The sequence below is a fragment of the Cetorhinus maximus genome, chromosome 19 (assembly GCF_964194155.1).
Source record: "Cetorhinus maximus chromosome 19, sCetMax3.hap1.1, whole genome shotgun sequence".
In the NCBI taxonomy this organism is placed as follows: domain Eukaryota; kingdom Metazoa; phylum Chordata; class Chondrichthyes; order Lamniformes; family Cetorhinidae; genus Cetorhinus; species Cetorhinus maximus.
Window position 1 is genome coordinate 95,861,204 of NC_135897.1, and position 144,179 is coordinate 96,005,382.

Genomic DNA, 144,179 nt, shown 5'->3' on the forward strand with positions numbered 1-144,179 from the left:
CCATTTGGGAGCTGCATCTTCCTGCTCTGTGGCACAGTAGGGGAGACTTTAACCTGCGTAACAAGCTTACAGGCCTAAATTTCAATTGGTTTCCCTTCATGTCTGTCATCTACTTTTGGCTGCACAATAACAGCATAAGAAATTGCTGGGACAACAGGGATGTCATTTGGCCAACACAACAATCCCTTCAACAGCAAAATACATACCTAGGTGCTTCACAATAACCAGAAAAAATGGGTGTTGAGCCAAAGAAAGAGATATTAGAAGGGGGTGATGCAAAGCAGACAAAATCTCCACGATGGGGTTTAAACACCAGGATCAGAATTTTAAATTTCAGGCACTGGAGAACTAAAGATGATCAGCAAGACCAGGGGTGATGGATAAATGGGGCCTGCTTGGGACAGGATACAGGAGCAGAGTTTCGGGTGAGCCGAGGCCAATCAAAAGAGCAAAAATTCAGTAGCAGCTAAACTAAAACAGGGGCTCAGGTGAGCCATGTTATGGAGGTGGAAGTAGGTGGTTTTTGTGGCAGAGAGGAAGTGGAATCAGAAGCATAGCTTAGGGTTAAATAAGAGAACGCAAACATTCTGGGTTAGCCTGAGATAAACACCAAGGAAGGAGGTTAATTGATGGCAAGGATTCCTTTTTACATCTGACCACTGATACGCAATGCCTAAAGCAATGATCCAGTAATGTTTCAAAGTGTCAGCGTTAGAAACAATATATAACTAAGTTTAATTTACATTTGTATTTGTGTTAAGAAAGGTGAAACACGGTTCTAGTTTCATTTAGAGACTTTTTGTGAACTTGTTGCCGGGAAGTCTGGAGGCCCTGTTTGTATACACGCATTTTTATTGAGGTTCTACAACCCTTGTAGTGAAGAGATGGGTTACAAAGGGTTTAGCAGTTTAGTGAAGTTAAAAAAAAACGAAGTAGAAAAAACTGTGCTGTTGCCTAGCGACAGGGGTCCGGGGACACACAGGGAAAGACGGAAGGGCAGTTCAGTCAGTGTGCATATGACACAGAGTGAAGCTCTCCAGTAAGAGATCCTGCAAGACTGCTGGGAAATTGAGTTTCGGGAACTCATGTGTTTGACCTGAATTTGAAGTTTAGATTGTGGTTTTTTGGGTGTCTCAGGCAGAGATACCAGCTGGAGGAAAGTATTTAGTGAACGCTCAGAAATCTGCTGGAAGAAAACCATTTGCAATTGGGTCAGCCCAAGCAAGAAAGCCTTGGAGTTGAGATAGTGGTAAATCTTCACTGGGGTTTTGTGTCTGTAAGGGTATTGCTTGGATAAAGGAACAGTTTGAGTTTGAATTTTTTTTGGTGTTTGTATTTAAATCTTTCCAACCCTTTTGCCTAGTGTAAAATCGTTCATTTTTCTTGTTTAATAAACATTTTATTCTTTGAGTTAAAAATACACTGGCAGACTCTCATGAATGTGTTCAGTAACTGACCTCCACAGTTTCTAAACAAAAACAAAGTTAGGGCCTATCAAGCCAGGTTTCACTCTGGGGTCTGACTTGTCCAGTATTAACAGCAGCTGGGATTGTAACATCAGTATAGTGCAGTAACGTAATTCCACGCTCACTTTCACTGTGATATGGTGAAGGCCTATCAATTGGTCTCGTATGTAATTGCAACAATCCGATTCTGTCAAATCCTGCCAGAGAATAGAAGTGGAACCCATTCAGCAATGGATGAAAGGGCAGAGCAACAGATAAGGATGCGCTGGAAATATTCACATGCCCTGACTTGACAGGACAAAAACCTGCTTCTGTTGCAAAGAAAAGGGATTTTGAAATGGGGTAACGACAGTCACACTTAGCCCTACATGCACAGAACAGCTGAAAGTCCAGAGATTGCATGAATTCTGGATAAACAGCCAATTTACTTGGTGGTTATGACCACAGGTCTCTGCTATGAGGCAGGCTCCTTGCCATGGCATTCCTAATTAATGTCAATCTGCCATAGATGCAACTGGTAAATTCCATCTCGGATCTCAAATCCATCAGACTGGTAGCAGATCAGTAAAGCCCAAACAAAGTAGCTTGAGGAGCATCAAATTCTGAGAGAAACACTAATGCTACATTATTCAAACTGTTCTACAGCTGGGAACAACAGTGACACAAAAACACATCTACCTCCTCCCCCAAACGATTGAACATATATCAAACCTGAGGGTGGAGGGTATGAAACAATAGAGAACAAATATAAAAATAAAGTTACAACTTTAATCAAAGGAATACTCCAAAGTAAGACTGTAACATGTTTTTATTCCAGAACTTTGAAGTAAGATGAAATTTTATTAATTATTACATATTTTTCACAGAATTTCTTTTAAACATGATGTCCTGATGATAACTATGAGGTTGTTAGACTCTAACTCAGACACAAACTGGAAGCTGAACATGACCCATCTCTGCTATTTATTATACTCTATCCAGCTTGCACAGCTATAGAAAGCTTTGATGTTTCTGTTCTGACCAACATTGCTCACTGCTTCAGTTTCACATACTGTAAATGTTACTCTCGGTCTCAGCCTGGATGGCCGCTACTGTGAATGTTGCTCACCATCTCAGTCTGATGACCGTTACTGTAAATGTTACTCACCATCTCAGTCTGATGACCATTACTGTAAATGTTACTCACTGTTTCAGTCTGGATGACTGTTACTGCAAATGTTACTCACTGTCTCAGTTTGGCTCGCTGTTAATATAAATATTACTCGCTGTCTCGGTCTGGCTGGCCATTACTGTAAATGTTACTCACTGTCTCAGTCTGGCTGGCCATTACTGTAAATGTTACTCACTGTCTCAGCTTAGCTTGCTGTTACTATAAATGTTACTCTTTGTCTCAGTCTGGATGGCTGGTACTGTAAATGTTACTCTCAGTCTGGATGGCTGTTACTGTAAATGTTACTCACTGTCTCAGTTTGGCTGGCCATTACTGTAAATGTTACTCACTGTCTCAGCTTAGCTGGCCATTACTGTAAATGTTACTCACTGTCTCAGCTTAGCTTGCTGTTACTATAAATGTTACTCTCTGTCTCAGTCTGGATGGCTGGTACTGTAAATGTTACTCACTGTCTCAGTTTGGCTCACTGTTACTATAAATGTTACTCTTTCAGTCTGGATGGCTGTTACTGCAAATGTTACTCACCATCTCAGTCTGGATTGTCTTCATTGCAAATGCTCTGCCCACAATACAACCTGCATTGATTAACAGGTTAATATTGAGCAAGATCTCATTGAAAAATAACAGCATGTTAATGTAGTAAATTGTCTTTACTGTATAAATCACCCAGCAAATTCAGGGATTAGATGAGGCTTGAGTTTCCCTGAACTTGGGCGGTTTTTACAGCTCTGTAGTTTGCTGAAATGATATCTCTCCGCTAGCTGCACCATTTTTGAAAAATTAAATTTGCATATCCATCGAATGCTTAATTGTCCATTAAGTTTTCAGAATGGTATGCTTGATAATTAAAATCTCAAGTACCTTTTTAACAATGTGGTAATTGTTAATATGATGCCAAACAACCTCTTCAGGCCAGGACAGGAACAATTTGAAGTGTTCAATATCCTGCACGCAGACAATTGTTACTTGAGATTTTTTTAAAATCCAATTTTAATTTGTTTCTTACTTTTTCTGTCTCTTAATCCAATCTTCATTCCGTTCTCCCTATCTTTTTGTACCTTATTTGACTCTTTCATTCCATTCCGTCTTTCCTGCTTCCTTCTCAATCCTTAAATCTCAGTGATTAAGGAGATACAGCGTTTATCCTATCCACTGCTGTCCGAGATGCCCTGCTACTCTTGATATGTCGTGATTAGCTCACACTATCAACGTAAAAAATATTGAAAGCCAAAGAGTGCAGAATAAAATCGAACTAGTGGCATGTGTCAAGAAAGGCACATTTGAGCAAGATTGGCCCAATACATTTGACATAAGCACACAACATCATTCCCTTCTCAAAGCCATCTGTGTGCTTATAATCATTAATCACTCACTGTGCTAATTCAAAGAGCTGGTTGAACCAATCCCGGTTAAGCAGGTCACTGGACTGAGTGTTCTGGGACATGGTGGAATGGCAACAGCTCTCTACCCACGAGAAATGAGCTGCTGGATCTACCAATCTGCAAGGGGAAGAAAAAACAGAGAAAGAAAAGCAAATACATTAGGATTTACATTCATAATTAATGTTTGCAGAATTTAACGCTTGATCAGCTTTTATAGGGGCTGGATTGTATTCAGGCCAGCCATAGAATCCTGTTGTTCTAGGGAGAGAAAATCATCAACATTTCTAAAAGGCAGAAGAGCCCAAAGTTATTTTCATCATTACTTTTGCAGATATGCGACCCTCACCCTTTTCAGGGGGAGTCGCTGCCGACTAACTGAGGACCTTATTAATAACATATCTATTAACATGCAGCAGAACCAGAAGGGCCTGATGCATCTCCTCTCCCCGCCACTGAAGTCTTATAGCAATCTGGCATAGACTGGGAACATCCCATACTGACTGACATTGATATAAATCTATCCCATATCCAAGAATCTAACCGATAGGTCTAACAAACTTGTTGCAGATTTTTCAAAATTTACAATCAGAAGGTGTTCTAGCACAGGAACAGACTATTCAGCTTAATAAATCTACAATGTTGCTTTTCTCCACGAGTCACCTCATGGAATCCCACTCTCCAGCTTCAAAGAATCATAGAATAGTTACAGCACAGACACAGGCCACTTCATCTATCCAGTCTGTACCAATCGTCCGCATGAGCAACTCAGCTAGTCCCACATCCCAGCCTTTCCCCTTTATCCCTGCAAATTTTCTCTTCAGGTGCTTATTCAATTCCCTTTTGAAGGCCATGATTCAATCTTCCTCCTTCACACTTTCAGGCATTGCATTCCAGATCCTAACTACTCGCTGCATACAATTTTTTTTCCCCCATGTCGCCTCTGGTTCTTCCGCCAATCACTTTAAATTGTGCCCTCTAGTTCTTGACCCTTCTGCCAACGTGGACATTTCTCTCTATCTACTGTCTCTAAGCCCTTCATGATTCTGAGCACCTCTATCAAATCTCCTTTTAATCTTCTCCTCTCTAAGGAAAACAACTCCAGCTTGTCCGATCTATCCTCCTAGCTGATATTCCTCATCCAGGAACCATTCTCATCAACCTTTGTTGCACCCTTTCTGAAGTCTTCACGCCCTTGCGAAGTGCAGTGCCTAGAAATGAACACAATACTCCAGTTAAGGCCAAACCAGCGTTTTATAAATGTCCATCATAACTTCTTTGCTTCTGTTAAATTTCTTAGTCAGTTGGTGAAAACGGAGACCAAAAGTCACTCTTCACTCAGTTTAGATTTCTTCACTAAGTGAAACATTACAAGTGTATAGCTCCTAACGCTGCTCACCACCCCAGTGCAAGTAAGTGTCGATTTACTCATGTTTGTCAAATGAATGCCCTCCACCTACCCTTAATTTACACAATTAACAATTTTTGTACTCAATGCCTCTATTTATAAAGCCCAGGATCTCATTTATACCCTTTTAGCCATTTTCTGAACCTGCCCTGCCACCAATGATTTGTGCACAAATATCTCCAGGTGTTTCTCTTCCTAAGCCCTCTGAAGAATTGTACCCTTTATTTTATATCACCTCTCTTCGTTCTTCCTACCAAAATGAATCACTTCCTACTTCAATTTATACTTTATATTTAAACTGCCAATTGACTACACATCCTCGCAGCCTGGCTGGTGTCTATGTCCTCTTGAAGTTTATCACCATCTTCCTCACAGTTCACAATATTTCCAAGTTTTGTATCATGGGCAAATTTTGAAATTGTGCCATGTACACCCGGGCCTCATCATTAACATATAATCAAGAAAAACAGTGATCCTACTAGCTCCTGGGAAAAAACTACTACATACCTTCCTTCAGTCCAAAAAATAACCGTTCACCATTACTCTATCACTCAGCCAACTTCATAGTCATGTTGCCCCTTTTATTTCATGGGCTTCAACTTTGCTGGCAAGTTGATTATGTGGTACTTTATCAAAGCTCATATACAACACATCAACCTCATTACTCTCATCAACCATCTCTGTTACCTCAAAAAAACTCAAATCAATTAAGTTAAACTCAATTGGTGCTTAATAAATCCTTGCTGGCTTTCCTTAATTAATCCACACTCGTCCAAGTGATTGTTAATTTTTTTCTGGATGATTGTTTCTAAAGGTTTCCCCACTGCCAAGTTTGAACTGACTGGTCTGTAGTTTCTGGGTTTATCCTCGAATTTTTTTTTTGAACAAGAATATAACATTTTCAATTCTCCAGTCTTCTGTCACCACCCCTGTAGCTAAGGAGGATAGAAAGATTATGGCCGGTCCCTCTGCAATTTCCTCCCCTACTTCCCTCAATATCCTGGGACGCATCTCATCGGATCCTGGTGGCTTATCAACTTTAAGTACGGTCAGCCTTTCTAATAGAAATATAGGAGATAGAAGGAGTAGGGCATTTAGCCCCTTGAGCCCGCTCCGCCATTCAACTAGGTCATGGCTGATATTCTACCCAATGCCATTTTTCCACACTATCCCCCTACCCCTTGATGCCTTTAACATCTAAAAATTTGTCAATCTCTGTCTTGCACATATTCAATGACTTAGCCTCCACAGTCTCTAGGGTAAAGAATTCCATAGATTCACCACCCTCAGTGAAGAAATTTCTCATCTCAGTCCTAAATAGCCTACCTCTTATTCTGAGACTCTGTCCCCTGGCTCTGGACTCACCAGGCAGGAGGAAACATCCTTCCTGCATCTACCCTGTTGAACCCTCTGAGAACTTTGTATGTCTGAATGGGATCATCTCTCATTCTTGTAAACTCCAGAGAACACAGGCCCAGTCTCCTCAATCTCTCCTCATAGGGCAATCCTGCCAGCCTAGGAATCAGTCTGGTGAATAGGAGGCGGCCATTCGGCCCTCAAACCTACTCCACCATTCAAACGCATCATGGCCGATCATCTATCTCTTATACCATTTTTCTCCTCTATCCCCATATCCCTTGCTGTTATTATTACCTAGAAAACTATCGATTTCTGTCTTGAACATGCTCAATGATTGAGCTTCCACAGCCCTCTGAGTGAAAAATTCTTCATCTCAGTCTTAAATGGCCTGCCACTTATTCTGAGACTGTCCCTTGGTTCGAGACTCACCAGTTAGGGGAAACATCCTATCTACATCTACCTTGTCATGTCCTGTAAGAATTTTATAAGTTTCAATGAGATCACCTCTCATTCTTCAAAGCTCTAGAGAAAACAGACCCAGTCTCCAGAATCTCTCCTAAAAAGACGATCCCATTTCAGGAGTTAGTCTGGTGAGCCTCCATTGCACTCCCTCTACAGCAATCCTTCCTTAAGTAAGGAGACCCACAATGCTCCAGGTGCAGTCTCACCAAGGCTCCCTACAGCTGCAGCAAGACATCTTTACTCCTGTACTCAATTCCCCTTGTGATGAAGGCCAACATACCATTTGCCTTCCTATTTGCTTGCTGCACCTGCATGCTAGCTTTTAGTAACTCATGAGCAAGGACACCCAAGTCCCTTTGGACATCAACACTTCCCAACTTCTCACCATTTAAGAAATACTCTGGCTTTCTGTTTTTCTGCCAAAATGGAAAACTCCACACTTATTCACGTTCTATTCCATCTGCCATGTTCTTGCCCACTCATTTAGCCTGTTCAAATCTCCTTGAAGCCTCCTTGCATCCTCCTCACAACTCACATTCCCACCTAGTTTTGTCTCATCAGAAAATTTGGAAATATTACATTTGGTCCCCACATCCAAATCATTGATATAGATTGTGAACGGCTGTGGCCAAAGCACTGATCCTTGCAGTAACTCACTAGTGCTAGACTGCCAACCTGAAAATTGCCCATTTATTCATACTCTGTTTTCTGTCCGTTAACCAATTCTCAATCCATACCAGTATATCAACTCCAAATCCATGTGCTCTCATTGTGTTTTCTAATCTCCTGTGTGAGACCTTATCAAAAGCGTTCTGAAAATCCAAATACAGCACATCCACTGGTTCTCCATAAGGCATAGAAGAAATAGGCCATTCAGCCCATTGATTCTGCTACATTATTCAATGAGATCATGGCTGATCTGATAATCCTCAACTCCACTTTCCTGCCTTTTCTCCATAACCCTAGATTCCCTTACTGATTAAAAATCTTTATCTCAGCCTTGAATGTACTTAACAACCCAGCCTCTACAGCCCTCTCTGGTAAAGTTTTCCACAGATTGACTACCCTCTGAGAGAAGAAATTCCTCCTCATCTCTGTCTTAAATGGGCGACCCCTTACTCTGAGATTATGCACTCTCCCACAAGAGGAACAACCTCTCAGCATCTACCCTGTCAAGCCTCCTAAGAAGCTTACATGTTTCAATAAGGTCGCCTTTCATTCTTCTAAACTCCAATGAGTACAGGCCCAACCTACTCAACCTCTCCTCATAAGAAAATCCCTCCATACCCGGGATTAACCTCGTGAACCTTCTCTGGACTGCCTCCAATGCCAGTATATCTTTCCTTAGATAAGGGGACCAACACTGTTCACAGTATTCTAGGTGTGGTCTAACTCGTGCCTTGTATAGTTTTAGCAAGACTTCCCTATTTTTATACTCCATTCCCTTTGAAATAAAGGCCAACATTCCATTTGCCTTCCTTATTACCTGCTGAACTTGCATATTAGCTTTTTGGGATTCATGCACGAGGACCCCCAAATCCCTCTGTGCTGTAGTTTTCTGCAATCTTTCTACATTTAAATAATATTCAACTCCTCTATTTTTCATGTCAAAATGCATAACCTCACATTTTCCCACATTATATTACATCTTCCAAGTTTTTGCCCACTCACTTAACCTGTCTATATCCCCTCTGTAGACCCTCCTTTATCTCTGCTACAAGTAACATCCTTAAAATACTCCAATAGGTTTGTTAAACATGATTGCCCTTTCATAAATTCATGTTGACTCTGCTCAATCATATAATTATTTTCCAAGTGTCCAGTTACCACATCCTTTATAATAGATTCGAACATCTTCCCAACTACTGACGTCAAACTACCAGGTTTGTCATTCTCCATTTCCTCTCTCCCTCCTTTCCCAAATAGTGGGGTTACATTTGCTACTTTCCAATCTGCAGGAACCTTTCCAGAATGTGTAAAATTTTGAAAGTTAACCACCAATGCAGCCACTACCTATATAGCTACCTCTTTCAGCACTCTGGGATGTAGCTCATCTGGTCCAGGGGGTTTTCAACTTTAATCCAACTGATTTTTTGAGTACTACCTCTTTATTAATGCTAATTTCTTTCAGTTCCACTACAGTTTTGCCTGCCAATCCATCATTCCAATTTACCTGGGGTGATCGGGGGGTGGGGGGGGTGGGGGCGCGGATGGGTCAGAGGGTTGGGAGGGTAGTCAGCAGATCCCACGGGGAGTCGGGGAACATGGGGGTGTAGTAATGGGTTGGTGAGTGGTAGTGGAGAGGGTAGTCGAAGGGGGATGGAGAGGGGTAGCTGAGGTAGTCTTGCACAACTGAAATTCATCCTCCTCCAATCTAGTACTTTTACATTAGATTGCTCCTTGCCCTCTTTGGTTAATCCATACCTTAAGATGCTATGATCACTGTTCTCCAGAAGTTCCCTTACTGACAACTGATCCAACTGACTTAACTCATTCCCCAGAACCAGTCCCAGCATAATTCCTTCCTCATTGAGCTGCAAACATAGTGATCCAGAAAATTCTCCTGAATGCACTTCAAAAACTCACTTTTCTTTACACTATTACTATCCAACTCTACGTTACGATAATTAAAGCCCCTAGATCAGATTCAATAACACACCACTAGAAGCAGTCAATAAATTTTGTTACACTGACAACCTGTCTTTCAAGAGCTCAGTGCACACATTGGAAACAGTCACCAACATTGGTCAACAAATAAAATGGCCTGGAAAAAACAAACTGACCTGCAGGACCATATGCACATCTACAGGAGCTGCATCTTCAGCATATTGCTGATGGCAGCAAAACCCAGTCAACTTACACCTACTAAGAATAAAAAGCTCAATAACTTCAAATTCCAGTGCCCACAATGCCTCCTCAGCATTACACAGAAAGACAAAGTCACAAATGAAGCAGTCCCTTATAGGGCAAACATGCAAGCACTAATCAAGCAAAGAAAATATTGCTGGCTTTGGGCACGTGCACAGGATGGAAGATGGCCACATCCTCAAGGGTATGTTATAAGGCGAGGTAGCCCATGCTAAGAGGCCAGCAGTGTTCCCAAAGTTCCGATTCAAGAATGCTGTCAAAAGAAAAACGAAAGCCCTAAACATCAACCATAGCAAGTGGGAAACTCCAGCTCTCAATTGATGCAAACGGTGATCATTCCTGCAAGTGGGCAGGAATTCACCACTACAACGTGTGGTTTTGGAAGCACCAAAGCAGACACCAGCCCTGTAAAGAAGGTGTCAGCAAAGATAATTCCACACCAGCGTCAATGGACAGCTTCATGTGTGGCATTTTGTCTTTCCAGAATCAGTATGTTCTGCCATCAAAAGAAATGCAGATGATTTTATCCGACCTTACCAAAGGGTGTGGAACTGCACCCCGGCTGGGAGACGCTCCCTGTGGAACTGCACCCTAGGAGTTAGCACCCCAGCCTGCATAAGAGGAAGGGGGTCAAGCTTTCTCACAGAAATTGTGGCTCTGTCATAGTCCAGTATGAATCAGAGAACTCTGTTTTTAGAATTTCACCCACCCCCCATCCCCCATAGTTCTGTAACAACCCACGGTTCATTGTGTTGTGCCAGGGCCATGCCAGAGCATTCACTACATTCGTCAAGCGAAGAGTTGGGCAGTGTTCTGGAAGGAATGTGCCCCTCCACTGTCCTCTGGAATTTCCCTTACTCTCCACAGTCCTACCCTCATCTTCCCTTTCATGTAACCTAACCCTCTGATGCATACCAATGTATGCACAAAATGTTCACATAGTTGTTTTTTTCTGGCCCTTGAACCTACCAAGGAATGCATAAGTACATCAGACCCATTACATTACATACATTATTTATTTCAATTTTTCTAAATGATTTCTTTAAACCAGAACTACAAAAGAGGTCATTGATCAATTTCAAATTTATGGATTCAGATTATCAAATTAATCACAATGTTCATTAGCACTTCTCCCCCATCTAATTGACAGCTGAGTCCTACATTTTAAGACTTCTGTCAGGTTAGAAAGGACAAAGTCCCACTCAAAATATTCCTAACACTTCAAAGTGTTACACCCCCTTGAGGTCAATATTTACATGCTATATTTAATTACACTAAAGGAAGGAGAAAAAGTGGAAAAGCTTTAAACATTTTTGAATGTTTTAAAGAAACCGGTTGTTTCTCTTTCTAGGAAATAGGACATGCTTTCTGTGACAGGCAGACTTAGCACCTCCTGTAACGGTGAGAAATTACACTTCCTCTGCATGAAGTATACATATTGTCCAATTCACACAAGTCAAAAGGGCAAATAAATATATATTCAGGATAAAGAGTGCAATGCAATAAAAATCCCATCTCACTGAGAACTCAAGGGACCTCTTCCACTCAAAATGCCTCAGCTAATCTTTGAGTATAAGCTCAGTATATTTATACACAACCAGCATCTTCACTGAACTCTTTTCACAGTATCTATTTATACTTAAAATTCTATATTTACATTGGATTGCTTTCAGGACATTAAAACTGAGGAATTCTGTGATATTAAATCTGAAATTACTTCATACTCCATTTGTTTAACACAGTCACACAATGTTACACCAGGCTATTGTGTGCCATTTCCCCCACCCCGTTACAACAGGCCACACGCCTCCCCCCAATCCAACACCACCCCCACTCCACCCACCAACTGGCCCCACACCACACCCTTTCCTGTCACACCCATGCTCTCCCACTTCCCCCTGTTGCTGGTCACATTAACCCCGCAAACCCTGTCCCCATCACACCAGCCCACACCAACTCCAGCCGTCATACTGGCCCATGAGCACCTCTTCGTCACAACAGCCCCACAAAGCCCCCTTTCCTCCCCAGTCACACAAGCCCCATGCCCATCCTCTTTGTCATGCCAGCCCCATGCCTATCACCACCACCCCCACCCTTAATCACGTCAGCTCCATGTTTCACACTGGCGCCAAGCCCACATCCAACCCCCTCCCCACCACTAGTCACATTGGTCCCGCAAACAACCACACCACATCATGCGGCCCCATGTGCTGCCACCCACTCCAGCGCTCCCGCTCACTCCCCTCTCCAACCCCGATCCATGTCACCACTCCTCACATCCAACCCATGCCACCACCCTGACCTCATGCGCCCATTAGACCCACCCATGCCCATCACACTAGTCGCACACTGCCATTTCACTAGCTTTGTACTTATGCCACGCTATTAAAAAATCCACACTCACCCAAATTGGCATATTCAAATTAAACCCTTGGGTTATTCTATTGAGCTCTGAGCAGAACAGTAAATCCCAAATTCCAGTTAACTACATTACTGCAACCTCACTTATGCTACTTGCAATTTATTCAGGGAGTTTTACATAATAGTTTGTAAACATAGTTCTATTTTACACTAGTATTTTCAACGCAGTGATTTTTTTTATTAATTCCCGTTTATAAAATTTCCTGAAAGTATCAAGTATTATCAATTATTTTTCACTGTACACTTTTACTGCATCCATGTATGCAAAATATTACCTAATGGTTCTAAACTAACTGTTAGAATACAAGACAATTCAACTTTTTTCTCCCTCACATCTTCCTTTGCACATTCCCTTTTCTGGATCGCTGTCATCATACCGTACCTTCTGATAGTGTTTGAAGATGTGGTGCCTAGCTGGTCCATCTTGTATGAGTAGTCTCGGACACTGTCAGCTGCAGCCTCTGAAAGTTCGGTCAGCAGCTGTGCAAGTTGTATGCTGCTTTATTTTTTGCTGCTGCCACTGATTGGAGCTTGCTGCAGATGCCACCAACTCTGAACCTACCCACAGACAATGCAGACCCGGCTAGTCTGAGATTGCACACTAAACAGCAGTTAATAGTGACAACAGGCACATTAACAAAGGAAATAATAGATCAAAAGAAAGTGAATTTTTTTTTATATTACCAGTCAAGTGATATCTTTCTTATTGTAATTTCACACATTCCACCAACACATCCAGAGAATTGTTTTGGATATTTCCTTCTCATTTATCTATCCAACCCACACGTCTCAAGGGGTGAAGAAAATGTGCAGATCCCTCCAGAGATCCGCTTACACAAGCAGTAAGCTCATATTAGAAAGGTACAAACTTAATTATATGGAACCTTTCATGCCCTCAGACCCAAAGCACTTCATAGCCATGAAATTACTTTTGAAACCATTTTGTAAGGAAGCAATAGCATCCAACATGTACACAGCAAGGTCCAGTTAGTACTGTTTGGTGATGTTGGTTGAAGTGCGAACTGGGAGTTTCTTCAATTAGTGCCATAAATCTTTAACACCCACCTGAGCAGGCATATGAGGCCTTGGCTTAAGAAGATAGTATCTTCAACAGTGAAGTGCGCACTCAGCACAGCACTGAGTAGGGTTAAGGGCATCTTGTTCATCCTTAAGATGTTCGTCATTTAGGGTGTTTGGTAGGTGTAGTGATTGTAAGTTAAACCTTTCATACTGTCATGTAACTGTACAGACGAATCAGCCCTAAGCACAGGTAATCTTAGGGCCGGAGCTTTCTAGCCTTGGTCTTGTAGCTTCATCAGGAGCTCTGTAAATAAAATTTACTGTTTCTAACAAGAAACCTGCCAGGTACACCAAGTTTATTACAATTGGCGACGAGTATAAATAGTTTTGACACTACACCTCGCCTCATGAGTGTGAGTATTTCAATTTTAAGGGAAGGAAGAAAAGTATACTCGGCAGTCATGCCACTCTTCAGCAGAATTGACCCGTATGACTCGTCCATCGAAGACTGGTTTCAGTACATAGAGCACCTAGGTTTCTATTTTGTGGCGAACAAAATAATGGCGGAGGAGAAACAGAAGGCAATTCTCCTAAGTGTCTGTGGGTGCAAGACGTATAACCTAATCCGTAGCCTGAATGTGCCAATTTCCAGATCCTTTAACAAGCTAGTAGACCTCATGAAGGCACATCTTCAACCTAAGCCATTGTACAAAGATTCAAGTTCAACTCCAGAATAAGGGTTCCGGGAGAGTCAAATGCAACGTACATCGTGAAGTTAAGAGAGTTAACGGAGCACTGTGACTCGGGAGATATTCTAAACAGCACGTTGCGGGATCGATTGATTTGCGACGTACACGACAACGCCATTCAGTGCCACTTACTTGCAGAAGTTAATATAGACCTGAAGCACACCATGGAGATAGCGCCAGCAACAGAGAGTGCTAAGAGGGATGCACAGGCTTTGCAGAGTGTGCAACATGGCGCCGTTCTTGAGCTAGGGCGGGAGCCTACCGCCAGTCATGGTACAAAATCCAGGGAGACAACCACGAAGCAGGACATGGTCCCTACCACTCGAAAAACAAAAATAAATACTGGAAGTAGCTCACCAGTGATTCGGAAATTAGAGTGTTACCAATGTGGGGGTAATCATGTACTGGAAACTTGCAGATTTAGAGAGGCACAATGTCACTACTGTCACAAAAAAGGGCATGTTATTAAGCAATGCAGGGCGCAATCAAGACAGCCATTCAGACAGCAGGCCAAGTTAAATGAAGTGCACAATATAAATGAACCAGAAGCTGCTGATACTGATATCTATTCCCCATACAATCTCAAGGCCAGGAAAACCGAATCAATCGCTGTTACTCTTCAAGTAAATGTGAAGTCTCTACTCACGGAGACTGACACTCAGCATCGACCACAGTGGTGGGTGAACACATCTTTAGCGAAGATACCCAGCCACTGAATTTGGAGCAAACTGAGCTCAGCTGAAGACGTCTACTGGAGAGACAATACAGGTAAAAGGCATCACCTCTGTACCTGTATCCTACAGGCAACAGACAGCCCAGCTACCCGTAATTGTTGTAACAGGCGAAGGACCTAGCCTTCTGAGCCATGATTGGTTGAAAGAAATTAAGCTCAACTGGTCAGAAATATTTCAAGTCGGAACAGGAAGAAATCCTGAGTTGATAAGAGAGCATGATGGTGTCTTTTGGAATGAGATAGAAGAATCAAAGGACCTCCACAGGATGCGAGGATCCCTCAGGTCAGAGTTGGCTCCACGGGAAAATAAAGAAAAGCTAAATGAATGCAGTGTCTCCTGAACCAACTGAAGAAACAGTTGGCAGAAAAAGCTCAACAGTGTTCAATGTTCCAAGAGGAAGCCAGAAAATACAAAAAAGAGACAGAAGAACTGAAGAATCAGTTGATTGAGGCAAAAAAAGGCATTAGAGTGAAAAGTCATGGAACTTTCCAAGACGCAAAAGGGTAGCCAACTGTTCCCAAACTGAAACAAGTTAAGATTTCACCGGAGAGAAATCTGGCCGCCTGCAAAATAAAAATGAAGGATGAGCCAAAACCCTGAGGCAAACACAAAAAAAAACAGAAATCAAGTCTGAAAGACCATTAAGATACATGTCCAGAAGCCTCGCTGCAGCTGAGAAGGGTTACTCACAGCTTTAAAAAGGCTTATCCATCATACTTGGAATAAAATTCCAACAATATTTGCATGGTCGACACTTCACCATAGTGTCAAGATCACAAACTACTGTTGGGTTTGTTTGGTGAAGATAAAGCAATCCCACTGATAGCCTCTGCTAGAATTCAAAGATGGGCTTTGGTTTTGTCGGCATACGAGTACACCTTTATGCACTGTCTGGGTGTGCATGTAGCAAAGCAGATGCCCTCAGTCGTCTTCCTTTGCCAGATAGCATTACACATGCTCCAGTAACTCAAGAAGTTGTACTTGTGTTGAATTTCCTGGACTCCTCTCCGGTCTGTGCAAAGCAGGTAAAGAACTGGGCAAACCGCGATCCAATTTTATAAAGAGTCCAAGAACAGGCATTGCAAGGATGGTCAAATGCACAAGTCTCTGAAGAATTAAAACCATTCTATGCTCGTAAATCTGAATCAAGTTGTCAAGATAGTATCTTGTTGTGGGGCGCAAGAGTTGTCATCCCTTTGTAAGGAAGAGAGTCACTATTGACAGAGCTTCATAGTGCGCATCCAGGCATTTTGAAATGATGATGCCTAGAAATATAGACAGTGAGATAGAAAAAAATGGTTAATCACTGTCTTCAGCGTCAGCAACAGAAGTTGCCCGTTTCAGCTCCATTGCATCCGTGGGAGTGGCCTGGCTGAACATGTTTTTAGTGATTATCAAAAGGCATTCTAAGTGGATGGATGTGCATAAAGTGAGATCACTGTAAAGAACCTTTTTTTTTTAATTTTTCTTGGATTGTGGCTTTAAAAAACCACCATGGCTGCAGCTGAACGATATGTTCATTGGAGCAGGATGAGGAATATCTACAATGTTGCTATCCTGGAACAGAGGGTGCCGAAAGGAGTTCTGGACTAAGGGAAACTGCCTGACGACAGCATTCTAATTGTCTCCTGACCAGGTGACAGGGTTTTGTGTGTGGTAACAGTGCGGGCAGTACAGCTCCTAGCCTGCAAAGAGGGAAGACCTAAAACACCTCTTTCCTGTGTTTGTAAGATTTCAGTAATTCAGCCATAGTAGCTAGTTAGCTGGCTATTCCTCACATCTCTGTAACCTGCTTTCTCTGAAAATCTTTGTCAAGAGGAAATGGGGAAAAATCATCAGTAGAGACATTAAAAAGCAAGTCTTTTCAACCAGTGAACCGCAGACCGAAAGTGCTAGGAGACTACCTTGTGTCATCAACAACAAACTGAAAGGGATTTGGAAGACATCAATCAAAATCAATCCACCTAATCCTATACTTTGGATTGGTGCTATTGAACTGTTTTATCTCACCCTTAAAATCCATGTTTTGTGTGTGTGTGTATGTATGTATAGGGGTTTAAGGAGGGGTAGAGTTTAAATTATAGAGTTAGATATTAGCAGTTCATATTTCTTTCTTTTCCACCAGTTAAAGACAATTTGTTCAATAAACAGTTATTTACTTATTAAGTTTACAAACCTGTTGCTTGTATTCTGTTAACATAAATTAAACGTTAGGTAGAATTGGGACAATCTGGTGGTTTGATCAAACTTTTCACATTTTTTGCGGCTCAGGGAATAGTGGGGCTGGATATTAGAGCGCACTATCCCCAGTGAGTCGTGACATCACCTGCATTGTATGCAACTATTGAAAAGCTGTGCCAATGTTTTAGTGTACATGGCCTACCAGAAGTCAGTGTTTTGGATAATGGTACTGCTTTCACTAGTATGGAATTCCAGAGGTTCATGAACCTAAATGGGATTAAACATGTCAAAACAGCACCATATCATCCCTCATCCCATGGGTTAGCAGAATGAGCAGTACAAACCTCTAAAACAGGCATGAAGAAATTATCCGAGGGAACATTAGAAACACAAATTTCAAGATTAACTTTCAACTATCACATGACTCCTCATAGAACTACGGGTTCAAACCGTCTGAATTGCTAATGAAACACCACCTTCATACAAGATTGAGTCTAGTATTCTCTAACCTAGAGGGGAAGGTGGAGAAGAGCCAGAGTAGTCAGAAAGTGAATCATGATGTTCACAGTAAAGATTGAGAATTGACTGTGGGAGAGAGAGTTTTCGTGCAAAATTTTGGAACTGGACTGAGATCAGTTCCTGTGATAATCATCGCTGAAACAGGACCTTTGTCATATCAAGTGGAAGTGGAAAACAGGATTGTTAGAAAACATGCATATTATCTAAGTAGAAGAGACACACTCATCAACCAGTTACTCCGTCTGAAATTGAACCTTTGATCCCCGAGGTGACAGGTCGACAAAGAATAGACATACCTGATGTCTCCATTGAAGCAAATAATTTTGAACTGTCATTGTCAAAGGATGTCCCTGATGCTGCAGTTCCTGATCAAGTGGTTCCAATGTGAGAATCTCAAGTCGTGGAGTTGCTTCATCCTACCCGAATCAGAAAACCACCTCAAAGACTAAATCTAGAATTGCATGAACTGTATATAATTGTATATGTTGTGGGTTAAGATATTTTTGTAAATAAGAGGGGTAAAATTAAATTAAAGGGGGAGGAATGCAGTGACTGTAAGTTAAACTTTTCATACGGTTATGGGGATCATGTGACTGTCCAGGTGAATCAGCCCTAAGCGTGGGTAATCTTAGGGGCAGAGCTTTCTAACATTGGTCTTGGTACAAACATGTAGCTTCATCAGGAGCTCTGTAAATAAAGTTTACTGTTTCTAACAAGAAACCTGTCTAGTACATCAAGTTTATTACAGTCTGGTGGGCACCCAGTGTGGAAGCAGCATGCGATAGACAGAGCTCAGCGATTCCATAATCACAGATCAGATCAAAGCTCTGCAGTCCTACCAGATACAGTTGTTAATGGTGGTGGACAATTAAACTAACCAGAGGAGGAGGCTCCTCAAATATTCCCATCATCAATGATAGGGGAACCCAGCACATCAGTGCAAAAGATAAGGCTGAAGCATTTGCGACGATCTACAGCCAGAGGTGTCTAGGGGATGATCCATCACGGCCTACTCCAGAAGTCCCCAGCATCACAGGTGCCAGGCTTCAGTCAATTCAATTCATTCGATGTGAAATCAAGAAACGGCTGAGGACACTGATTACAGCAAACGCAATGGGCCCTGACAACATTCCGGGGACATATGCTCCTGAACGAGCCAGGATGTTCAGTACAGCTACAACACTACCACTGACTTGGCAATATGGAAAATTGTCCACGTATGTCCTGGCCAGAAAAAGCAGGGCAAATCCAATTAAGGCCCCATCAGCCTATTCTTGACCTTCAGGAAAGTGACAGAAGGTGTCATCAACTGCCACTAATAAGTGGCACTTACTCAGCAATAACCTGCTCACTGACGCTCAGTTTGAGTTCTGGCAGGGCCACTCAGCTCCTGTCCTCATTACAACCTTGGTCCAAATATGAAGAAGAGTTAACAGATGAGGCAGAAGTGACTGCCCAATGCTCAGCATTTGACTGAGTGTGGCATCAAGGATCCCAAGCAAAATTGAAGGCAACAGAAATCAGAGGGAAAACTCTCCACTGGTTGAAGTCATAACTAGCACAAAAGGAAGTTGGTTGTAAGTGTTGGAGGTCAATCATCTCAGTTCCAGCATATTGTTCCAAGAATTCCTTAGGGTAGTGTCCGAGGTCCAACCACTTCCAGCTGCTTCATCAATGGCCTACCCAGCATAAGTCTGAAATGGGGAAGTTCGCTGATCAGTATCATTTCAGAATCCTCAGATACTGAAACAGTCTGTGTCCATATAAAGGAAGACCTGAACAACATTCAGGCTTGAGGGATAATGGCAATTAATTATTTCACTACAGAAGTGTCAGGTAATGGCCATCTCCAACAAGACAGAATCTTACCATCTACCGTTGACATCAACGACATTACCATCGCTGAATGCCCGACTATAAACAAGATGGGAGTTACCATTGATCAAAATATTAACTGGACCAGCCATGTGAATACTGAGGCTACAAGTGCAGGTCAGAGATGGGGAATTCTGTGGAGAGTAACTCACCTCCTGATTTCCCAAAGCGTGTCCGCCATCTACAAGGCACAAGTCAGGTATGTGATAGAATACTCTCCACTAGCCTGGATGAGTGCGGCTCCAACAATACTCAAGAAGCTCAACATCAGCCAGGGCAAAGCAGTCCTGATTAGATCAGCCATGGTCTTGTTGAAGGGCAGAGTAAGCTCGAGGGATCAAATGGCTTACTCATGCTCCTAATTCATATGTTCGTATAAATATTCATATCAGCCCAAATGATTGACACCCTGTTCTCAACCTTAAACATTCACTCTACCCACCACCGACGCACAGTGGCAGCAGTGTGTACCATCTGCAAGATGCACTGCAACAACTCACCAAGGCTCCTTCCAAAGCAATGATCTCTACCACCTAGAAGGACAAGGGAAACAGGCACATGGGAACACCACCACCTGCAAGTTTCCCTCTAAGTCACACACCATCCTGACTTGGAACTATATCGCTGCTCTTCACTGTTGCTGGTTAAAATCTTGGAACTCCCTTCCTTACAGCACTGTGGGTGTACCCACACCAGATGGACTGCAGCGGTTCAAGAAATAGCTTGACACCACCTTCTGAAGGGATTTGGAATGGGCAACAAAATGCTGGACTTGCCAGCAATGTTCACATCCCATGAAAGAATAAAAGGCTCCATGAACTGTAAACAGGATATTCTGAATGTTCCTTAGGCAGGAGGGTGTTGACATTTAGACACTGTACCCGCTTTCCCCTGTATAATTAAACTGAGTTAATGTGAACTTAACTCATATTGGACTGTAGCAGTTCAAGAAGGCAGCTCACCACCACCTTCTCAAGAGCAATTAGGGATGGGCAATAAATGCTGGCAAAGCTCACATCCAAGGAATGAATAAAGAAAAACTTCAGTCACAACTCAATCAACTTGCACAGTGCAATTTGCAGTTTAACATTATTAACCAAAGGTTCCCAAAATAAGATGGGTAGATCATCAACAGATGTCACTTAGGCCCTTACTATGTGCATTCATAATGCTCATGCAATGATGTCCCAGCAAGAAGTGTCTCTCATTCCAACTCCCAAGGCCTAAGCTCAAAATGTACTTTATTCATTGTGTTCACTTTACCTTCCCCAACATTGTAGTGCAACAAAGTCTGATACTTACCTTGAGTTTAGATTGGGAATTCAGAGTTCTCGCCAGGCCGAACATGCAGAGTTTGTTCATTTTCATGTTTTCAGGCTAGGAACCAGACCTGCGTACATGCACAGAAGATAAAGAAGAAAAGAAAAACTGTGTGAAACAGGTCAGGTGACCTGAAGAGGAGCTGACAAGTGGCAGGTAACATTCGCGCCACACAAATGCCAGGCTATGACCATCTCCAACAAGAGAGAATCTAACCATTGCCCCTTGACATTCAATGGCAATTCAATCACTGAATCTCCCACTAACAACATCCTGAGGGTTACCATTGACCTGAAAAAGAACAGGACTAGCCATATAAATACTGTGGCTACAAGAGCAGGCCAGAGGCTAGGAATCCTGCGGCAAGTAACTCACCTCCTGACTCTCCAAAGCCTGTCCACCATCTACATGGCACAAGTCAGGAGTGTGATGGAATACTCCCCACTTGCCTGGGCTTGGCACCATCCAGGACAAAGCAGTCCGCTTGATTGGCATCCCTTCCACAAACATTTACTCCCTCCACCACAGGTGCATACTGGCAATAGTGTGTACCATCTACAAGATGCACAGGAACTCACCAAGACTCCTTAGGCAGCAGCTTCTAAATCCACAACCTCTACCATCTAGAAGGACAAGGGCAGCAGATATATGGGGACACCACCACCTGGAATTTCCCCTCCAAGCCATTCATCATCCTGAATTGGAAACATATCACCGTTCCTTCACTGTCACTGGGTCAAAATCCTGGAACTCCCTCCCTAACAGCACTGTGGATGTACCTACATCACAGGAACTGCAGCAGTTCAAGAAGGCAGCTCATCACTACCTTCTCAAGGGCAATTAGGAATGGGCATTAAATGCTGCTCTAGCCAGCGACGCCCACATCTCAAATTAATTTTAAAAATTGCAGAGGTGGTGTCCCAGGGGGCAGTACATGGGGAGGGCAACAGGGGGAAGGTCCAAATCAAAGAAGATGATCCTAAAGCAGGGAGTGGGGCAGAGAAAGGTCCCAGAAGGTGGTCCCAGGTAAGTCACAAGGACAAAGATCAGAAACAGATCCTGGTAGGTTGAGAAAAAGGAGCAGAGCAATAGGCTCTGAATTAAAGAGAGAGAGCTGCAGGAGCAGACTTAAAGCAAAGTGGGTCTGAGAGAAACCTGAAGATCCAAGAGGGCAGCTGAAAGTTGGTGACTCCATACTGTGGGCTGTAAGGGCAAATGTACCCTTTTGGAGCAGTGGGGTTCTGCTTTGCACAGCCGAAGATCTGAAAGTGTGCTTGGAAGGTGAAGCTTGAGTGTATTCAGAGGTCAAGAGGAAATAAATCTCAGAAGGCAAGATTGAAACCCTGGAGGTGGATCCTGGTTGAAGCTGTCCGAGTGGGAGCGACTTTTGAAGAGAATTCTTAGGAAAGTTCTTTAAATGTGGTGATTGGAAACCCTCATGAGAAAGACAGAGTTTCAGTGAGACTGATTGACTCACAGTGTAACAATCATCTGGGTGGGTTGTTGAGAAATCCAAAGACTCTGCTTTGGTCACATTTGTCATTTACTTTGGAGTGTGTCTAACCACAGTTCGCCAGTTGGTTCACATGTACCACATACTTACCTTGAATATTAAAGTATAAAATAGACATGGTAAATTGTTTTATTTTTCCAAATTTGGACGTGTCTGTAAAGATATAGCTGGGGTGAAAATCATGAATATCTGAATCATTTTCTCGTGTTTGTATTGAGATCTTTCCAACCTTTTTTTCAGGTGTAATATGGTTCATTTTTCTTGTTTAATAAATGTTTTACTATTTTTGTTACAAATTCATCAGCAGATTCCAGTGAATTTATTCAGTAACTTACCTCCACGGTTTCTGAAAGAAAATCAAAATTAGGATCTATCAAGCCAGGTTTCATTCTGGGTTCTAATTTGTCCAGTAGTAACGTTAGCTGGGATTGCAACAGTAGTACAAGATTGAAATAGTTTTTCACTAATTTACTGATGTTTCATAAATCCTAAAAAGAAATCGTACACTTTACAGGGGTCCTTAGCAGAAAGAAGAAATAGAGGGATAGATGGGATAAGATCTGTCAAAAAAAGAGAAAGGCTAGACAGACCAAATGATCTTTCTACATTCCAAAATCTCCTATATCCTGATATCTCTGTAGCTGTAGAACACATGTGATAGGAAACTAAGAGAACGAATGGGGAAAATGCAATGTAGAAAATTATAATACACATTTCAGTGCTGCCCACAACACCGAGCAGTCAATCTCAGTCACGTTGCCATAGAAGCTACAACAGTGGATAAAAGATTTGTGGGATAGTAATTCGTAAGCCATTTATTCTCAGGGCTGCAATGGCAGTGGCTCAGGATCAGGTCACTCAGCAGCTTTCAGGACCATGAGTTTCACAGCGGTTTGACTCAGGAAAAGCAGAATGACTAACTAAATCAACAGAGGGAAAGCTTTACCTTTCATAGACTATTTGACACCGTTGATTCAGTTCATCTGTGAGCTTAACTCTGTAGCTATCATGTATCTTAAAGCAGCTCTCAAATCATTTAGCCCACTGATGTAAAGGCACTGAATGAATTGATCTTTGCATGACCAATCAAGTTTTATTAACTATGACTAATTTTCTAAGACTACTCGGTCCCATTTATAATAATGGTACTTTATCCACGAACACATTCACAGGAGAGTGCGAGAGGATCACCCTGGGCCAAACAGTCAGCAGCACCCAGAGAAGAGTGCAAGAGGAGGACCCTGGGGCAGCCAGTCAGCAGCACCTAGAGGAGTGTGTGAAAAGAACACCCTGGGGCAGGCAGTCAACAGCACCTAGAGGATCTAATCTATCTAGATGATCTATCCATGAGTCTATACTCAAGTAGGAGTAAGGGTAAAATAAAAGCATGGGCCCATATTCTATTTAGTTAAGAGATGTATGGGGAGCTCAGTCCCATGATTTGCACATCCTGCACTATTTGGGAAATCCTAGTCACTCCCGGCAGTCTGGATGACCATCTGTGCGGGAGATGCCTCTGATTGGAGCAACTTGAGCTCTGGGTTTTGGACCTTGAGCTGGGAGCACTACGGTGCATTCACGAGATTGAGAGGTTCGTGGATACCACATTTCAGGACGTGGACATTCACAGCTTAAGGTAGTGCAAGCAGAGAGGGAATGGGTGAAAGTCAGACAGAAGAAGGGGACCAGGCAGGTAGTGAGGGAATCCCCCGAGTGCATCTTGCTTGCAAACCATTTCTCAGCCTTGGAAAACTGAGAGAGTGACGGCTCCTCTGTGGAGGCCAACCAGAGCAAAGGCCATGGCACTGTGGGTGGTCCAGCTCAGGGGTGAGGGGGGAGGAGGAAGTGTGGAAGGGGATTCATTGGTGAGGGGAGTAGGCAAGCACTTCTGAAGCCATAGGCGTGACTCCAAGATGGTGTGTTCCCTCCCGGGTGCCAGGGTAAAGGATGTCAGGGAACGGCTGCAGAGCATTCTGAAGGGGGAGGGTGAACAGCCAGAGGTTGTGGTCCATGTTGGGACCAATGACATAGGGAGAGAGAAATGAGGTCCTGCAAGCAGACTTTAGGGAGTTAGGTAGGAAAATAAAAAGCAGGACTTCAAAGGTAGTAATCTCCCGCTTACTCCTGGTGCCACACAGTAATAAATGCAGGAAGAGAAGGATAGAGCAGATAAATGTGTGGCTGGATAGATGGTGTGGGGCGGGGGGGAAGCCTTTAAATTCCTGGGGCATTGGGATAGTATCTGGGGAGGTGGGACCTGTGCAAGTTGGGCGGGTTACATCTGAACAGGAACGGGACCAACATCCTCACGCAGAGGTTTGCTAATGCTGTTGGAGCTTATTTATACTAAATTTTTTTAAAATTCATTCACGGGGTGTGGGCTTTGCTGGCTGGTCAAGCATTTATTGCCCATCCCGAGTTGCTCGAGAAGTTGGTGGTGAGCTGCCTTCTTGAACTACTGCAGCCCATGTGGTGTAGGTACACCCATGGTGCTGTTAGGAAGGGAGTTCCAGGATTTTGACCTAGCGACAGTGAAGGAACGACGATATATTTCCGAGTCAGGATGATGAGTGACTTGGAGGGGAACTTCCAGGCAGTGGTGTTTCCATCTATCTGCTGCCCTTGTCCTTCTAGATGGCAGTGGTCGTGGGTTTGGAAGGTGTTGTCTAAGGAGCCTTGGTGAATTTCTGCAGTGCATCTTGTAGATGGTACACACTGCTGCTAGTGTGTGTCGGTGGTGGAGGGAGTGAATGTTTGTGGATGCGGTGCCAATCAAGTGGACTGCTTTGTCCAGGACATTGTCCAGCTTCTTGAGTGTTGTGGGAGCTGCACTCATCCAGGCAACTGGGAGTATTCCATCATACTCCTGACTCGTGCCTTGTAGACGGTGGACAGGCTTTGGGGAGTCAGGTGGTGAGTTACTCACCGCACGATTCCTAGACTCTGACCTGCCCTTGTGGCCACAGTATTTATATGGCTAGTCCAGTTCTGGCAGGGGGATGGGATCCTGAAAAGTAGTTCACAGGAGAGAGGAGCTAAGATGGAATTAGAAGTTAAAACACTAGTGAGTGAGTCTGGAAGGCAGAGGAAACAAAGGCTAGATAAGAAAAGTGAGTTTAGCAAGGCTAAATGGAACATATTTTAATGCAAGGAGCCTGAGGAATAAGATAGACGAGCTGAAGTTACAGGTAGGCATGTGGGAGTATGATATCATAGCTATGATCGAGACTTGGCTAAAAGGTCAGGATTGGCAGCTCAACATTCCTGGTTATAGGGTATTCAGACGAGATAGAGAGGGGGATGGAAGAGAAGGCGGGAATCGCAATATTGATCAAGGAATCAATTATAGGAGTGAGGACGGATATCTTGGAAGGATCATCAAATGAGGCCATATGGGTAGAAGTAAAAAACACAAAAGGGGCAAACACACTGTTGGGTGTGTACTATAGGCCCCCAAACAGTCAGGGAGAGATAGAGGATCAAATATGCAATCAGATTTCAGGGAAGTGTAAGAATAATAAGGCAGTAATAGTAAGAGATTTTAACTACCCAAATATTAACTGTGATGGTTTTAGTGTGCAAGGTAGGGAGGGAGCAAAATTCTTAAGTTGCATCCATTTTTAGCCAGTAGGTAGAAAGCCCAAAAAGGGAGGGAGTAGTTCTGGACCTAATATTCAGAAATGAGCCCAGGCAGGTGGAAGATGTATCAGTAGAGGAGCATTTTGTAGACAGTGGCCATACCTCAGTTAGATTTAGGATAGTTATAGAAAAGGAAAAGGTTGGGCAGGGAATAAAAGTTCTAAACTGAGGAAAGGCTAATATTACCAAGATGAGATGCAGTTTGGCCCAAGTGGACTGGGAGCAGCTACTTACTGATAAAACTGTGTCTGAGCAGTGGGAGGCATTCAAGGAGGAAACAGTGAGAGTACAGGGTAAATATGTTCCCGTAAAGACAAAGGCAGGGACCAAGTCCAGAAACCCTGGATGTTAAGGGACATAAAGGTTAGGATTAAGAAAAAAAGAAAAGCTTATGGCAGATACCGAGGGCTCAATATGACAGAGTCCCTAAAGGAGTATAAAAAGTGCAGGGGAGAAACTTAAAAAGGAAATTAGTAAAGCTAAGAAAGGGCATGAGAAAGCATTAGCAGACAGAATAAAGGAAAACCCAAAGGGTTTTTAAAAATATATATTAAGAGCAAGCGAATAACTAAGGAAAGAGTAGGGCCAATTAGCAACCATAGGAGGTAATGTGTGTGTAGACGCAAAGACGTGGGTGCAGTCCTCAATGAATACTTTGAGTAGGTCTTCATAATGGAAAAGGGCAACGCAGGTACAACACAGTGGAGGACTGTGAAATATTAGAGGAACTTAACATTTAGAGAGAGGAGGTACTAGCAGATTTAGTGGCCTTAAAAGTGTATAAATCCACAGGCCCAGATAAGATGTACCCCAAGCTGTTGAGAGAGCCAAGGGAGGAGATATCAGGGGCCCTGGCAGTAATTTTCAAATCCTCTCTGGCCACAGGTGCAGTGCCAGAGGACTGCTAATGTTGTCCCATTATTAAAAAAAGGGAGGAAGGGATAGACCAGGAAATTACATGCCAGTCTAACCTCAGTAGCGGGGAAGTTACTAGAAAGAATTCTGAGGGCTGTATATATCTATACTTGGAGAGACACAGATTAATCAGGGATGGTCAGCATGGATTTGTTAAGGGAAGATTGTGTTTGACAAATTTGATCAAATTTTTTGAGGAGGTAACCAGGAGTGTTGATGAGGGTAATGCATTTGATGTGGTCTACATGGACTTTAGCAAGGCTTTTGATAAGGTCCCTCATGGCAGACTGGTCAAGAAAGTATGAGCCCATGGGATCCAAGGCAAAGTGCCACGTTGGATCCAAAATTGTCTGAGAGATAGGAAGCAGGGGGTGATGGTAGAGGGATATTTCTGTGACTGGAAGTCTATTTCCAGTGAGATTCCACAGGGCTCAGTGCTGGGGCCCTTGCTGCTTGTGGTGTACATAAATGACTTGGGCTTAATCATAGAGGATATGCTCAAGGAGTTTGTGGATGACACGAAAATTGGTAGGGTGATAAATAGTGAGGAGGATAGCCGTGAACTGTAGGAGGATATCAATGGGCTGGTCAGGTGGGCAGAGGAGTGGCAAATGGAATTCAACCCAAGGAGGGATAACAAGGCTAGGGAATTACACTATGAATGGTAGAACCCTGGAAAGAACTGAAGATCAGAGGGACCTTGGTGTGCATATCCACAGATCCCTGAAGGTAGCAAGGCAGGTAGATAAGGTGGTTAAGAAGGCATATGGGCTACTTGCCTTTATTAGCCGAGGCACAGAATACAAGAGCAGGGAGGTTATGCTGGAACTGTATAGAATGCTGGTTAGGCCATAACTGGGGTACAGTATGCAGTTCTGGTCACCACATTATAGGAAGGCTGTGATTGCACTGAAGAGGGTGCAGAGGAGATTTACCAGGATGCTGCCTGGGCTGGAGGTTCTGAGCTATGAGGAAAGATTTGATAGGTTGGGCTATCTGTACTTTGCTCGTCCTTCTTTCTACCCTTAATGTCACCTATCAGCACATTTCTTAGCTAATATCACCACTGTCAACACCTCTTTGTCCTTATGTCTGTGACATCTTTTTGCAATCTCCACCTATCGCTGGCCCTCTATCCAGCTCTACCTGTCCCCCGCCACCCCCCCCCCCCCACTAAACCAGCTTATATTTCACCTCTCTTCGATTTTTCCTTAGTTCTGTTGAAGAGTCATACGGACTCGAAACGTTGACTGTGTTCCTCTCCGCAGATGCTGTCAGACCTGCTGAGTTTTTCCAGGTATTTTTATTTTTGTTTTAGTGTAGTTAGATCTTTGTTGACCAGCACAGACACAAGGGGCCAAATGGCCTTCTTCTGTGCAGTAAACGTCTATGAGTCCATGAGTCCAAAGGCTGACTTGCAGTGTGACTATCAAAAGAAACATATATTATATAGACTAATCGGGTTAAAATATGAAAACATGTAATGATCATGCAGTAACAAAATTAGACAAGCAAATTCAGCAGCTAACAGAGAACTAAGTGGTGGACAGGATAGGGTAATGTTGAATTAAATTTATATGAAAACTCCAAACCAATACACCATTCCTACATTACAGACACTTAAGTACATGTACATTTCATCATTTAAGTGCTTTGTTGATGACCCAAACCATTCCTTGATTAATGCTCTAAACTGCATAACTTTTAGCAATTGTCAGAGTCTTCACCTCTTCTTTTGACCTCGGTGATTCAAGGGCACTATATTGGACCTCTGCCAGCTCAAAGAAGAACCGAAACAGGAAATGCCTCTTTCCAGTAAATAGAGGTAAGGTTCTCTACTGGTAATAATTAAAACAGTTTATATTCTTGGAAGGATGTGTGTACAAATCAGTCAGAAACAAGAAACATAAAGCTGCTTCATGATTAGTACTTGCTGAATGTTCATATTTTAAATTCCACAAGCAAATTGTTCAAAATGCAAACCAAATCTTTGATGGGGGAGGAGGAAGGCTGCTTCACAGAATCTTGGTTTTAGTCATAGTCATAGAGGTCTACAGCACAGAAAAAGGCCCATCGAGTCTACGCCAGTCAAACAAGTGCCTAATTATTCTAATGCCATTTTCCAGCACTAGGTCCATATCCTTGTATGCCATGGCATCGCAAGTGTACATCCAAATACTTATTACAATGCTCTCCACAATTACAACTGACAAACAACCGATTGAGGCAACATCTTCTGTATTTTATACCTGTATTACAAACTACACTTGGCACAATTGTATGCAAGACCAGTGCAACTTGCCCACCCTTGCAAGACAAGTTTGTTGTTGACATGTTGTTGGTGCAGTGGATTTCAAACCGAACCACTGGCTGGCAAATGTCAAACATGGGCTGTGTATTCTTCAAGCTGTTCATAGAATGTTTAGTCTTGACACCATTCTGAAAGGGCTTGACAGGGTAGACACTGAGAGGCGGTTTCCCCCTGGCTGGAAAACCAAAAACACTGGATCATAGTCTCAGGGTAAGGAGCCAATCATTTAGGACTGGGATGAGGAGAACTTTCTTCAATCAAAGGGTTCTGAATTTTTAGAATTCTCTTCTTCAGAAGGTTATGAATGTTCCTTTGTTAAATATATTGAAGGCTGAAATGAAGAGGTTTTGGATCTCTCTGGGGATCAAAGGATATGGGGAGAAGGCAAGAAAATGGAGTTGAGGCAGAAAATCAACCATGATCGTATTGAATGGTGGAGCAGGCTCAGCCACTGGGCTATTCCTGTTCTGATTTCTTAAACGTTCCCAAGCCCTAAAGGGGAAAAGTGACCCTGGGAGCATCAGGCCCCATTGCCTGAATATATCCAAACATGCACTAAATATCTCCCTCTCAATGCGATGATGCATTGAGTCAACTACAGCTCTTCATTTTTTTTTAAAAATTGAGAACAAGACACAATGATAAATAATGCTGACACACTGGTGATTCCTCTTGCCCTGCAAATCTCCAACAAAGATGAAAAATATAAATTAAACAGGTATGTAGGAAAAATAGTCTCTGGCTATCTGATTGAACAGTCAGGTAAGCAGAGAAGCTCGCTCGCCCCTTCCCATAATGAGGAATAAGTTAACTAGCTGAAGCTCTGCCCTTAAACAGGCCATTTTTTGCAGCCTAAGAGTGAAGCCGCAAACCTTTCACTAGAGCAAATACCATAACTGTATGGATTCTAACAAAGACATGCCAGTGCATTCATAAACTTACTGTACAGACTCCTCAGCTTCTAATTAGTACTTAGTCCAAAAGCCCAAGCACAACCTACAATTCATGAGCACAGCTTTTGTCCCCTCACATGGTAGGAGATACACAGGACCTGGAGAAGGGCAAAAGCAAAAAACTGCGGATCCTGGAGAAGGGCAACTAGTTTAAAAATCTTTAGTTACCAGGATTGGCTTAGACAGCTAGGGATTTTTGCGGTAGAACAACTCTCGCACAATGAGTGGTTCGGGTCTGGAATGCACTGCCTGGAAGTGTGGGGGAGGCAGGTTCAATCGAGGCATTCAAGAGGGCATTAGATGATTATTAGAATGGAAACAATGTGCAGGGGTATGGGGTAAAGGCAGGGCAATGGCATTAGGTCATAATGATCATTTGGAGAGCCGGTGCAGACACGATGGCCCGGATGGCCTCCTTCTGTGCTGTTAAAACTCTGTGATTCTGTGAAAAGCGTAGACTAACTTGACTGACATCTTGTTATATAAATATAAATCTTCTATGTCTTGAAAATAATGAAATTAAGTAGGATGGACCCATACATTGTAGAGTTCAGAGAATGAGAGGGGATCTCATTGAAACGGTATAAAACTCTTAGAGGGCTAACAGGGTAGATACTGAGAGGCTGTTTCTCTTGGCCAGAGAGTATAAAGCTAGGGATCACAGCCTCAGGATAAGGGGTTGGTTCCTTGGGATTGAAACAAGAAGAAATCTCTTCACTCAGAGGATTGTGAATTTTTGGCTGTAAATGCTCAGTCAATGAATATATTCAAGACTGAAAATGATGGATTTTTGGACACTAAGGAAATCAAGGGATATGGGGATGGGGCAGTAAAGTAGAGGTGAGGAAGAAGTTCAACCATGACCTTAATGAATGGTGAAGTAGGCATAAAGGCCAGAATGCCCTACTCTGGCTCCTACTCTTAAGTTTTATAAAAAATTTGATATGATTTTTGAATTGAAAAAGTTAGGGACAAACAGGAGGCAAGAGTATAAATTACATAAACATAGAACTAGGTTAGATATCAGGTGACTGTCACAGGAGCTGTTGACCTATGAAATGTTGCAATTGCATGTGGGATTGCTGCAAACATTCAAAAATGGAGTTGGACAACCTCCCAAGTGACCAATATAACAACATGCAGAAGGCAGGTGAGTACAATGAGGAGATGCATCTCCCATCATAGTAGCCTTTTGGAATTTATTTGATCACCTTTCCATTAACCACTATAATTCCTATGCTGATGATACTGGGTAGGAAACTATAGGATATTCCCCCAATATGGAAGTAGAAGCTTTGGGGAGAAAGGTGCTGTCAGAGTAAACTTTGTGAGCTGCTGTAATGCATGCTGAAGATTATTGTGAAAGAGAGGCATGTTGCCAAAGGTTTCCGACTTGCACTAATCAGGACACAAGAATACCAAATTTCAAACAATCACAACAATTCTATGACAGCAGAAAAGGAGCTGATTGGTTGGCAAGTTGAATAAATGGCCAGCAGGTCAACTTTGACTGGCTAAGGCATTGCCATGAAGAAAACAATGACTCCCCAGGCTCTCTGTAATTCAAAATAGCAGCAAGGCTTGATCCTATTCCTAGAAATTTGACATGCTTGCCTTTGTCCTGATGAGTGCACAACAAAGCTTCAGCAACATGTCTCTCTTTTCCTTGTGCTGTTTTCTTTTGAGGTGAAGAGAAATTTTTTCTCTCAGAGGGCCATTAGTCTGTGGAATTCTCTTCCCCAGAAAGCAGTGGAGGCTGGGTCATTGAATTTATTCAAGGCTGAGTTAGATAAAATTTTGATAGACAAGGGAGTCAATGGTTATGGAGGAGAAATCGTGGTGAGACCACAACCAGATCGGCCATGATCTTATCAAATGGAGGAGCAGGTTGGAAAGACTGAATGGCCAACTCCTGCTCCTTTGTTGCTCTTCAGTAATATTCAAATCCTGAAGATTGTACATACTGCAGTCATGGTGTGGTGGTAGTGGTGGATATTGAGTTCAGTGATAAGAGGCAACAATCATTCAAACTGCTGTGTTTTGAACGATGCCGGCCTTCTGGAGCATTGTTGCAGCTGCAGCCATTGAGGTAATTGATGAGTGTTCCATCACTCCTGACTAGCCTTATAGATGGCAGATTACAATTTCCACAAACAAAGGTGAGCTACTCATCACTGAGTACCCAGCCTCTAATCTGCTCTTGTCGTCATGGCGTTGATGCTAGTTGGCCAAGTTAACTTTCTGGTGTCGTACGACTTTGGTTAATTCACAGTACATCTGTTTTACATACTGTAGCCTAAAATAGAGATTCTGGTTTTGGGTATGGGTGATCGAATCTGGGGACTGGACTCCAAACTGTTGATGTTTATGAAGAGTAAGGGGATCATTGTTGAGAGACAGGGTACACCAAACACCTGTGCAACCCTTAACTTTCTAACGAGTGAGAAAAGGTGCACAGCAGCTGCATTGATCCCACCTCACTACCTCCCCAGAGCTGGAGTAACTTGCAGTAGTGTTTGAGGAACCTTTCTCCAATTGTACAGAGTAATTAAACTGCGTTTGTGTCAAGAAAAGAATATAGACAAAAGGGTGCAAGGTTACTGTACATTAGTCTCTGCTGTGTTGTGATAAGAGTCATCACAATCTCCTACTCCAAATCACCACAAAACTGTAGAACACTTTCCCCTTCATTATTTGCTTCTTCCCAAAATCTTCAGATTTCTAAACTCTAAGATGACCATCTTGGAGCTTAGAAATCTGAAGATTATGGAAGAAGAAACGGGATGTCAGTGGCATAGTGATATTGTCACTGGACTCACAATCCAGAGTCCCAGCGTAATGCTCTGGGACACAGGTTCAAATCCCACCATGTCAGATGGTGGAATTTGAATTCAATCAATATAAAAGTCTGGAATTAAAAGTCTAACGAAGACCACTGTTGATTGTCATAAAAATGCATCTAGTTTATTAATGCCCTTTAGGGAAGGGAATCTGCTTTCCTTACCTGGTCTGGCATATGTGATTCCAGACCCACAGCAAAGTGGTTGATTTGTAAATGCTCTCTGAAATGGCTGAGCAAAGCATTCAGTTGTATCACAATCACTAGAAAGTTGATAACGAATGAGACCGGACGGACCACCTGGAATTCACCTACACACTGGAAATGACCACCATCACCATCCTTTGGAATTACCTCTCCCACCGGCAGGCCAGAGGTGTAGGCAGTGGACAGTGATGGACAACATATGCTGGCCGAACCAGTGACGCCCACATCCCATGAATGAATATATGAAAGAAAACAGAAAATAACGAACAGGATGGAACCCTTTGGGACAAATAAACTAAATGGTACAATTTTAAAAAGGGAGTGAACATAAAAACATAAGAAATGGAAGGAGTAGGCCATACAGCCCCTCAAACTTAAGATCATGGCTGATCCTGAAGCACAATTCCACTTTCCTGTCTGAGGTGGCTGCACAGTGGTATAAAGTCCCAAGGGATTCACCCTAGGAATCCTCAACATCAACTCTAGGCCCCATGATGTCTCATGGCATTATGTCAAACATAGGCAAGGAAGCCTCCTGCTGATGACCACGTACCAGCACCTTTCACTGATACAAAAATGTGAACATACCAATTAAGAGCAGGAGTGGCCCACTCAGCCTCTTGAGCCTGCTATGCCATTCAGTAAGGTCATGTCTGATCTGGTTGTAGCCTCAGCTCCACATTTCCACCTACACCTGATAATCTTTCATCCCCTTGCTCATCAAGAATCAATCTAGCTCTGCCTTAAAAATATTCAAAGACTCTCCTTCCACCGCCTTTTGAGACAGGGTGTTCCAAAGGCTCACAACCCTCAGAAAAAATTTCTCCTCATCTGACTTAAATGAGCGATCCCCTGTTTTTAGGTCATGTCCCCTAGTTCTAGATTCTCTCACATGAGGAAACATCCTCTCCACATCCGCCCTGTCAAGAGCCCTCAGGATCTTAAATGATTCAATCAAGTCACTTCTTACTCTTCTAAACTCCAGTGAATACAAACCTAGCCTGTGTAACCTTTCCTCATAAGACAACATGCCCATTCTTGGTTTTAGTCCAGTAAAGCTTCTCTGAACTGCATCTATTGCATTTACGTCCTTCCTTAAGTAAGGAAGGAGACCAATACTGTACAGAGTACTCCAAATGTGGTCTCACCAATGCCCTGTACAACTGAAGCATAACCTCCCTACTTTTGTATTCAAATCCCCTCACAATAAACAATAGCATTCTATTAGCTTTTCCAATTACTTGCTGGACCTGCATACTAGCCTTTTCTGATTCATACACTAGGACACCCAGATCCCTCTGCATCGCAGAGCTCTGCAATCTCTCACCATTTAGATAATGAGATTCTTTTTTATTTTTCCTGCCAAAAAGGACAATTTCACATTTGCCCACATTATACTCCATTTGCCAGTTCTTTGCCCACTCATTTAACTTATGTCCCTTTGTATCCTCCTTACGTGCTCTTTCCTACCTATCTTTGTGTCACAAACCAGTGCTCCTCCACGTTGAACACCACTTGGAGGAGGCAATGAGGGTAGTAAGGATGCAGAATGTACTCTGGGTGGGGCACTTCAATATCCATTACCAAGAGTGGCTCGGTAGCACCATCACTGACCAAGCTGGCCGAGTCCTAAAGGACATAGCTGCTAGCCTGGGTCTGCAGCAGGTGGTGAGGGAACCAACAAGAGGGAAAAACATACTCGACCTCATCCTCACCAACCTGCCTGCCACAGATGCATCTGTCCATGACAGTATCGGTAGGAGTGACCACCGCACTGTCCTCGTGGAGACAAAGTCACATCTTCACAGTGAGGATACCCTCCATCGTGTTGTGTGGCACTACCACCATGCTAAATGGGATAGATTTCAAACAGATCTAGCAACTCAAGACACTGGGCATTCACATGAGGTGCTGTGGGTCATCAGCAGAAGCAGAATTGTATACGACGACAATCTGTAACCTCATGGCCCAGCATATCCTCCACTCTACCATTACCATCAAGCCAGAGGATCAACCCTGGTTCAATGAAGAGTGGAGGAGGACATGTCAGGAGCAGCACCAGGTATACGTAAAAATAAGGTGCCAGCCTGGTGAAGCTACAATACAGGACTACTTGCATGGCAAATAGCATTAACAGCATGCAAAAGACACAGCTAAGTGATCCCACAATCAACGGATCAGCTCTAAGCTCTGCAGTCCTGCCACATCCAGTCGTGAATGGTGATGGACAAGTAAACAACTCACTGGAGAAGGAGGCTCCACAAATATCCCCATCCTCAATGACAGGGGAGCCCAGCACATCAGTGCAAAAGATAAGGCTGAAGCATTTGCAACAATCTTTAGCCAGAAGTGCCAAGTGGATGATCCATCTCAGCCTCCTCCAGAGGTCCCCAGCATCACAGGTGCCAGTCTTCAGCCAATTCGATTCACTTCAAGTGATAGCAAGAAATGGCTGAAGGCACTTGATACTGCAAAGGCTATGGGCCCTGAAAATATTCTAGCAATAGTACTGAAGGCTTGTGTTCCAGAGCTTGTCACACCCCTAGCCAAGCTATACCAGTGCAGTTACAACACTGCCTTCTACCAGGCAATGTGGAACATTGCCCAGGTATGTCCTGTACACAAAAAACAGAACAAATCCAACCAGACCAATTACCGCCCTAACAGTCGACGCTCGATCATCAGTAAAGTAATGGAAGGGGTCATCAAGAGTGCTTTCAAGCGTTACTTGCTTAGCAATAACCTGCTCTTTGACACTCAGTTTGCGTTCTGCCAGGGCCACTCAGCTCTTGACCTCATTACAGTCTTGGTTCAAACATCGACAAAAGAGCTGAACTCCCGAGGTGAGGTGAGAGTGACTGCCCTTGACATCAAGGCAGCATTTGACGGAGTGTGGCATCAAGGAGCCCTAGCAACACTGTAGTCAACAGGAATTGGGGGAAAGCTTTCCGCTGGTTGGAGTCATACCTTGCTCAACGGAAGATGGTTGTGGTTGTTGGAGATCAATCATCTCAGTTCCAGGACATCATTGCAGGAGTTCCTCAGGGTAGTGTCCTCAGCCCAACCATCTTCAGCTGCTTCGTCAATGACCTTCCTTCAATCATAAGGTCAGAAATGGGGATGTTCGCTGGTGATTGCACGATGTTTAGCATCATTCAAGACTCCTCAGTTACTGAAGTAGTCCATGTCCAAATGAAGCAAGACCTGGACATTGCCCAGGCTTGGGCTGATATGTGGCAAGTAACATTCATGCCACGACAAGTGCCAGGCAATGACCATCTCCAACAAGAGAGAATCTAACCATCACCCCTTGATGTTCAATGGCATTACCATCGCTGAATCCCCCATCAACATCCTGGGGGTTACCACTGACCAGAAACTGAACTAGGCTGGCAATTTAAATACTGTGGCTACAAGAACAGGTCAGTTGCTGGGAATCCTGAAGCGAGTAACTCACCTCCTGACTCCCCAGAGCCTGTCCACCACCTACAAGGAACAAGTCAGGAGTGTGATGGAACACTCCCCACTTGTCTGGATGAGTGCAACTCCAACAACACTCAAGAAGCTTGACACCATCCAGGACAAAGCAGCCCACTTGATTGGCACCCCATCCATAAACATTCACTCCTTTCACCACCAACACACAGTGACAGCAGAGTGTACCATCTACAAAATACACTGCAGAACCTCACCAAGGATCCTTCGGCAGCACCTTCTAAACCCACAACCTCTACCATCCAGAAGGACAAAGGCAGCAGATGAATGGGAACACTACCACCTGGAAGTTCCCCTCCAAGCTACACACCATTCTGACTTAGAAATATATCCTCCTAGACTCCCCAGCTTCCGCCCTATCAAGCACTATCAGAATTTTTATGTCTTCGAAGAAAGAGATGTGATCTCAATAAACTCAAAAGATGTATAGGCCCATTCTACTCAATCTCTCCTCATAGGACAGCCCTGTAATCCCAGGACTCAATCTATTGAACATTTGCTATGCCACCTCTAAGCAAAGTATACCCATCCTTAGGTACAGAGACCAAATTGCATAAAGTACTCCAGATGTGGTATCACTAAAACCCTGCACAATTGCAGCAACACCACCTTACCCTTGTTCTCCAACCTCTTTGCAATAACACTAACTTCAGATGCTGAGTGGCTCGATGGCAGTTACAGTTACACATGCATAGCTTCTCCCATCAAGATGGTGGATGTGGATCGTTTTAGTCTCAGGCCAGTTTAACAGTGCTACTTAATCATGTAAATGGAATATCAACTGTCAGGTTTTCAACAATTTCTTTCTTCTTATTTATAGGGTATTCTGATTGAAAATCAACTTGCCCCACCATAACAGCATAACTACATGACCATGTTATCTCTGAAATTTATTCAGCTCTTAAAAGCTTGCCATTTTGGTCCCAAGTTCCAGATTTGATAATGAGAATGAAGGAATACAAATTGTTTTAACGACTTTCTGAGCACTGAACTGGTACATAAAGATATCTAAATAACAAATAGCTAATTTGTCTAACAGTGGAGTGTGCAAGGTTTTATGAAGTTGGCGAACAAGTAGAAAAGATGGTGAACAAATTGTAATGGTGGTGTACGGGGAGTTCCTACACATCTGCTAGCTCAGTTGGTAGATAATGAGACTCTCAATCCCAGAGTTGTAGTTTCGAGATAGATCTTTTCTTCAAAAATAACTAATTCAAAAATGTTTAAAATTGATTTTTACCAACTTATTAAAATATTATAACTTGAAGATCTGAGGCAGAGTTGAGATCCCTCTTTGCCAGTACCAACTCCAAGATCAATCTGGGTTGGTTCCAAGATTCTTCTGTTATTGCTTTTTAAAGTGGTGTAGTAGTATTGTCACTGGACTAGTATTTCAGAGACCCAAGGTAAATTTCAGAGGACCAGGGTTCGAATCCCATTACAGATGGTGGAATTTGAATCAACAAAAATCTGGAATTAAAAGTCTAATGATGACCATGAAACCATTGCCGATGGTCACAAAAACCCGTCTGGTTCACTAATGTCCTTTAGGGAAGGAAATCTGCCATCCTTACCTGGTCTGGGCTACATGCGACTCCAGACCCACAGCAATGTGGTTGACTCTTAAATACCCTCTGAACAAGGGCAATTTGGGATGGGCAATAAATGCTGGCCCAGCCAGCGACGCCCACATCCCATGAACGAATTTTTAAAAAGCGTATTTCATTCTTTACTTTTATTTGTAATTTCACTGCACTCTTACATCATCCAATTGTGCCACATTCACTTTTTATTTTGTCTTTAAAGAATTGGGGAACCAATTGCCTAATCCAGATTGGGAGAATTTCACTATGAGTCACTGCGTGCATCTGCACGTGTGCAAAAAGTGCTCCCCCTTGTGTTGTGGCATCCATAGATGCAGCCTTCCCTGCATTAACTCTGTCTGCCACCTTGCCCACTCACTTAGTCTATTTATATTCCTTTTCAGACTCTTTGGTACAAAGACACCTGGAGGTGCATGTACAAACGTCTTTGAAGGTAGCAGGACAAGTTGAGAAAGCTGTTAAAAAGGCAAGTGTAATCCTTGACTTTATAAATAGAGACAGAATACCAAAACAAGGAAGTAATGCTGAACTTTTATATTACCCTGACTAGGCCCCAGCTGGAGTACTTTGGGCAATTCTGGGCACTACACTTTAGAAAGTATGTTAAGACCTTAGAGACGGTGCAGAGGAGATTTACTAGAATAGTACCAGTGATGGAGGATTTCAGCTATGTGGAGAGAGTAGAGAAGTTGGGACTGCTCTTAGAGCAGAAAAAGTTGAGGAGATTTTATAGAGATGTTGAAAATCATGAGGGGTTCTTATAGAGTTAATAAGGAAAAAAATAGTGTCCAGTGGCAGAAAGGTCAGTAACCAGTGGACACAGATTTGAGGTGATTGGCAAAAGAATCAGAAGTAATTTGCAGACACTTTTTTAAACGCTGCAAGCTGTCATGATCAGGAATGCACCACCTGGAAGAAGGTTTAGTAAGGATTTTTAAATAGGGAATTGGAAAAATTGGCAGGGGGAAAAACAATGGGGCTAATTGGATAAAACTTTCAAAGAGCCAGCACAGGCATGATAGGCTGAACGGCATTCCCCTGAACTGGGAGACTATATGATTCTATGGTATTCTTTACAAAGCTGCATGCAACACAATCAGAACAAACTGAACCTAACCACCTGGACTGGTTAGATGAAAAGTGTACCATGACAACACTTCAAGAAACACACCCAGCTCTTCCTCACTAATGGAGGAGACCTCTAAGGTTAAAAACAAATTGCTACAGAGAACGTTGCAATAAACTGTAACAATAGTTCATGCAAAGTAGTGGTAGAACACCAAAGCTGGCAATCTTCAAGCATTTGGTTAGAAGGAATCAGGAAGACATTATTGAGATGGCCGTTGATCCAAATGATCATGGCTCTACTCTATTGGAAAATACCGCAAAGCTGGATTACCAACAAGGCATGAAAAAAATTCTTTCGAGTTATCAACAGTCACAAATTGCAACTCTTTCGAGTACAATCACAGTTCTTGGTTTCCGGGAGTGGGACACGAACCCACAACCCTCTGATTCAAAGTCGAGGGTGCTATGAACTGAGCCACAGCTGACACCTCCAACAAGGCATGAAGCTCTTTCGAGTTATTAACAGTCACAGATTGCAACTCTTTCGAGTACAATCACAGTTCTTGGTTTCCGGGAGTGGGACATGAACCCACAACCCTCTGATTCAAAGGCGAGGGTGCTATGAACTGAGCCACAGCTGACACCTCCAACAAGGCATGAAACTCTTTTCGAGTTATCAACAGTCACAGATTGCAACTCTTTTTTGGTTTTTTCCGGGAGTGGGACATGAATCCACAACCCTCTGATTCAAAGGCGAGGGTGCTATGAACTGAGCCACAGCTGACACCTCCAACAAGGCATGAATCCTGTCCAATATCCAGAGCATGTCAATAAGCTGCTTAATAAGCTATCCAACATCAACAGAGACCATTGGTAGAGTGGCACAAAGACTTCCATGTGACAGCCTTCTCACCTGTGAAAAAATTGACCAAGCAGATGAAAGACAGCAAGGCCGAGGTTTGAATGGAGTTCTATCAGGGGTTTGCAAACATTCCTATGAAACCATCATAGGTTGTTTCAACCCAATCTCCAACAGGACAGAGTAAGCTGCACCTTACTTTCCACATCTCAGGCAATATAACTATCTACAAGACAAAAATATGACTGAAGGACTTACTGAGGTGTTGCCTACTATTGATAATCTCCAAATATGACAGACAGTTCCCCGAGACGTCATGTGAATTCCATGTGACGTTCGGCTGACAGTTTCTTTTGACACTAGAAGAATGCAACAATAAGAACAGAGGTGGGTACTCCATCTTGGTTTTACCCGAATAAGTTTTCTGACTAAGTCAATAGATTCGGGTTCTGGAAACCACTTCATAAGTATCATTCACTAGTTTTTCGTGTTAGGCAGTGTTATGTTTTAAACACCCAACTTACACTAACTTTTCTGCGTTGATGTGGTGAGAAGCTTAACAGGGAGCACTCACATCAATTTTCAAACTACTGGCTAACTTCAACCAAGCAAACTGAAGGAAGGATTAGTCAGTGGGCTGCTCAACACTGATTCTCTACTTCATTCTCAAGTCATAAATAGCAAGAGCTCCAGCTCATCACTAATTAGTGATCACCACACTGTCAGCAGGTACAATATGAAAACGCCAGACTGTGTGCCAGTGCTCTCCAAGGCATTCTGCCTTCTTCCGAAACAAACTTTCCTCCATTTGCCAAAAATTTGTGGAACACTCATCAATATATAATGATACTAGAGTGCATTGTACCGAAGCACCAAACTGCAGCAGGATGAAGGTCAACTCATCGAGTTCCCAACTGCAGCTGTATGTAAAGCACACAATTCCTCATGGGAGGAAGTGAGAAAAACCATCCAGTGTCTTCCTGACAAGATGGTATGTGGTGCTGCAAGATCCAGGAAAACAAAATGTGAGACAATGGCTTAAAGAGTCTGTCACACCCTCAAAACTAAAAAAAAAGTGCCATTCATTCACTTTGCAGTAATATGCCTTGCCAAGATTGCCGTTTAGTGTTTAACTTTCAGTTCATATTAGGAGCTTGCACCTGAAAAGGATATCCCCACAATTACCCTCCCCTCCACAACTGTCACTTGTGATCAATTAAAAATAACATGCAAAAATTGCTGGAAAAACTCAGCAGGTCTGGCAGCATCTGTGGAGAGAAAGACAGAGTTAACGTTTCGAGTCTGTATGACTCTTCATCAGAACTAAAGAGAAATAGAAATGTGGTGAAATATAAGCTGTTTAAGGGGGGTTGAGCAGGCAAAGCTGGATATAGGGCCAGTGATAGGTGGAGGCAAAGGAGAGATTGCAAATGATGTCATAAACAAAAAAGGTCAAAGCAGTGTTGACGGTGGTGGTATTAGCTAAAGGATGTGCTAATGGTGACATTAAGGGTAGAAAGCAGGATGAGCAAGTGACAGATGGCCCTGTCCCCTCCCCCTACCCCACTAGGGTCATCTGTCACTTGCTCACCCTGTTTTCTATCCTTAGTGTCACCATTAGCACATCCTTTAGCTAATATCACCATCGTCAACACCCCTTTGACCTTTTGTTTATGACATCTTTTGCAATCTCTCCTTTGCCTCCATCTATTACTGGCCCTCTATCTGAGTTTTTCCAGCTATTTTTGTTTTTGTTTCAGATTTCCAGCATCCTCAGTATTTTGCTTTTATGCAAAATTAATGATATACTTCACAGCACTACAGGTCGTAAAATGTACAGTGTCCTAAGTAGGCAGCAGAGAAGAATTTCCCCACCTACTCACAAACTAAAAGGTTATTCAGCAATTACTTGCAAAGCAGTTCAGGTTTCAGCAAAAACAAACACTGCAACAGCTACTAAGATGCTGCAGTGTTACCCCCAGTTCCCTTCCTCCCCAGAAGAAATTTTCGGCTTGTTGCTCAGATATGGTTCCAGTGGTGAAAGTCGTTTGCTTTCTCACCCAAGTGGCTGTGCTCTGTCAGTCTAGGCACCAGTATAGTTATAGACCAATTGCTTGCAAGCAGCCTGTGGTAAAGTGGAGTGCTATGTACCTTTAAGAGAATGTAGTTAACTGACCACATGATTGTATCGACCAATCGTTATACAGCACGGGCTACTTGGATAACTAAGTCTAGAGCTGGAGGTAATTGAAGAAGCACACGTTGTGTTAGTTTTCTGTTCTTAGTTCCAATAAACCACCAGTGTTTGTTCAGTTAATCGGTCTCTCTGCCGATATTGTTTCAAGCACCAACTAATGCGTTAATATCAAGGGCGCAGCTCACGTTCACTGGACAAAGCGAACCTGATAACCTGAAACATAAACAAAAATAGCTGGAAAAACTCAGCAGGTCTGACAGCATATGCGGAGAGGAACACAGTTAACGTTTCGAGTCCGTATGATCCTTCATCAGAACTAAGAAAATATAGAAATGAGGTGAAATATAAGCTGGTTGAGGGAGGGGAGAGACAGGTAGAGCTGGATTTATAATTTTTTTAGAGCTAATGTATAATTTTAACATATTTTTCTTTTCCCACCTATTTCCATTATTTTAAAATTTATTTCCATCTATTGTTTTACCTATTGTCCCCCCCCCCACCACCCCACCCCCCGCCCCCCGTTAAACCAGCTTATATTTCACCTCTTTTCTATTTTTCTTTAGTTCTGTTGAAGAGTCATTCGGACTCGAAACGTTGACTGTATTCCTCTCTGCAGATGCTGTCAGAGCTGCTGAGTTTTTCCAGGTATTTTTGTTTTGGATTTCCAGCACCCGCAGTTTTTTGCTTTTATCTATTGTTTTATCTCCACCTTTTAGCCTATTTCAATCCCTTCCCCCCACCCCACCCCCACTTGGGCTGTCACTTGCTCGTCCTGCTTTCTACCCTTAATGTCACCATTAGGACATTCCTTAGCTAATATCACCACCACCAACATCCCTTTGTTTATGACATCTTTGGCAATCTCTTCTTTGCCTCTGCCTATCACTGGCCCTCTATCCAGCTCTACCTGTCCCACCCCCCTCAACCAGCTTATATTTCACCTCATTTCTATAGTTCCTTAGTTCTGATGAAGAGTCATACAGACTCGAAACGTTAACTGTGTTCCTCTCCGCAGATGCTGTCAGACCTGCTGAGTTTTTCCAGCTATTTTTGTTTCAGATTTCCAGCATCCGCAGTATTTTGTTTTTAACCTAAAACATAAAACTGACAACGAGGATAAACTGAATCAATTGATGGCAATCAAGAAAACCGCGGTAAGCCAGGTACATTACTTCGCCATTACCTTGCAGCTGTTTGAAAGTGCAACCTCCTTAGTCACATTGAGTATGCCGCAGTTTGGGCATCTTGAACCATGCAACCCCGTTTCCGATGACTGGTCTCATTACGTCGAATGCCTAGCATTCTTCTTTACCGCTAATGACATCGTGGGGGAGAACAAGAAGAGGGCGATCCTTTTGTCCACATGCAGGAGCAAAACATATGGGCTGATCTGCAGTCTCACGTCACCTAACACCCCCGATACCAAGACTTTCAACGAGTTAGTAAATATTGTCAAAAACCACCCAAAGCCGTCAGTCATGTCACCATGCAGCATTTTAAATTCAACTCGAGGAACAGGCTTCCAGGAGAGACAATCGCTAGCTATATGGCTGCTTTAAAGGAATTAATGAAAATATTGAAAGTTCGGAACTTCAATTAACGACATGTTGAGAGACCGGTTGATATGCGGACTCGGGGATGAAGCGATTCAAAATTGATTGCTACCTGAAACTAATCTAGAATTCAATAAGGCATTAGAATTGGCAACAACCACGGAGGGCGCCGTTAGAGACTCAGAGGCAATAAAAGACACACAAAATGGCAGCGTCTGTCTTGTAGGGTGGGAAAGACCAGTAACAAAAGGTGCAAAAATGTCAGACTCTGCAGAAAGGCCGGAAACGCCCACTATGTACAGACCATTGAAGAACAACAGAACTGCAGTGAAAACCCATGACATTAATGAGAGAAATGCATCCAGGCAGCCTGCAGGTGATCGACAGTTCAGAAATATCAAATGCTTTTCCTGCCACCGCAACGGTCAAATAATGTGGCACTGTCAAGATCGGCTGAGACAGCATTTTAAAAACAAGGGGACAAATCACGAAATCTGTCTCGTTGAAGATCTAGAGGAAGCAGAATCTGACATCTATTCAGTATACAACCTGAAAGTGGGTAGAACTGAGCCAAGAGTCAATGAACAGCCCATGATGATGGAGATCAATACCGGGGCATCGATGTCTGTCATAGGAGAACATACGTTCAGCCAAGTGAATAAAGGAGTCCATCCTTTACGTTTGGAAGAATCGGGTATTAAATTAACATATACGGGCAAAGAAATAAGAGGGAAAGGGATATGTCAAGTTCTGGTGCAGTATGGGGATCAGTCTGCAAATTTACCTCTCATAGTAGCTGGAGCAGGCCACAGTTTAATCGGTCGCAACTGGCTCAAAAAGATTAAATTGCAATGGGGCGATATTTTTCAAATCGGAACGAGAAACTTACAGGAATTGTTACAAAAGTACACTTCCATTTTCAGTGATGAGCTAGGAAGGATTCACGGGCTACAAGCCAAAATCCACATAGACCCTTACGTAACCCCCAGATTTATCAGAGCCAGACCAGTCCCTTATACTCTACGGGAAGAGGTTGAGACCAAACTAAACAGGCTGGAAAAGTTGGGTATCTTACAAACGGTGCAATTTTCCAAGTGACCGGCACCCTTAGTGCCCATACTGAAGCCAGACCAAAGTGTTCACTTATGCAGTGACTATAAGTTAACTGTAAACAGGGTGGCCACACTTGATGGACACTCGACTGACGAATTGTATTTGAAATTGGCAGGAAGCAGCACATATTCAAAATTCGACATGAGCCACACCTACCAGCAGGCAGAGTCGGAAGAAGGCTCTAGGGAATTTGTGACCGTCAATACACATCGAGGACTGTGTCAGTATACTCAACTACCCTTTGGGGTCTCATCGACATGTGTTATTTTGCAGTGTATCATGGAAAATCTACTTCAGGGACTGCCCCATGTCGTTGTTTATCTAGGTGATTTCTTAATCACTGGACTAACTGACAACGAACAGGTGCTGAAACGCTTCTCACAAGCGCGGGTATGCTTGAAATGAGAGAAATGAATTTTCCAAGCCAAAGAGGCAGTTTACTTGGGCCACAAGGTCAATGTGCAGGGCCTGCATCCCATGGAAGAAAAGGTCAAGGCTTTTCGCGAGGCACCTACACCGAAGGACACTACAGAACTAAAGGCCTTCTTAGCATTGATAAACTACGATGGGTGATTTCTCCCAAATCTATCAACTGCACTGGCTCCGTTATACATATTGCTTAAGAAAACCGATAAATGGATTTGGCAAGCTCTGCACCAGGAAGCGTTTCTAAAGGTAAAGCAGTTGTTAAGATCATCGGCCCGACTGGTCCACTTTGACCCAAAGAAATAATTATTTTAACTTGCGACACATCCCCTCATGGAACAGGGGTTGTACTTTCACATCGGATGGCAGATGGCTCCGAAATGACCCATTAGCTATACATCTCGCGCACACAGTACTGCAGAGCGACGATATTCTCAAATTGAGGAGGGCTTGTCTGTTGTGTTTGGTGTTTGGAAATTACATCATTACCTTCATGGTCGCCATTTTCACATTATATCTGACCACAAGCCCCTGCTGGGATTATTTGGAGAAGATAAGGCAATACTCCCCCAATCGCATTTGCTCGCATCCAGAGGTGGGCACTGATATTGGCTGCTTACGAGCGCACTTTTATTCACCAATCGGGAAGCCAGATTGCACATGCTGGTGAACTGAACCGCCTCCCCCTGCCAAATAACAACGTGAAGGTTCCGATTTCCCCAGGAACTTGTCTTAATATTATATTTTTTGGATTCCTGCCCTGTCCAGGCCAAACAAATCCATGAGCGGACAAGCCAAGATCCACTTTTATCTCATGTCCGGGAGCAGGTCTTGAATGGTCAGGAGAGCCAAAATCTGACGACATGAAGCCTTATTTCAATCGCAGATACAAGTTCACCTGCCAGGATGGCATATTGCTTTGGGGAGCAAGGGTTATCGTGCCCGAGAGGGCGAAGGCCATTACTAACGAAGAGACATCTCTGCACCCATCTAACTCTTATCAGGCCGAATTTAGGGGGGAGGGTGGAGAGAAGCCAAGGAGCCCAGAAGACCAGACATGGTGGATATAATCATGAGAAATTTCATGGTGGGAGACAGTCCTCGCGAAGAACTTTGGAGATGGGCTCAATTGGCTATTAGGCAAAGCGACCGCTGTGACAGGATCTCTCTCCTATAATGCATTGATAAACGGCCGAATAATTAGACGACACATGGATCATCTCCGGAGAATGGAGGCAGCCCCACAAGAAGGAATGCAGTCATCATTTGCGTCAGAGTCTGCACTGCACGTGAAAGAAATGTCACACGTTTTGGAAGCACTGGTGGGGCCTGCTGGACCCGAGAGATCGAAGACACAAACTTGCCCACATCCACCGAAGAGCCTGGTGGACAGTTGACCGGGGAGGGGGGCTCGGAAAAACCAGCCAAGATTGTTGAGCTACGACGCTCGACGTGTCAGAGGAAGCCTCCTGAGAAACTTGACTTGTAAATAGTTATTCATGTAAATAATTGGGACTTTGCAAAGCTTGTCAATTGTACTTTCGGTAAAGTAGATTGCTACATACCTTCAAGAGAATGTAGTTAACTAACCATGTGACTGCATCAGCCAATCGTTATATAGCACGGGCTACTTGGGTAACTAAGTCTAGAGCTGGAAGTGATTGGGGAAGCACACATTGTGTTAGTGTTCAGTTCTTAGTTCCAATAAACCACCAGTGTTTGTTCAGTTAATCAGTCTCTCTGCCTATATTGTTTCAAGCACCAACTAATGTGTTAATATCAAGGGCGCAGCTCACGTTCACTTGACAAAGCGAACCTGATAACCTGAAACATGAGACCCCAACCACAATCCTGTTGTTCCCAAACATGCAAACGTGCAATTTCCAGCAAGAATGCATATACCCTTTCCTAGCCCAGCCATGCTGAGAACCCTGCAATCACATTGATGTGGTCAGCTGGCTCAGTGCAGGCCAAGGTTTAAAACTGGAATCCTCCTGACCTGAATAGTTTGGTTCATCACTACCTGCTCAATACCCCATCCCAAGGACACTTTATAACTCCTATCGTGTCAAATTATTAATGCAGCACCAGCATTTCCTGCAACAAACATTTAAACAGCAAAACAAGAAATTCTTTGCTCAATGTGCGCCATCCATTAAATTTTGCAATCATTTACTTCTAGCACCACACTTCGCCTCTCAATCTAAATTAATTTTAACTCTTTCCTCTAAATTGCTTGTCTAATTAGCACTGATAAAGGCTCATTCCTGCTTCCTACTTATTTTCTAAGGAACTCTAAACTACGGAATGCCTTCCTTCCCTCAGCCTTCCCTTACTTCTACAATCTACAAGCTTTTAAAACTCAAACTTGGCCTAATCATGATTTACAGATTTAAAACATTAATGATTTCTTGCATTATTGACCTTGGGTCTTTACCCACAGTCCTCAAGAAATTAAAGAAAAAAACCTATTTGTCTAGGATAAATATTGCACACCAAACACAATCCTAAATCATCCGAAAATGACAAAAACTATTTTAGATTTGTCACACAGCAGTATGACCTATAGGGTTATAGACACAAAATCACTTTCACAGTATTGCAATTGTGCAAGACGCTGGGAAACTAAATCAACATTACAGTTCTAAACAATTGAGTGCTATGGGCAACCAACACAAGTAAAGTTATTCTGTGACAGTGGTGGTGCAGGATCCGAATGTTGCTCACTGTAAATTCCTTCTACATATCGTTTTCCATAGCGCAGTGCAATAGTTCCAGGGACTCTGAGTAGTAGGGATAGTGCTAGCACTGTAACATGATCAGGCCAGCCCTGCCCTCAACAGCAATTTACACTCGAGATGTTTTCAGTTTGGTAATATGACCCCATACAAATCTCAAACAGCAGCGTTCCATAGCAGAGTAAAAACCATCATAATAATCACACACTACCTTTACAGTGTTAAGTATGTGGAGATTACAACTCTCGAAGATGCAGTAAGACAAATGAATTGTTTATACCCTTAGTAAAAAGAAAATTCTTATTTTGTTTCCGCAAGGAAATCAGCACGCTGGAGCTGGGTTTATTACAAGGGTGAATGATGGTGCATGAATTCACATTCACAATCTGTCCTTCAGTAGATCCACAATCACTTCTCACAGGACAAACCATGAAATTAAATGGTAAGCTACCATGCCAAGTCCAGTTTAATGATCAAGACCAAGGGCAAACTATTTTTGCCCTGCTCAAAGTTACTGCTCTCCTTTCCTGAGGGTGCAACATTCTTTGTGATTTGTGGTTCCACAGATGTCGAACAGATTTTAGTGTCTCACCAATGAAACCCTTTTCATGCGTGACCCTCAATAGACAGTGTCAGCAGGCTATTAAACCTTTGAGGACATCACATCCAAACTCTGATGCTGTGCTACACGTTAGAAGCAGTAGAGAAGGCTCACTCAACTAATTCCTGGGATGAAGGGCTTATTTTATGAGGAAAGGTTGAACAGGTTGGGCATGAACCCATTGGAGTTTAGAAGAATAAGAGGCAATTTTAGTCAAACATATAAGATCCTGAAGGGACTTGACAGGGTGGATACCTGGAGAATGTTTTCTCTTGCGGGTGGGACTGGAACTAGGGATACAGTTCAAGAATAAGATATAATAGGGGAGAAATGAGATTTTTTTTTCTCTCAGAAGATCATAATAATGTGGAATTCTCTTCCCCAGAAAGGTGTGGGGACTGGGTCATTGAATTTATTCAAGACTGAGTTAGATAGATAAAAGCAAAATACTGCGGATGCTGGAAATCTGAAATAAAAAAAACTGGAGCTGCAAAATCTCAGCAGGTCTAACAGCATCTATGGAGAGAAAGACAGAGTTAACATTTCGAGTCTTCAGAGTTAGATAGATGTTTGATAGACAATGGAGTTAAGATTATGGGGGCAGACAGGAAAGTGGAGTTGTGACCACTGCCAGATCAGCCATGATTTTATTGAATGGTGGAGCAGGCTTGAAGGGCTAAATGGTCTACTCCTGCTCCGAAGTCCTATGTTCCTATGTTTCTACACCTGGAGTCTATCCAGGTAACCATTACCACCATTCAATGGTCACAGTGAGAAAGTATATGCAAGTGGATATGGGCAAGGACAGGACCTGGCCCACTACTAACACCACCCAGGTCTAACTTGCCTGCCAACACAGTCCAGGTTCAACATGAGGAATGGCAGTTGGATGTATTCCTAAAGATCTGCCAAGGCAAGTGAATTATGGCATAGGTTTGAGCACCTTCTGGGGTGTGGGGGGATGGTGCAGAGAACAAGAGAAAATAATTTGGGACTGTTCCTTCAATAAAGAGCATTCTTTCTGATACCACTGATTTAAATTGTGACCACCACATGATACACCAGCACATGGCATACACATTTTAAAAAATTCATTCATGTGATGTGGGCATCGCTGGCTAGGTCAGCATTTATTGCCCATCCCAAAGTGCACCTGAGAAGGTGGTGGTGAGCTGCCTTCTTGAACCGCTGCAGCCCATGTGGTGTAGGTACACCCACAGTGCTGCAAGAGATGGAGTTCCAAAATTTTGACTCAGCAACAGTGAAGGAATGGCAATGTATTTCCAAGTCAGGATGGTGAGTGATTTCGATGGGAACTTCCAGTTGGTGTTCGCATATATCTGCCGCCCTTGTCCTTCTAGATGGTACTGGTCGTGGGTTTGGAAGGTGCTTCCGAAGGAGCCTGGGTAAATTCCTGCAGTGCATCTTGTAGGTGGTACACACTGCTGCCACTGGGTATTAGTGGTGGAGGGAGTGAACGTTTGTGGGTGGGTTGCTGATCAAATGGCTGCTTTGTCTTGGATGGCGTCAAGCTTCTGGAGTGTTGTTGGAGCTGCACTCATCCAGGCAAGTGGAGGGTATTCCAACACACTCTTAACTTGTGATTTGTAGATGGTAGGCAGGTTTTGGGAAGTCAGCTGGTGATTTACATGCCACAGGATTCCTAGCCTCTAACCTGCTCTTGTGGCCACAGTATTGAAATGGCTAATCCAGTTCAGTTTCTGATCAATGGTAACCCCAGATTTTTGATAGTGGGCAGGGGTTCAGTGATGGTAATGCCATTGAATGTCAAGGGGCAATAGTTAGATTCTTTTTTGTTGGAGGTGGTCATTGCCTGGCACTTGTGTAGCACGAATGTTACTTGCCACTTGTCAGCCCAAATCTGGATATTGTTCAGGTCTTGCTGCATTTGGACATGGACTGCTTCAGTATCTGAGGAGTCATCAATGGTGCTCGAATTATGTACTCATCAGCAAACATTCCCACTTCTGACCTTATGATGGTGGGAAGGTTATTGATGAAGCAGCTGAAGATGGTTGGGCCTAGGACACTACCCTGAGGAACTCCTGCAGTGATGTCCTGGAGCTGGAGTGCCTCCAACAACCACCTTCCTTTGTGCTAGGTATGATTTCAACCAGTGGAGAGTTTTCCCTGATTCCCACTGACTCCAGTTTTGCTAGGGCTTCTTTCTGCCACACTCGGGTAAATGCTGCCTTGGTGTCAAGGACAATCACTCTCACCTCACCTTGGGAGTTCAGCTCTTTTATCCATGTTTGAACCAAGGCTCTAATGAGGTCAAGAGCGGAATGACCCTGGCGGAACCCAAACTGAGCGTCAGTGAGTGGATTGTTTGGCAAGTGCTGCATGATACCACTATTGATGATCGAAAGTAGAATGATGAGGCTGTAATTGGCCGGGTTGGATTTGTCCTGCTTTGTGTGTACAGGACATACCTGGGCAATTTTCCACTTGGTGGGCAGATGTCAGTATTGTAACTGTACTGGAACAGCTTGGTTCAGGGTGTGGCAAGTTCTGGAGTACAAGTCTGCAGCAATATTGTCGGAATATTGTCAGGGCCCATAGCCTTTGCAGTATCCAGTGCCGTCACCTGTTTCTTGATATCACATGGAGTGAATTGAATTGGCTGAAGACTGGCATCTGTGATGCTGGGGACCTTCGGAGGTGGCCAAAATGGATCATCCACTCGGCACTTCTGGCTGAAGATTGTTGCGAATGCTTCAGCCTTATCTTCTGCGCTGATGTGCTCCATTATGCATTATTAAGGATGGAGAAATTTGTGGAGCCTCCTCCTCTGGTGAGTTGTTAAATTGCCTACCATCATTCATGACTGAATGTAGCAGGACTGCCGAACTTAGATCTGATCTGTGTGATGTGGAAGTGCTTAACTCTTGTCTATTGCTTGCTGCTTACTGTTTGGCACACAAATAGTCCGGTGTTGTAGCTTCACCAGGTTGACACCTCATTTTTAGGTATGCCTGGTGCTGCTCCTGGCCCTCCTGTACTCTTCATGGAACCAAGGTTGATCCCCTAGCTTCGTGGTCATGGTAGAGTGGGGGATATGCCGGGCCATGAGGTTTACAACCTTGTGTTCTGCTGCTGCTGATGGCCCACAGCGCCTCATGGCTGCCCAGTCTTGAGTCCCTCGATCTGCCTTACAAATATTCAAAGACTCTGTTTCCACTGCCTTTTGAAGAAGAGAGTTCCAAAGACTCATGGCTCAGTGAAAAATTTCTCCTCATCTCTATCTTACATGAGTGACCACTTATTTTTAAACAGTGACCCCTAGTCTTAGATTCTCCCAAAAGAGGAAACATCCTTTCCACATTCACCCTGTCAAGACCCTCAGGATCTTAAAGATTTCAATCAAATCACCTCATACCTCAATAAACTCCAGTGGATACAAGACTAGCCTGTCCAACCTTTCCTCATAAGGCAACACGCCCATTCCTCTAGTAAGCCTCCTCTGAACTTAGAACCATCGAAAAGTTACAGCACAGGAGGCCATTCAGCCCATCTTGTCCATGCCAGCCCGAGGACACCCAGGTGCCCTTTCTAATTCCACCTTCTTGCACTCGGCCCATAGCCCTGCAGCTTAAAGCACTTTAAGTGCAGATCCAGGTACCTTTTAAAAGAGTTTAAAGTTCCTGCCTCTACCACCAACTCGGGCAGCAAATTCCAGACACCCACTACCCTCTGCGTAAAAAAGCTCTTCCTCATGTCCCCCCTACACCTTCTGCCACTTATCTTGAATCTACGTCCCCTGGTTCTAGAATTCTCCATCAAGGGAAACAATTTTATCCTGTCCACTCTATTTATTCCCCACATATTTTGTACACCTCAATCAAGTCACCTCTCAGCCTTCTTTGTTCTAAGGAAAATAACCCCAACCTATCCAATCTCTCCTCGTAGCTACACTATTCTAACCCTGGCAACATTCTTGTAAATTTCCTCTGCACTCTCTCCAGAGCTAGTACATCCTTCCTGTAATGTGGTGACTAGAACTGCACACAATACTCCAGTTGTGGCCTCACCAGTGTTTTATACAATTCCAACATTATATCCTTACTTTTATATTCTATACCTCTGCCAATAAGGAGAGCATTCCATATGCCTTCTTTACAACCTTGTCTACTTGAACTGCTGCCTTCAGGGACCTGTGTAGTTGTACGCCAAGATCCCTCATTTCATCTACCCCTCTTAGTATATTCCCATTTATTTTGTAATCCCTGTAACTGTTTGGCCTCCCTAAATGTATGACCTCACACTTCTCTACGTTAAAATCCATCTGCCACCTTACCGCCCACTCCACCAACCCATCTATATTGTCTTGGAGATTATGGCTATCCTCTACACTATCCACTATTCAGCCTATCTTTCTGTTATCTGCAAATTTCCCAATCGTGCCCCCAACGTTCACATCCAAATCGTTAATATATAACACAAACAGCAAGGGTCCCAACACCGAGCCCTGTGGAACACCACTTGAGACAACTTTCCATTCACAAAGACATCCATTAACCATTACCCTTTGTTTCCTGTTACAAAGCCAACCTTTTATTCAGTTTGCCACATTACCCTGAATCCCATGGGCTTTTACTTTCCTGACCAATCTGCCATGTGGGACCTTGTCAAATGCCTTGCTAAAATCCATGTACACAACATCCACTGCACTACCTTCATCAACCCTTCTTGTCACTTCCTCAAAGAATTCAATCAAATTTGTGAGGCAAGACCTTCCTTTAACAAATCCATGCTGACCATCCCTGACTAGTCCATGCCTTTTCACATGACAGGTAATCCTATCTCTCAGGATTGATTCTACTAATTTGCTCACCACCAATGTAAGACTAACAGGACTATAATTGTTTGGCGTTTCCTTTGATCCCTTGTTAAACAATGGAACTATGTTTGCATTTCTCCAGTCCTCCGGTACCTCCCCTGTATTTAGTGAAGATTGGAAAATCATCCTCAGAGCATCTGTTATCTCCTCCCTGACTTTCTTCAGCAGCCTCAGAAACAATCCATCTGGCCCTGGTGACTTATCAATTTTCAAGGATTTCAACCCTTCGAGTACTTCCTCTCTCTTTATGACTATCCCGTCCAATATCTCGCAGTGTTCCTCCTGGACTACTATAACTTCTAATGTATTTACATCTTTCCTTAAATAAGGAGACCAGTACTGTACACAATACTCCAGATGTGGTCTCACCAGTACCCTGTACAACTGAAGCATAACCTCCCTACTTTTGTAATCAATTTCCCTCACAATAAACACTAACATTCTATTAGCTTTCCTAATTACCTGCTGTACCTGCATACTAACCTTTTGTGATTCATGCACTAGGACACCCAGATCCCTCTGAATCTTACAGCTCTGCAATCTCTCACCATTTATATAAGCTTTTTTATTCTTCCTGCCAAAATGGACAATTTCACATTTGTCTTCATTATATTCCATTTGTCAATTCTTTGCCCACTCACTTAATCTATGTCCCTTTCTAGCCTCCTTATGTCCTCTCCACAATTTACTTTCCTACCTATCTTTGTGTCACCAGCAAATTTAGCCACCATTCTTTGGTCTCCTCATCCAAGTCATTTATATAAATTGAAAAGAGTTGAGGCCGCAGCACTGATCCCTGTGGCACACCACTCGTCACACCCTGCCAACCAGAAAAGGCCCATTTACACCAACTTCCTGTTAGCTAGCCAATCTTCTATCCATGCCAATATGTTACCCCCTACACCATGAGCTTTTATTTACCGCAATAACCTTTGATATGGCACTTTATCAAATGCCTTCTAGAAATCTAAGTGCAGTACATTCACCAGTTCCCCTTCATCCACAGCATGTGACTCCTTCAAAGAACTCCAATAAATTGGTTAAACATGATTTCCCTTTCACAAAACCATGTTGACTGCCTGATCACCCTGAATTTTTCTAAGTGCTCTGCTATAACACCTTTAATAATAGCTTCTAACATGTTCCTTATGACAGATGTTAAGTTAACTGGCCTGTAGTTTCCTCTTTCTGTCTCCCTCCCTTTTTGCATAAAGGAGTTACATTTGCGATCCTCCAATCTAATGGAACCTTCCCCAAATCTAGGGAATTTTGGAAAATTAAAACCAATGCATCAACTATCTCACTGGCCACTTCTTTCAAGACCTTAGGGTAAAGTCCATCGGACCTGGGGATTTGTCAGCCCGCAGCCCCAACAATTTGCTCGATACCACTTCCCTGGTGATTGGAGTTTTCCTGAGTTCCTCCCTCCCGTCCATTTCCTGATTTAGCTATTTTTGGGATGTTACTCGTGTCGAGTGAAGACTAACGCAAAATACCTGTTGAAATCATCTGCCAAATCCCTACTTTCCATTATCAATTCCCTAGATATACTCTCTTTTAGACCAACACGCATTTTGTTAGCTCTTTTCTTATTTAAATATCTGCAGAAACTCTTACTATCCGTTTCATATTACTAGCTAGCTTTCTCTCGTACTCTAATTTTTCCCTCCTTATTAATCTTTGTGTCATTCTTTGCTGTTCTTGATACCCTTTCCAATCTTCTGACCTGCCACCCATTTTTGGGTAATTATATGCTTTTTCTTTAAGCTTGATACTGTCTTTAACTTTTTTTAGTTAACCACGGATGGTGAACCCTGCGCTTGGAATTTGGTATGTATCTATTCTGCGTATTCTGAAATATCCCATTAAATGTCTGCCACTGAACCTCATTTGCCAGTTCACTATAGCTAGCTCTGCTTTCATGCCCTCATAACTGCCCTTATTTAAGTTTAAAATAGTCTTGGACACACTCGTTTCTCCCTCAAAATGACTTTGTCTCTACAAGGACTGTGCGGTGGTCACTCCCAGCGATACCGTCATAGACAGATGAATCTGCGGCAGGCAGGTTGGTGAGCATGAGGGTCAAGTAGATTAAGCAGATTTTTCCCTCTTATTGGCTCCTTCACCATCTGCCGCAAACCCAGTCTGGCAGCTAGGTCCTTTAGTGCTACTGAGCTGCTCTAGGTGATAGACAGTGAAGCCCGCACCCAGAGTACATTCTGCACCCTTGCAACTCTCACTGCTTCCTCCAAATGGTGTTCAGCATGGAGGAGCACTGATTCAGCAGCTGAGGGGAGTAGTACGTGGTAATCAACAGGAGGTTTCCTTGCCCATGTTTGACCATGAGACTTCATGGGGTCTGAAGTCGATATTGAAGGCTCCAGGGCAACACTCTCCCGACTGTATACCACTGTGCCGCCACCTCTGATGGGTCTGTTCTGCCGGTGGGACAGGACATACCCAGAGATGGTGATGGTGTCTGGGGCATTTTCTGTAAGGTATGATTCCGTGTGTGTGACTATGTCAGGCTGTTGCTTAACTCGTCTATGAAACAGCTCTCCCAATTTTGGCACAAGCCCCAGATGTTAGTAAGGAAGACTTTGCAGGGTTGACATGGCTGAGTTTGCCACTGGCATTTCCGGTACCTAGGTCGATGCTGTGTAGTCCGTCTGGTTCCATTCTTTTTAGACTTTTTTGCAGTTTGATGCAACTGAGTATCTTGCAGGGCCATTTCAGAGGGCACTTAAGAGTCAACCACATTGCTGGAGTCACATGTAAGCCAGGCCAGGTAAGGACAGCAGATTTCGTTCCCTAAAGGACATTAGTGAACCAGATGGATTTGTACAACAACCTACAATGGTTTCATGGTCACATTAGATTTTTAATCCCAGAATTTCACCATCTGCCAGAGCATTATCCTGAGTCTCTGGATTACTAGTCCAGTGACAATATGACTATGCCAACACCTTCCCACGCGAGTGCAAGCTAATCATATGAAAGTAAGTTAGAGTTGTACTAAAATGCAAAATGTGTTTTAGCAGACATTCATTAGCTCGTATATTAATTCACTTTATATAAATCAATGGGGATTAGGAAGAAAACTCTTCACTGGCTGGAGTCATAACTAGCCCAACGGAAGATGGTTCTGGTTGTTGGCGGCCAATCATCTCAGCCTTAGGACATCTCGGGATAGTGTCCTAAACCATCCAACCATCTTCAGCTGCTTCATCATTGACATTCCCTTCATTGTAAGGTCAGAAGTGGTGATGTTCCCAGTGCAGTGTGTTCAGTACCATTCACATCTCCTCAGATACTGAAGTAGTCTGTGCCTGCATGCACTAACATTCAGACTTGGGCGATAAATTGCAAATAACATTTGTATCACACAAGTGCCAAGCAATGACCATCTCCCTTAATGTTTAGCAGCAGTGCCCCACCCCCCACCCCGAACATTGAATCTCCCACCATCAGCTTCCTTGGGGGCGGGGTGTTGAGGGAATGGTTACCACTATTCATAAAATGAACTGGACTAGCCGTGTAAATTCTGTGGCTACAAGAGCAGGTCAGAGGCTGGGAATTCTGTGGCAAGTAATTCACCTCCTGACCCCCCAAAGCCTGTCCACCATCTACAAGGCACAAGTCAGGAGTGTGATGGAATACTCCCCACTTGCCTGGAAGAATGTAGCTCTGACAGCACTCAAGGAGCTCATCAGAACAAAACAGCCCACTTGATCGGCACCCCATCTACCACCTTCAACATGCAATCCCTCCACCACACAGTGGCAGCAGTGTGTACCAACTACAAAATGCAACGCAGCAACTAGCCTACCCTCGTTCAACAGCACCTTCCAAACCTACAACCTCTACTAACTAAGCAGCAGATTCAGGGGAACACCACCACCCACATGTTTCCCTCCAAGCCACAAACCACTCTGACCGGGAACCATAACGCTGCTTCTTCACTGTTGCCGTGTCAAAAATCTGGAACTCCCTCCCTAATAGCACTCTGGGTGTATCTACACCAGATGTACTGCAGTGGTTCAAGGCGGTGGCTCACCACCACCTTCTCAAGGGCAATTAAGAATGGACAACAAGAGTTTGAGCGATGTCCATATTCCATGAACAAATTAAAACATCTAATTATCACAAATGGCTAAACTCAAGTTGGTTTATGGTTTTACAGAAGTGCCCCAGCCATAAGCACACACCAGCCTGAAATGAAAGAATGTCTCCCCCCACACCAAAAACTAATTCATCCTACAGCCAGCTGTCATCTACTAACAGATAATACCTCCTCACCTGCACCTTTGCCACAAACAATTTAGATTCCATTCCTGAAAAGTGGTAGTTATCTCATCAAAAGCCAGCCACGTATACAGAGAAAGTTGCTGCCGAGGACACAAAATATATCACAGACTGCAGAATATCTGCACACCAGTGCCAATTACAATAACTTGAGCAATAAAGTACCTTGAATATACTTTTTACATTAAATAATTGGCTTGTCACTGAGCCAGTGTGATTGATATGGTGCAGCACTATACACACATTTGACCCAGTCATTCAGATCTTTTAGTGCAGCAGACAGCTGACATCGCTGTGATTAAAAACAAACAAAAACAGAGATGTATTTTAAGTCTTTAGCTGTTAGCTCAGCAATTGACATGTGAGATGGCCAAGAACAAAAATGCAATCCAAAACAAGACCAGGTTCAGTTAGAGCAATAACTTAACTGTGCAAGACCTTGAATTACTGCAAAGAGCTGTAAATTCTATTTGATTTGATCAAACGTTTCTCACCTCCTGAAGGTAAATTCTGCCTCTGATAACTCACTCAACTACCCATTCCCCATTCCTTTTGTGACAGCTATGAGTGCCAACCTTGGAAGGCAATCAGCAAAACCCACCCCTGCCCTCAACAGACATAAGCATTTTCCAGCTGGCATCATTGAATAGTGATTAGGGGCAGGAATCTTGGCTGATTTGCCCCTTCCCTGGCACTGTCCCAACAACTGTCCTACTGCCAAGATCAGGTAGCAGCGTGGCTGGGATCTTTAGGCAGTATGGTGGATGCATTCAGCGAGTGGGGGTGGGTTGGGTTGGGGGGAGGGGAAGAATATATTAATGAATAAAATAAGACAATGCCTACAAATCAGGTAAACATTTCACAGCATTTATACAACACTGATCAGTTTAGACTGGGCAGTAATTTCCTTTAACTTTTTAAATAGTAAAAGACATTGGAGGAAGGGCAGATGGCACAGGAAGACGCATATAGATTAATTTTATTTTATGGTCATGAATGTTGAAAGAGAGAACTGGCAACAATTAATATTTTTCCCTCATTTACTGGGGGAGGGGGGGCTGGGAGGTGTGGGAGAAGCCAGCGCAAGAAGATATAAAAATAAAGTAGCAACAAGGAATATTAGGAAACCGAACACCTTTCTTCCTTATTAGATCCAGTATATTGAATCCACAGCAGGGAGGGGAATTGGACTCTGCTGCTGCACATTCCATCCAAAAGCCTCACCCTAGCTGCCCAACGTGTGTGGCCAATGTCAAACATTATAAAGTTATCACATCGAATACTGTAACTTGACCCCGCATGAACTCAACTCATCTCTTGGCTGCCGGCAGAGGTCACATGACCCTATTGGCACTTGGATTAATGCAACCAGAAATAAGAAAACTAAACTGTGAATAAAGAAATCCTTCCTTTTATTTTCAGAAGTTTTAAACCGATAGAGGACCGCAGTGATCAGCAAAGTCATTAGATTTCTCTCAGCCGATCACACAGTGCGTTAAGAATGACATCCCATTGCTGGATACAAATTTAAAATTACTTGATAGAACAGGTTTCTTTCAGTAACAAGCTGTGTTTCAGAAGCTGCAATATTTGCAGGGTTCCCTGAGTCTGCTTCAATATTTGAACAACATTGAGCTGGTGGGGGAGGGATGCTCAATGTGTGTAGGGAATCCTGGACGCATGACACTATGCACAGGGGGATCCCCACATCGCAAAATTTGAAAACCAAGTAAAACTGAATGTTTTAATATAAGGCACTGCTCCAAGATGAAGTCCAGCAGTTTTCTTTTTCAAAGTAGGACCTGTGCATCATCAAAAAGAGACAGTGCACAGATTTCTTCTACTCTCCCAAAGAGTTTGTGCTGTGAGGGCTGTAGATGGGAGAAAGTCAATGTGGATGGAGCACTACTTTGGGTAGAGTAGCACTGTGAGCCCTGCTATAAATGTGATTGAGTTTTGTATTTATCATTACTGAGAAGCAGTCAAGAGTACAGTGTGTTAGCGAGCTTAGAGAGAGAAAAGTGACCATTGATTCAATTTATGTTCACAATGAATCCATTCCTCACTCCTGCAATTTCATGACTGTGGAATGATTTGCTTTCACTCAGTAACATTTCAGGCAAGAGCAGAGAAATCTAGGACACTTGAGTAAAAGTAATTAAACAATCTATATTATATAGTGTTTAGCAGATTCATCAAAAGTATTAGCTGTCAACCAGCCTGAAAACCTCAAACAGCAATTAGCCCACTGTGAATATCCCACAGTCAGCTTCTACACAGTGTCAGCAGAGGTTCAGAAGTCTTAAGTTCAATTTCTACTCCAGAGTCAAGTGCATAATGAAGTCTGACACTCCTAGTGGAACACTGAGGGAGTGCTGCACTGTCAAGGAATTGCCTTTCAGTTCAGATTTTAAAACCAAGGTCTCATCGACCCTTTCAGGTGGTACATAAAAGATCCTGTGGCGCTTTGTCCAGGTCAACATATATTCCTCAACCAATCTACTAATACCTGCGCGTAGTCTGCATTCCAAACGTTTGGATTTTTGAGCAAAAAAAGTGTTTACTGTGTTGAAAGATTTACAATGCTCCCAGGGGTTCTCCCTGTTGTACTCCAGTCGTTCAGAAGAAGCCTTGTGTTGGCTATCCATCCAATTAAGCCCCTTCAACTATGGAAGAGTAGCTCAGTAGTGAGAAGCACATTTTCCAGAGTGCCACACCATTGCACAACTTTCAATGTTTTATTTCTGGGCATACACCACCCCAACATGGAGCCTCAATTTATGATCTGTACATTGATTTATTTCACATTTAGTACTGTTACTTACAATTACAAAAATGCAAAAGTAACAAACACTCTTTTACCATGAAGCAACTAAACTGAGTAACTGCCATTGTAAGGGTAGCTTAAAACAGCTGCATGCAAAAACATTCCAAAATTCCAAAAAAGCCCAAATCGTATTTTCCCAAAATATAAGGTGCTGTTTGCAGTAAGTGTAATCTTTTTTCTCAACTAGCAGGACATGAAATCAGCATAAACGCACTGGATCAGGACCAGTACAAGCAGTGGTCGAATCATTAAAATGAACACTTAGTGAGGGGAATCTTTTTCAAACAATGAGGTATATGACAGGTATTGTTAACCTGCTAGTTTGGTGGATCATTGGCTAGTCCCAGTTTCTGATCCTATTATTCCACAATTATGCTGATTTAATTTCAAGTTGTAGGATTGCAGCATCTTATATTCACTAAAACATTATATGTAACAAATAAAAAGCTGTTTTGATGACAGTGCAGTAATAGGTTCCATGTTACTCTTGTGAACCACTTTATAATGAACTCATGCCAGGTATATCAACATGGTGAAGTAAGCTCTGGAAAGCACCATTATCAGTGATTCTTCATTGCACGAGGGTTTGATTTCCTTCTGCTTTCACGATGCAGTCAATCAACAGAGATCAACCTTAAAGGCTGTTCAGAGCCCAATTGTTTTCAAGTCAGAAACAGTAGCTCCAGTCCCACAACAGTGCTCTACACTAAATAAATTTAGCTCCCACTCATGTTATATTATATTATTATATAATAATATTATTTACTCATATTATTTCAAAGATGTACTGTTACTCTACAGGCTGTTCCTGCTCTGTAGCAGGTTGCTAGCTCCTCATTGAGCCAATCTTAGCTCCTGTCAAAAACCCAAGTTCTGAATCAATGTATTTATATGTAGTACCTTGCACATACACAACATTTCAGACATGAGCTGAGGAATGTGAGACTGACCATGTTAAGACATGCCACTGTACAATAAGGAAAAAAAATCCAAACTAACTCATGTTTTGTACAGAAAGAGAAAGCTATTGACTAAAATTAAGATGCTTAATGAAGTTTAACAACTCAAGATAAGTAACACCAGAATTTGCCAACGAGTGATAAGTACATGTAAATACATGTTTAATGTCTGCAACAGTCTTTTCAGTGATAGCATTACACTATAAATTGCTTAAGTGGGATTACTGCTGTCTGTAGTTGTGCCTCTGCTTAATGTACAATTACAATTTTTGCTTGAATTGCACTGAAAAATAAATAACTTTAACTATTTTATGATTCAGAAAAACAAAATCACTTCTTAACCCTTAGCATCTCAAGCCTTCTCACAAAAAGCGGAGGCAATGTGGTACTGTCACTGGACTGGTAATCCAGAGACGCAGAATAATGCCCTGGGGACCCAGGTTCAGCTCCCACCATGGCAGATGTTGAAATTTGAATTCAATAAAAATCTGGAATTAAAAGTCTAATGATGGCCATGAAACCATTATCGATTGGGGTAAAAACCCATTTGGTTCACAAATGTTCTTCAGGGAAGGAAATCTGCTATCTTTACCTGGTCTGGCCTACATGACTCCACATCCACAAACTTCCACTCCCTCCACCATTGACACACAGTCGGAGCAGTGCGTACCATCTACAAGATGCACTGCAGAAACTCACCAAGGTTCCTTAGACAGCACCTTCCAAAACCCTCGACCATTACCATCTAGAAGGACAAAGGCAGTAGTCATATGGGAACACCACCACCTGGAAGTTCCCCTCCAAGCCACTCACCATCCTGAATTGGAAATATATCACTGTTCCTTCACTGTCATTGGGTCAAAATCCTGGAACTCCCTTCCTGACAGCACTGTGGGTGTACCTACACCACATGGACTGCAGCGGTTGAAAATGGCAGCTCACCAGAACCTTCTCAACAGGAACGAGGGATGGGCAATAAATGCTGGCCTAGCCAATGATGCCCACATCCCATGAATAAATAAAAAAAAACATTTTTTTGGTCAGCCAGATGTCTGAAAGCACGGAAACCCATCGCCATGCCTAAGATCTCCAAAATAACTTCCAAGAAATCCAAACAGACAGTTTCTGTTCATATAATAGGGCGCACATTTTCTTTAATGGGTGCCTGCGTAACTTAAAAAAAAACAAATATGCACCTTTCACATCCTCAACATGTCCTAAAGCAGTTTACAATCAACAGTTTACTTTTGAAACAAAGTCACTTCTGTGCTGGCAAACGCAGCAGCCAATTTGACTTTAGTGGACATGAGTACATGCCCCCTGACATAAAGTTATACAAATACACCATGATGGAGGTGAAAGCCTTGAAATTGAAGGGTATACACATTCAAAATCAACTTGAAGTGAAATGGTCAAGTGGACCGGGTGCTAAAAAAAACAAACGGAGGTTCGTTCTCAGATCCATCATTCCTTTCAGACTCCCTGACCATAACTGTTGCTGATCTGCACTGGCTACACCCATCCCTTGGGTCCAATACCCCCTGTCTGTGTGATACCCTGGCCTCATATATATGCAAGCCATCCAGATCGAAAGAATACAGAAGCACACGTGAGATTGATCTTAGACCCTCAGTGTCAGTCATACAACGTCTTTCATGTCACAAAGTTGGAAACTCACAAATATCAACTCTTCTTGTTTGTAAAGTTTGGAAAATCCCTTATGCAATCTACCTACTTTCAAAACTGATTACTTCCACCACACCCAGAGCAATCAAAGCAACTCAGAAGTTCAACTAAATTCAACCTGTAAGGAGGACAGAAAGGTCCATTCCATACATGGTTCCGGTCCTCAATGAAGCACTTAAATGATATAATTCATATGCACTTTAGTGCTTGTAGGAATGCTGTACAGGTTTGAAATTTTAATATATTTTTAATTCAACATCACCCTTTGTTTAAGGTCCTGTCCACCACTTCCCTATTACCTGTTTGTCTACTTTTGTTACTACAGGATTGTTACATGTTTTTAACCTGATTACTTAATCTATGTGTGTTTTTTTCGATGTAAGCTACATTGCAATTCAGCCTTATGGCTACAAATGTGTTTCTTGAATAAAATACCATTATTAACACGACCTGCATACTGACTTTTTGCGATTTTTGTACAAGGTCTCCCAGCTCTCTCTGTATCACAGCATTCTGCAGTCTCTCTCCGTTTAAATAATATTCTGCCTTTCTATTCTTTCCAAAGTGGATAACCTCACATTTACCCACATTATACTCCATCTCTCAATGTTTGCACACTTACTTAATCTATGTGTATCCCTTTGCAGATTGTGTGTGTCCTCCTTACAACTTACTTTCCCACTATTGTATAATCAGCACATTTGGCTACAATACACTCTGTCTCTTCATCCAAATCATTGATATCGTTCGTAACTAGTTGGGGCCCCAGCACTGATCCCTGTGACACTCCAATAGTTACAGTTTGCCAACTTAAAAATGACCCATTTATCTCAACTCTGCCCCTGTCAGTTAGAAAATTCTCTATCTATGCTAATATATTATCCCAAACACCATTAGCTCTTATCTTGTGCCATGTCTTTTGGAAATCCAAATATACTACAACTACTGGTCCCTCTTTATCCACCCTGTTTGTTAGATCCTCAGAAAACTCCAATAAATTTGTCAAACACAATTTCCCTTTCATAAAGCCATGCTGACTCTGGTTTTCTAAATGTCCTGTTACTAGTTCCTTAATAATGGATTCCAGCATTTCCCAGTGAAAGGCATTAGGCTAACTGACTGAAGGTTTCATGCTTTCTATCACCCTTTCTTGAATAGGGCATTAGGTTTGCAGTTTTCCAATCCTCTGGGACCTTTCCAGGATCTGGGAAGATTACAACCAATGTATCCAGTATCCCTGCAGGCTCTTCTCTAAGACCCTATGATGCAGGCCATCAGGTCCAGGTCCCATTAGTTTTCCTGATTTTTTTTCTCAAATGATAGCAATGGGTTATGCTTCCCTCCCTTTAGCTCATTGATTTTCTATTATTGGGATGCTTTTAGTGTCTTCTACCATGAAAACAGATACAACATACTTGTTTAAAGTATCTTCCATTTTCCTGTTTCCCATTATTAATGCCCATCTCATGCTCTAAAGGGCCAACATTTACTTTATCGAAGACCTTCCTTTTTATATACTTGTAGGATCTCTTACCATCTGTTTTTATATTTCTTGTTCATTCACTGTCATTCTCCCCCGCTTTTTAAAAAAAAAAGTCATCCAGGATAAAGCAGTCCACTTGATTGGCACCCCATCCAACACCTTCAACATTCACTCCCTCCAACACCAACACACAGTGGTAGCAATGTGTATCATCTACAAGATGCACTGCAGCAACTCACCAAGGCTCCTTCGACAGCACCTTCCAAGCCTGCAACCCCCAACACCTAGAAGGACAAGGGCAGCAGATGCATAGGGACATCACCATCTGCAAGTTCCCTCCAAGCCACACACCATCCTGAATTGGAACTATATCATTGATCCTTCCCTGTCACTGGGTCAACATTCCAGAACTCCCTTCCTAACAGCACTGAGGGTGTACCTATATCACATGGACTGTAACATTTCAAGAAGGCAGCTCACCACCGCCTTCTCAATGGAAATTAGGGATGGGCAATAAATGCTTGGCTAGCTAGTGACTACCAAATCCCATGAAAGTAGTAAAAAAAAATCCTTTCCTGGTTTCTAAAGTCTTTCTAATCTTCTGGTCTACCACTGATCTTTGCAGTATTGGATGCCTTTTCTTTCAATTGATACCATCCTTAATTTCCTTATTTAGTCATGGACGGTTCATCATTATATAGAGTTCCAATGGAATATATCATGGTTGAGAGTTACAAAATACCTAATATCTGCCACTGCTTCTCTACCATCTTACCTCAACCAATTTTCCTAGTCTACTTTAGCCAATTCTATCTTCATACTTTGTAATTGCCCTTATTTAAGTTTATGACACTAGTGTCAGACTGAAGTTTCTCACCCTGAAACTAAATATGACATTCTATCATGTTATGATCACTCTTCTCACAAGCTCCTTTGTTAGACCATCATTAATTAATCCTGTCTCATTGCACATTACGTCTAAAATTGCCTGTTCCCTGTGTGATGGGACTAAGACCTCACCTTGTATTTTTTTTATATAAAATATGTATAGATATCCTCATGGCTGTTTCTAAAATTTTTAAAACTGGACAAAGATCTTTTAAAGTGGCTGAATCGATGTCTGTCTCTGACCCCTGAATAAAAGGAGCTCCTGGCAGCATCATAGAAACTGGCATCTCATTAGCTCTGAAGAGCCACTAACGATACACTGTGGGCTGCACATATCAAATTCAAAGATAGCCATACTAAAGCCATCTGCATTTCATAACCCAAGTTGGCCAACCGAAGTCTACTCATCTGCTAGGACAAAGGGCCCCACAACCTTCCTTTCAATTCTTAATGGTTGAGATATTTAAACATCTTAGGGACCCAGGCGAGGGAGACACATCCCTTGTCAAAGACAATGTGGAGAGGAAGGGGTCATGTGACATGGATCTCTAGCTTGTGTAACCAGTAATATTGCCTTGCTGTACAGCAAAATTTCAGACTGCTGTTTACCATCCTACAAGCAGCCTCTCAGAAAAGGGGCTGTCAGGTTGAATACCTGGTCCAATCTACACTATTCCTGCTGGGACTTCAGTACCATCGCCTACAAGACCAATTCATCTCTGCATGCCTCTATCAACATGTGAAGTCAACTCCACCAGAAAAGTGAATTATACAGCATCAGCTTTCAACCTGCTGACCTTCGTGAAGGAATATCTCCATATTGGAGTTTGATTCTGGACTCTAGAGCCCACGTGAAACACCATTTCCTTTCTCTGTGGTGTCTGCATTGTAAATCTTTCTTTTCTCTATCACTCTTTTACTGTGTAGATGCAAAGGGGGCAACATTGAGACCACACCACCCCCCCCCCCCAAAAAAACACATTTTGAATGTGCGCAAATAAACTAACCTTTTGAGTTCATCCTATCTCAAGTTTGCTGTAGGGTTATTAATAGAAATTGGATCAAAGCAAAACCAAGGGATTGGGAAATACACAACCACTTATAAACAGGAAAGTTAATCAAAAACATCTTTCTGTTTACAGACGGGTGGTGAGAGGAGAAATTAGTGCCATTTAAATTAACCCCTCTCCTGTCTGTAACACCTGGTTCATTGCACAATGTATTGTTCTAAGTTTTTTCTGAAAAGAGCAACTGCAACAATGCAGCACTCCCTCAGTCCACACTGAAGTGTGCTCAAGGGCAAAACTGCTGCAGGCTGAGTCATAGTTACTTAGTCAAGTCCAAAGAGTTTAGATACAGCAAAACTATCAGGATCCAAGGGTACAGAAAGGTACTGCTGGAATGTAACCGGCTAAAAGCAGACAGTTTACCAGAACAAAGCACTGCTAATGATCTTGTTACTGTGCAGTTTACCACCATCTTAATAATTAAGCCAGTGACAGGATTATCTCTTCAAACATGATGGAGTTACCTGATGAAATAATGGAGAGGGCTGATAAAGGTAGCACAGTTGATGTTTACATTTCCACTCTGAAAAAGCATTTGATACGTTCCATATAATAGACTTGTTAGTGTAGTTGAAGCCAATGGGATAAAGGGGGTGTGAGTTAGCATACAAAATTGGTTAAGAGATAGATTTGATGGTAGGACAAATTCACAAACAAAGTCCTTCATCATGCTGGGCTCAACAGCATGGAGACCACCCTCTAGATAATTCAACTTAGATGGGCAAGCCATGTCTCCCACATGGATGTAAACACTCAGGAAGCAAACAAATAATCTAGGCTGACACCTCAGTGTTGTGTGCAGTGCCCCACATTGCTGAAAGTAGCCCCTTTTGCATTAGATGTTAAACTGGGGCCTTGCCAGCCTATTCAATTGGATGTTAAAGATCCTGTGGCACTATTTGAAGCAGTGCAGGAGTTTGTCTGGTCTCTTAGCAAACATTGGCTGAAGCATTCCAATGAAATATGGACGATTTCCTTTTGTGAGATTCGAGGCCTTGTGGGTCCTTTAAATCTCGGCCTGCGGTAGCCTAGAGATTAAACAGTCTAATAATCAAGACTCTAAATCACTCAATACTCCTGCAATAGTTTTTCAAATGGATTCCAGTGACTTGGTGACAAGAAGAATATTCTGTACTCCTCCCTACAGCAAAATAAGCAGACTGGAAAAGTGTGTTTGGTTTAATAAGAGGCACTCCCCTCCCTGTTGAACTCATCCTTCAGTATAAATCACTGTCAAGCTGTGGAAGCTGCAACACCTGCCTCTAGCTGAACAGTGAAACTACCAGAGGGGACCTGCGTCTTCATGGGAGTACGTTAACTTTTGTGTCACTTTTAGGTTTGAGATGAGAAATGCTATTGAAATATTGGAAAACTGCCATTTCAAGCACACCCAGCTCATTGTCAAAGAGGCTTTCATATTACTTCAGTGCTGAGCTGGTAGTGGCTCTGTCTCCCAAAGTGTATGTCTTACTACCAGAATTACCTGGAAAAACTCAGCAGGTCTGGCAGCATCGGTGGAGAAGAAAAGAGTTGACGTTTATAATGGAAATAGGTGGGACAAGAAAAATCTATATAAATTATACAGAACACCTGCGGTCTGTCCGCAAGAAAGACCCAAACCTCCCTGTCGCTTGCCATTTTAACACTCCTCCCTGTTCTCTTGCCCACATGTCTGTCCTTGGCTTGCTGCATTGTTCCAGTGAAGCCCAACGCAAACTGGAGGAACAGCACCTCATCTTCCGACTAGGCACTTTACAGCCTTCCGGGCTGAATATTGAATTCAACAACTTTAGATCTTAAACTCCCTCCCCCCATCCCCACTCCGTTTCTTCCCCCTCCCTTTTGTTTTTTTCAATAATTTATATAGATTTTTCTTGTCCCACCTATTTCCATTATTTTTAAATCTACAACTAATACCTTGTCAATCTTTCCACCCCACCCCCATTAGAGCTGTACCTTGAGTATCCTGCCATCCATTCTTAATTAGCACATTCTCTTAGATAATATCACCACCTTCAACACCTCTTTGATCCTTTTGTCTGTGACATCTTTTGATTCTCTGCTCCTATCACTGCTTGCTTGTCCCTACAACCACCCCACCCTCAACTTCTCTCCCCCCACCTTAAACCAGCTTATATTTCACCCCTCTCCTAACTACACTCAGTTCTGTTGAAGGGTCAGTGGACTCGAAACGTCAGCTCTTTTCTTCTCCACCGATGCTGCCAGACCTGCTGAGTTTTTTCAGGTAATTCTGTTTTTGTTTTGGATTTCCAGCATCCGCAGTAGTTTTGTGTTTTTGTCTTACTACCAGCTTTGGAGCACAAGTGCAATACAACAACAAAAGTAAACATGCTCATTAAGAGCCATAGTGTGAAGGGAGTAAATAAAACACACATCTGGAGTGAGAAAAGGCCATTTGTCCCATCAGCTATTTTCAGTTGCTGAAATCCTGCACTATGGGCTTTTTGTTTAGATTTCAATCATCCTACATTGAGGGCACTCGCCTAACTGGGGCATCATTGTGTAGACACTGGTAGATATTCAGTTGCTATTCTGCACAACAGCCTAAACAGCAAATGTGATAGGTTGTGACACCGTGGTGGGCACAGTTAAGCCCAATCCATTCCAACACGCACACAACCGCACTTTCCAGCTGAGTCCACTGGATAGCTGTCAGGATTGGAAAGCCTGGAGGATTTTCTCCCTCTGTAGGTAAGAAACAATGAGCTCAATTATACTACAGTATTATAATTATACCACTCCTATTACTACACTGAATAAGATCAGGGCAAAGCGGAGTCTGAACCCAAGAGCTGTCCTGGTTTGCATGGCTCAGTACCACAAGACGTATTTGCCCACTAAACAACTTAGTTCCTCTGTGGAATAAGCACCATGTAAGGTTACAACCCATATTCACCACACACCACTGTAACAATTTTATTTTGAACATGCATTTTCTGTTTCTTGGGTTTCAGCTCTATGTAGCAAAGCTGCTAAAGCAAACCAATTATTTATTGTATTTTGAATGCAAATTCATAATGATCTCATTAGAAGGATCTTGTATTCAAGGACAATTGAACGCTTACCAAAACTGAATAATTGAATAGGTGGTTGAAGAAAAGGGAATAAAAAGGGTAGTGAGAACAGGGCAGCTATATGGAGCTATATGTTTGTGTGGAAGCTAAGCACCATCATTGCCTGCTTCAGCCAAAGAGCTGCTTCATATTGTAACTTGTATTATCCTTGGAAATCAGAACCTCTACCACAAACAGAAAAGGCTAATACAGAATCAGAACATTGGCACGTGGCCGGGACTTCACAAGGCCAAGTGAGAAACACTTAATCAGCTGAGCACTCGAGCATGTAGAGCCATCAGGCTTTAGTTGCAAAAGTCTGTTGCCAGGAGGGCACTTACTCCCAGATGGCAGCAAGACATGCAAACATTCTGAAACCGCACCCAAGAGCCAGTACAGACCGAGAGACAGTATAGGCCTAACACCAAGACTTTCTTTTTTTGGATCTTATACACCACAGTTCAACATTCAGAAATTACATTGTGCAATATTAGTGCTGGCACTTATGAAACTCCGCTATCAACTCTCTTAGCAAAACCATTTCATTTTAACACGTTTTGGCCTCCTTTAAAATTGAACAGAAAGAAATATTTTTGGAAAATCTACAAGAAAACAAACATCAGGCCTTAGAGCTTTTCCAAAAAGCTATTGTTACTACATCCACTTACCTTGGCTGATGTCATCGTAATTATATGCACTTATAACCCTAGTGCACAAAAACTAATCAACAGCAATAGTGCAAGATCTGTTTGTAACCCTGGCATACACAAGACACCAGCTAACATCACTATCGCCATACATAAAAATATTAGTGTCTGCACAAGCTTTACCTTGGCCTCAACTAGTGAGATAATAGAGTTTGGAGAGAACAGAGATAAGGGTGCACAGGCGTGTGTGGGATGACTGCAAGCCACAGAACTTTGGTTTAAGCATTTATTTGACTACGTGTCTGCTTAATGAGTAAAAGAGAAAGCAATGCATTTATATAGCATCTTACCGTATCTCTGAGAAAGGTCTCAGTGCTTCACAAAGTCCAATTACTGCAAATGGGCAAATCTTTATTTTTTTTTCACATCACATGATCAGTTGCTCCAACCTTTCCCTGCAGCTCTTTTTATACCTATTTTCAAATCCTCGGTTGGGAGAGGCTTTGCAGATTATTCATAAAAGTTTCAGAAAGTCTATCTTTGGATAGACCCTTGCTTTTTCCAACTATGAGAGTGCTTGTTGCCCTAGTGTAATGCAAGAGAAGTGGATTCATTTAAACTTACAATTTTCCTTTCCAGGAGGCAACATGTTTACATCTGATCTGGGGCAATATGAAATGACAAGAGCCTTCTGGCGAGCTTAGGTAAGGATTGATTAAAGTAGCTCTCCTTATAATTCTTAATGTAGGAGGAGCTCATGACCCTCCCAATTCACAAAGAACATGAAGGTTGTTTAATGCTGTCGACTGAGCCCTTGCTGACACCTCAGCATGATATCCACACTCCACTGCACAGAATGCTCCACAGCAGGCTTGGTCCTCCTCTATGGGTTTGGTTTCAATGTTATATGGGTGTATGTAGAAGCAATATTAACCTGTTAAAGGCCAAGAGAACAGGCCACAGAAAAAGCCAATGGGAGAGGGGCATAGATTTAAGGTAAGAGGTGAGAAGTGGGGGGGTGGGAAGGGGGAGAGAGAGGGTGATGGAGAAGGGGTTTTATTAATTTATCCTCACAGATGATGAATTACCTCGACGGCTGACAGCACTAGGATCCCACTGCTCGGACACTACGGCCGCTCCGTCCGCTGACTATTGACCCGGCTGCACTGACCCTGACCCTGACGGGGACCGAGGAACAAATGGCCGGCAGCCGACACTCGGCAGCGCGCACGCGCCAAATCCCGGCAGCGCGCACGCGCCAAATCCCACCCTCGGCGCCCCCCCCCAATGCGCCTGCGCACTCGCCGCCGCGTTGGTCTGTTGTAAATTGGCGGGAAGAGGCTCGCGAAGCGCTCATTTCAAACCCAATTTTAATTCAATTCATATGGCCCTGAATAACCGTCTGCCATTGTTGGCCCGCCTTTCTATTCACTTTTGATAGGAAAACACCCCAGTTTAATTTTTTTAAAACTCTGTGGGCATCATAGGTGAGCAGGGCAGGTAGATAAGGTGGTTAAGAAGGCATATGGGATACTTTTATTAGCCGAGGCTTCGAATACAAGAGCAGGGAGGTTACGCTGGAACTGTATAAAACGCTGGTTAGGCCACAGCTAGAATATTGTGAGCAGTTCTGGAATCCGCATTTTAGGAAGGATGTGATTGCACTGGAGAGGGTGCAGAGGAGATTTACCAGGATGCTGCCTGGGCTGGAGGGTCTGAGCTATGAGGAAAGATTGGATAGGCTGGGGTTGTTTTCCTTGGAGCAGCAAAGGTTGAGAGGGGACCTGATAGAGGTGTATAAGATTATGGGGGGCTTAGATAGGGTGGATAGGAAGGCACTTGTTCCATTAGTAGACGGGTCAATAACCAGGGGGCATAGATTTAAGGTAAGAGGTAGAAGGCTAAGAGGGGAGTTGAGGAGAAATGTTTTCACCCAGAGAGAGGTAAAAGTCTGGAAATCTCTGCCTGAAAGGGTGGCTGAGTCAGAAACTCTTGTAACATTTAAGAAGTATTTAGATATTAATTTGCATTGCCATAGTCTCCAGGGCTATGGGCCAAACACTGGAAAATGGGATTAGTGTAGTCAGATCTTTGTTGAGCGGCGCTGACACGATGGGCTGTTTGGCCGCCTTCTGTGCCGTAGATGTCTATGAGGTTGAATTTTTTTATCCCCCGTGATGGTGGCACTGGGACAACTCCTTCAACCCGCTGTAGTCCGTCTGGTGAAGACTTAACAAATTCCAGGTTACTGAGTGGTCTGGACAGAGTAGAATGGGAGAAATGGTTCTCACTCGTGAAAGGATCGAGAATGAGAGGGCACAGATTTAAAGTAACTGGCAAAAGAAGCAAAAGTGATATGAGGAAAAAACCTTTTCAGCTGCGAGTGGTTAATTTCTAGAATGCACTACCTGAGATTGTGGTGGAGGCAGGTTCAATCAAAGCCTTCAAAAGGGAATTAGACCGTTATCTAAAAAGGAAGAATGTGCAAAGTTACTCGGAGAAGGCAGGAGAATGACTTATGACACAGCAGTCGGTAAAGGCTGAGTTATTTAAAATCCCAGGGGGAAAACTTTAAACAACTGTCATAACCTATATTTCAATTGGTATGTTTGAGATGCAGCTCTGAATTCAGGAATAAAACCACCAAGCCTCCAGAGGTTTTTTATGTAAATTAAATTAAACATTTCTTAATTTAACAACAAATGTAAACACATACACATGTCTACAAATTACTACCATAATAACTATTAAACACGGCGCGAGGACAGAGTGAGAGTTCCATGGAGACTCAGGATTCAAAGCGGCGACAGGACATCATGATTCAAAAAGTGACGCAACGCAGGGGAGGCAGCTGATTGGTAAGCAGGGTCAGGTTAGTACTTCTACTAATTAAACTGCTGCAGTCCATTAGCTTAAACAAAATAAGGAGAGGACTTTGAACTGTAGTGGGAGTGTTTGGAGTGGAATAAGGCCCCTAGCGTGATTAGTATTCTTTAAAGGTAGCAACTATTGAGCTTAATCTAAAGGGAAGCCATGGCAGCAGAGCTCGCACCAATGATATGCTCCTCCTGCGCTAAGTGAGAAGTCATGGACACTTCCAGTGTCTCTGGCGACCATGTGTGAAGAAAATGTGTCCAGCTGCGGCTACCGGCTAACCGCATTTCAGAACTGGAGCTACGGGTGGATTCACTGTGGAGCACCCACGATGCTGAGATTATCATGGACAGCACGATCAGTGAAGTGGTCACACCGCAGGTAAAGAGTGAACAGGCAGAAAGGGGATGGGTGACCACCAGGCAGAGTAGAGGAAGGCAGGTAATACAGGAGTTCCCTGTGGCCATCCCCCTCTCTAACAGATATACCATTTTGGAAACTGTTGGGGGAGACGACTTCTCAGGGGAAAGCAGCAGGAGCCAAGTCCATGGCACCACGGGTGGCTCTGCTGCACAAGAGGGAAGGAAGACGATTGGCAAGGATACAGTAATAGGAGATTCAATAGTGAGAGGAACAGACAGGCATTTCTGCAGTCACAAAAGAGACTCCAGGATGGTATGATTGCCCCCTTGGTGCCAGGGTCAAGGATGTCTCGTAGACACTGCAGAGCATTCTGAAGGGGAAGGGTGAACAACCAGTGATCGTGGTACCAACGACATAGGTTAAAAAAAGGGATGAGGTCCTACAAGCTAAATATAGGGAGTTAGGATGTAAATTAAAAGGTAGGACCTCAAAGGAAGTAATCTCAGGATTATTACCAGTGCCACGTGCTAGTGAGAGTAGAAATAACAGGATATATCAGATGAATAATTGGCTGAAGAAATGGTGTAGAGGGTAGGGATTGATATTCCTGGGACATTGGGACCGGTTCTGGGGAAGGTGGGACCAGTACAAACTGGATGGGTTGCATCTGGGCTGGACCGGGACCAATGTCCTCAGGGAGCGTGGGGAGATGGTGTTTGCTAGTGCGGTCGGGGAGAGTTTGAACAAGAATGGCAGGAGTATGGGAGCCTGAGCAGGGAGACAGAGGAGGGGGAAACAAGGATAGAAACGAAAGACAGAAAAGTAAGAAGCAAAAGTGGAAGGCAGAAAAAACAAAGGCGAGAAGCAAATAGGGTCATAGTGCAAAACAAAGCTAAGATGACTAACAAGGTTAAAAAGACAAGTCTAAAGGCATTGTATCTTAATGCGCGGAGCATTCACAATAAAGTAGATGGATTAACAGCGCAAATGGATATAAACGGTTATGATATAGTTGCAATTACAGAGACATGGCTGCAGGATGACCAAGGATAGGAACTGAACGTCCAGGGGTATTCAATATTTAGGAATGACAGATAAATGGGGAAAGGAGATGGGTAGCATTGTTAGTAAAGGAGGAAATCTTGCAGTTGTGAGGAAGGATATTGGCTTGGAAAATCATGATGTGGAATCTGTTTGGGTAGAGATAAGAAACACCAAGGGGCAGAAAACATTGGTGGGGGTTGTCTACAGGTCCCCAAACAGTAACAGAGATCTAAGGGAAGGCATTAAACAGGAAATTAGTGACGCATGCAATAAGGGTACAACTGTAATTGTGTCCCAGGAATATCAATCCCTCCCCTCTACACCATTTCTTCAGCCAATTATTCAAACAAAAATATGTTTTAATCTACATATAGATTGGACAAACCAAACTAGCAATAATACTGTGGAGGAGGATTTCCTGGAGTGTGTACGTGATGGTTTTTTTAGACCAGCATGTTGAGGAACCAACTAGAGGGCAGGCTATCCTAGACTGGGTATTGTGCAATGAGAAAAGATTAATTAACAATCTTGTTGTGCAGGGTCCCTTGGGGAAGAGCAAGCACAAAATGATTGTTCATTAGATTGGAGAGTGAAGAAGTTAAACCCGAAACCAGGGTCCTGAATCTAAATAAAGGGAAATACGAGGGTATGAGGCGCGAGTTGACAATGATGGATTGGGGAACCTTACTAAAAGGGTTGACGGTGGATAGGCAATGGCTAATATTTAAAGAACGTATGCATGAATTACAACAATTATTCATTCCTGTCTGGCGCAAAAGTAAAACAGGAAAGGTGGCTCAACCATGAATTACAAAAGAAATTAGGGATAGTATTAGATCCAAAGAGGGGACATATAAAATCGCCAGAAAAAACAGCAAGCCTGAGGATTGGGAGCTATTTGGAATTCAGCAAAAGTGGACAAAAAGATTGATCAAGAAGGGGAAAATGGAGTATGAGAGTAAACTTGCAAGGAACGTAAAAACTGACTGTAAAAGCTTCTATAAATACGTGAAGGGAAAAAGATTAGCGAAAACAAATGTGGGTCCCTTACAGTCAGAAACGGGGGAAATTATAATGGGGAACAGAGAAATTGCAGAAGAATTGAACACATATTTTGGTTCTGTCTTCACAAAAGAGGACACAAATAATTTCCCAGAAATGTTATGGAACCAAGGGTCTAGTGAGAGGGAGGAATTGAAGAAAATCAGCATTTGTAAAAAAAAAATTGTGCTCGAGAAATTAATGGGATTAAAGGCTGAAAAATCCCCAGGGCCTGATAATCTACATCCCAGAGTACTAAAGGAAGTGGCCGTGGAAATATTAGATGCATTGGTGGTCACCTTCCAAAATTCTATAGACTCTGGAGCAGTCCCCACAGATTGGAGGGTGGCAAATGTAACCCCACTATTTAAAAAAGGAGGGAGAGCAAAAACAGAGAATTACAGACCAGTTAGCCTAACATCAGTAGTGAGGAAAATGCTAAAGTCTATTATAAAAGATGTGGTAACAGAACACTTGAAACGCATTAACGGGATTAGACACAGTCAGCATGGGTTTGTGAAAGGGACATCATGCTTAACTAATCTACTGGAGTTTTTGAGGATACAACTAGTAGAATAGATAAGGGAGAACCAGTGGATGTGATGTATTTGGATTTCAAGAAGGCTTTTAATAAGGTCCCACATAAGAGGCTAGTGGGCAAAATTAAAGCACATGGGATTGGGGGTAATATATTGGCAGGGATTGAGAATTGGTTGACAGACCGGAAACAGAGAGTGGGAATAAATGGGTGGTTTTCCGGGTGGCAGGCGGTGACTAGTGATGTACCGCAGGGATTAGTGGTTGGGCCCCAGCTATTCATGATATATACAAATGACTTGAATGAAGGAACCAAACGCAACATTTCCAAGTTTGCTGACGATACAAAACTGGGCGGGGTTGTGAGGAGGATGCAAGGAGGCTTCAGGGTGATTTAGACAAGTTGTGTGTGTGGGCAAATACATGGCAGATGCAGTATAACGTGGATAAATGTGAAGTTACACGCTTCGGTGTGAAAAACAGAAAGGCAGAGTATTATTTAAATGGTGATATATTGGGAAACATGCATGTACAAAGGCATCTGGGTGTCCTTGTACACCAGTTCATGAAAGTAAATAGGCAGATGCAGGAAGGCAAATCATATGTTGGCCTTCATTGCAAGAAGATTTGAGTTCACAAGTAGGGATGTCTTACTGCAGTTATACAGGGCCTTGGTGAGCCCCACACTTGGAGTATTGCGTGCAGTTTTGGTCTCCCTGCCTAAGAAAGGATATACTTGCCATAGAGGGACTGCAGCAAAAGTTCATTAGGATGACACCGGGGATGGCAGGATTGTCATATGAAGAGAGATTGGTTCGACTGGGCCTGTATTCACTAGAGTTTAGAAGAATGAGAAGGGATCTGATTGAAACGTATAAAGTTCTAATAGGGCTAGACAGACTGGATGCAGGGAGGATATTCCCCCTGGTTGGAGAGTCTAGAACCAGGGGAAAATAAAGTCCAAGGCAAGATAGTGCATGCCCCTTGGAGATGTGTTTGGAGTTAATGACTTTCCTGTGATATTGCTGCTCCACCTCCTGTGGGACAGGTAACGTGGTCAACAACCTTGACTTGTTGTCTCCTATAGAGCACAGTTACACAACTATAGCATCTTGCTGATGGAAGGTCCAGTGGCAGTTCAAACAAACAAGCTGCTCTGTCCTGGATGGTGCATAGTTATGTCATAAAACCATGTTGCAAGTTGACCTTCTGAGAGGCTGTGATTTACTGTCTATTGTCTGAATGTTCTACTTACTAAGCAAGCAGTACCCCAAATGCCAGGTTTGAGTATACCTTCCTATAAGAGAGATCCTAATTTATTCAAATGCCCTGGCAACGCAGGTTCAATCTCAAAAGCTGTGCTTGCAGTTCCCTCCAATAACTGTAACCCTTTCAGGCTGCATCTGTATCTGTAGAGGATATGAGCCAACACAATTCACAGAATGCTCTGCCAGAGGCCACAATGGAGGATACCCTGAGGAGTGCAAACACAATTGAAGCACCTCAGGATGATCATTATTTTGAAGCAATTGTTCAAATGCAAGCCCTTGTGGTTGAGTACCCACACCATAAGAACATCAGAAAGAGGAGTGGGAGTAAGGCATTCGGGCCCTCGAGCCTATTCTGCCGTTCAATAAGATCATAGGTGATCTGCTTACGGCCTCAACTCAACTTTTCTCTCTGCCCCCCATAACCCTTGACTCCCTTGTAGGTCAAAAATCTGTCTAACTCAACCTTGAATGTATTCAATGACCCAGCTCCACTGCTCTCAGGGTAGAGAATTCCAGAAATGAATGACCCTCTGACAGAAGAAATTCCTACTCATCTCCATCTTAAATGGGAGACCTCTTATTTTTAAACTGCACCTCCTAGTTGTAGATTCCCCCAGGAGAGGAAACATCTTCCCAGCATCTATCCTATCAAGCCTGCTCAGAATCTTGTATGTTTCAATAAGATCATCTCTCATTCTTCTAAACTTCAATGAGTATAGGCTCAACCTTTCCTCATAAGACAAACCTTCATCCCAAGAATCAGCTTGGTGAACCTTCTCTGAACTGCTGTCAATGCAAGTATACCCCTCCTTAGGTAAGGTGACCAAAACAGTACACAGTGCTCTAAGTGTCGATGTCATATGACTTCACTGTACCAACATGCCCAATACTGAATTCCAATGTCAATTTAATTCATGAGGGTTTCTCAACATAGAACAAATCTGAATGCTTAAAAAAAAAACTGATTCATTTTAAAAAGGCACATACACTTTAAGTTAACTCGACTCTATCTAAATGAGGAGTAGGAACTCATTTACATCAGGAACTAACATGAATCATTCCTAAAGAATAGCTACGGTTAGCTAGGAATCTAAATGGTTAACACATTTTGTTGGAACTAATTACGTATTCCATATATTTTGAGTAAGAAGAACAGAATGAGAATGTGTCTACAATCATAGGCGTAGAATAGTGTGTATGTTCCATTTTGTGTATTCATCTTCACAATTTCCTCATATGCAAAGGAAGTTACTTTACTTTTGTACAGAGGTGATCGATCAGTATTATTGCTGCCTTTGCTGACTTATGCTGGACTAAAGTTCCATAGGCACTGCCACCAAGTGGTCATACTTTATATGAGAGTCTGGACAATGAACAGGAGTACGCTGTTGGTCATAATGGAGACGGTCTATGGCAGGCCTCTCTTTATCCACTATTTTAATGAGAAATTAACCTGATTATTTTCATGTAACTTCCAAGGTAACAAACTAAAGGTCGACCTCAAATCAGCTAGTCTGAGATCAGTTAATTCAGAAAAGAGATCAAATCTGAGTCTTGTCTCCGGTATCAGCTGTACCTCAATTGCAGCACTCCTGTCTCTGGGTCAGAAGGTTGTGGATTCAAGTCATACTCCAGAGCCTGAGCACAAAAATCTAGATGAATACTCCAGTGCAGTACTGAGTGTGCGCTGCACTGTCAGAGGTGCGTCTTTCAGATGAGACATTAAACTGACACCCTGTCAGCCCTCTCAGGTGGATGCAAAAGAGGAGCAGAGGAGTTCTCACTGGTATCCTGGCCAATATTTATCTCTCAAACAACATCACAAAAAAATTTGCCATTAGCAGATTGTTATTTATGGGATCTTGCTGTGTGAAAATTGCCTGCTGCGTTTCCTACACTGCAAAAGTGACTAAACTTTAAACTTTCATTGCCTCGAGGTTGCGAAAGGCACCATCTAAGTGTAAGACTTTTTTTTTCAGTGACACTGAGTGTGCAGTCTGGTTATCCATCAGGAGAGTTATGATTATGACACTGAGTGTGCAGTCTGGTTATCCATCGAGAGAGCTATGGTTCCTTGTGCTGAACAGTTTATGTAATGCCAACTATTGGGAGTATCACTGAGGCACAGGATTACAGTGTTTGGCCCTAGTACTGAAACAGCAGCAGTTTGACATCAATACCAACCCTGCCTTTTATTAACAGAACAATAGCTTTGTCAGGCTAAGCATAATCCATGAGTACTTCCCATTGAAGCAGCCACTCTTGCCACATGGAATACCACACAGCACATGAACAAAGGAGCTCCTCTTCACTACCATTCATTGATTTTCTGCAGTGTTCACCTATGGACAGGGACATACACACACCTGTGATTCTGGCCTCATCATTTCACGAAGGAAAAGAGCCGAAATGGGAATATTTCATCTGGAGCAGTTTTGTTAAGATTACAATAAATGAGGTTACTAGGAAACTACCCTGATTTTCACCTTCTTGTATATGGACTCACAGCACAGAGGAAGGCCATTTGACCTGTCAAAGTTTTTCTCTGATAATTATCTAATTCTCTTTTGAAAACTACGATTGAATCTGCCTCCACCACACTCTCAGGCAGTGCATTCCAGACCCTAACCACTGTTGCACGAAAAAGATTTTCCTCATGTCAGTGTTGCTTCTTTGGTCAATCACTTTAAATCGATGCCCTCCAGTTCTCGATCCTTCCACCAATGCAAACAGTTTCTTCCTATCTACTCTATCCAGACCTCTCATGATTTTGAATACCTCTATCAAATCTCCTCTCAACTTTCTGTCTCCAAGGAGAACAGCCCCAGGTTCACCAATCTATTCACACACCTGAATTGCTTATCCCTGAAACCATTCTCGTGAATCTTTCCTGCATACTTTCTAATGCCTTCATATCCTGCCTAAAGTGGGGTGCAGAGTCAGGACACTTAATGCAAGTCAGGACACAGACAGCAAAGTTTTGGATGACCTCAAATTTATGGAGAGAGAATGGGAAGCTGGCCAGGAGTGCATTGGAATGGTCAAGTCTGGAGGGTACAAAGGCATGGAATGAGCTGAAGCAGTGGCAGATTTGAGTGATGTTACAGAGGTGGAAATAGGCAGTTTCAGTGATGGCACAGATGTGATTGGAAGATCATCTTGAGGTCAAATATGACACCATTGTTATGAACAGTCTGGTTCAGCCTCAGACAGGAGCCAGGGAGAGGGATGGAGTTGGTGGCTAGGAAATGGAGTTTGTGCTGGGGACCAAAACAATATTTTCGGTCTTCCCACTATTTGGCTGGGAGAAATTTCTACTCATCCAGGACTTACGGAAGCTAATACTATGCTTTCAGATGATGTTGATGAGGGACAGACTGTAGATGAGTTTTTGGAGGTTGCCAAGAATAGATCCTGTGGGGACACCAGAGGTAACAGTCTGGGAGCTGGAAGAGAAGCCATTGCAGGTGATTCTCTGGCTATGATTAGATAAATAAGAACAGAACCAGGTGAGCGCAGTCCTACCCAGCTGAATGACACTGGAGAGGCATTGGAGGACAATGGTGTGGGCAACCATGTCAAATGCTGCAAACAGGTCAAAAAAGATGAAAAGGGACAGTTTACCTTTGTGACAGACTGTCATAGCATGTCATTTGTGACTTTGATAAGAGCTGTTTCGATACTATGGCTGGGGAGGAATTCAAACATGGAGTTCCGAGAAAAATGGGCATGGATTTGGGTGGTAGCAACATGTTCAAGTACTTGAGAAAAAGGGAGAGTAAAATTTGACCAACTATAGACATTAAGCAGAGGTCCCGCTTCCATTTCAGGTGAATCGCATAGCAGTGATTGAAATTCTCCCTGTGGCAGAGGGGCATGTTAGTGGGGTGGTGAAAAAGGCATATGGGACACTTGCCTTTATCAATCGAGGCATAGATTACAAAAGTAGGGAGGTCATGTTGGAGTTGTACAGAACCTTGGTGAGGCCACAGCTGGAGTACTGTGTGCAGTTCTGGTCACCACATTATAGGAAGGATGTGAGTGCACTGGAGGGGATGCAGAGGAGATTCACCAGGATGTTGCCTGGGATGAAGCATTTAAGTTATGAAGAGAGGTTGGATAGACTTGGCTTGTTTTCGTTGGAGCAGAGAAGACTGAGGGGCAATAAAGTAGGCAATACATCAGTGGAACTAAGATCTGAATGCTGCTCAGCCACTAAAAGCACAGCTGATCCTTCTAAAAAGTCATAAGGTGCATCCATCTATGGGAAAGATGAATCATTCTCTAGGACCTCTACCTCCAAAAGATCACTCAGTGCTGCAAGGGTTTCTTCCACATCACTCTCTTAAGAGCCAATTTAAGTGCAGCAGGTCCTCATGGGGATGGTCACCGTCTGCTGGAGTGTCTTCTTTATTCACCACCTTTGGCCTTACTTCGTGAAGAACTGGGAGATTCATAACTTCCACATCTGTCCAGAGTCTAGTGGATAGTGTCTCTGTGAAAGAAAGGAACATACTGCTGTGTGTATAAACTTCCTCGGCTTCTGAAGGCTGAATTTCCACTTCTAAGTAAAAGGATGAAGATTGGTGCATGAAAGACAGTTCAAATTATGAGCATCATCTGATTTTTTCCAGGATTCCTAGAAGTATGCCAACATTGCCACTCACTAGGGATGTACATTGATTCTCTCTGTGTTCTTCACAATAAATGATCTGTTGCCCCTTGTAGATTAGAGGAGCAATAATCCTACCTTTGATTGGAAGGTCTCTGCCACCTGGACCTTGTAACTTGATGTCTGATGGATAAAGGGTCATTGGCTGAAGCCAGTCAGGGTTCTGCTAATATGTTAACAGAAGCTCCTCTATTGATTTTAAAAGTAGTATCGAAGCATTGAAGTTGGACTGTAACTGACCAGTAGTCTGGATTAAGACTATCTACTTCCCCTAGGAACTCTGTAGGGCTGTCATTTTCTGGACTTTCCTTCATATTTGCTGGTCTTTGACTTTGATTAAAATTACTGGATTTGCAGAAACACTTGAAATGTCCAGGGCTCCAGTGTGGGTCTGGTCAGGGGGCGTGGGGGGGGCGCAAAGCAGCACAGACCGAAAGAAATACTCAAGCATGTGCTGGGAGGGGTTCGGGTGAAGGGGGGTGAAGGAAACAACCATGTATTTGGAAAAGCTTGTCAAAAGTGAGCATTCTTCCACAGCTGAGACCATTCAGCAGCAGCTCCATTGATATACTTGGAGTCAAGCCTCTGAAGCTTTTTTGCCTACTCTAGCAACATAAAAGATGAAAGTGCTACCAAATGCTCCAGAACTTTTCATCCCTCAAGCTAAGCAGATTTCTGGCCTCCAGCAGTCCTCCGAATGCCGGAAACCTGGGAAGCCCCTGCCGCTGCCTGCTGTGGATCAGACAGTGCAATCTGCTCACCATATTGTGACCCCGAGGCTACTCTAAAGCTAGGTTCCACTGAGGTGTGTACCTCTGCACTGGTGGAGAGTGTGGGTGAGCGGTGTCAGAAGTGGGATTCACAGTAGTCGAGATGTTGTTTCTTAATAAATTTTAAAAACCATCTTAAAATTACTTATGACTAGTCAGCTGCCTATTTAGGTATCTATGGCCCCCAAACCCCAGGACATCTTAAAATAAGTCGAGGAGCTGACTCGTGGACCCCCTTGGCTGCTTCCCAAATGCACCTGCGAAAACAAGGAGAGCTAATTATTGCATGACAGGGACTGCGGGACAGGGGAACTGACTCATAGCGTGGTTGTCTGATGGATGTTGCACGACCGGATCCTCACTTGGTTGAGCACCACCGACTTCACTGTCAGCACTGGTCCAAATCCTTGCCGGCCAGCTGGATGGCTCTATTTTCAAAGTCTGTGAAGACCTCGATGTCGGGCATTCCTTCACCAGCCTGTGACCTCTCCCTTTTGTCGTGTGCCAGTTTGTCTTGCATGAAGACATCTGGCATGTTTCCCAGGAATGCTTTATTAATGAGGCAGCACAAGCCGAGAATGGGATAATACAGCGCGAAAACCCACCATTGTAGTCCTTTTTCCCACTTGCTGCTGTACTTTGTGCAAATCTGGGATGATTCCGCCCATAGTTTCACGTTGTTGTTAAAAAGTAAGATAGTATATTTTGGGGGGGGGCGGTGGAGGTGTAGTATAAAGGGTTAACAAATGGGACACGCTAATATATGATGTAGATGATGATGTACCACTGGCATTAGTCAGTGATGTATTAGGCTCTCAAGAGAAAAAGGTTGGAGTCATGCCTAGGAGCTACGTGCTTACTCTGTAACCTGTTTCAAAGTAGTACTAATAAGCAAGTGTTAAGCAGATACCAGAGTACATCTACAGTCTAACAACTAAATCCCATGTCTGGACTCCAAGATAGAAGGACCCATCTCAGAACAGTTATGATCCTGGATCACACCCCCAAGTCTTTGGTACAATCCAGTTAGGGGCCAGTAACTATTAAAGTAGACTAAGTTTGAGATTTAAGGCACTTGCTATGAGAATAAGGCCACAAGATTCCACAAGTTTTCAATAAACAAAAATAAATTTTACTATACAAGGTCAAAAAGATAAAACAATTTTAAATATTTATCTTACACTCTTACAATCAGGGTTAATTTGAGGTATGTGTGAATTAACTGGCAAACTGTGGTTGAACACACCACATGACACAATAAAATGGCAGATGTGACCAAGACAGATTCCATGGATTTCTCAATAATCCACCCAGACATCAGTAAACACAGAGTCAACAAATCTCATTGAAACTATGTCCCACTGATGAGGGATTCTAGTCTTCACCTTCAAATATCTCACCTTGGAATTCTCTCCAAAAGTTACTTGAACTTGGATGGTATCAACAATAGCCCACCTCACAGGGTTTCAATCTCGTCTCCTGAGACTTTGTTATCCTGGATTTGCGAGTCTGCACTCGAGCACTAACTCACAAGAGCAACTTCAGCTTTTTGGCTTTGCTAAGCAGAACACTACTGCTCCAAAATGTTACCTTCGCCCCAACTGCCCGCCCTTCTAGTGCCTCTCTTGATCACGAGGGCTTCTCCTGAGCCCTCTCCAATTAAAGTCTGCTAATCGCAGCCCCTTTTTTGCTTGGAGCCTCTTTCTCTGCTCCTCTTTCTTCTTCACTGGGATCTCTCTCTGACCTCTGTCTGGGACTTCCTTTGGGAAATCTCCCTGTCCCTTGCCTGGGACTGTTCTTGATTATGGTGCTTTGCTCCCAGGTCTCATGAGCCTGTTTTCATGCTGCTTTTATCTTCTCTTCACACTTGCACCCTGAAAACTCCATCGTGCTGTGCTGCTCATGCTCAGTCCGCTCCTGGTCTGTGAATGCGTGGAAACTCCTGAGGCATGCTACAATTTGTAGTACCCAGCCTCTTGATGATGAGCTAATATAGAATCATTGAATGGTTACTGCACAGGAGGAGGCCATTCAGCCCATTGCCAGCTTCCTGCAAGAGTAATTTACTTAGTCCCAATTCCCCACTTCTCATAACAAACTATCCTCATGGAAAATTGTTTGGTGCACTTCTTGTTTCTTCACCACTGATGCAAAGAGAATGTAAACTCATCTGGGTAGGAGATGACCATGATGATGGCAACAGCTATTGCACATCCCTGCTTTCCAAACAATAAAAGAATATCAAGGCCTCTTCTCATGAAGACATCAAAACCTGAAATGCATTTCTTTTTTTTGTTGCAGACAGCATAGGATGAACACTAAGTTGAAATTTGAATTAATTTCCCACCTCTTTCCGTTACAAAACTATACATTCTGAATTAGCAACTGACACAGAAACCCTATTACTTTGAAGTGGTGTGCACCCACCAGTTTCAGTAGTATAAATTACAGTCCCTATTTCTGTTGACCCTGAGAATGAAGATGACAAACTTTGATTTATTGATATCACACACAGTAATAGATTAAGGAGGCCATTTAGCCCATCTAGCTCTCCACTCCATTGAGATCCACAATTTCACCATCATAGTATATGCGTCTTGAACAGCTCCAGAGTTTGTGCCTCTATTACGTTACTGAGATATCTTTCCACATTATTAATCACTGAGTGAAGAAGTGCTTCCCAACATCTGTCCTCAACTTTCCATTTATAAGATGCTGCAGGAGGGAGGGCTTTAGATTCCTGGGGCGTTGGGACCGTTTCTGGGGGAGGTGGGACCTGTACAAGTGGACGGGTTAAATCTGAACAGGAACGGGACCAATATCCTCACGGGTAGGTTTGTTAATGCTGTTGGGGAGGGTTTAAACTAAATTGGTGGGGGGTGGGATCCTGAAAAGTAGTTCAGAGGGAAGAGAAGCTGAGATGGAATTAGAAGTTAAAACACTAGTGAGTGAGTCTGGAAGGCAGAGAAAACATAGGCTGGATAAGAAAGAAGTGAGTTTAGCAAGGCTTAATGGAATATATTTTAATGCAAGGAGCCTGAGGAATAAGACAGAGGAGCTGAGGGCACAGGTAGGTACATGGGAGTATGATATCATAGCTATGACTGAGAATTGGCTAAAAGGGCAGGATTGGCAGCTCAACATTTCTGGTTATCAGGTATTCAGATGAGATAGAGAGGGGGGAGATTGCAATATTGATCAAGGAACCGATTATAGCAGTGAGGAGGGATGATATCTTGGAAGGATCATCAAATGAGGCCATATGGGTAGAAGTAAAAAACACAAAAGGAGCAAACATGCTGTTGGGTGTGTACTATAGGCCCCCAAACAGTCACGGAGAAATAGAGGATCAAATATGTAATAAAATTTCAGAGAAGTGTAAGAATAATAAGACAGTAATAGGGGATTTTAACTACTCAAATATTAACTAGGATAGTTTTAGTGTGCAAGGCAGGGAGGGAGAAAAATCTTAAGCTGCATCCAGGAGAACTTTTTTAGCCAGTACATAGAAAGCCCAACAAGAGAGGGGGTAGTTCTGGACCTAATATTTGGAAATGAGCCCAGGCAGGTGGAAGGCTTATCAGTAGGGGAGCATTTTGGAGATAGTGAACATAACTCAGTTAGATTTAGGATAGTTATGGAAAAGGATAAGGTTGGGCTAGGAATAAAAGTTCTAAACTGGGGAAAGACTAATTTTACTAAGATGAGATGTGATTTGGCCCAAGTGGACTGGGAGCAGATAAAACTGTGTCTGAGCAGTGGGAATCATTCAAGAAGGAAATAGTGAGAGTACAGGGTAAATATGTTCCTGTAAAGATGAACCCTGGATGTCCAGGGACATAAAGGTTATGATTAAGGAGCTTATTAGGATTAAGAAGCTTATGGCAGATACCGAGGGCTCAATATGGCAAAGTCCCCAGAGAAGTATAAAAAGTGTAGGGGGTAACTTAAAAAGGAACTTGGGAAAGCTAAGAGAGTTTATGAGAAAGAATTGGTGGGTAGAATAAAGGAAAATCCAAAGGGTTTTTTTAAATATATAAGAGCAAGACAATAACTAGGGAAAGAGTAGGGCCAATTAGGGACCATAAAGGTAATGTGTGTGTGGACCCGGAAGACATGGGTACAGTCCTTAATGAATACTTTGCTTTGGTCTTCACAATGGAAAAGGATGACACAGGTATAGACATTGGGGTGGAGGACTGTGAGATATTAGAAGAAATTAACATAGACAGAGGAGGTACTAGTGGGTTTAGTGGCCTTAAAAGTGGATAAATCCGTAGGCCCAGATGAGATGTATCCCATGCTGTTGAGGGAGGTGAGGGGAGAGATATCTGGCACCCTGGCAGTAATTTTCAAATCCTCTCTGACCACAGGTGAGGTGCCAGGGGACTGGAGGACTGCTAACACTGTCTCATTATTTAAAAAAGGAGAAAGGGATAGACCAGGAAATTACAGACCAGTCAGTCTAACCTCGGTGGTGAGGAAGTTACTAGAAAGAATTCTGAGTGACAGAATATATCTACACTTGGAGAGACATGGATTAATCAGGGATAGTCAGCATGGATTTGTTAAGGGAAGTTGCCTCTTCTTCTGGAGAACAAAGAATCACTTTGGACTGGGTGCAGGATAATTGAATGACTACTTAATGGACAGTGTAAAATATACTAGTGAAGAGTTTCTTTTTCTGTTGTGTTAAAAGTAAAAGGGGAAATTTGTGTTCTGTAGTTTAAAGTTTAAGTTGCCGACAACAGTAGTGTTAGTCAATAATCCTTTTAGTCCCTTTGTTACAGTCAAAGTCTTGAAATGTGAAATCTTGATGCATCATCCTTTCAGCTATTAACTTAAAGTTCAATTGTTTTTAATGCTAATGAGCCTCTGGGAGATCGTAACAACTCTGATAAATTTGTCAAACAATTTCCCTGTCTTAAAACCATGTTGATTCTGCTTGATTGTATTATGAGTTTCTAAATGTCCAGTTACTACTTCCTTTATAATAATTCAGTTATTTTCCAATGACAAGTGTAAAGTTAACTAGTCTACGTTTCCTGCTTTCTGTCTCCCTCCTTTCTTGAATAGTGGCATTTTATTTGCAGTTTTCCAATCCTCTGGGACCTTTCCAGAATCAAGGGAATTTTGGAAGATTACAACCAATGCATCCACTATCTCCACAGTTACTTCTTTTAAGACCCTAGGATGCAGGCCAACAGGTCTAGCCTTTAGCCCCTTGTACTTTTTTTCCAGTGATAGAGATTGTTTTAAGTTACTCCTTTTCTTTTGCATCCTGATTTTCCACCATAATTGGGATACTGTGAAGACACATACAAAGTGTTTGTTCAAAGTCTCCACCATTTCCTTGTTTCCCATAATTAATTCCCCAGTCTCATCCCCCAAGGGACCAATATTTACTTTGGCTACTCTCTTCCTTTTTTATATATCTGTAGAATCACTGCCCGCAACACTTCCCATCACTTTAATTATTGAGAGTGGACTGATGCAGCAGTAATTGGTCTGAATTGATTTGTCCTGCTTTCTGTCCACAGGGCATACCTGGTCAATTTGCCACTTTATTGGGTAAATGCCATTCTAGAGTTGCAACTAGTGGTGGAGTGTAAGTCATCAGAAATACAACCAGGATATTGTTGAGGCTCACGGCCTTTGCTATATCCAGTATTTCTTGATACTGTTTGGAGTAAATCAAATTGGCTGAAGACTGACTTTGAAATTCAAATTACTGCTCCATCGTAGCCACAGAATATTGCTGCATATGTTTATCAAGGTAGTTTCCTAGGCCCAACTATCTTCAGTTACTTCAGCAATGACCTTTCCTCTATCATGAGGTTAGAAGTGGAGATGTTCATTGATCATTGCACAGTATTCAGTTCCATTCGCAGCTCCTCAGATAACAAGATAACCTGTGACAGCATGCTTTAAGTCCTGGACAACATTCAGACTTAGGCTGATATGTGGCAAGAAACATTTGCGCCATAGAATTGCCAGGTAATGACCATCTCCAACAAGCGGGAATCTAACAACCCCCCTTGATATTCAACAACATTAGAATCATGAAATTCCCCACAGTCATACCCTGGTGGTCACCATTGACCAGAAACATAACTGGACGAATCACATAAAAACTGTGCAACAAGAGGTCAGAAGCTTTGACTTCTCTGTTGAGTAACTCATCTCCTAACTCCCCAAAGCCTGTCCATCATCTACAAGGCAAGTCAGAAGTGTGATGGAGTACTCTCTCCACTTGCCTCGATGAGAGCAGTCCTAACAACACTCAAGCTCAACAGCATGCAGGACAAAGCAATCCTCTTGATAGGCACCCCCCCCCCACCAGCTTAAATAATCACCCCCTCCACCAGTGGTGCACAGTAGCAGCAGTGTGTACCATCCATAAGAGGCACTGTAGCAACTCACCAATGCTTCCTCAATAGCCCCTTCCAAACCCGTGGTCTCTACCACCTAGAAAGAGGGAGGTCAGCAGTCACATGTTAATACCTGCAAGTACCCCTCCAAGCCACGCACCATTTGTGATGTGGAAATACATTGCCATTCCTCTGTCATCACTGTGTCAAAATCCTGAAACTCCCATCTGACAAAACTTTGAGTGTAGCTACATCACACGTACCTCAGCAGTTCAAGCCAGCAGCTCACCACCACCTTCTTGAGGACAATTGGGGATGGGCAATAAATGCTCGTCTTTCCAGAGATGTCCACATCCCATGAACAAATGAAAAAAATTCTTTCCTCAACTCTGGATCTAATATTATGTAGTTTGGGAAGGTGGATTTGTAACTTTCTGCAGTTGCCCTTACTCATCTCTTGCTGAAACAACAGTCCTGAGCTAGAAATTTTATGATTAAGGGAACCACAAGAAGTTTCTTTCTATCAGTGGCTTCAGTGTGGCTAGGAAGTTGCCTTAATGAACAAGACCCACTCATTTGAGTGGACATGTAAATGGGATGATCTAAATTAGTAACAAGGCAATTTTTCTGCCACTGGAGACAAGAGGGCAATTGGTAGCAAAGGTCATTTACTGTTCAAGTTAGCGATATGCTTCTCACATTTGTTAATGTTTTGAACTCCCCCCAACAGCAGGGAAATTCCATAGCCAAAATTTGCAATATAAGTGGATGATTTCAGTGAGAAACCAAATCATGTTGTCTTATCAGCTTCCATTAGAAACTGTTGCATATCATAAATAGGATACGAACTCACAAGAAGCAGTCTGCTTTGCATGCAATACGTGAGGCTCTAATTGAAACTGTATTTGTAATTCAAACCCTTTCAATATCAGTCAGTCATGATTTAGCAGTCATGATGTAGCATGAACCCATTAGGCGATGGGGGAAAGGATGGGGGAGGTGGTGGTATTTATTTCAGAGTACACAAAAACTGAGAGTTGAAGACTTAAAAAATATGCTCTTGAAACTGCTGTGTTCATGAAAAACTCAGTTTCGTGACCTTTGCCTTATCAGAACAGCTGGAATGAGTGTCACTCACACTCGAGTACAATCATGCCTCACATTATGGATCTCTCCTCCATTTCAGGTATTCATTCCAGCAGTTAACTGAAAAATGGACCTCAAATGTACGGTACTGCTCATTGTCCAACCTTGTCACAATCTGTAACTGCCAGAAAAAGTCATTGATGCTATAATTGATTGACTCTTTGTTTCTGAAAAAGAGAGTTGGATAAATATTTAGCTGCGGTCCAGATTGGAGATTATGGGAAAAGTATCAGCAGAGAGAGAATCTGTTTTCTAAGGAGCATGCAGAACGGTTGCTGTTCTGTTTAGAAAGGGGGTATCAGGTCAGGGTTCAGTAGTGCAGGTGATGAGGTATTGGAGACCAGAGCTCAATAATAAAGACGAAAGCAAAACACAGTGGATGCTGGAAGTCCAAAATAAAAACAGAAAATGCTGAAAATATTCAGCAGGTCAGGCAGCAGCTACAGAGAAAGAAATAAATCTAACAACCTAGATTTTTGCCAAGTCAGGCCGATTCAGAAGCACTTCAAAAATGGAGGGCAGGACCCGCTTCCAGGACTCCAGCCCCCATTCCAGTTTCCAGCAATTTTTGCCAGCACTGGAAAAGGATGCGGGTAGCCCCATCGCACACAGCACTCCTGCCCTTGCCAGCTCCATTGCAGGGTAGGCAGTTTAAACCCCCCTTACAATTTTGGTGAAGTCGGGTCCTTCCCAAAAAATACTTTGTTCACGGCCTTGCAGAGGTATCATGAACCATGGGGAAACCCCAGACCCAAGTGAGGATCCAAAAAAAGAGTCACCTCTTACTGGAACTCTTTCATTGACAGGCTTTGAAATACAAAAAAATCTGCTCTTTCAGTTTCAATAGTTAGATCCGGTATTGTAAGTTAGATGTATTTTTACTGCACTGATTGATTACAAAGCTAAGTTTACTAATTCATTGATCAGCAATGTGTTAGCGTTGAGATGCATTAGAATATTTGTCCCATTTGGATAGTGCTATTATACATTCAAAATGGAAAAAAAAAAATCACTACTTGGGAACTCTACTGTCATGGTCCAAAATGATTTACACATCAGCAGTGCTTTAAGTTTGGAGAAACAAAATTGTTATTCAGCTTTCACTTAGACAAAAAATAAAAGAGCCACTTTCTCCTGGAACGCTTTGATTGACAGGCCACCGTGTAGCTTAGCAAAAAACCATAGCCATCTTTTTTGGAGTTTCAAAAGACTTCATGGCTTCCATTTATAATGATTTGTTTTGACAGCTGTGATCATTATGAATGTTTGACTGAGTTTTCAAAAGCTAAAGAACCACTTAAAATCAGCAGGAGACTGTGTAGACAGTTTAACTGATAGGTGTAAAAGGTTATTAATCTGTCATCATCATTGTGTGGCTTTGCTTCAGTTATCTCTGGTTAGGATTGGTAGAGACTGCTGGAGGCAAGGCTGTTAGTAAACTTTAACTTTTATTAAACATTCTTCTAACTATGCACAAGATAAGGCTTAAAACAGGACTTCACATAGAACACTAAGCACACTGTTGTCATGTGATTTTACATCACTGATGATGTAGACTATTTACATTAACCCTTTACACTACATCTCCCCCCGATTCTCTGACTCTATTAAATATATTATTTACATTATCCTACATCTCCCCCAAAGTCTTTGCCATCATCCTTGGTTCACAGAGATAACCGTTGTGGTGAATTCACCAATCTCCCTGATCTTGTTCTCGGTTCCCTTGGAGGATGTATAGGGTTCAAGTTCTCCATGTTCTCTCTCGAACATGGTAGAGTAGTACGGGAATGATCAGAGACCATCAGCTCGCTGTTCAGGTTGTCTTCCTGATCTTCTGGGTAACTGGTCCATTCCATTGAAGGTCTCCTTTTTGTAGTTACAAGTGCACTTTTGTTTCTTCTCACTATTCCAGTTTCAGCCTCCACAAGATAAAATCGCAGATGTAGTGTTTTATCCAAAACCTGGCCTGTGCAGTTTTGGTCACAAATCCATACTGATTCCGCTGTCTGGAGTTCTGTTAAGTTATGTACTTTATGGCATCGATTATAGTTTCTGGTTTGATTTGCATGATACTCATCCTCCTTCTCCCTTACCCTCTCTATACCTGCTGTCTTGAGGCATGGCATAAGCATGTACAGAAGAACAGGAAGTTGAGTCCACAGTTCTCTTACCGTTGGAAGTTCGGATGGAGCCAGACCATTCTGGATTGGTGTGGAATGGTGGCTCAACAGTGCCAAGTTGATATCGTCATTTTTCTTCAACAAATCCTTCACCGCCCTTGTTCCTCGTTCAGCCTCCCCATTAGATTGCAGGTATCTGGGTGAGCTAGTCGTGTGGACAAACCCATAGGTGTCTGCAAAATGCTTAAAACATTCATTGGTAAACACTGGGCCAATATCTGAAATTATGAGGTCTGGAATGCCACGTGTGGCAAAAATTTATTTTAGGAACATAATGACAGCTTCCGAGGTAGTACCATGTAGACGCTTATCCTCAATCCATCTGGAGTAATAGTCAACAACTATGAGGAATGTCTTCCCTTTGAGCTCAAAAGATCCATTCTGAGATATTCCCATTGTCCAAGCGGAAATTATGATACCATCAGTGGTTCTCTTTGTTCCTAGTGATGGATTGCACATGCTGCAATTTGACATCATTTCTTCTAATGATTTTGAGATCCCTGGCATCATACGGAGTGCTTTATAATACCCAGGTGTCCCTGGTGTATTCTCCGAAGGATCTTGAGTTTGGGAGGACTCCAAGTATGACCAATCTCTCATCAGAAATCAGCACTTGACCACAATCTTCATCTGCTTTTTGTGCCTTTTGAATGTTATTAGCGTCTGTGTTGTTGCTGGTAGAACTTTTGTGGTCAATGTAGCATAAGACTCCACATCTTCAGCAAAATTTGCGGCATCTTATTCAGGCTTTTCAACAGGAATGTGAGACAATGCGTCCGCTGCAGTTTCTTGTTTGCCTTGGACATACCCAGTTGTAGCATCAAATCTCATCAGTCTCAAATGAGGACTCTTGGCGGTATCTTTGCTAATTCTTTAGCATTTAATAACATAACCAATGGTTTGTGGTCTGTCTCAATGGTGAGCTTTAGGCGTCAGACATAGTCAGCAAACTTCTCATAGGCCCATGTAGCTGCTATTGCTACTTTTCAATTATAGCTTATCTTTGTTCTGTTTCAGTCAATGATTGAGATGTGTAGTACACTGGTCTACATTTACTGTCTCTGGGTTTGAAAGAGTACTGCTCTTACTCCAGTCGACGATTCACCTGAGGCAACTATTGTATGCAGTTCTGGACCCGAGTGAGCCAATATGTCTGGTGAAATGGACATCACTTTTCTCCTTTTGGAACAAAATTTGTTGATGTTCTTTTGAACACCATGCTTGGTCTTGCCTAAACAATTGTTGCACTGATTCATTTATATGCATCAGTTTAGGTAAGAACTTTCCTACTTGCTTGACCATTCCCATGAAGCTCCATGATGTTGAGGTGGTGGAAATGCTTTGATTGACTTGGTTTTTTTTTTGGATGAGCCCTGATGTGTGAATGGTGTGTCCCAGAAATTTAATGGTTGGTTACAAGAACTCACATTTATTGTTAAGAGTTAGTCCTGGTTCTTGCAAGCATTCTGGCATCATGCTCCGATGTAGTGGACACATGGATCAGGATGTCATCCATGTGGCAGATCTGCTAATCCTTCTAAAATGCCCGTCATCGTCCTTTGAAAAATCACTGATGCCGATGTAATACCAAAGGACAGTTGATTGAAGCAATCTCTCTCAAACAATGTGATGAATGTTGTTAATATTTTGGTTTCCTTGTCCTTTGCATCTACTTTGGTAACCATTGTGCTTTTTGCTAGCTTTGCCAAACTCTCGTCCACTGATTAGTCATTGGGTGGACCTCCCTTTCCACAGCTTTGTTTTACTGTTTGAGATCAACACAGATTCTTAGTGAGCTGTTTGGTTTTGGTGCTGGAACCTTGTTGAAACACCAGCTTGTAGGTTTTGTTACAGGTGAGATTACTCCCTGATGCAGCATTGAGTCAATTTCTTGCTTCACCTTCCGTAAAAGAGAATGTGGAACTTGCCTTGGGGTGAAAATGCCATTCAAGAAGGCAGCTCACCACCGCCTTCTCAAGGGTAATTAGGGATGGGCAATAAATGCTAGCCTAGCCAGCGATGCCCACATCCCATAAATGAATTTAAAAAATAATTGGTCTCAATGTGATGTGATAAGCTGTTCTCAGCTTCCCAAGACCTCAAAATAAGTTTGGAAATTCTGTCCTGAGTTCTTTCAGTTTGTCTTAGCTTCCCAATTCATCTATTTTATAGATGAATTGTAGATCCATGCAAGCTTTTCGGCTTAATAGTAAATACTCTTGGTTTTGGGTCACATACAAAGTTTCTGTGATTTCTCTTCCTTTGTGCTGAAGTGTAGCAGTGAACTGTCCCTTGACCTTCAGCTGAATGCCTCCTGGACCATGGAGTTGTATGGTCAATGGCTGGAGGAAGTCTTGCTTTAGCCACTGCTCTGTGTCTGAAGTAACTGAAACTTCTGCTCCAGTGTCTAATTTTAAGCCTGTTTTATGTCCGTTGGCCATAATGTCTGCACTCCAATAGATCCCATTAAATCCTGTAATTTCTTCCAAGAATGACTTATTCACAATCCTCAACTAGTCAATATAAATAGTTAATGAAGGAATCTACACTCTCTTCCGGTTTTTGGGTACATCTATTGTGTCAGGAAGATATAATAATTCTCATAATGTTATTGGAATTTATTGTAAAATAGTGGTGTGTGTGTATGTATGTATAAAGGAGTGAAGGTTGTGTGTAAGGGTAGGCATTTCTTTTAGATCTAACAAGTGTGAAAAGCCTTCAGCATCTGCGTCTCAAGCTACTGTCCACAAAAGAACTGAAGTTAATGAAACTCACTTTGAATTCGACTGGTTCAGAGTATTGTGTCTCACCTTTGCTGGGTCTTTTAAAATCTATGGGTAGAATCTTACCTATGGTGGGTGGGCGGAGGCAGGCGCGGAGCCGATCACTGCCCGTGATAGGCTGTGCGCTGCCATTTTATGCAGGCAGGCCAATTAAGGCCCGCCCAGCATTACACACAGCTGATAGCGCGCAGCACTACCTGTGTAGGCAGGGTGAGGAGGGAGAGTGGGTGCTGCCTCAGGGAGATTGAATAGACAGTAAAAGTTTTTTAAAAAAGTAAAATTTTTTTAAACATGTCCCCTCATGTGACAGTGTCACATGAGCTGGGACATGTTTGTGAAGTTTACCAAACTTATTTATTAATTTTATAAAACCTTCAGGAAACCTTATTCCGCCCGTGGATAAGGTTTCCTGGAAAACGCAAAGGTCGCTTGGGTTCTTCGCCTGCTCGTCAACTTTAAGGTTGGATGGGTAGCGTTGTTAGTCAGGTAAATTCTTTCTTAATGGCCTTAATAGGCCTTTGACAGTTCGGCCGGCGCGCATATCGAAATGACGTGCGAAGACGTTACGCCCGCCCCTACACACTGACGGCAATATTCTGCCCTATGTGTCTTACTGTTGCCTTAATGAAAGTGTAACTGGGAGTTAGATTAATTAGGGGATTTAGAAGTTATCTTAGCAGTAATTTGTAGATCTATGCATGTATTTAAAATCATTTTTTTCTATTAATAAAAGGTTAATTCAGTTTGTTAAGAAACTTAAGACTTGGTGGTCTTATTACTACTGAATCAAGGCATGTATCCCAAAATTTTACAAATTGCAAAACAAGTTGTGGCAGTTGTTTTAAGTTTCCCTTTGGGATTTGAGCAGCTCAGCATTTACCATTGGCTGTGCCTTAACATAGTTGGGGGTGTTCTGTGGGATATATTTACAATTCCTTGATTGGGTTTGGAGTTGGTGAATCTTAAGGTTACGAATATGAATTTAGGAGTTGGTATGACATTTTTTTTTTGAAGTGGTGAGACTGCAATATGGCTTTGGCAGTTGCTCAGACTTGACTGAGAGTTGAAGTTATAACCTTGGCTGGTTTACAAAAGGTAACTAAAGTTAAGTTAATGGAATTGGTGGATAAATTATAATAAGACATAATTAAAGGTATAACACAGCATTTAAAGTTGTAAGTGATACCTGACACTAGTGAGTCACAGCTGGAAGTAGTGAGACTTCAGTTAGAAATGAAGAGGCTTGAATTTGAACAAGCAAAGCAACTAAGAAAATTTGAATTGGAGGCAAAAGAAATTGGAAATTTAAAAACTGGAGCTAGAGGCAGCAAAAAAAGAAAGTGCATTTCAGAGGTAGCAAGCAGAAAGGCAGGAGAAAGAAAGGAAACTGGAACTGGAATTCCAGGCAAGAGAGAGGATAAAGAAAGAGAGGCAAAGGAAAGAGACGAAGAAAGTGAAAGGGCATACCAGCTTAAAAGGCTGAAAGCTAAAAAAGAGATCTCAGATTCTGAGGAAAGTTCTGATGAGGAAAAAACCTTTAACCTAAAACCCAGTGGGGAGATGTTTAAATTTGTACAAGCTCTTCCAAAGTTTGAGGAAAGAGATGTGGAAGCATTCTTTATTTCATTTGAGAGGATAGCTAAACAGATGAAATGGCCACAGGAAAACTGGACATTGTTGTTACAATCCAGGTTGGTGGGTAGAGCACATGAAGTTTATGCTTTACTGTCAGAAGAGTTATTGGTGAACAATGATGTGGTAAAAAAAAGGTGATTTTGAGTGCATTAGAGTTGGTGTCTAAGGCATACAGGCAGAAATTTAGGAATATGAGAAAACAGCTTGGGTAAACCTATAACAAAAACAGAATTACCTGGAAAAACTCAGCAGGTCTGGCAGCATTGGTGGAGAAGAAATCAGTTAACGTTTCGAGTCTTCATGACCCTTCGGCAGAACTGAGTATAGTTAGGAGAAAGATGAAATATAAGCTGGTCTAAGGTGGGGGGCGGGGGGAGAGAGAAGTTGAGGGTGTGGTGATTGTGGAGATAAGCAAGCAGTGATAGGAGCAGATAATCAAAAGATGTCACAGACAAAAGGATCAAAGAGGTGTTGAAGGTGGTGATATTGTCTAAGAAAAGTGCTAATTAAGAATGGAAGACAGGATACTCAAGGTACAGCTCTAGTGGGGGTGGGGTGGAAAGACTAATAACGTTTTAGTTTTAGATTTAAAAATAATGGAAATAGGTGGGAAAAGAAGAATCTATATAAATTATTGAAAAAAAAGGGAGGGGGGAGAAACGGGGTGGGGATGGGGGGAGGGGGAGTTTAAGATCTAAAGTTGTTGAATTCAATATTCAGCCCGGAAGGCTGTAAAGTGCCTAGTCGGAAGATGAGGTGCTGTTCCTCCAGTTTGCGTTGGGCTTCACTGGAACAATGCAGCAAGCCAAGGACAGACATGTGGGTAAGAGAACAGGGTGGAGTGTTAAAATGGCAAGCGACAGGGAGGTTTGATTTGGGTAAACCTATGTTGAGTTTGAGAGAGTAAAACAAAGTAATTGACCGGTGGGTACGGGCATTAAAGATACTCAACTCTTAGAGAGGTAATTCTTTTGGACGAATTGAAAGATTCAATCCCTTTGGCAGTGAGAACACATGTTGAGGAACAGAGCGTTTAAACAGTAAGACAAGCAGCAGAGATAGCTGATGATTATGAGCTGGTTCATAGAGCTAAACCTTTTTTCATCACCCTTTTAAAACAGAAAAGGATAGAAAGTGGGAAGTGAAAGAAAGGTTGGTAGTCAGGAAAGAGGAGTAGGTGGAAATTCCCAGGAAGTTTTTTTTCTCAGAATAAAAAGGAAGGCGCGGATGGTAGAAGTGACATTTGAAAATTGAGGTGTTTTCATTGTAATAAAGTTGGACATACGAAATCTGTGTGCTGGAAATATCAGGGAAAATCTGTTGGAATTATAGGGGTGCAGAAAAGTTCTGTAAGTAAAGGTACTGTGCATCCTGAGGTTCGGGCACAGTAAAAACCAATGGTTTGTGTACAGGTAAAACAGGGAGAATCCGTGATAGGTAAAGAAGTTGGAATGTGTTCACAATTTACCCAAGAGAATTCTGAGGAGCAGGTAGCGGAAGTATTTAAAGATTTTGTGTGTGAAGGGGAAGTCTTTCCATGTATACAGGGTGCAGTAGCTAAATATGTTAAAATTTTAAGAGACACAAGGGCTAGTCAATCCTTAATGTTGTGGGATAGTGGCATTTGTTGTTCAGAGGGAGTATTGTAGGAACAGATGATAAGAAGTGGGGTTCATGGAGATGCTAAAACTATTCCATTGTGGAAGGTAAATTTAAAGAGTAAGTGGAAAACAGGTGAGGTGATTTTGGAGTAGTGGAAAAAATGCCCATTGCAGGGGTTCAGTTTATTCTGGGTAATGATATAGCTATATCACAAATGTGGGTTATGCCTATCGTAGTAGAGCAGCGTTTTCAACTGAAGCATTGCAGAGAGAGCATCCTGGATTGTTTCCAGATTGTGTGATAATGAAATCATAGGCTCATAGGTTGAAACAAGGACAGGAAGTTCAAAAGCAGGGATAGGGTGTGAAAATCCAATTAGCTGATATTATGTTTGATAACATTGTTCAGGAAGAAAAACTGGGAAACAATTCAGCTGAAGTGTTTAACTCGAGGAGGTTAGTGGAGCTACAGAAAAAGGATTTGCAAATAAAATACCTATATCAAACAGCTTACTCAGAAACAGAGGCAAAATGTATACCAGAATGTTATAACCTTAAGGGTAATGTTTTAATGAGAAAATGGAAGCCTTATCGTGTTTCAGAAAGTGAAAGTTGGAGGGAGGTGCATCAGATTGTACTACCATTTGGATATCAGAATGAGTTTCTGAGGATGGCTCATGAAACTCCAACAGGGACACATTTAGGAATTAGAAAGACAGAGGCAAAGATACAAAAACATTTTTATTGGCCTGGATTGCATACAGATGCAGTCAAATTCTGCAGAACATGTCACACATGTCAGGTGTTATGGAAACCACAAGCAGTGATTAATCCAGCACCTTTAATTCCAATTCCAGCATTTGAAGAACCTTTTACTGGGGTCATGATTGATTGTGTAGGGCCCTTCCCTAAGACTAAAAGTGGAAATCCATACTTACTGACAATAATGGATATGTCTACCAGGTTTCCTGAAGCAATACCTTTGAGAAACATTACAACAAAGAAAAGTCAACAGCTTATCATTCTGAGTCAGAAAGGGCTTTGAAAAGATGGCATCAAACTCTAAAAACTATGATGATGGCGTATAGTCAGAATTATCCACAGGATTGGAATAGGGGAATTCCATTCTTGTTGTTTGCTATTAGGGACGTTCCTAATGCATCAACTGATTTTAGTCCTTATGAACTAGTTTATGGTCATGAGGTAAGGGGACCACTGAAATTGATTCATGAGATATTGGTGGGTCAAAATTCAGAAACTATTCTCCTGGATTACATATCAAACTTCAGAGAGCGATTAGACAGAGCATGAGAGTTGGCTAGGGAACACTTGAAGATATATCAAGTGATGAAAATGAAAACAGACAGGAAAGCTACAGCTCATAGTTTTGTTTCTGGGGAGAAAGTGTTGGTTCTGTTACCAATACTAGGTGATTCATTAAAGGCACGGTTTAGTGGGCCTTACAAGATTGAAAAGAAACTGAATGAAGTAAATTATTTAATAAATACTCCAGCTGAAGAAAGAAGCAGAGGGTGTGTTATGTAAATATGCTTAAAAAGTACTTTGACAGGGAAGAGGACCAAAAGGAGGCATTCGTGGTGGTAGATAATGAGAAAGAAGTGGAAATACAGGATTCTGAAATTGATGTTCCTCCAATCAAACTGGATAATGAGGGGGTACTTGAAAATTTAAATGTAATATTGAGTTACCTTCCAGACAAGTGTCAAAGTGATTTGCAAAAGCTACTGCGATCACAAAGATATTTGTGGAAGTAAGCTGTAAAGGACACATTTAGCTATACATGATGTATCTGTAGAAGTTTCGTCTCCGCTAAGGCAACAATCTTAAGGCAAAGTTATCACAAGTACAGAAAGAAATTGAATTCATGCTTCAAAATGAGTCGCCTATTGTGCTGGTACCAAAACCGAATGGAACACAAAGACTGTGTGTGGACTATCGATAGGTGAATGCAGTGACAAAAGCGAATTCATATCCTATACTACAGTTGGAAGATTGTCCCACTTTCTCAATATAATCAAAATTTATCACAAAGATTGACTTGCTAAAAGGATATTGGCAAGTACCGTTATTGGAGAGAGCAAAGGAGATATTGGCTTTTGTGAAGCCAAATGGACCACATCAGTTTAAAGTAATGCTGTTTGGTATGAAAAATGCACCTGCAACATTTCAAAGATTGACAAACAAAGTAATTGCAGATCTGAGCAATTGTGCTGTTTATATTGACAACCTGATAGTTTTCAGTTGGACGTGGGAGGATTATTTACAAACTCTGAAAGCATTATTTACTCGATTACAAGAAGCTAATTTGGTAATGAACTTGGTTAAAAGTGTATTTGCAAAAGCGACAGTATGTATCTAGGCCATGCCATTGGACATGGCGAGTGCCGAGGAGGAGTCTGGTCTAATGGGGAACTGCCTGGCAACAATGTTTTAATTGGCTCCTGACCAGGTGACCAGGGTTTGTGTGAGAGCAGTGCAGCAGAATAGCTCCTAGCCTGAAAGGAAAAATACCTAAAACCTCTCTCTCCTGTGTATGTCAGATTCCAGTAAATCGACAATAATAGCTAGTTGGCTTCTTCTTCTCATATCTCCAAAACCTGCTTTCTCTCTCTGAAAACCCCTTTTAAGAGACTAAGGAGAAAATCACTGTTAGAGACATTGAAAGGCAAGTGCTCAACCAGTGAAGTAAAGGCTGAAAGTGCTGGAAAGACCACCTCAGGTCATCAACAAAGAACTGAAAGGAATTTTGAAGACTTCGATCAAAATCAACCCATCGAATCCTGTACTCCGGAATTTGTGCTATTGAGTTGTTTAATCCATGTTTTTGTGTGTTTTGTATGTGTGTGTATAGGGACTTAAGAAGGGGTAGAGTTTAGGTTAGAGAGTTAGCAGTTCATATCTCTTTCCTTTGCCACTGGTTAAAGACAATTTGTTCAATAAACAGTTATTTACTTATTAAGTTTACAAACCTGATGCTCGTATTCTGTTAACCTAAATTAAACAATTCGGTGGGTTGATCAAACTTTTTCCACATTTGTCACATGTTGGGGAGCAGTGGGGCTTGATATTGCAGCGCACTATCCCCAGTGAGTCGTGACAACTACGACACTAGTCTTGGCAGTACCCAATTACGCCAAGCAATTTAAGTTTGTCATTGACACAAGTGATATAGGCATTGGGGTCGTACTGTTACAAGAAGATGAACATGGAATTGAAAAACCGATAGGGTATTTTTCACAGAAGTTAAAGGTACAACAGAGAAGTCATTCAACAATAGAAAAGGAGACTTAAGGTTTGGTGTTAGCGTTGCAGCATTTTGAGATTTATGTTGCAAATAATTCATCAGAAACAATTGTTTATACAGACCACAATCCTTTAAAGTTTCTAGACAAATTTTGAGACAGAAATGCAAAGCTACTCAGATGGAGTTTATTACTACAGCCATTTAATCTACAGATTATATATGTAGAGGGCTGAGAAAATCTGATTGTAGATACATTATGAAGGGTTGAACTTAAAAGGAAAATTGGACATTTAAAACTTGGACACTGAGCTGAAATGGTTTCTGTTGATACAAAGGATTTGTATATATATTGTTGTGTTAATGTATGCATCTGGTAATGTAATAGTATAAAGTATACAAGTTAAGTATAGGAAATAGTATGAGATGGGTTAATAAAAATGAAGCTATCTTTTAAAATTATGATGGTTCATTTTTTAATAAGGAGGGAGATGTCAGGAATATATAATAATTCTCAATGTTATTGGAATTTATTGTAAAATGTGTGTGTGTGAGTGAGTAAGAGACTTAATTGGATTAAAGGCAGCTGGTCTGAAGGCTTTGATGTAAACATTGTAAACATGGAGGAAGTTTAGAATGTAAGGTGTAAAAGGACATTTGAATTTTTAAATAAACCAGACTAGATTGTTTTCAAAAGAGGGGTGAAATGTGTCACCTAGCCAGGTGAAGTTTAGAACAGAGGGTTTACTGGTAACTGGTAAAACTTAGTACTATAAGAGACTTTTATGATCAGGAAGGTAATGTTCACAAAGACATAGTGAAACAATGGGAATTTGCATTCAAAAGGGAAAATATGTATAAAGGAGCAAAGGCTGTGTGTAAGGGTAGGCATTTTTTAAAGATCTAACAAGTGTGAAAAGCCTTCAGCATCTACTGCCTATGACAGAGAAGGATACTGACCTGTTCCTTGCTAAGCTTCTCTGCTAGTCCTGAAGCAGTTTTGTACCTGGTAAACCTATACCAGTTCTGCCTCTTCTGTGCTTGATCCAGGCCTTCCATGTGTTCAAAGCGCTCTGGTAAGGATAAGCTTTTCTCTATGGCTTTTCTTCACTGTAAATCTTTCAAGTTCTGTTGGTGTTTGTCCAGCACTGTCCTTTCCTTGCAGTCGCTTTGTTTGATGCTTTTTCAGTCTTTGGACCGTTTATTCCCTGCTTTTTCTTCTGTATTCACTGCTGTCACTATCTGTTATTATCATTATGGGTCTTAGCTTTGTTTGTCCTTGGTTAGGATCGATATAGACTGCTGGAGGCAAGGCTGTTGGTAAACTTTAACTTTTATTAAACATTCTTCTAATTATGTACAGGATAAGGATTAGTACGAGGCTTCACATGGAATTCTCTCTCAGCATACTTTGTTGTCATGTGATCTTAAATCACTGATGATGTGAACTGTCTATTTACATTAACCCTTTACATTGCATTTAAAGGATTACCTGTCTTTGATGTGGTAAGGGAATAAGCGTTTGTTTGATTTTACAACAGATTGACCACTTGAAGGGTTTAACTTTTTTTGAATGGCTTCTTTGAGCGTGTGCGAGTGAGAGCTCAATTAGATTGTGAGAAGTTTTTTTTCCAATCCATTTCAAAGACATGGCTCCTGAGATTTGCCCGTAGTGGTTACTGTGTGATTGGCCTTGAACACAACACAAGAACATAAGAAATAGGAGTAGGAGTGTACCACATGGCCCATCAAGCCATTCAATATGATCATGGCTGATCTTGGGTTTCAACTCAATTTTCCCACCTGCAACCCTTATCCCTTAATTCCCTGCAAGACCAAAAATCTCTCTATCCCAGCCTTAATTGTATTCAACATTGGAGCATCCACAACACTCTGGAGGAGAGCATTCCAAAGATTCACAACCCTTTGAGTGAAGTACTTTCTCCTCAGTAATTTCTCAGTCCTAGATGATTGGCTCCTTATTCCGAGACTGTTTCCCCATGTTTTAGACTTCCCAACCAGCAGGAATGATCTCTCAGCGTCCATCCTATCAAGCCCCCTCAGAATTTTGTAGGTTTCAATGAGACCATCTCTCATGTTCTCTAGAGTTTAGAAGAATGAGCCCAATTTACTCAACCTTTCATCACAGGATAACTCCCTCATCCCAGGGACCAATCTAGTGAACCTTAGCTGTACCACCTCCTATGCAAGTATATCCTTTCTTAAATGTGGAGACCAAAACTACACACAGTATTTCAGATGTGGTAGCACCAAAACCATGTACAACTGTAGCAAGACTTCTTTATTTGTGTACTCCAATTCCCTTGCAATAAAGGCCAACATGCCCTTTGCTTTCCTAATTGCTTGCTGCACCTGCAAGCGAACTTTCTGTGTTGAACAAAGAAACAGGAAGACAGTGAGTTCAACCTTGTACTGACGATGTTAATTCTGAGTTGAGCCTCCTTGTGGTTGTCGACACCTTCTCCATTGACATCCAGTTGATGTGATCCCTGGACCGTATGGCCACGTTTCCCACAATTCTGCTCTCACCCCTTCCCCTCCCTCCCAGAACTATGATACGGTTCTCCTTGTCCTCACCTTCCGCCCCACCAGCCTCCATATTCAACGGATCATTTTCTGCCATATTCACCATTCCCAGCACTATGCCACCTCCAAAGACATCTCACTCTCCCCTTCACTTTCAGTGTTCTGAAGAGATCATTTCCTCCATCATACCCTCAATCCACTCCTCAATCACCCCCACAACATTTTTCCATGCAAACGCAGGTGGTGTGACACCTACCCTATATCTCATCTCTCCTCAGCACCCAAGGGCCCAGACACTCCTTTCAGGTGAAACAGCGATTTATTTGTACTCCTTTCAATTTAGTCTACTGTATTTCCTGCTCACAATGTGGTCTCCTCTACACTGGGGAGACCAAACACAAATTCTTCTATAAGCATATAAATAGTAAAAAGGTGGTAAAAGGAGGTGTGGGGCCAATTAGGGGTCAAAAAGGGGATGTACGCATAGAGGCGGGGCAGAGCTGAGGTATTAAATGAATTATTTGCACCTGTCTTTACCAAGGAAGATGGTGAATGAGGAGGTAGTTTGGACACTTTTAGTGTTTAAAATTGATAAGGAGGTGATATTAAATAGGCTGTCTGTTCTTAAAAGTTGATATGGCACCAGGGCCGGATGAGATGCATCCAAGAATACTGAAGGAAGTGAGAGTGGAAATTACAGAAATATTAATAAAAGCAATAACTCAGGACAAGATTCATAGTCACTCTGGCAAATGTGGGTTAATTAAGGAAAGTCATCATGGATTTAAGGGAAAAAAGTGTTTATCTTGATGAGGTAACAGAGAGGATTGATGAGGGCAATGCTGTTGTTGTGGTGTATATGGATATCCAAAAGGCATTTGATTGTTGTTGCTACACAACAGGCTTGTGAGCAAAGTTATAGTTCATGGAATAAAAGGGACAGTAGTAACATGAATATGAAATTGGCTGAGTGACTGACTGAATAACTGTTAATGGATGTTTTTCGGACTGGAGGAAGATTTGCAGTGGAGTTCCCAGGGGTCAGTGTTAGGAGCATTGGTCTTCCTGATATATATTAATGACTTCAACCTTAGCATACATGACTCAATTTCAAAATTTGCAGATGATACCAAACTTGAATTGTGATCTGTGAGGAGGATAGTGCAGAACTTCAATCCACATTACTTGTTACTTCCTTAGTGATTGAAGATTAGACAGAATACAAAGAACAACAAAGAATGATTAAAAGATTAATAAAGAGGGAGAAATTAGAGTATGAGAGAAAGCTAGCTAGAAATATAAAAACAGATAGTAAGAATTTCTACAATTATTTAAAAAGGAAAAGAGTAAATAAAGTGATCGTTGGTCCTCTAGAGAGTGAGAATGGGGAATTAATAATGGAAAATAAGGAAATGATGGATGATCTGAACAAATATTTTGTGTCTGTCTTCACTGTAGAGGATACAAATAACATGCCAGAAATAATTGTGAATCAGGAGGTGAAAAGGAGGGAGGAACTTAAAACAATTACAATCATTAGGGAAAGGGTACTGAGAAAATTATTAGAACCAGAAGCTGATAAATCCCCAGGTTCTGATGGACTTCATCCTAGAGTCTTAAACAAAATGGCTGCTGAGATAATAGATGCATTGGTTTTAATTTTCCCAAAATTATTTACATTCTGGAAAGATCCTATCAGATTGGAAAATAGTGAATGTGACTCTTCTATTCAAGAAAGGTAGGAGACAGAAAGCAGGAAACTACAGGCCAGTTAGCTTAACATTTGTCATAGGGATATTGCTGATATCTATAATGAAGGAGGTTATGGAAAGGCACTTACAAAATGTCAATGTAATCAAGCAGATTCAATATGGTTTTGTGGGAGGGAAATCATGTTTGACTTATTTATTGGAGCTCTTTGAGGAAGTTACAAGCAACATGGATAAAGGGGAACCTGTGGATGTGCTGTACTTAGATTTCCAGGGGGCATTTGACAAAGTGCCACATCAAAGGTTACTATGCAAAATAAGAGCTCATGGCGTAGGGAGGTAACATATTGGTATGGATAGAGAATTGGTTAGCAAACAGGAAGCAGAGAGTAGGGATAAATGGGCCTTTTTCAGGTTAGCAAGATGTGACTAGCGGAGTGTCTTAGGAATCAGTGCTGGGGCCTCAACTATTTGCATTTTATATCGATTACTTGATTGAAGGGACCAAAGATATGTTTGCTAAATTTGCTTATGACACAAAGATAGTTAGGAAAGTAAGTTGTGAAGTGGTCAAAAGGAGTCTGCAAAGGGATATAGATAGATTAAGTGAGTGGGCAAAATTTGGCAGATGGCATAAAATGTGGGAAGATATGAACTTGTCCATTTTGGCAGGAAAATTAGAAAAGCAGCTGAAGAGAGATTGCAGAACTCTTGAGGTTTAGAGGGATCTGGGTGTCCTAATACATGAAACAGGAAAAGTTAGTATGCAAATATAGCAAATGATTAGGAAGGCAAATGGAATGTTGTTGTTTATTGCGAGGGGAATGGAATATGAAAGTAGGGATGTTTTGCTACAGTTGTACAGGGCATTGGTAAGACCACACCTGGAGTACTGCATACAGTTTTCCTGTTGTGTTTTTGCGCCAGAAAGGAATGTATAACTGTTGCAATGCATACATTTGTTCCTTAAATATTAGCCGTTGTCTATCCACTGTCATGCCTTTTAATGAAGTTCCCTGATATATCTTAGCCAACCCATGCCTCATACCTTCATAGTTTCCTTTCTTAAGATTTAGGGCCCCAGTTTCAGATCGGACTACTTCATTTTCCATTCTAATGAAAAATTCTATAATTTTATGGTCACTGTTCCCTAAAGGACCCCAACACAACAAGATTATTAATGAAATCCTTCTCTTGCACAATACCAAGTCTCGCCTATTCCCTGGTCAGTTCCTCGGCGTACTGGTCTAAAAAAAAACATCTTGTATACACTCTAGGAATTTATCTGACACAGTATTATTGCTAATTTGATTTGCCCAGTCTATATATAGATTAAAGTCATCCTTGTTACATGTATCTCTAATTTTCTGTTTAATGCCATCCCCTACCTTATCACTACAGTTTGGAGGCTTATAGACAACTCCCACTAATGTTTTTTGCTTCTGACTGAATGGGCATCAAGGAGCCCTAGCAAAACTGGAGTCAATGGGAATCAGGGGGGAAACTCTTTGCTTTGAAGTCATACCTAGCACAAAGGAAGATGGTTGTTGTTGTTGGAGGTCAATGATCTGAACCCCAGGTCATCACTGGAGGAGTTCCTCAGGGTAGTGTCCTCAGCCCAACCATCTTCAGCTGCTTCATCAATGACCTTTCATCCACCATAAGGTCAGAAATGGGGATGTTCATTGATGATTGCACAATATTCAGCACCATTCACAACCCCTCAAATACTGAAGCATTCCATGTCCAAATGCAGCAAGACCTGGACAATATGAGGTGACATGGGGAAAAACATTTTTCACCCAGCGAGTGATTAGGATCTGGAATGCACAGCCTGAGAGTGTGGTGGAGGCATGTTGATTCATGAGTTTCAAAAGGGGAGTGGATAAGCATCTGAAAAGAAAACAAAAATTGTAGGGCTAGGGGACATAGGGAGGACGAGTCGCTTACAGAGAGCTAGCATGGGCACAATGGGCCCAGTGGCCTTCTTCTGCACTAACCATTCTATGATACTATGCAAACAAATATTTGTGCATGGAGACCCTGTTCCTGAGGTGAGTCATCAAAAATTATCCCCTTCAGTATCTTTAGCAGAAGTCTCTTAGCATTGATTAAATTGAGGATTCAGTGCAGTTTAAACACCGTGCAGACTGGTCACCTCATTGTTCCTACACATTGACTTCTTAAGGTACTTGAGGACAAAATGCTTACAGAAAAAATGCAATGTATCCTAATGTTATGATCCCAGCTGAGGTGACCCCTGGATAAGCATGATCCCAGAGTGGAACCCAGCTTGATAGATCCTAACTTTTAATTTGTTTGTTCAGATATGTGGAGAGTGGCTACTGAACAGAGTCCCAGGAGTCAGCTGATGAACTCTTTACAAAAGAATAAAATATTTATTCAGCAAAAAAGGTGAACTATATATGTTATATAATATTACAATACTCCTTCACCCACAACTATACCTTTCCAGAAATATACATATTTGTAAGGATAACACAAGTTACAAAGCTATCTTATACTTTAATGTTCACAGTAAATACACAGTCAATGTAAACCTATGGCGACCTGTGGTCAGACACACCGTGCTCAAACTAAGTGACAGATGCCACCTCAGCCAGATGCTATGGATCCCTCAACTTCGCCCAGATGCTTGTCACACCATGAGCCAACCAGTCTCACTGAACTCCGTCTTTCACATAAGAGTTTCCAATCTCAACCCTCCAAGACCTCACCTTGGAATCTTCTCCCAAACCAACGCTTTCTCTCAGACACCTTCCGCAAGGGTTCACCTCCAGGGTTTCGATCTCGCCTTCCGATATTCCTCTTCCCTGGGTAACCACATGCATTCAACCTGTCTTCCATGCATTCCTTCTCACCAACTCAGCCAAAAATAGTATCACTGCTTCACATGCCCATAGCAAAGACTTACAGATCTTCAATTGTCTCTTTGAACCTTCTTGCCTCTTGCAAGTTGTTATCACTTTAAATCTGCTTTCTGCAGCTTTTCTCTCTTTAAATCTGAAGCTTGGATTTTTTCTCTCTGCTCCTCGCTCCTAAATTCACTTAACAGGATCTTTTCCAGGTTCCTGTCCTTCCTTTGACTAGAAGGTCTGCTCAGGACTTTCCCCTGTTCCACTCCCCTGGATTCTTGGGGTTTTTTTTAAGCTTGGGAGTGGCTATCTTTCCCCTTTTCCAGTCTCTCCTGGTGGCTACTTTCAATCAACTTTAGCATGGGACTGGCTATCTGCCCCTTCTAGGTTGCTGTTGCTTGACAGCTGTCTTTAAACCAATCAGACTCAAAACTGCTGTTTATTTAGTTTTTCAGTGTGTGTTTTTGGGAGGGACCTGCCTCTCTCGGCCCCTGTTGCTAGACAACAGCCCTGTTTTTTTCTGCTCTTGTTTACTTAACTTAGCTTACAGTCATAAAACTCTCATTAGAAATGCAAGCACCTTTTGAAGTGAAACGGAAACTCAATTTGACCTTTTTTTAAAAACACACAAATACAGAAGTACAAATCAAACTTAAACATTAAAGCTCAAACACATTCCTAACATCCACAAATACCAGTATAATTTACTCAAACTATCTCTATTTCCTGACACTAAAAAATAACATAATCCCACATAAACCCTTCTATTTTAATTTTGAAGCATGGCAGCAAATAGGGCACACAATGAAGAATAGCTGATGAAAATCACCATGGTCATGACTGTGGGCAAATTCTCCACATAAAAATCAGTAGGTGGCCCTCTGTTTTGGTGTGGTTCTGTTGGCTTCCCCTTTGTGCTGTCATGGGCTCATCACACATTTCAATTTCTTCCCACACTTTAATCAATTCTGAAAGAGGATCATCATGGCTTTGCAGACGAGAAACTAAATTGCCTCACCCTGCGAGCTGATGATGCCATGTGCAATTGTACACAATGGCCATTTACAACAAACTGCTAGTCTACAGTGGAGTAAAGTCATCGTGTGATACGTTTACAAACAAGTGCCCCAGTCACCCTAATGGGTGACAATTAACCACACTCTCAACGGTTAGTCTTAAGAACATAGGAACTGCAGTAGACCATTATAGAAGAGGGATACAAAGGTTCAGGGAGGGAATTCCAAAGTTGAGGGGCTCAGCAACATGAGGCACTGCCCCCTATAATGGGGCAATGGAACAATGGAAATCAGGGATGCACGAGAGGCCAGAATTGGAGGAGTTCAGAGATCTCAGAGGGATGTATGGCTGAAGGAGATTACAGAATTGGGAGGGGCAAGGAGGCCATTGAGGGATTTGAACACAAGGATGAAAATGTAGGTCAGCGAGCACAGGGATGATGAGTGAACAGGACTAGGCGCAGGCAGCAGTGTTTTAGATGAGCTGAAGTTTACAGAAAGTGGAAGGCCAGCCAGGAGAATATTAGAATGGTTCAGTTTAGAGGTAGCAGAGGTAATTTATGGTCATTTGTCAACTCACATCATCTAGGGAATCCCTAGGGCATGATATGCATTAGCAAGAGCATTGACAACCCACACACATGGAACAATGAGCAGATTGAAACTTCTGCATACTGAGTCAGCACAAATAGTCATGTATGATAAGCGTCAATTGTAACAAATGTAGAATATTTCTTGGGAGAGGCATGAGATTTTTCAGTTTAGCACAATAAAGCACATCCCTTTAAATTGTCATTTCTGATGGCTTTAGCAGGGAAACTCTGGGAGAAATTATTGAGTGGGGCTGTATCAGCGAACTTGATTTAATTTCAGTAAGTATATTCTATGTAACATAGGCTGTTGCCTGTGAGGATGCACAGAGCCCAGCAGCAGCAGGAAGCTGCATTGTCAGCTTTAACTGAACACAGCCAGCCCAGTCATCTAGTGACAATGACGAGAGGTAATAGGAAATCAAGTTACATGAATCGTATCAACTAACGTAACGTTCATTTTTGTAGAAAGGGGTATGATAGTAGGAGCCACTCTCTTCATCTTTAGCATTAAAATGCAGCTAGGACCTAGTATCAGGCAGTAGCATTGGAACATCTAACTTTCTATTATTGGCTCAAATGAACAGTTTCAGGCATAGCTCCACTCTCAAAACACCAGATTAACATCTATTTATCCCTTCCTAACAGCTGACTGACCTCTGGTTTATTTATAACATTTTCTGTCTTTTTCTTCAGGTTTCCAACATTTCTAGGTTTTCATTTTATCCCGTGTCACTGAAATGTAATGACAGTTTCCAAAACTTGAGTACTCCCAGGACTTCATACATGGTGACTGCAGCACCCAATTCCCATTTAATTGATATCTATTTGTCCATTTCCAAGAACCTTATTAAATGATTGGATAGCTACACATATAGGTGTGGAGAGGCACAGCTTTAAGTCAACAAAATCCCCAATCAATTGATCACCTCATATAGATACTTTGCAATTGTAGTGCCCCAGAGATCAACTAACAGATCAAGAATTGAAACCTTATCCTCCCTACTCTATATGACTAAGTACCATAATAGGCTTTCCATTCATCAACTTGTCACAAAACTATCATATTTTTAATAATATTTTTGTGGGGTATTGTAAAGCAGGCTTATGTTTGTGTGTGTGTGGCTTGTCCTGTTTGTGTGGCTGATTTAATTAAATTAGAGATGGACAGGCCCCAAGGTTGAAATTATTAAAAGAATTAGGTGTGAAAGGGCACATGAAATTCTAATGAGAGAGATAGGGTAAAGTCAGCAGATCGGGTGTAAATGAAATTTGCATTTTATGATAAGTGGAGAGGCGTTTGGTTTTCAAAGAGACATGGGTGGTAGAACATTTAAAACTAACAAGATAAATAAAGCAGGTTATTTCGTTGATTTTTCCCAAAAGTGCTGACCATAATGACAACAATTTTATATTATGGGAAAATTAAATTCCAAAGACACGGAGGAAGAATGGGATTTACAGATTAAAGAGAAAGAAAAATATTTAAAGAAGGATTGGAAGGCTGTATTAGGGTAGCTGTGTAAGATCTGAAAGATACACCGTGTGAAACAAACTTGGCGAAAAGCCTCTAGCCACTTTGCAGGAGTCTGTTGTTCCAGTAATCAAAGTTGTGTTAAAACCCTTTGGAATTCCACTGTCGAGTGGGTGCTTGAGGTAACTTTGCTGGATTGTCACTATAAATTTCAAATCTATTTTGGACTGTTGCCTTACAGGGGGTGTGCAGTTAGGAATCTGGTTAACTAGGGATTTTGGGAATTGTTATAATATTAAGTAACTGTGTAATTATAATCCTGTGCATTTGTTTTATTTTTTTTTTTGTTAATTAATGTTTTAATTTAATTTTTAAGATCTCTAAAGGTGTTAGTGGACTCATTATTTCTGACTTCAGTGCACATGCCTTCTTGTAATAAATACAAATTGCAAAACCGTTGTGATAGCATGGCCAAGTTTCCCTTGTGGATTTGGTCTGCCTGGCAAATAGCACCTGCCGTATCATAACAAACTGAGTCAATGGAATAGCCTTGGGGCAGCTATATTTTTTAAGGAGTGGGGAGGTGACACCCACAGTGTGGCTTATGATACTTTCTCAGGTATCATTCAGTCAGGCACTTCCATCAACAATTCCTAGTGTAAAATAACTTTAGAAAAAGGGTTGATTACGAAAAAACAGAATTGAAGATGGATAAGTCACTGGGCCCTGTTGGAACATGTCCTAGACTGCTGATTAAACTAGAAAAGAGATAGCAAAGGCTCCAGCCACCATTTTCCAATCCTTTACAGGTAAACTTTGCCTTGCAACTGGAGAATAGCCAATGCAACACCTCTGTTCCAGAGGGGAGAGACAGAAACTCCATTGTCGTAACAGATCAGTTAGACTATCATTTTTTTTTTGCAAACTCTTAAGAGTCCACAATTCAAGAACAGATTAGTGAGTAAGCATTCAGCAATCCATGGGACCTGGTGGAATAGTGGTAATGTCACTGGACCAGGGGCATAGACTAATGCTCAGGGGACAGGGGTTCAAATCCCACCATGGCAGCTGGTGGAATTTAAATTCAATTAATAAATCTGAATTAAAAGCTAGTCAAGTGGTGACTACAAAACCATTGTTGATTGTTGTAAAAAACGATCTGGTTCATTAATGCCCTTTAGGTATGGAAGTTTGCCACCCTTACCTGGTCTAGCCTACATGTGACTCCAGAAAAACAGCAATATGGCTGACTTTTAAATGTCCTCTGAAGCAAGACACTCAGTTGTATTAAAAAATGCTAGGAAGTCTAAGAGTAATGAAACATCGACCTAGGCACTCGAAACAACAACAACAACACACCCAGCCCTGTCGACGCTGCAACTTTCCCCTGACAGGACAGACCCAACAGAGGTGGTGGCACAGTGGTATACAATTGGGCGGGAGTTGCCCTGGGAGTTCTGAACATCAATTCTGGACCCCATGAAGTCTCTGGTCAAACACTGGCAAAGAAGCCTCCTGCCAATTACCATGCACCGCCATCCCTCAGATGATGAATCAATAAGAAAGAGGGATGAGGTCTTGCATCAAGAATTCAGGGAGTTAGGCAGTAGACTAAAAAGCAGGACCTCTCGGGTTGTAATCTCTGGAATACTGCCAGTACCACGTGCTAGCGAGCACAGAAATAGGAGAATAGCGCAGGTGAATACGTGGCTCAAGAGTTGGTGCAAGAGGGAGGGTTTTAGATTCCTGAACCACTGGGAAGTTTCTGGGGAAGGTGGGACCTGTACAAGTGGGATGGTCTACATCTGAACCAGAGCGGGACTAACATCCTTGCGGATGGGTTTGCTAGTGCTCTTGGGAGGAGTTTAAACTAATTCGGCGGGGCGGGGCGGCACACAGAATGTTAGCAGAATCGGGATACATCATAATACAGTAAAACAATCAAGTCAGAGGGAGTACAGCTGCATTAAGTTTCAAGGGGGTAAGGCAAGGCTGGATGGCCTCTACTTTAATGCCAGGAGTATTGCAGGTAAAACGAATGAGTTAAGGAATTGTGATATAGTAGCCATCACAGAGATGAGGGAGGGGCAGGATTGGCAGCTCAACACTCCGGGATATAGAATCTTCAGGCGAGTCAGGGGAGGGGTAAAAGAGTAGGAGACATTGCATTATTAGTTAAGGAGTCAGTTACTGCAGTAAGGAGAGATTATATCTTGGAGGGGGCATCGAATGAAGCTTTATGGGTAGAGCTTAGGAATAAACAAGGGGCAGCCACATTGTTAGGTGTTTATTGTAAAGCCCCCAGATAGTCAGCGGGAAATTGAGGAGCAAATGGTTTAGCTGTAGGAGACAGAGGGTGATGACAGAAGGATGCTTTAGTGACTGGAAGCCAGAGTCCAGTGGTATACCACAAGGATCTGTGCTGGGTCTCCTATTATTCATCATTTAAATAAATGATATAGATGAATATGTGGAGGGTAGGATTAGTAAATTTGCGGATGACACAAAGATTGACCGGGTGGTTAACAGTGAGGTTAATTGTCTTGGGCTACAGGAAGATATAGACAGGATGATCAAATGGGCAGATAAGTGGCAGATGGAATTTAACCCTGAAAAGTGTGAGGTGATACACTTTGGAAGGAGTAATTTGACAAGGAAGTATTCAATGAACGGCATGACATTAGGAAGTTCTAAGGATCAAAGGGTCCTTGGCATGTGTGTCCATAGATCTCTGAAGGCAGAGGGGCATGTTAGTGGGGTGGTGAAAAAGGCATATGGGACACTTGCCTTTATCAATCAAGGCATGGATTACAAAACTAGGGAGATCATGTTGGAGTTGTATAGAACCTTGGTGAGGCCACAGCTGGAGTACTATGTGCAGTTCTGGTCACCACATTATAGGAAGGATGTGATTGTACTAGAGGGGGTGCAGAGGAATTCACCAGGATGTTGCCTGGGAATAAACATTTAAATTATGAAGAGAGGTTGGGTAGACTTGGGTTGTTTCCGTTGGAGCAGAGAAGACTGAGGGACGACCTGATCGAGGTGTACAAGATTATGAGGGGTATGGACAGGGTGGAAAGGGAGCAGCTGTTCCTCTTAGTTGAAGGGTCAGTCACGAGGAGACATAAATTCAAGGTGAGGGGCAGGAGGTTTAGGGGGATGTGAGGAAAAATGTTTTTACCCAGAGAGTGGTGACGGTCTGGAATGTGCTGCCTGGGAGGGTGGTAGAAGTGGGTTGCCTCACATCCTTTAAAAAGTACCTGGATGAGCACTTGGCACGTCATAACATTCAAGGCTATGGGCCAAGTGCTGGTCAATGGGATTAGGTCGGTTGGTCAGGTGTTTCTCATGTGTCGGTGCAGACTCAATGGGCCAAAGGGCCTCTTCTGCACTATGATTCTGTGATTCTGTGAAATATGTGCACAATTTGTGGAGGTATGTAAAAACAATAACAATAGGGTAATTATATTAGGTAATTTAAACTTTCCCAACATTAATTGGGATAGATACAGTGTTAAGGGCTTTGATGGAGTGGATATCTTGAAATGTGTCAAAGCCTTTGACAAGATCCCACGTGGGAGACTTATAAAGAAGGCAAATGCACATGGGAAACAGGGTAATTTGATAAGGTGGATTCAAAATTGGCTTAGTTGTAGGAGACAGAGGGTGATGACAGAAGACTGCTTTAGTGACTGGAAGCCCATGTCCAGTGGCGTACCACAGGGATCTTATCTCCTATTAATTGTCATTTATATAAACAACATAGATGACTATGTGGGGGGTAGGATTAGTAAGGTTGCGGATGACACAAAGATTGGCTGGTTGGTTAACAGTGAGGTTGAGTGTCCTGGGCTACAGGAAGATACAGACGGGATAGTCAAATGGGCAGATAGTGGCAGATGGAATTTAACCCTGAAAAATGTGAGGTGATACACTTTGGAAGGAGTAATTTGACAAGGAAGTATTCAATGAATGGCATGACACTAGGAAGTTCTAAGGAACAAAGGGACCTTGGCGTGAGTGTCCATAGATCTCAGAAGGCGGAGGGACATGTTAGTAGGGTGGTGAAAAAGGCATATGGGACACTTGCCTTTATCAATCGAAGCATAGATTACAAAAGTTGGGGGGTCCTGTTGGAGTTGTTTTGAACCTTGGTGAGGCCCCCAGTATATCAGTGCAAAAGACAAGGCTGAAGCATTTGCTACAATCTTCACCCTGAAGTGCCGAGTGGATGATCCATCTCGGCCTCCTCCGAAGGTGCCCAGCATCATAGCTGCCAGTCTTTAGCCAATTCGATTCACTCCATGTGATATCAAGAATGGTGAATACATTGGATAATGTAAAAGCTATGGACAATATTCTGACAATGGTACGAAGACTTGTGCTGCAGAATTTGCTGCCACCCTAGTCAAGCTGTTCCAGTACAGCTACAAAACTGGCATCTACTCGGCAATGTGGAAAATTGCCCAGATATGTTCTGTACACAAAAAGCTGCACAAATCCAACTAGGCCAATTACTGCCCAGTCTACTCCCAATCGTCAGTAAAGTGATAGAAGGCATCATCAATAGTGCTATCAAGTGGCACTTGCTTAGCAATAACCTGCTCACTGACAACCAGTTTGGGTTCCGCCAGGGCTACTCTGCTTCTGACCTCATTACAGACTTGGTTCAAACATTGACAAAAGAGCTGAACTCCAGCGGTGTGGTGAGAATGACTGCCCTTGACATCAAGGCAGCAGTTAACCGAGTGTGGCATCAGGGAGCCCTAGAAAAACTGGAGTCAATGGGAATCAGGGAAATCTCTCCACTGGTTGAAGTCATAGCTAGCACAAAGGAAAATGGTTGTGGTTGTTGGAGGAGGTCAATCATCTCAATTTCAGGACATCACTGCAGGAGTTCCTCAGGGTAGTGTCCTAGGCACAACCGTCTTCAGCTGCTTCATCAATGACCTTCCTTCCACCATAAGGTCAGAAGTGGGGATGTTCGCTGATGATTGCGCAATGTTCAACACCATTCGCAACTCCCCAGATACTGAAGCAGTCCATGTCCAAATGCAGGAAGACCTGGACAATATCCAGGCTCGGGCTGATAAGTGGCAAGTAACATTCGTATCACACCGGTGCCAGGCAATGACCATTTCCAACGAGAGAAACCAACTATTGCCACTTGACATTTCATGACATTACCACCTCTGAATCCCCTACTAACAACCTCTTGGGTTTACCATTGACCAGAAACTGAACTGGACTAGCCATATAAATACTGTGGCTACAAGAGCAGGTTAGAGGCTGGGAATTCTGTGGCGAGTGACTCACCTCCTGACTCCCCAAAGCTTGTCCACCATCTACAAGTCAGGAGTGCGATGGAATACTCCCCACTTACCTAGATGAGTGCACCGTCCAGGACAAAGCAGCCCGCTTGATTGGCACCACATCCACAAACATTCACTCCCTTCACCACCAATGCACAGTGGCAGCAGTGTGTACCATCTACAAGGTGTACTTGAGGTGTCAGCTGTGGCTCAGTCCATAGCACCCTCGCCTTTGAATCAGAAGGTTGTGGGTTCATGTCCCACTCCCGGAAACCAAGAACTGTGAATGTACTCGAAAGAGTTACATGCGATCTGTTGATAACTCGAAAGAGTTACAAGGTGTACTGCAGGAATTCACCAAACACATTTCAAAAAAGGTGTGTCCCACAGGAGGCTTGGTACAAACATTCTAAGCATAGAGGCTTAGAAATTTGTTCACCCCAATTAGCTACATGAATTACACCTGAACTGTTTGGCTTGAGGCGCACTTCATATGGAGCCTTGGGCGGTATAATGAACATTAGATAACCTCATAACTAGAATACACCCACTTTTCACCCCTATACAAGTATTTTTGTCAATGAGTCATGTTTTCTCCCTAGTGAGCTTTCCCTGGCTGTGAAGGAATTAGAAAATTAGCATCTTCACCTGTCTGTTCCAGTGTGGTCGGGAGTTGGGGCATTGGGGTGGGGGAGGAAGGAAGTGAATTGCAAATTAAAAATAGAAAGCTAAACATTTTAATAATGATAGTTATTAAAAACTTCAAGTCTGGTATTACCTTTGTGGGTCTTAGCTTTTGTTGTCCTTGGTTAGGATCGATAGAGACTGCTGGAGGCAAGGCTGTTGGTAAACTTTAACTTTTATTAAACATCCTTCTAACTATGTACAGGATAAGGCTTAAAACGGGGCTTCACATAGAACTGTCTCTCAGCATACTCTGTGGTCATGTGATCTTACATCACTGATGGTGTGAACTGTCTATTTACATTAACCTTTTCCACTACATCAACAACAGAAACAGTGAGAGTCATCAAAATTACTGCTCCAAAATAAACCGTTCAAATCCTCACAACTGTGTTAGTGCTAGCTCTTTAATTAGAGTTGTTTATTGCTTCATACACTTGTTCATATATTCCTCCAAATCCTTTCAATTGATTCATTGACTTTTTTTATTCTTTATCCTCTCATGGGATGTGGCTGTCACTGGCAAGGCTAGCATTTGTGTATTAACTAACTGGGAAAGAACACACTGCAAAACAGTGGAATATAAACTGTTAATGCATTTGTATAAAATTTCAACATATTCACCACCTCACTGTTACAAGGTCTAACATTCACTATCTTATTGTCACACTGTGAGAGATTCATCCCCTCTAATACATTGTTTCAAGCATTATATATAGAGACATTAAACGGATCAGTATAACAACCACAATAATACCACCCCTCCCCGCTAGCCCTCCCCACCCCCCACAATGAGGTGGTGAGGATCCAGAGGATATCAAAAATTAAAAAACACAAAATATCATCTTTCATGGCATCCCATTCATCAGCAGACAGCCCAGGCATTTTATTAGCATATTTAAATCAGGCTCTCACTGTGTAATCGGGAGTGAAACCTGGCAGCGAGGGGAAAGCAGGAACTGTTGTCTCCATGAGCTAAGTGCCTTTTACAGCATTCCTTGTGGACCAGGAGAAAGAAATGATTCCCCAGAATGTCAAGGAAGCCTTCTACCTCCTCTCTGCCAATCGCATCCCCTCATTCCCCCTGCCTAAACGTCAATCTTCCCACACTCACAGCCATTCCCCTTGGCCTCCTTCCATCAAGCCAATCGCAGCCAATCCCACTCTCCAATCTCTGAAATCGGAGCATGAAAGCAAAGGCTACAACAAAAGTCTTCTTCCCCATCTCCACAATTTCCAGGGACTTTCCGCAAAAGTCCCCAGGAAACAGAAGAAAAATAATTTAATGGTAGGACCTCTGCTTCTCAGCCTTGTTAGTTTCCTCAGCCATTTGTCTTCTCCTACACCATCGCCTATTCCCTGCAAATACTGCTGCCGGCACCTAAACCACGACCTAGGATGGTTTGAACACCAAAAGGCAATTCAGTCCATTGAACAGATCCTGTACAATCTGCTCACTCATTGGACGGAATTTTCCAGCCCCGTCATGACAGCGGTAGGACCCTGCATTTTATGGAGAAGCAGAGGTCCTACCATTAAATTATTTTTCTTCTGTTTCCTGGGGACTTTTGCGGAAAGTACTTGGAAATTGTGGAGATGGGGAAGAAGACTTTTGTTGTAGCCTTTGCTTTCATGCTCCAATTTCAGGGGTGAAGCCATAAAATGCAGCAAACTGTTCAAAAGTCCATTGACTTCAGCAGGAACGTAAAATCCCGCCAGCGTAAAATTCCACCCATCGACTCAGTCCAGTTTATTTAATATTCTGACAGCTGAAACTGATATTTTAAACCGCCATGAAAGGTATCTCTGCAATACATTAATCTTAATTATTAAACATTGCCCAGTTTCACTCTAGAGATGATGTTTTCATGGTCCCTGATATCCAGCGATACAGCACATCGTCTCCTTATGAACAATAAAACCATCACACAGACTAGAGCAAGCATTTGGTTCCAGCTCAGAATTCTCATTGACATCCAACGGAACAGTCATCTTGAGTGGGTGTCACGCACCCTCTCCTTCACTGTATGGGTTGTGGAGCCCATTAAACCATTATAGGACTCTTCGGCTGCTACAAAGATGGTTATGGTCATGAAAGAAGGATTAACATCATGGCCTGTCAAATTGTTAATCAACCCCACAGAACCTTCCACTGCTTCACACTGTTCTCTAAGGGAATACTTTGAAGATGCAAATATAATTTGTCCAATAATTCAACCCTTCCTACCACCACTTACTTCATGCACATAGCAATGGTCAACAAGCGATCACGAATTGGCCACCTCCTGTGTTGCAAAGTTCATCAGACACCTTCCATCAGTTCCTCAATCATCAGCATAGGCTGCCCCCAATAAGAAAAAATCTTAAGCCAATTAAGGGGAGGTGGTAGCATAGTGGTATTGTTACTGGACTAGTAATCCAGAGACTCAGGGTAATGCTCTGGGGACCTGGGTTCCACAACAGATGGTGGAATTTGAATTCAATAAATATCTGGAATTAAAAGTCTGATGATGACTATGAAACCATTGGCGATTGTCATAAAAACCCATCTAGTTCACTAATGTCCTTTAGAGAGGAAAATCTGCCATCTTTACCTGGTCTGGCCCTACTTGTGACTCCAGACCCACAGCAATGTGGTTGACTCTTAAATGCCCCCTAAACAAGGGCAATAAGGGATGGGCAATAAACGCTGGGCTAATAAATAAATAAATCAAAAATAAAAACTAAACGGACACAATCTTAAAACTATAGCCTGGCCATTCAGGTGACAAAATCGGGAAGCACGTTTTTTTTAACACAAAAAGTAGTGTAAATCTGGAATTGTCTCCCCCAAAAATCGTGTTTGACTAATTTGCTAGAGTTCTTTGAAAATGTGACAAGCAAAGCGGTTAATGCGGATCCTGTAGATGTAGTATATCTGGACTTCCAGAAGGCCTTTGATAAGGTGCCGCACAAAAGATTAATACACAAGATAAGACCACACGTAGTTAGGGGTAATATATTAGCTTGGATAGAGGATTGGTTAACCAACAGAAAGCAGAGAGTCGGGATAAATGGGTATTTTTCTGGATGGCAAGCTGTAACTAGTGGGGTGCCACAGGGTTCGGTCCTTGGGCCCCAACTTTTTACAATCTATATTAATGACTTGGATTCAGGGGTAGAAGGTACTATAGCTAAATTTGCAGTTGACACCAAAATAGGTGGGAAAGTAAGTTGCAATGAAGAAATAAGAAATTTACAAATGGATATTGACAGTTTAGGTGAATGGGCCAAAATTTGGCAGATGGAGTTTAACCTGGATAAGTGTGAGGTTATCCATTTTGTTCGGAAGAATAAAAAGGCGACTTATTATTTAAATGGTGAGAAACTTCAGAATGCTTCAGTGCAGAGGGATCTGGGTGTCCTCGTGCATGAATCGCTGAAAGCTAGTATGCAGGTACAGCAGGTAATAAGGAAGGCAAATGGAATTTTGGCATTTATTACAAAAGGAATAGAGTATAAAAATAAGGAATTGTTGTTGCAACTGTACAAGGCATTGGTGAGACCGTACCTGTAGTACTGTGCACAGTTTTGGTTCCCTTACTTGAGGAAGGATGTAGTTGCATTGGAGGCAGTTCAGAGGCTATTCAGAAGTTCGGGTTCAGAGACATTCTAGAACGAGAGGCCATAGTTTGAGGCTAAGGGGTGGTAGATTTAAATCAGAGATGATGAGGAATTACTTTTCTCAAAGGGTCGTGAATCTGTGGGATTCACTATCTCAGAGTGCAGTGGATGCCGGGACGCTGAATAAATTTAAGGAGGAGATAGACAGATTTTTTATTAGTAACGGGTTAAAAGGTTATGAGGAGAGGGCGGGAAATTGGAGTTGAGGCCGAAATGAGATCAGCCATGATCGTAATGTATGGCGGGGCAGGCTCGAGGGGCTGAATTGCCTACTCCTGCTCCTAGTTCTTGTGTTCCTATGTAAAAGGCTGTGGATGCTGAGGGTCAATTGGAGCTTTCAAGACCAAGTTCGCTAGACTTTTGTTGGGTAAAGCAAAGGAGAGTAATAAAGAAAAAGGCGAGTAAATGAAGCTGGGCTACAGATATATAATTGGCAGAACGGACGGCCTCATCCAGATTTTATGTTGTCATGTCCTTATCCTCAGAAACATTCTGAATCTGTGCATCAAATTGAGCACTGACACACAGAAAAATTCCTCAGATCACGGCAAATATGATTTAATACTTTGTACATTTGATTTAATTTATTCATCCATCATTTTTCAATAAAATTACACCCAAAATGCTTCGATTTTCAAATGTCCTGAAACAGCAGCCACAGCTCATCTAGCTGTGACATTGCAGAGATACGGAGCAACCAACTTTTCAACAGACTATGCACCCACATCAAATTTGAACCTTGCTGTTGTACAAATTGGTTGCAGTATTTCCCTACATTACATCAGTGATTAGAGTCAATGAATACTTTGGAAGTGTAAAGTGCTTTGGATGTCCTGAGGTTATGAACGGCGCTATATTAATGCAAGTTCTTTCTTTAAATCCAAAAATTACTAATCTTTCTGCATATGGTAATTAACTATTACAGCGATGGGTAAGTGTGACTGGTGGAGAATCGTGTTATCCTGGCATATTCGTGTGTACTGATTGGAAGAGGATAGGACAGGTAAGATTACATTTCACTGTGATAGTCTTTATGTTTCTGCATTCATGGTATTTCCTAATTTAATTTAATTAGTTATAGAGTTTCAGAAGTGTTTTTATAATATTTTACTAAAATATCTCCTGCCAAATACACCAGATAGAAAAAGCTAATTATTTGACAGGAAATTCTCATATAGGGATACAGTAGCATACTCATTATCTTACTGAACTAGTGATCCAGAGACCCGAGTTCAAATCCTGCCATGTCATTTGGGGAATTTAAATTCAATTAATTAAATAAATCTAGAATAAAAAGCTTGTATCATAAATGAGAATCAGGAAACTACCGTATTGTTGTAAAAACCCGTCTGGTTCACAAATGTCCTTCAGGGAAAGAAATCTGCCATCCTTAAATGATCTGGCCTATTTGTGACTCCAGACCCACAGCAATGTGGTTGATGCTCACCTGCCCTTTGAGATGATAATAACAAGCCACTTATTTGTATTCAAGGTGCCTCACCATCACCATCTCAAATGCAATTAAGGATCGGCAATAAATGATGGTCCACATTCCACGAATGAATAAAATGAAACCACATTTTCTTGCAACTTTCCTGGTCTCTTTTTAAAATAATACTACTACTGTGATCAGTATGCCAGTTCACTTCCCTTTCTTGCTCTTTCATAACTGTAAGTACATCATTCCACAATTCCTTCCTTTTCCTTTTATCCATGCTGTGAAATCACTGTGGCTGATTTTCTACTGCTCAATGCTATGCAGTGGCCTCTGGTTTAAAAAAAAATCACAATTTTAACCAAAATAGGCTGCAATTCCTAGAGTTCTCAGAAATAGAATGAACGGCATCACAAGCAGACAATCTTGAAAATAATTCAGTTGTAAAAATCATAAAGCAGTGCTTCCTTTTTTCCCTTTGTTACTCTTCATTTGTCAGCTTGGGTGGAGATAGCACTATTTGAAGAGGAGAAGCGAGTTCTTCTGGTGTCCGTCCAAAATTCACCTTTCAACCAATACTATCGAAAACACAATATACGGTCATTCATTCATTTCACACGACTGGGTCTTTGTTGTGCATATATTGGCTGCTGTGTTTTCCTCCACATCTGATTGAAACATTATCCCTTAATTGTGTCAGAACAAAGAAAAGTACAGCACAGGAACAGGCCCTTCAGCCCTCCAAGCCTGCGCCGATCATATTGCCTGTCAAACTAAAACATTTTGCACTTCCAGGGTCCGAATCCCTCTATTCTCATCCTATTCATGTATTAAACACCACTATCGTACCTGCTTCCACCACCTCCTCTGGCAGCGAATTCCAGACACTCACTACCCCCTGTGTAAAAAACTTGCCCCGCACATCTCCTCTATAGTTTTCTCCTCTCACCTTAAATCAATGTCCCCTAGTAATTGACTCTTCCACCCTGGGAAAAAGCTTCTGACTATCTACTCTGTCCATGCCACTCATAATTTTGTAAACTTCTATCAAGTCGCCCCTCAATCTCCGTCGCTCTAGTGAGAACAATCCAAATTTCTCCAACCTCTCCTCATAGCTAATAACCTCTAGGCCAGGCAGCATCCTGGTAAACCTCCTCTGCACCCTCTCCAACACCTCCATATCCTTCTGGTAATGTGGCGACCAGAATTGCACGCAATATTCCAAGTGTGGCCTAACCAAGGTTCTATACAGCTACAGAATGAGCCAAGGTTCTATACAGCTGCAGCATGAACCAATGGATAAAGGAAAAAAATGACAAATGCTGGAAATGAAGATCGGGGGAAAAAACTGTAAATAGGTGATCCTGAATATTTTACTTTCCGCTCCTTCTGAATTCAGCCTCTAGCAATTTTGGGTGGTTTTATTCAGTTAGGTTGTGGTTTGGAGTTACCCGGCAAAAACAGCAAAATTAAATGCTTCAGATTATTTTAAACTTTTCAAAGTGCGTCTGGAAGATGTGAATCATTTAGAGAAAGATTAAATTTCCTATGGATATACAGTTCCAAACTAAAATTTCCATAATTAGAATATATATTTTGCATCCTCAGTGTTAAAATCAAGGGGCATTGTATCATTTCTAACTCTAATTAATTGTTTTCAAGAACCACAGAACTGTGGAACTCTCCATCTTCCCATTCTCCTATAGCATATGGACTTTTAAAACCTATCCTTGGCCCCATGACCCTTCCAGTTGGCCTCCGTCCTACTCTTTCTAACCTCTATGGTTTCCTACACACGAGGCCTTAGCCCGAAGTTGATGTTGTATACAGTTGCTGCAGGAACCAGCTGGCAAATCCATGAGCTAAATTGAGTTTCTTTTCTCACTTGGCTTGTGGTTTGGAATTACCCATTACATCAAAACCCCTGATAGTAGTCAGTGAGCCAGCGAGTTTCTGAGGTTAAGGAGCAAGTGGGGAATAACGTTCCACTTGAGGCAGGATTATATTCAAACCATGAGGGAAAAGTGTATTTGGAATGGGGACACTTTCAGAGGGAACACGCACTAAAAGTGGGGAAGGGATTTAATAATTTTTAATAGTTTCACTTCACTGTGGCACCCATCATCTCAATTTTCAAACACTCTGAATACTAATATTCATAATTTAATAGTCTGGCTTATATTTTGGTGGCCAGGTGTTAGCTGTGAGGAAATAAAAACAAAACATTCCCAAGATGAAGACAAGATCTTTTTATACAATAGAAATTGTGTTTCCACATTAAGCAAGATAGGCACACATGTGACAAAACAAAAGAACAACTTCTTCAAATCTCATTGGGAAATAATAGTTTCATCTCATTAATGGCAAGCTGCTCCAAATTTAAGTTTTAAATTCTTATATTAAATGCCAAAACCAGAATGAAATATTTTCATTGCACTCACACACACATTTCTAAAAGATTGTCTCTGCTAACTTGTAATGTTAATAACTGCAACATGACACAGGTGACTATTGATAACATATTCTGGCATTTCAGAGAGCACATTCCCCCATACAAATGGAACTTTTCATTTTGTGCCGAATATCTGGCTGCCAGATTGCAGAGACACACAAAATATTTTAATTTTAACACATCTGATAGATTTGATCAGTATTCTAAGCAATTCCATAACCTTTGCCTATTCACTATAACTTTGACCCATCACAAACAGGTTTTGAGTAAAGATTTAGCCTCTCTCCTGGAATATTTGGTCACTAGTTTTTGGAAGTATTGTTGATCAGCTTGCCAAAATGACTTCTGGGTCCCTCAAACAGCCCTCACGGGTTCAGATCCCTTTACCACCTCGGTCGTAAGAGTAAATTTATTTCTGTTTGGAACGGACTTGACATAATTTGAAAAAAAGAAAATCTATCCCAAGAATAAAACATGTATTTCAGATAAGAGTATCCATCTGATACAAGCTGGGGAAGAAACTGATCCCAGTCATGTGTTCTTCCAGCTACTGCTGCGTATTCCACTCTCATTACTCACAACTAGGTGATTTCCAGAGTAACCTAATATGCACAATGTATTCAGTTACAGGATTGGATAAACTTTGCTTTATTTAAAAAAAAAAAATCACCTGCTAAAACACAATATATGGTCTAGTCTGTAAATTAATCATTTAAATTTGCCCTGTTAACCACGGTACAGGAGGTTCAATCACCAGGACCCCTCTTAAAATTTGGTAGAGAAACTTTGCATTAATTTCTTCCTTCCATTCATTTTGTATAGTTTTGCTGATGATTAAAATTGTGATCAGCACTTGCTGTTTTTAGGGAGCTACCAAGAGCCGCATGGACTCAATGGGTTTGAATCGCCTCCTTCTGTGCCATAATGTCTCTATGACATCCTGAAGCTAATGGCAAAGGATTATCATTTGCCAAAGTATTGTAGCAAACTTAGAAATCATGAAACTTTCCGGTTGAAGTGAAACTTTATTTTGTAGCTGAAGGATCATTATCTTAAATCAGTGTCTTCTGGTTAATTAGCAAAAGAACAAGAGGTGGAATAAGGATATTTCTTATGCGGTGGGTATTATGCAGTCATTTGGAATGCGCTGCCTGAAAGGACAGTGGAAGCAGACTCCATAGTGACTTTCAAAACGGAATGGAATTCGATAAATACTTGAGAAAGGGAAAAATTTGCAGGGCTCTGGGGAAAGAGTTGGGATGAGAATAATTGGACAGTTCTTTGAAAGAGACGATAGAGACACAATGTGCGTGAAGGCCTCTTTTTATGCTGTATTGTTCTAAAGTTCTAATTTAGTCTCAGCTAATTCCAGTACACTCACACTATGGATGCTTGGTAATCTTCATCAATACACAACCCCACCTTAACGTCACCTCCATTCATGTCCTCAATTCTTTTGGCAAAAGAAAATAATTTTAAAATCAATAGAAATAGACAGATTAAAAGCTAAACAGATAAAAGGATTTTAATTCTGGGCAATTGCTTAATTTTAAGATGCTATGTTATTTCAACTCCCTTTCTAAGTTCAAATGCAGCGTTTCCCTTTTACTATTTTTTCTTACCAAGTCAAATGTCAGCTTGATTTTTTCTGGTTTTGATCCCTTATTTTCAAACAGCCATTCCAAAAATTAATCAGCTTTGGGCAGGCAAAACACAGTATTTTGCTGTCGTTTGGTAGTACAGAACTTGACTATTGCTGAGAAAAGATTTTTTGGTAGAAGTTTTTATTTTGCTGTGTGAAAGCTGTTACTTGCACACGGCAGCATGTGGATGAAGCCTTCTCTGCCTGATAATACACCATCAGGGGACAAAGTAAGGTATTTGCACTATGAAAACCACAGCAGATGAAGTTTGACAATGGCTGAGGCACAGGTTAGCCGCCTTTGAACTGGCCCAGGTCTCTACTTTCATAGCTGAAAACCAGACTCTGAAGGTCATGGGCATAAGCTAAAATGGAAGAGAAACCGTAGCAAATCAGGTAAGCATTTCTTTCCTGACAACAACCGGAAAACAAAATGTTGTTTTCTAAAACTTTCCTACAGAAAACCCAATTGAATGCTGCCATGCGGCCAACTGGAACCAAGAAAATGGAGCCAGGTAAAATCTGGAGGCTTATCTAAACTGAAATAATATGACCAGCATCAGATAGACTTGGCCTTGGATTATCCCAAGAAGCAGCTTTGCAAAATAAAATTATTATTGTTAATTTTTAACAATGAAGATCAGAAATGAGAACCAAACAAAAAATGTCATTAGTGTACAGCTGATCACTCAGCATCTAAAAGAGGAAAGGTAGGTTTACATTTCATGTGTGTTCTGAAACAAGTTCCAAACCAAAACACAAACCCACCGCTTTCTCATTTTGCTGAGCATTGTCATCATTTTCTGATATTATTTCAGAATTACAGCATTCTCATCTTGCTTTTCTCTAAACTTGAGAAAAACCCAGAAATAAAAAGAAATCAGCCGGGCAAATCAACTGCATGGCTCAGTGGCGGCATGCACAAACAGCAGAGCTTATTGAATCAACACATAAATTCTACACAGAAAATAATAGCAACTTTATATAACATTGCACTATTTCAGGAAAGCTGTTTACTGAAATGTCAGGTACAATACCAAGCTGATGCCAGCAGTGAACGGAATCAGAAACATCTCAAAGACATTTTCTTTTAATTAAACTTTTTGCTTCACCCAACATTAATAAAATATTTCATTGTTAAAGCAGTGCATAACAAATAAAACTTTATGTTTGATCTGTCAATGGGACTAATGCCTTTATGAAGTGATATCATTATAAAATTCAACTCACCGTTGAAAATGGGACTCTGGCCGGTACTGTAGCGCTGAAAATGAAGGTGGCTCAATATTCATCTCATCAGTCCTTTCTTCAAACTTTTGTTGTAGAAATATAAAATATGACAGTTGGTTGGATGCAAAAGGGTAAAACGTAACACTAGATGGGCCTTTGGACTTTTTTTAACCAGTGTTTGTGGGTTGCAACCTTTCTTACCCTGGCCAATCAGGCCGACTGACTAGGACATTATGACCAACAAACGCTGATTATTGGGCATCCCAATCCCTCTTCAAGGTCTCTAGTAAGGATCCTCAGTGCTGACAACATTTGTTAGTTGAGCACAACTCCGACGTTGAACTGCATGCTGAACCCGTCAGTCATTGGCTGCCTCTTTCATGACATAAAGGTTTAATTGTGGCTTGCAAAGTATTTTGCACATTATTACTGTGTCAGCTCGAGATGACTGTTCTTCCTGCCCATTCTGTCCATTGACAATCACTAGTTGATGCAGTCTCCAATCAAGGCTCCAGCAGATGTGTGAGGACAGCCTAGGGGAATTTTACTGCAACTCCTGATATTACTAAACCTGCTACAGTGTGGTTTACAGCAGTGCTGTAGGCAGGCTGCTACTTTAACACAATGAAAGCTGGTTCCATTGCACATTCATGCTCTCATAAATGAAAAACGTTCCTCGGACTCAAATAGTAGACTAAACATAGGCCAGCCTGTGGTTTTTGTCAATGGATACAGTATGATTCAGTTGCTAAATTAAAGGTGATTCCCAGAGAAAAATAGAAGCTGAGCCTGAGATTGCAATTCAATCTGTCCATTTAGGTACTGCAGAAAGGGGGCCCTGCATCTGACCTGCCCATAATGCATTTCAGTAGCTGACAATGCCAACAAGATGCCATGGTCATGACCAAAACCAAGACACTCAGAATTCAGAGCAAATTTTCGGTGATCCTATCATCTGGAAAAATTTCCAAGTTCATACCAGAGTGGCAGTTTTATTTAAAACTCTTTCCTGCTGCCATGCTTGCTGATATTCACAACATCTGCAAACTATGAGCACTTCATGAGAGGGCAAGCGAGAGAGGAGAAGGAAGTGTTGGAGTCCTGAACCAACTTCAGCGCAAATAGCACTCAGACCGACGGCATCACATATCCCTTTGTCCACCCAGAAATTGTAACAAGTGCAAGCTACAAACATAGGGGGCTTTTCAGGAATTTGTTCAGCTGGAACAAATCACATGGAACAGAAATACATGGGTTACAGAAAACAGTTTAATTTAGGTTTAATCAACTTTATAAGCGCAATTTATAATATATACACGAAATATACCTCATTTAATAAGTAAATTGAAAGTCCCAGTGGATAACCTACATAGATTCTCCTATTAATTTATTATTTTTTCAATGTCTATGTGTGCTTCACAGATATTAGTGCAAATAACAAAGTTTCCTATTGTACAAATTCTCTTAAGTGAGAGTCAGAGGTATGAATTGCCACCTAAATTTGCCTGTTAGATGCTAAACATCCTTTTCTACTGGGTAAGTTCTTAAAATTTCACTATTCTTTTATTGCCTGCTCTCTTCACCTGTCTGGATCAAAGGTGCCCCTTTCCCGCCATTGATGCCATTCCTCTCTGATTATCCCTCCTTCAGTGAGATGCAGCAGCCTGTGCCAAATATCTTCCTCCCTGATGCACCTCCGAACTGGGCAGAATAAGAAACAAAGCCATGTCTGCCCCTGTTCTGAAGTGCTGCGGAGGAGGCGGTGGCATAGTGATATTGTCACAGGACTAGTGCTCCAGAGACCCAAAGTAATGCTCTGGGTACTCTGTTTCAAATCCCACCACAGCAGATGGTATAATTTGGATTCGATAAAAATTTGGAAATAAAAGTCTGATGATGACCATGATACCATTGCCGATTGTCGTAAAAAATCCCATCTAATGTCCTTTAGGGAAGGAAATCTGTCGTCCTTACCTGTTCTGGCCTACATGTGATTCCAAACCCACAGCAATGTGGTTGACTCTTAAATGCCCTCTGAAATGGCCTAGCAAGCCACTCAGTTGTATCAAACTGCACCAAAACCAGATCACCCGGCATCAACCTAGGCACTGGAAATGACAACGGCAATCTCAGCCCTGTTGACCCTACAAAGTCCTCCTAGCTAACATCTGGGGGCTAGTGCCAAAATTGGGAGAGCCGACTCACAGATTAGTCATATATTGCCGTTCCTTCACTATCAGTGGGTCAAAATCCTGGAACTCTTTTCCTAACAGCACTGTTGGTGTACCTACGCCACAGGGTCTGTAGCAGTTCAAGGCAGCAGCTCACCACCATCTTCTCAAGGGCAATTAGGGATGGGTAATAAATGCTGGCCTAGCCGCAACACCCACATAACGTAAATGAATTTTAAAATTGTACCAGACCCTGCTACTACACCTCCCCCCAAGTTTTTATCCCATCGATATAGAGTTACTTTAATTTACTTCCAAGTCTTACATTGTTATAAGTCCTGTGCATTAACCTTACTGTTACAACCTGAATGCTATTCTAACATTATTTCTATTACAGTATTCACACTAACAACATTCTCACTACCCACATCTCCCCCCACTTCAAGCCCTTGAGGTTAGATGTTCAGGCAGTCTGGAGGACTTATAAATGTTCCACATCCCCTTCGCCGTTCTTTCAGGAGAGTGGTGGGCTGTGGTGTTGCTTGTTCTGGTTGCTGGCTTGGAGGTTGGACCAGTGTTTGGGTATGGTTTCTTCCCTTCCTTCCATTGCTTAATGTTAAGCCATGCCTAGTTAATCCAATGTGGTATTTCTCTAGTTGGTGGTGTTTTTTCTTCCTTCATTTCTGTTTAAGCCACCTGGAAGCTCTCTGAGGAAAAGTGTTCCTGTGGCAAGACAAAGATTGAGTAGCATGCTCACCTCTGCTTTTTGTTGTTGATGGTGCACAACTGCTACCAGGTTGTAGCATCGCTTGTGGTTTTGGCACGCTAGCTGGAAGTTGCTGTGTGCACACAGTGGTTGGTGTGTCTACTGAATGTACCATCATCTCATAGAGTCATAGAGCTCTACAGCACAGAAAAAGGCCCTTCGGCCCATTGAGTCAAAAGATTTCAAAACATCAAATTTGGCAGAGGATTCATCAATAGTTTGCCATGCAACGATATTGCCTGCTCTCAGCCCAATCGCGTAAAGAAGTGTACTAACTTGTTCTGTGTCTGATCTTTCATTTAGACCTGCAGCAATGATGTATCTTAAAAATCTTCCCCTCCAAAAACTCCAATTCTGTGACTGCTCTGGGCCATGGCTAAAACCTGGTAGAGCTGGAAGTATGGAATTGCAATCCAGTTTTGATGATTTTAAAGATTGTGGGTGCAGCTTTAAGAGATTACAGGCTTCCAAGATTGCTTCACCGGTTATTGCTGAACAAAGGATCTTCCCGTGCTTGCCAATCTTTGATGAGCTTTTCAAAATGGCGGTGACATTCTTCTGGCTAAAGAAGAAGGGACTGTCATGGTGATGTAGGTCGGCTGGCTGCCGGTTTAATTCATTCAGCGGTATAGCATTACAAGTCAGGACTCTTGGAAAAGAACTGCGGGTTTGCTGTTTCCAAACTTCAACAGCTGCGAGGTACCCGAAGTGGACAAAATTAATTAATGAATTTTTTTTGCCGGACTCGGGAACCACGTGTTGGGACTTGGAGTCTAGGATGGGTTTAGCGATTGGTTGCTTTCAAACGGCGCTTCTGACTGAATGACTTAAAAAGGGTTTCTGAGGACTAGCTGGGCTGGAATTGAAAAATTTTATCCCACTCTTGCAGGCTGCAAGTTCTGCTTGCTGAAGCTGGACTTACAAGGAGGATGCAATAGAGTCTTCTGCTTGGGTAAAGCTTCAACCTTTCTTATTTGCTTCCAGGCTGTTCTGTTCTTTTTTTCTGGTGAGTTTTCTCGGCATCTGTAGCTTCAGTTGGGAGTTAGGTTCAGTGCAAGATCTGGTGAACGGGTCCTTTTTCTTAGTTTCTCAGCATTCCTGTGAGGATGAGGGTTTTGATCCCAATGCTGCCACCAAGAAGAATCCTACTTCAGACACCATGATTTGTAATTTTGAGTATATCAGCAGCAAATCTTTTTTAGCAACTCATAACTATGTACATATTTACAGTAGAGGGTATGGGGCTGACTCCAATCTAGATCTTTACCCATCTTTGTCCATCTCTAGACTGACCCTAGCTCTGGGTCATGTGCCTTCTTACATCACTGTGTGGCAGTACTGTACTCAGTCCCTGCAGTAACCGAAGGTATGGACTCTCCTGCTGTCTATCACGGGTCACGTGATGTTCTTGGAAGCTCTGACCAATGACTCCTAAACATGGGCAATCTGGGAGGTGGGGCTTCCTGACAGGAGTCCTGATTGAGCATGTAGGACCTGAAAAGCTCTCTGTAATAAAATTGACCTGTTTTTTGTTGGAAACTGTCCTTTCCATCAGTCATTACATTCCCACATTAACCTTTTATGTACCAGAGTCTACTACTGCAAAGGGGGGTGGAAAAGTGTGGCACTGCTAAGAATGAACACCGATAATGCAAATTACATACAACAGCAAGGAGTTGCTGAAGGTTTAACCAGTTTAACCAAACAATACCAATCAGATGCCATGTTAAATTATAACATTTCATTGAACATCTATCAGAATCATCTTAAACAGCATTTACTCTCAAAGAATTATCAGCTAGAATGGTTTTCAGGTTATTGCTGGTCATTTATTTTGTTAAATATTTACTTTCCTCTCCATTCCAGAAGGTGGGGGTTCTTGCCAGGAGACAGGCACTCCTATGCCTCATCCAAATAGGCATTCTTCACCTGTGAGCATTAGCATTGGGTTTTGGTAGGGTATTTATCCATGCAGAGCATCACAGTAAGACATGATGCTGCCCTCATCCAATAGCCAGACACACACACGCTTTTCACTGAAGGTTGGAAATGAGGAAAATAATCTGACTGCTTTTCCCCTGCTACCTCAGCAGTGCAGAGACCAATTGAAGCCCACTCACCACCAGGCTAGCTGTTATCTTAGTACAAACCTGCGACTCTCCTGGTCTATAATGAAAGACTTGCTTCGTTATAGTGCCTTTCATGGCCTCGAAACATTCTAAAGTGTTTCACGGCCAATTATTTAGTTTTAGGTGTAGTCACTAGTCCTGGAGTGGGGCTTGAACCCACAATCTTCTGATTCTAACAACGGCGGATGTCTCAGTCCCACATTGGCCTATAAGTGTCTGAGAGGTCTTGATAGGCGGGATGCTGGGAAATGTTTCCTCTTGTGGGGGAGACTAGAACTAGGGGACACAGTTTAAAAATAAGAGATCTCCCTGTTCAGAAGGAGAAGAGGAGTATTTTTTTCTCTCGGAGGGTTGTTAGGCTGTGAAATTCTCTGCCCTAGACAGCAGTGGAGGCTGGGTCATTGAATGTATTAAAGGCTGAGTTAGACAGATTTTTGAGAGACAAGGGTTATGGGGGACAGACAAGAAAGTGGAGTTAAGGCCAAAATCAGATCAGCCATGATCTTATCAGATGGCAGAGTAAGCTCGATGGGCTGAATGGCCTACTCCTGCTCATAATTCCATATTCCTATGTTTATACTTAGCAGAAACTGCCATTACTGGAGAAGCTTGTTTGAAGAAACTGACAATGCGAGGAAGTAGAATTGACATTCATGGAGTTACATAACCATGCTGTGCAATTAGGGGTGACACTGCCACATGGCCGCCATCAATTGTGAATGGGACTTTGGACAGTTAATAAATATGTAAGGTGATTACTATAACCCTCCATCGTGTATGCAACACTAAGATTTTTTAAAATTAAGAAACCAAGGTGAAGGGTCATATCTGACTCAAAACATTAGCATTGTTTCTCTCTCCACAGATGCTGCCAGATCTGAGTACTTCCAACACTTTCTGTTTTTATTTCAGATTTCAGCATCCACAGTATTTTGTTTTTGTTATGGTGGAGGATTTTATCCTACCATTGAATTCTCACAATGGACCTCAGGTGTCTTTGGTGGAAATGTTTTCGAGTTTTGATGTGATACCTATAGCTGACCCAGGATTCTGTGCCATACAGCAGGGTGATAAGGACAATGGCCTGGTAGAGTTTGATTTTACTCTTCAGCTTAACGCCACATTGCTTCCAGACATGATCATGGAGAACTTGTATTCCTAGAGACTACACTATCAAGGTAGTAGAATTTTTCTACAGCCTTGAGACTGTTGCCATCAATGATTGTATGCCTGCTCCTTCTAGCGAGTGCCTGGTGCTGACTGAATCATAACCTTGACCTTGAAGGCACTAATTTGGACTAAAAACTAAAGATTTTTTGCATCTCAGGAGAATTGGTTTAGCATAGTTTGCTAAAATCATACAATAGAATTATAGAATGGTTACAAATCAGACAGAGGCCATTTGGCATTGAGTCCGTGCCAGCTCTCTGCGACAGCAACACAGCTAACCCCACCCCTAATTTTACCCCCTAGCCCTGCAAATCTTTTCTCTTCAGATAATTATCCAATTCCTTTTTGAAAGCCACAATTGAATCTGCCTCCATCACACTCTCAGGCAGTGCTCTCATGAGCCTACCCACTCGTTGCATTAAGTCTTTAAAATACAAAATGTTCATATTTTCCTTAAATCTTCTCTGCTTCTCTTCACTGTTTGTCATCAGCAAATTAAAATTGTGTCCCCAACGCCCAAGTCTAAATTATCTACATAGAAGATCAAAAATTCACCCAGCACTGACACTGGCTGAGGTATATCCCTTCTAAACCTAATCCATGCCACACTCATTAACTCCAACTCTCTGGCTGGGATTTTCTGGTCTCACCGTGGCGGGACCCACCATGGGGGATGCGGCAAGCAAGCCAAAAGCCCATTGACTTTCGGCGGGACCAGACGATCCCAGAGGTGCGTGGGGCCAGAAAATCCTAGCATCTGTTTCCTGTTAGTCAACCAACTTTCTATCCCTTGACAAGGCCTTCAACCGAGTCCATCAATTTCCTGCTCTTCTGTTCACACCCCCGCCGTGCAGAACCATGACAGAGTTCCCCTTATCCTCCTCTCACCTTCCATCTCACTAGCCTTCACATTTAGCAGATCATCCTCTGCCATTTCCACCACCTCCAGTGTGACACCACCACTAAACATATCTCCACCTTCCCGCTCAACATTTCAACATTCTCTGTGACACCCTCACCCACTGTTCCAGCAACTCCAGTGCTTATTCTCCTTCCCATGGCACCTTTCTGTGCAGGAGATGCAACACCCTTTTTTAAAGGTGCTAAACATTTCTTACAGCTGAAATGGAACATTTACTTGTACTTCTTTCAGTTGAGTGTACTGCACTCACTGTTCCGAATGCTCTCCCCTCCAAACTAGGAAGAGCAAACACAAATTGGGTGAGCACTTTGTGGACAGTTCTAGTCAGTCCACAAGTGTGAGCCTGAGTTTGCAATCACTTGAATTTTAAATCTCTGCCCCACTCTCACTCTGCTCTCAGTCTTCTACACTCCCAATGAAGCTCAAGGAACTGGGTTCAACAATTTCACGTCATAACCTCTTCTCCCATTTTTTCAGACAGCAGCTGGTAGTAATGATTCTGCTGCCCATTTCATCACTGCCGTCTCCCAGATACAAACCTCTTGTTCTTGCCTCCCTCCCTCTATACTTACGTAAACCCGATTATATCTGTAACATTTTCCAGTTTTGACAAAAGATCATCAACCCAAAATAGCCCTATGTTTCTCTTCCACAGGTGCTACTTGACCTTCTGACTATTTCCAACATTTTGTTTTTATTTCTATCATTGTTGCTACATTTCCTCTCATTTTTAAAATTTTGATTGCAGAATTAGTTTGATAAGCTGCAGATACAATGTGACATTTTCTAACCGGCAAACAATTCAAACCATGTTTCTCAGAATTAAAATACTTAATTACAACATATCCAGGAAGTTAAAATACCGAGTATTGTGGAATAGCAGTGATGGAGATTAGAAGGGGAAAATTGCTGTCTAATACATATCACTAAAAACGTGAAACAAATTTCAGTAAATGTTCCTACCTGCCCTAATACAAGAGTGTTTGGGTCTATTCCTGTCCTCACAGTTTCTGCTTTCATCCAAATATTGAGTCAGAAATTTAACCTTCCAATGATCTGATACCATAAAGTGAACATTCAATAACAGTTCTTCTGATTGGCTGAAAGAAACAGATTTTGGAAAAGAGATTTTCAGCCAATCAGAAGACCAAGTTAGACAAATGAGGTCCCACCTCTGGAAGGGCATCATTGGAGACAGGAGGAACTAGTTTGAAAGGTAACATAGAGAAAAAGTATTCAATCAGAAAAATAGAGAACATAGTTTAAGCTTTTCAATTTTATGCATGATACTTACAGATAAAGAAAATCTACCCTTAAATTTCAAATGATTGGAATTGATACATTATGAAAGTCTAGTAAATGGTAGGCCAGAAATAGCCAAACCAGTCTGAATGATAAAGACAAGCTCCTTAAAGCGATCACAAGATAGAGATAGATGAGGAAGGTCATTCAACCCATCTTAGTTCATCCACCTGGAAAGACCTATTTCTGTCCCCTCTTATTACCATGTTCAACAGACTCTTGAACAGATCCCAGGACTTTGGCATCTGTTCCAGTATCCAAAATCCAATTGTGGGGAAGAAATTCTTGATATTAGTTCCAAATTTATATTTTACTAATTTGGACTTGTATCCCATTGTTATAATTTCAAAACTGAGTTTGAAATAAAATGGTAAATTTGCATTGGAAGCAGTTCAGAGAAGGTTCATCAAGCTGCTTCCTGGGATGAAGGATTTGTTGAGCAGGTTCAGGCAATACATCATGGAGTTTAGAAGAATGTGAGATGATCTTATTGAAACATCAACGATTCTGAGGGGACTTGCCAGGGGAGATGCTGAGAGGATATTTCCCTCATGAGAGAATCTAAAACTAGCAGGCACAGTTTAAAAATAAGGGGTCTCCAATTTAAAATGGACATGGGAACAAATTTTTTCCCCAGAGAGTCATTAGTCTTTGGAATACTCTTCTCCAGCGAGCAGTGGAGGCTGGGTTACTAAATATATTCAAGGCTGAGATAGACAGACTTTTGATCTACAAGGGAATCAAGAGTAGGAAAGTGGAGTTAAGGCCATAATCAGATTAGCCATAATCTTGTTAAATGGCAGAGCAGTTACATGGGAAGAATGAAGAACCTGGGATTGTTCTCCTTGGAGCCGAGAAGGTTAAGGGGATATTTAATAGAGGCATAAAAAAATGAAGGGTTTTGATATAGAGTCATCAAATATTGCCGAGCATGAGACCATTTGAATAAACTTGCAGTTAATCCCACTCCCTCTGTCCTTCTCCCATAGACCTGCAAATTTTCCCCTTCGAGTATTTATGCAATTCCCTTTTAAAAGCCATGATTGAAATTTACAGGTCTACAGGGAAAGGGTGGAGGGGGATGGTGGGAGTGTGACTAATTGGATTTCTCTTTTGGAGAACCAGCAAATGCATGATGGACTGAAGGCCTCCTTGTACTGCTGTAGGTTTCTATGATTTAGTGCTCCTGGCACAGTGCTTTGCTGTGTCAAAGTACGTACTGTGTAATTGGCACACGGGTCTGTGGCATGATTTGCAGACCAGATAAATTGAGTTCATTTTAATGGAGATAAGATAGTTTGAATTGCTTATTTATGGCGTTGAATTTTGTGTAATTCTTTATCCCTTACTTTTAGATGACATAGAATCATTGAATCATAGAATCATAGAATCATACAGTGCAGAAGGAAGCCATTCGGCCCATCCTGTCTGTGCTGTTTCTTTGAAAGAGCAAACTAATTAGCCCCACACACACCCTCCCCCACTCTTTCCTCCATAGCTCTGTAATTGTTTTTCTTTTTCAACTATTTATCCAATTTTCCTTTTGAAAGTTACCTTTTCAGGCAGCGTGTTCCAGATCAATCACAACAACTTGCTGTGGAATAAATGCATCTTCGTGTCACCTCTGCTTTTGCAAATCAACTTAAACTTGTGTCCCACTGGTAACTGAGCCTCTTGCCACTGCAAACAGTTTCTCCTTATTTACTCTGTTAAAACCCCTCCTAATTTTGAACACCTCTATTAAATCTCCTTGTTGCAAATGGTGGCCAAGTTGATTCTATTGATAGAGTTGATCAGACACTTCTTAGGTGGAAACTTTTAGTTTATTTACAAAGGTACTCAGCAGCAACTACACGTGTGCTTTCACTTCAAACCCTATCTCTACACTATTAACCACAGAGGTAGCCCAAGCTACTCTCCTATTAGGTATTAAAGATCATGTGATCTTCCTTAACAAGTATTATTCTTAAAGGTATATTACACACTAAATAAAACCATAATTACCACATCCCTCCTCCCCCTTTACTCAGATATACCTTTTATATTTACAAATACAATTTTCTCAAGACAATAAACTATTTACACTGGTAAATAATTAACAAATCTAGTCTTTCTGGGGGTTTCCTGATGCGCATAGAACGTTTCAGCTCTACAACTTCAGACTCTTTGTCAGGAACTCCTTTTCTGGAGTTGCCTGAACATCAGGTGCTTCGGTGGGCCCCTGCAGTTCTGTATCCTCAACTCTTACAGGAACATCAGACATGTCAGTCCTGGGTTGAGTATCCTCAACAGGAAATGCTGACTCGGTTGTGAACCCTGGTGGAATCAATTCTTGGTGATCTGTTTCTCTCTTCCTTAGATGATTCACATGTCTCTGTATGATTCAGTCTTCCATCTTCAAGTGGTAAGATAGAGGTCCAGTCACTGCATTTATTTCACCCGGTAACCACTTTGGTCCTTCTTCAAAATTCTTCACACATACTAACTCTCCCACGGTAAATTTCCTCTCACGACTATGCCAGTCGTGTCTAGTTTTCTGGGTTCCCTGATTCCTTTCCACCTTCTGCCCTAAATTTGGCATTATTAAGCTCAAACAGTGTTTTATCAATAACTCCACAGGTGTGACACCTGTTGTTGTGTGAGGGGTGGTCCTATAATGGAAAATAAAGCGTGCTAGCTTGGTTGTTAAGGAATATGCAGTTAGCTTCTTCATGCTTGCCTTGAACATTTGAACTGCTCTTTCAGCCAATCCGTTTGAGGGAGGGTGGTACGGTGAATTTTTTTTACATGAGTGATACCATTGAGGCTGATTAAACCGTTGAAGCTCAGCACTCGTAAATGCCATGCCATTATCAGAAAAAACTACTTCTGGTAGTCTGCTAATGGCAAAACGTTGATGTAGCTTCTCAATTGCAGCAGAAAATGTTGGTGACTTCACCTCATATATGCCCAACCATTTTGAATGGGCATCAACTACGAACAGAAACATTGTTGCCATGAAAGGTCCCACATAGTCAATGTGTAACCGCACAAATGGTCTTCCCAAGGTGTAACGGAGCTATTGAAGGCAACTTTTGCAGTTGCTGACATCGTACACAATTCTTCAGTAAACTCTCTATTTCACCATCCATCCCAGACCACCATAGGTACCTGCAAGCTATGGTCTTCATTTGGGATATTCATGGATGTTTGCTGTGTAGTTCAATTAAAAGTGGCTCCCTTCCCTTTGGAGGAACTATCACATGTGCTCCCCACAGTAAGATGCCACCCTGGCTGGTTATTTCATGTCTCCGGTTAAAGTACAGTTTCATTTTGTCAGATACGGGCTCTTGTGACCAACCATGAAGCACTTGTTCTCGTACTGGAGATAGGACTGGGTCCCGAGTTGTCCAGTCTCTGATCTGTTGAGTGCATATCAGTGTGGAATGTAAAAAATTTAACAATAAACCAAGTTTTTTGGAATCGGGATGTCCCAATCATTTTCTTGTAAAGGCAAATAACTAAGTGCACCGGCGTTTGTGATTTGATTTCCAGGTCTATGTACAACAGTGTACTAGTATGCTGCCAGGATTAAAGTCTTATTTGTGTTTCTGTGTCTTCTTTCTACATGCCGCCTTCTTCCTAGTGCTGACTTTAATCTCGGACTTCTTTTCAACCTCAATATTGGCCAGGCTACTCTCAGATGCAAGCTCGACTTGAGTGATCTCAGTGGTTGAGTCTCCCAAAATTTCATCATCTGTCTGCTTCTTAGAAAATTCTGTGACTTTTGCCTCCAAAGCCTCTTTGGCTTCATTTAGCTGATTCTTCAGCTCTTCCATCTCTTCGAAAATTGAGCATTGTTGTGTCTTCTCTGCCAACTCATTCTTCAGTTTACAAAAACAGAATTACCTGGAAAAACTCAGCAGGTCTGGCAGTATCAGCGGAGAAGATAAGAGTTGACGTTTCGAGTCCTCATGACCCTTCAGCAGAACTGAGTAAAGTTAGGAGAGGGTTGAAATATAAGCTGGTTTAAGGTGGGGGGATGGGGGGAGAAGTTGTGGAGGGTGTGGTTGTAGGGACAAGCAAGCAGTGATAGGAGCAGATAATCAAAAGATGTCACAGACAAAAGGACAAAGAGGTGTTGAAGGTGGTGATCTTATCTAAGAAAATGTGCTAATTAAGAATGGATGGCAGGACACTCAAGATATAGCTCTAATGAGGGTGGGGTGGAAAGACTGACAGGGTATTACAGTTATAGATTTAAAAATAATGGAAATAGGTGGGAAAAGAAAAATCTATATAAATTATTGGAAAAAAACAAAAGGGAGGGGGAAGAAACGGAAAGTGGGTGGGGATGGGGGAGAGGATTAAGATCTAAAGTTGTTGAATTCAATATTCAGTCCAGAAGGCTGTAAAGTGCCTAGTCGGAAGATGAGGTGCTGTTCCTCCAGTTTGCGTTGGGCTTCACTGGAACAATGCAGCAAGCCAAGGACAGACGTGTGGGCAAGAGAGCAGGGTGGAGTGTTAAAATGGCAAGCGACAGGGAGGTTTGAGTCTTTCTTGCGGACAGACCGCAGGTGTTCTGCAAAGCGGTCGCCCAGTTTGCGTTTGGTCTCTCCAATGTAGAGGAGACCGCATTGGGAGCAACGAATGCAGTAGACTAAGTTGAGGGAAATGCAAGTGAAATGCTGCTTCACTTGAAAGGAGTGTTTGGGCCCTTGGACGGTGAGGAGAGAGGAAGTGAAGGGGCAGGTGTTGCATCTTCTGCGTGGGCATGGGGAGGTGCCATAGGTGGGGGTTGAGGAGTGGGGGGTGATGGAGGAGTGGACCAGGGTGTCCCGGAGGGAACGATCCCTATGGAATGCCGCCAGGGGGGGTGAAGGGAAGATGTGTTTGGTGGTGGCATCATGCTGGAGTTGGTGGAAATGGCGGAGGATGATCCTTTGAATGCGGATGGGGTATGTGGAACATTCCTTGTTCCAGTCCTACTCCGGCCCCCTCCCACAACTCTTTCTTCGGTACATCGATAATTACTTCGGTGCTGCTTCATGCTCTCGTCGGCACCTGGAAAAATTTATTAATTTTGCTTCCAATCTCCACCCCTTCATCATTTTCACATGGTCCATTTCTGACACTTCCCTTCCGTTCCTTGACCTCTCTGTCTCAATTTCTGGTGATAGACTGTCCACCAATATCCATTACAAGCCTACCGACTCCCACAGCTACCTCGACTACAGCTCCTCATACCCCGCTTCCTGTAAGGACTCCATCCCATTCTCTCAGTTCCTTCGCCTCCGTCGCATCAGTTCTGATGATGCTACCTTCAAAAACAATTCCTCTGACATGTCCTCCTTCTTCCTTAACCGAGGTTTTCCACCCACGGTCGTTGGCAGGGCCCTCAACCATGTCCGGCCCATCTCCCGCGCATCCGCCCTCACACCTTCTCCCTCCCAGAAACATGATAGGGTCCTCCTTGTCCTCACTTATCACCCCACCAGCCTCCGCATTCAAAGGATCATCCTCCGCCATTTCCGCCAACTCCAGCATGATGCCATCACCAAACATATCTTCCCTTCACCCCCCCCGGCGGCATTCTGTAGGGATCATTCCCTCCGGGACACCCTGGTCCACTCCGCCATCACCCCCTACTCCTCAACCCCCACCTATGGCATCTCCCCATGCCCACGCAGAAGATGCAACAACTGCCCCTTCACTTCCTCTCTCCTCACCGTCCAAGGGCCCAAACACTCCTTTCAAGTGAAGCAGCATTTCACTTGCATTTCCCCTAACTTAGTCTACTGCATTCGTTGCTCCCAATGCGGTCTCCTCTACATTGGAGAGACCAAACGCAAACTGGGCGACCGCGTTGCAGAACACCTGCGGTCTGTCCGCAACAAAGACCCAAACCTCCCTGTCGCTTGCCATTTTAACACTCCACCCTGCTCTTTTGCCCACATGTCTGTCCTTGGCTTGCTGCATTGTTCCAGCGAAGCCCAACGCAAACTTGAGGAACAGCACCTCATCTTCCAACTAGGCACTTTACAGCCTTCTGGACTGAATATTGAATTCAACAACTTTAGATCTTAAACTCCCTCCCCCATCCCCACCCACTTTCCGTTTCTTCCCCCTCTCTTTTGTTTTTTTCCAATAATTTATATAGATTTTTCTTTTCCCACCTATTTCCATTATTTTTAAATCTATAACTGTAATACCCTGTCAGTCTTTCCACCCCACCCCCACTAGAGCTGTACCTTGAGTGTCCTGCCACCCATTAGCACATTTTCTTAGATAAGATCACCACCTTCAACACCTCTTTGCCCTTTTGTCTGTGACATCTTTTGATTATCTGCTCCTATCACTGCTTGCTTGTCCCTACAACCACACCCCCCCAAACTTCTCTCTCCCCCCACCTTAAACCAGCTTATATTTCACCCCTCTCCTAACTTTACTCAGTTCTGCTGAAGGGTCATGAGGACTCGAAACGTCAACTCTTTTCTTCTCCGCCGATGCTGCCAGACCTGCTGAGTTTTTCCAGGTAATTCTGTTTTTGTTTTGGATTTCCAGCATCCGCAGTAGTTTTTTGTTTTTATCATTCTTCAGTTTATTCAGAGAGGTGCTGAATTCTTTCTGTCTCTCTTTGTACTTTTCCAGAGGTACATCTTTGACCTGAGGGAATCTTGTCATGTGTGAAGGTCTTTCAGCAGGTTTTCTTTTTCCCTTCAAAGTTTGCTCACCTTGTCTCGAACTCTGTCATCAAGCAGGGTCTCTTTGAGTTCCTCCAGCCATTTTACAAT